The sequence below is a fragment of the Falco rusticolus genome, chromosome 1, assembly GCF_015220075.1.
Source record: "Falco rusticolus isolate bFalRus1 chromosome 1, bFalRus1.pri, whole genome shotgun sequence".
NCBI classification, from domain to species: Eukaryota; Metazoa; Chordata; class Aves; order Falconiformes; family Falconidae; genus Falco; species Falco rusticolus.
In genome coordinates, this window is record NC_051187.1 from 85731265 (window position 1) to 85853160 (window position 121896).

The window sequence follows — 121896 nt, forward strand, 5'->3', positions numbered from 1 at the left end:
TGAAAGTTCAGGAGAACTAGTTTCCCCCTGCATCTCTTCTTTCCTAAACCTCCACTTTCCCCCCACCCCTTTCAGCATTTCATTATCCACATATGAACCTTATGCCTCTTGCACCTTTATCATCCCTTGGTACCATTATCCTGGAAGAAGTGAGGAAAATTTATATCTGCAGATCTGTTGATGGTTCTTCATTTATGGTCAAAAGTGCTTCTTTACAAAGGTTTCTCTATTCGACCATGTATAGATCTGTATGCACACCCCCTTCCTTGCTTAAAATTCTCTTTGAGTCTATAATTACATAGTAAGTCTTTTAGACTCCCTTTCTCCTGCTGTGCTTCATAGTGAACAATTTTTCATTGTTTTTGTTTCAATCTTTTCTATTTCTCCAGCAGATTGACAGCACATTTTTACAGTTTTGGCATTTACACAGGAATAATGATGTTCTCACACTGTCCATTTCTACAGATGACACTGCATCCGGATGATTTTGCACCACAAAGTTTTTTTCACAATGTTCTCCAGACAGTCATAGTACTGACTGATCAGTGGGGATCTTGGTATACCCAGATCCCTCTCTGCCCCTGCCCAGGCATAGAAAGGACTACCCAAAGCATGATGACTGTGTTCTGAAAACCATGCACTGAAAACCATGCAACAGTCTTGGGAATATTTGTAAAACCTTTAACTCAAGCTGCCTGGGGAAAAAAATTGGCTAGTCCTTAACTGAGTTGTTTGTCTCACTCAGAAATGTGACGGTGGTGTGAATCTTATAAAAAATAAGAGATAATCTGGGTGTTTGTTGGTTTGGTTTGTTTTTTGTTTGTTTTTTTTTTCTTTTATATGCTGCTTAATGCAATATCAAACTAAGAAAAAGCTGTAACCGCATTAGGGAAAACAAGTGTTTCAACTGAAACTGTCTTTGGAATAGATGTCAATTCTTCAAGCCTGGATTAGACACTGGAAAAAGACTTGTGGAAGCCAATGTGTGGAGGAAACTAACACCGACAGATACTACCCCTGCCCTACATGTCTTGAACCTACAAGCCAACCCCAGTAAGATGTTATGGATGGAGAGCAGTCTCAGATATATTACGAGTTCTTATGCTTTACAATTATGTGACTACACACAAGAGGGAAATTTTGCATAATGTCCTCTCTGAAACAAGAACCCACTCAAGTGCTTAGAAAAAGCTACACATCAGCAAACCAGGCTCCACCAATCCTTTGCTCATGAACTGAACTCTGCATCTCACTGTGGTCTTTTCCTAAAGATACAGGTTTCCTGGCACTCAGCCATAGCTTGTGCTAAAGAGAGCTATCTCCAGTCCTAGAATTGTGTTCTACTTCATGTAGAGACTCCACTACACGTTTTAAGTTATTTTCTTCTAAACCCAAAAATTTCATTAGCAGGCTAGAGGGGAAATTATGAGGCTGAGTCTCTCAAGAATAGATTACAACAAAGCTAGAGTCAAAAGCAAAAATGGTAAAGGTCTGACATGATGCAGGGATGTTTTTAAATACTCATGATTTAGATGAAGCAAACTTGGAATCAGACCACAGGACGCCTGACAGTTTGTGGCAGGTGTAATGCTAAGATGTGCCAGGCATGTAATTTTCTCCAATTAAAATAATTACATGATTGGTGATCAGTTACTGCACTTCTGAAAAATAACTGGGAATCCCTCATCCATGGATATTCTCAATGACTGTTTAAGACTTTCTGTCAAAGAGATATGATAATCACTGCTCTGAATGGAGTATCATATCCACAAGCCCTCTCATGCCCAGTTGTCTTTTGGCAGGTTGTTTCTAGCAGTACTGAAACAGCTTCACAAATGTGACCAAAATTCCCTTCTCCTGCACTTTTCTAACTATGTCCAGAAAACTCAAAAGATCATCAGATTTCCCAGATGTAGGAAGGGTAAACTGGGATAAATCCTTCCTTCCCTATCAGTACCTGAGATTGAGTACCAAAAAGTAATCCGAACTTCATTGTATACTAAGTCGCCAGTAAACCTCTTCTCTATCACTGTACAGTGACTTGCTGGAAAATTTTCCTGATAGTCTTTTGAAAGTACAAGAGATCAGATAAGGAGCCTTGTCCTCTTAGAAGGGGGGATAAATCTTGTAAGGACTGGGGAAGGAAAAGCAGATTGCCTCTGTCCCTGGATCCCCCTGCTTTGCTGCAGACACAGTGCTTAACCAAAGCAAAGCTGTCTGGATCCAAGAGCATGAGCGATGGAACAAACCCACAAACATCATTAAGTGGGAACATGAACTCCTGAGGAAACCAGAAAGCATCAAGGGGGTGGAAGTTCATCCAGCAATCGCCTGGAGTGTGTCCAGGGCTGCAAATGAGTCCACAGTTCATGGTTCCCCAAAATAAGATGGATGTAAAAATGTTGGGGGGTACAAAAATGGCTTCTCCAGCAGCTTGCCATGTAGCTTTTGAAGGCTGTAACTAGGAAGATGAATCTGAATAGTGGAAAACTCCTTTCACTGAAAATGGTGTTCAAAAAAAAAGAAGGAAAAAGAAGGAAAATGAAGGAAGAAGAGGAAGAAGAAAGATCTGAAGTGAGCTTCCTCTGCTAGCTGTCTCCTGCTTGTCAGGAAAGGAGAGATCGGCAGTTCATCACCCACCCCTCAGAAGAGGCTGGCAGTGTTTATGCTGAAAATATAAAGTCAAATGTAAGAGCTGCAATTCTTGCAATGCCCCTGATTTACATTTATGGCTATAATATAGATAATAATTATATATTTATTTTATATATATATATATAACATAATATAATAAAATAGATCTTCAGGAAAGGAGACTGGCAGGAGGAGAAACATCTCCAAGAGGAGGTCCAAAACCACTGGCAGGCAGGGATGGAAGGGCAAGCAGATAGGCACCTGGATGCTGCAGAAGGGGAGAAAAGTCAGTAAAGCACTGCCAGCCTAGGGAAATAGGAAGGCACGTTTAGCACAGGCCTTCATATAACATATGAACCACTCCAGAGGGCTGCAGAAACCCTGAAGACCTCCAGAGCCTTCTGGTGGAACAAGCATGGCACCTGTGCACTGCTCAGCATCATCCTCAGGTGCAGCAAATGAGCTAACAGCTTGGTGCACTCCCGGTAGCGACGGACGCATTTCAGCTGCAGCTCCTGGTGGTGGGTTGACTTTGTCTAGACACCAGGTGCCCACCAAACCAGCCTGTCAGTCCCCTCCTCAGGTGGGCTGGGGAGAAAAAGCAGTGAAAGGCTGGTGAGCGGGGCTAAGGGCAGGGAGGGATCACTCACCCATTGCCCTCATGGGTAAAACATACTGGACTTGGGGAAAATAACTCCATTTATTGCCAATCAAATCAGAGCAGGGTAATAAGAAACAAACCCAGCGCCGAGCACCCCTTCCCTCAGTCCCCCCTCTAGCCGCGCAGCCCCACCCCCCAACTCTCCCCGCGTTCCCGTCACTGGCGCCGGGGGCGGGCGCGGGGCTGCGGCCCGTCCCGCACTCGCTGCCGCTGCCGCTCCTGCCCCCTCAGGGGCGGCTCCTCACCCCCCCGCGGGGCGCCGGCCCTCAGGCACGGCCCGCTCCTGCCCGGGGCCCTCCCCGGGCTGCGGGGGGCAGCTGCTCCCCCGGGGCTCCCCGGGCCGGGCCGGGGGGCACGGGCTGCCTGGCCGGGGGCTGCCCCGCGGGTGGGGGGCACCTCTGCTCCGGCGCCTGGCGCTGCCGCAGGATCTGTCCCTTGTCCCCGGTGTAAGCGGCGCCCCCCAGGCGGTGCCAGCGTGGCCGCTGGGCTGGGCCGTGGCCAGCGGCGGGCCCGGCTGGGAGCCGGCTGGCGTTGGCGCCATCGGGCACGGGGGAACCTGCTGGCACCTGCTCACAGGAGCCGCCCGGCAGCCCACAACGACAGGCCCTGACACGCAGGCACCTCACATTCCCTCCGACAGCCTCGCACACTGCTCATCCATCTCACCTAGAGCTTCCAGCCAGTGTACAGAAAATGGAGAAAACTCTGGGATTTTTGTGAGGCCTTTATTGCCCTGAGATGCTCATAGAAGAGCAGAGTTCAAGGCCTAACCTCAGACATTAAGACTTAAATGTGAACAAAGCATGGCTAAAAGCAGTTTGAGTTCATGAAATGTGTAAGGCATCGTGTATAAGTAGCTTTAGGTGTATTGTAGCTGTACACGTAATGAGTGGCAAGGCTGTCCTCCAGACCACCATGGAACTTGGGCTATTGACTGCAGACGTTCAGGCCTTGTGTGAAATTTAGATTTTATAGAATACAGCCTCAAGACAATAAGAAGGAACTCAAGAGCAAACAAGGCCAGATTTGGGTACTCCCTGGTTTACCTCAGGCTCTGGGACACCTGGCTGCTGTGCTTAGCCAGTTTTCAGTCATGAATAGCTCACAGCCAGGACAGCCTTTTTTCCAATGTTTTTTCTTTTAGGAAGGAGGTCTCAAGGGTTAAATGTTCTATTTATGAATCCTGCCAAGATTTTACAGTATTTCAAGTATAGGCGGGTATTTTTAGACAGAGAACTCTAAAATTAACCATTCCGCCTTAAAAATACCCCGCCACACTCCAATAGTTCCCATTGATAAGACTTGAAGACAAAATACATTTTGATTCCCAACTACCAAACAGAAGAAAAGGAAAATTTTTCTCCCTGTAAACAGAGGGAGAGAAGTATTTTCTTGAAGTAGCAAGTCTCGCATCTCAACCCTGTCATCTATAAAAGGCCCTCCCTGCTCGGTGAACCATCAGGTTTATGGGGGATGGCAAAATAACCCTGAAGCTCTCTGTGCTTGAGAGTTCAGGTGGAAGGCATAACTTTTTTGAGTAAAATACCTTGAAATTAGACATAAAAGAGGATATATATCATTAGTTTTGTAAAGTGTTTGCTACCATTTTTTGTGATAAAATCAGTTTTTTGTCTAGCATATTAGAGGTAAACCCCTGTCTCTGTGGAAGTCAGAATTTCTGAATTACTTGCAAACTTTCAGAATTTCATCCATAATTGTCTCCTCTCTGTTTCTTTTCCAGCCTTTAAATAAAGGGTTCTGTGTAACAACAAACAAACCCCTCAGCTCCCTCAAGAAACAGGCACCGATAACAAGAGCTTTTTTTCAGATGCTTAGCTGAGCTAAATCTATGTAATTCTTTCTGTGCTGTAGAGCTGTCATTATCCTTGACTTGACTGAGGCTTTCAGCTTTCCTCTGACGTCTTCAGAGCTTGATACTAATTGCAACCATAGTCCAAGCTCAGGCAGTGGGCCTATTGCAGTTGACACAGTTGAAAAAGACGTATGGGCTTGGGAAGACAGCTCAGATACCTCCAATTATCAAGCACCTTGCCCACTCCAGAAGATACCAAAAATTGCCACAAAAATCCCAACTACTTTGGGAAACAGAGCCTTGCAGGACACTGAGACTGTCCTTAGCCATTTCTATCAAACAGCTAAACTCTTGGTATTGGTTTCAAAATGCTGTATCTTTTTCTGTGTGAAACAGATTATAAAACTTTTATATGTTCCTTGAAACACTATTCCAGCTGATTTTTGGAAACTGAAATGATTGTGCTGGTAAGCTGTTATCTTGCTGAACAGAATAATAGTCACAGTCGATTTTGTTCAGATTCATTCCCATAACCATGATTCCAGAATAATTTAAAAGCAGACTTCACTTTTTCTTGATGGAAGATTTCTTCTTGAATATCCAGAATCAGCTTCTCCTCACATTAACCACTTGCTGATCTCCTACAAAGTTATGACAATCAGGGATATGTAAACTCTTTGCTCTTTTTAAAAGCAACTATAATTTCAATGGCCAAATGGAGCATTACTTACTGTGGTGGGGTATCAACCCCAAGTCTCCTAATTACTTTATATGTCTAAAGCAATTTTGCCATCAGGATAAAAACTTTCTGAATAAATCACTCTTAGATGATGTTTGCTAGCCCACTCGGGCTTCTGAAGAGTTCCAGCGAGACCAGGTACAGAACTATTTTTACAGTCTGGTTGAGAATACTTTAAGTGGAAATAAGATGACTTTTAAATCTCCATCTCGGGGATGTCTTCTGGGACTATCTCTTGTTTGTGCGTGCATGATCCTACGAACAGGCTGATGGGTGAGTCACCCTGCCTGCCACCTTATCTGCACAATACTATGCAATCTGGAGAGTGTGGCCACATCAGAAAGTGATTTTACTACTCCTGGCTGCCCAGGCCAAAAGCTGAAGCAGAAAAAGGAGATTTTTTTCTTTCTGTGTGTTATGGAAGTCGAGTACACTTCTTTTAATTTCTGATTTTGATTTGCAGTTAAAAACTACCAGAAAATAAACCTTCCTTTTCTCTGTGGCTCTTTTTTCTCTTTGTTGTCTTAGAATTGCAGCTCTAATTTATTCTGGTAATTAATGTTGCCTCCCTCCAAAAGAAAAAACTGTCTTTACATATTTGAAAAGCAATGCAAACTTGGTTTCATATTCTTGTCTGTGCAAGTGAAATCAAGATCAGGTCCTGCAGGCACTCAGTGTTAGGCACAAATGAGCAAAGCATTCCTAACACCTGACAAAACCCATGCTAACATCTTTACTACTACATGAGGACTCCTGGAGCACTCAGTCCAATTTCTGGCTTGTTCAATCACCTCTGTTTTAAAAAACTGCATCTTTATCTAAGCCAACACTACCTCACCCTTACCAGATAAGATAGCCAGGTGACAAAATGCCTACAGTTTCCCTTTGAGTGAACACATACCTTTTAGAAAAAAACTTTCCCTTATGATTTAAAGAAAACATCTGGTGAAGAATTGTGAAGTCTCTAGGGAAGTTGTTCCACTGGTTATTTTCTCTCACTAAAACATCTTTTCTTTATTTCTAGTCTGAATTTCTCCAGCCTGACTTCCACCTATCACAGCATCCTTTTCTCCCAGATTAAAGGGCTGTATTTTCTCAGGAAAGGTATTTCTGTAGAGATACTTGCAGAAATGAGAATGAGTTAACTCTTAATTCTCACGGTGAAGCTGAAGAGAGATAGCTTTTAAATCTCTTGGTTAAAGTTGCAATTTAAAGACCACTTGCTGCTTTTTAAAAAAGCCCTTTAGGTTTTTTTCAGCATTCTAATAGAAGTATAAATATCAGGCTTGAGTAAATACATATGTAATTGTCCAGTTAGGGCTGCATTCAAGGTAATACAACCTATCTGAAAATCCTCTATTAGTATGTCAAAGCATAGCATTGGCCATATATGCAACAGCTTCATGCAGCTCGACGGTTTGTCCACCATAGCCTTGTTGTAACACTCAGTAGATGTTATTGACCCCTTTAGTGCCATACTTTTAAATCCCTAGAGGGAAATGGTTCATACAACAAGGCAGATGCAGGAAAATGCAGGTGTTTATGCTCAATGTTGATTGGAAAATACTATTTCCCACAGGAGTGGAATAAAGTCAGAAGAAATACTAGTTATCCTTGGAAATTGGTAATAGATAAATTGGAAGAATGTGCAAGCTTGATCCTACTGCCTCTGAGCTTTGATATATTTAAGGGTTCAATGACAAAAATTAGTTGATGATGTTACTGTTCTTGTCTTTCGTTGTTTAGTTACAGGAAAATGCCTGCCCTGAAACTGCCTGGAAGGGTGATCTGGCCTGACCAAATAAAGCCCACCTATACAGGAATGCCACATCCATCAGCCAGTTGATAGTTCACCTCTCACTTCAGCTGCCTAAAATCCCAAATCCTTTAATTTAAATCAGCAGAGACATTGCAGTGCTGTTTCTTCACTGTGCTCTTGGTGACGTGGTATGACCATGAGATGATGCCTGAGGTGGAGATTTGGGCACAGAAGCAGTCCCCCAGCAAGCTCTTTACCTTTACCTTTGCTCTTACACTAGCTTTGCACTGCACACCCACCCCCCCCACCCCCTTTATTTTGGGCCTAATCTCCCAGACTGTTAATTCAAGGAAGAGAAACCTAACAGATGAATGCATAATGAATCATTTCCACTTTCCTTTCTTCATAGTCTAGTTCAGTCTGGAAATGTCTCTGAATGAGTGTACTGAAGTCAGGAGCTGGTATAACTAAAGTTAAAACCTTTTATCTCACTTCTCTATTACATTGTCTGTCTAGACAGAATCTATTTATACTTGGCTGTAGTACCTAATTTAGACAAATAAGTTAATTTTGGTAGAATTCAAGTAATAAATGGCACAGACGTTGCTTTCTCTGATCTTTAAACCTGAACAATCTTACTATGTACCTATCAAGGTTTCTGCAAACAAGGAATTTCCAAGCAAAGACAGATGGTAGACTAATAAGAGGGGATTTAAAGTCACACAGCAACTCCACTGCATGGAAGATCACAAAGAAAACCTGTTCTCAGTGTAATTAATTTGTGGAGGCTGTCAGGAATCCCCCTCTTTTCACCTCTCCATATTCCTACCACTGTTCTTAGGCTTCATTCTCTGATCAGTGCTATCTGCTTCAAAGGAAGATAAAAACCTATTATGAGTCACACCTACTTGTAATGTCCTGTATCATGGGATGAATTTATTTTCACACCCATGTGATGGATTAGCAAAAGCCCCTGCTTATGTTCTTTGTGCTAATAAAAGGCCAGTGCTTTCTTAAGGAGCAACTGATAAAGCTATTTTCTTTTCTAATACATTCCAATAGCGGCACCTCTAATGCCTTTGTGCCAGCCCCTCCAAAATGCCAGACCTAGAGGATCTGGGAAAAACAAACACTCAGCTATTTCATTGTGGCACAAGATGCTTTGGGTACATTTTGTGATGTATCTGTGAACAGAAATTGGGGAAGGGTGTGTGCCTTCACTAGCTCTGAGTTGGGCTTGCTGACGGTATTCACATTGCACTGTTGAGATGGATCAGTCCACTTCAGCCAGAAGCTATTTCCATTTAATTGCGCAGGAAATGTTTGCACAGGGTCTCTTCCCACCCCAAGCATTCTGTGATGCCCTGAACCATGGCAAATGTAATCTGGAGGAGGTTGCAAAACACCTATTCTCCATGTTGCTATAAAACTTTTCCCAGTAAATGTGAGGAGGCTTGCTAGTTAAAAGTATGCTGGGCCGTGGGAGAAAGCTGCTGAAAGCAAGGCTGATAACTCACAGGTAGGAACAAACTGAAAGGAACTCCTGCTCAGCATTCTCTATTCATAAATCCTCGATATATTAACAAGCTGGATGTTTGATTTTTCCTCTCCTGGCTGGTTTCCTCCTAAAGTGTCCCCATCCCTCCATCCTCACCAGAACTAGCTGTTGAGCAGGGTCTGTGATAATGTGCAATTGTCAATGAAGTGATGGAAAAATACATTCATTTTTTGTTGCTAGCTCTGTCAGAGGTTCTCAGGGCTCATTACTGTGTGCTGGTAAGTCAAAGGGGTTTTTTTCCTGCAGCTTCTCTTTCCTCTTCAATCGCCCATGGCTGGTGGCCCAATCTAATGGACAGAAAGGATCACAATGTTCCAGCCTGTGCTGTCCAGTGTCTTGGACACTGGTTTTGGAGATAGAGATTAAAAGCTCAAGGTTAAGGACATTCCCAGACAGTGGAAAGCTCCAGCACCCAAACCACTGCTTATGGGATGGGGACTAGTGCCTTTGATGTTGGTTACAGCTTGAAGGAAGGGGATTGTGGCTACTGCTCTTTGCTCCACTCAGTGCTGTCAGTCTGTAAATGTGATATGATCTCACTCATGGGACAGCCTGAGAAGCAGGATTTAAATTGTTGAAGGTTTTCTGAGAAAAAAAAATAAAGTCCCTCGCAGCCTCTTAATTGCCTAAAAAAGCAAAGGCAACATTTAGATATGTACCTTTGGGAGCCAGGGGTTTTGTCCTTGGTTTCTATAGTGCTCAGTGATACCTCTGCTGCAGTTCTTGCTCTGCTCTACCTTACAGGAGTGTTGCAAGGATAAATGGCGTTCGAGCGCTGGTCATGCCCATCGTTAAGAGGACTCTGTCAGTACCAAGGATGGGTGAATGGCTTTTGAAGCAAGCCCTGGAGGCATGAAAGAAGTTTCTCTTTTGACAAACTCATTTTGGGGAAGGCCAATTTGGGAAGGACACCAATTGAATTTCTTGTGTTAAGAAAACCCATGAAAATGATTCAACTTGAGACATTTAAGCAACTGCACTGAAAGGTTAAAATCCAGGTAGTTTCAGTCCCCAAAGTTCATCTTTCTCATTTTCTGGGGAAAAAAAGTAGCAAATAATATACCAAGCTCAGAGCCATTGTTTGCAATACATAATGAAAATGTCTAAAGCTGGAGAAGAAGAAGAAAAAAGTGGAATTGCTGAATAAAGAGCTCCTATCTCATCATATCCTTACTTGCCTGCTTGGCCTCACTTGCTGTACAAAGTTATTCCGCAAAAAAGGACATTTTCCCCTATGCAAGTGGAAGCTTCATGATGAGATAGGGCTAGGAAGATTCAGTAAGCAAGTTGAGACTGTCAGGAGCTGTGTGGGTGTGTGGTGTGCATGTGCTGGGGAGGCACTTCACTGGGTGCCCAGCACTCAAACTTTGTCCAGACTAAAGTTAATTGTAAACCTATTGCAACTGGAAACACATTTTTGCTTGAGATTAGTGTTGGATCTTTTTTGCTTTTTCTCATCCTATGACTGTCCCGTGAACTCTCAAAAACTGTGTAGAAGTCCTTATTCTGGGATTGCATGAGGCAGCTGGTTTTATCACTTCCTGCAAATAGTAGGGAGAATATGAGAAGAATAATGAGCTTGCAAAAGCATAAAACTTAAAATGCACAGGAATTCTGTGGTGTTTTTTAGTGTCTTTTCTAATAAACCTTTTTGTAATGCTTCTAATCATTACCCATATTGCAGCTGCTTAGTTAAAGCAAGGGACCGTCTAGCTAGATTTGAGGGACTGAGAGTAACTGCCCATATGTTGAGGACTTTGGGGATGAGGCTGTAATCAGCCACCAGCAAGAAGAGCTGCATAACATATGAAGAAGAGGATGTCACAGGACATTTGCTAAAGAGGTTTCCAGCTGCCCAAGAGGACAAATACTGCAGCAAGACAATTGTTTGTACATTTAAAACACTCTTTTTCTTTTGTGTCTTTTTCTTTCATAAATATTTCACCTGGTTCCTGCATACAACTGGTGCTTTTTAGCTGAGAAGCATCACCTCTCAGAGGCATTCGGTCATCCCACCCTGCAATCCTGAATACTGCTGGCAGGTTCCCAAGGCTGCATCTGAAGGGCATGCCACAAGTACCAGAAGGGTCTCCAGACCTCACCAGACCTCTTTAACCTGCTTTTTCTGGGGCGCAGAGATGTGACTGTTGACATGTTTAGAGCAGATGTCCATGGGGAAGTGCATTCACAAGTCTGGCACAGCATGAGAGATGGAGGGTTATGTTGCTGCACCCTGTCCAGCCTGGCTATGGCTTTTTCTAGTCCTGGCATTCATACAGAAGTTTTCACTAATCAGCTTATCTGCCCTGGATGCTGCTTTGGTTTATTTAGTGCCATCATGGAAAACATGATCAATAATAACATTATCCAGTGTGTTCCTGTGCCGCTTGTGCAGCCCCATGCAATGGTTTGGAGACCCTCCAAGAGGACTTCCTCTGGGAGCTGGCTCTGCAGCCGAATAGCTTTCACTGCTATGAAACGTTTCCTGATATGCTGCATGTTTGTCCCCGAGGGGACACCCTCACCATTTCCTTTCCCGCTGGTGCCTTCCCCCTTCACAGACTTCAAATGGATCCCTAGGCTTCCTCAGGCCTGGCTGTTTGCTGACATGCTTATGCCATTCACAGTTTTGGAAGGATGGGTCCCAAGTCCATATTTAGGTCATTAAACCAAAAGCCTTCTTCTTAGTGCTGGTGCTGTGGTGAAGGCTCCTGCTGACGGATGCAATCACATACTTTACCACCAAATTCTGCATTTCTGAGCTGTGCATTTGTCTCCTCACAAAAACATAAGAGTCCCGTTGATGTATTTTTCCCTGTGATGCAACACCATCAGAGGCAGAGAGGGGAGGCAGAGTGGCCCTATAGATTATCAAAAGATATTAAGGGTCACGGATTAAACTTCTTCATATGTGCCTCACAATTCCATGCAGTCTGCACTGTAGCTGAAGAGCAGGATTTATTTTTAATAACAAGTAGGGGATGAAGTGCGAAAGGGTGGTGTCATGGGATATCATTTAAGGAGGAAGCTTTGCATGGTCGGAACATGATAATCCAGAGCAGTGATGTACCTGCCCTGACCGAGGGGCTGAAATCCAGAGCTCTAGTGGTAACAGGGTGCTTCCTCTGCTTTCCATCAGTGGCAGACAAGGGATAGCACAAGGTCTAGTCCACAGCACAACACACTATATTGCCTCTGCACGTGGAGTTCAGTGAGCTCTTCCCCTCAATGCACTAAGATTATCAGGCTTTCTGTTGTTGTTGTTGTTTTTGTTTGTGTGTGGGCTTTTTGTCTTTTTACTTTGTATCGTCAAATAAAAACAGGAAAACACTAAAAAATTATGATAGAGTACAATATGATTTAGGCTAATAAGTTTTCACTAATTAGCTTAATTCCTTTGAAAAGAGGGGGGAGAAGGTAAGCATCCCTGAGACAGTTACTGAAGAAGAATAAGGCATTGCAAGGAAAAAAAATATTGCAAGAAAAAAACAAAGCAAAACAAAAACTGTGAGAAAGACTTGTTGCCATGGTAACAATGTGTATCAAACTGATGTCAAACATTCTATGAAATAATCTCACCAAGTTATAAGATGCGATGATGAAGCAGATTACAAAAGGAGTCTGTCAGTATTGTGTTTATGTTATTGTTTATGTACCTATTTGCCTGCATGGTATGCACATATCACACCCACACACCACCCACAGCACACAGCTGTCCTTCTGAACTGTCTTAGATCTACTCCAAAATTCAGGGGATGATGGGGGAGGAAGGATAAGGAGAAGAAAAGAAAAGAAAACAGCATTCAGATTTGGGAAGTAAAAAATAGTACTGCATCTTTTTCGTACCAGGTGGACGTAAGTTGAATGGGCCAGATTTGATTCTCACCTCAGTTATTTGTCCTACAGGTTTCAGCAGTACAATTCCAGATTTGTGCCAGTGGAATTGCAATCAGAATAAGCCTAATATTTTCTGTGTTAATATCATATTATTTCATTTGTGTGCTCTGCAAGTATCAATGCATGGACATCAATCAGTCTGAAGAACCAGGTTGGGGATGCTATGTGAAACTTAAGTCACAGAATCACAGTATGTTTGAGGTTGGAAGTGGCCTCTGGAGGTCATCTTGTCCATCGCCCCCACTCAAGCACAGCCGCTGAGAGCTGGTTGCCCAGGGCCACGTTCAGATGGCTTCTGAATATCTCCAAGGATGGAAACTGAACATCCCTGGGCAACCTGTTCCAGTGCTTGGTCACCTTCACTGTAAAAAAGTGTTTCCTGATGGTCAGAGGGACCCTCCTGTGTCTCAGTGTGTGCCCATTGCCCCTTCTCCTGTCACTGGGCACCACTGGCAAAAGCCTGGCTCTGTCCTCTTTGCACTGTCCCTTCAGGTATTCATGAACATTGACCTGACTCCCCTGAGCTTTCTCTTCTCCAGGCTGAGCAGTCCCAGCTCTCTCAGCCTTTCCTCACAGGAGATGTGTTTCAGCCCTTTCATCAGCTTTCTGGCCCTTCACTGGACTCTATCCAGTATGCTCATGTCTTTCTTGTACTAAGGATCCCAGAACTGGACACAGTACTCCAAGAGGGATCACCTCTTTTGACCTGCTGGCAATACTTTGTCTAATGTAGCTCAGGACACCATTGGCCTTCCTTGCCACAAGGGCACATTGCTGGATCACAGCCAACTTGGTGTCACCAGGCCACCCAGATCCTTCTCTGCCAAGCTACTTCCCAGCTGGGTGGTGGCCCCCAGCAGGTACTAGTGCCTGGTGTATGTGAGGTTCGTCCTCCACAGGTGCAGAAGTCTTCAGTTAGGTGGCTGAACTGGCTTGTCTTCATCCCCTCATGTCGCAAAAGGAGAAACAAACGCTGGTGATGCATTTTTGTGCTTGTAGACACAATGGGCCCAGTGAACTGCTCAGAGGATGAAGCTGAGGCTTGTAATTACTAGCATTAGTATTCCCGCAGTTGCCAGAAGAAGCATCCAGCCCTCCTGATGGGTTCTTGGAAAATCCAGAAGAGGTGCCATAATCTGCAGAAAAGCAAGCAGAAGAGAGAGACCCATCTTCCCTGAAGGCTGGAGTGGATTTGAAAGCAGGCAGCAGCTTTAGAAACCAAAAATTATTTTTCTGAACAAAATAAGAATGTCTTTTGTTCCCACTTGGCCCACTGACCTCTGTATCACACTTTTTTGACCTTCTGTTTCTGTCCTAACCAGGTATAGAGAAGAAAGCATACATATCCATCTCTACAGTCTTCCTAAATGTCTCTGATAATCCCTTTCCGTTTTTCTGAGAGCACTTCCTAGGTTCATGAACGCAAACCCTCAGCTTCGGTGAGCAGTGGTCTCACTATCACAAAAGTGTTATGCTAATTCTGCCATATCCTCTTGGCTCACCATTGCTGTGCTCCCAGCCATGTTCCTCCTTGTTCATACATCCCCTCTGCTGCCTTGTACCCCTACCGTCAGATCTCATCCTGTGGACCGTGGTAAACCTAACCAACTTCCTCAAGCTTGTAGAGGTCCTTCTTGTCCCACCAATGTCCTTGCGTGGGCCATTCCTCTTTCACAAGCTATGCCAGCCTCCATCCCACAAACTACTCACTGGCTGCCAGATAATACCCCAGTTCACTTCAAAACACTACCTACCAGGGGTGGTCTGCAAGGGCCAGACACACAAATTACACCACAAAGCCATGTAAGAAAAACATGGATGGTGTTCTAAATCCATAAAGATAAGGAAAAAAAATTATAGCTGCTGTAAGTCTGAGTAGCCTCCTTATTCCAGGTGACACTTCATTATAAGTCTGCAGGGGAAGCCCTATGCTCCTTCAAAGTATATGACACCTCCTTGATGACCTCAACTACCTACCATTTTTAAGGGCATAAGAACTGAACTAAAACATTGTACAGATTTATCCAGAATGATCATTTATTGCTGAAGCAGGATTCTGTTCTACACAAAATGGAGTTTTCTCACACGGAGCAAAATTTCATGATAAAACAGCTACTGCTTCATAGAAGTATCTACTTTCAAAGGTTGAAATAAGGATAAACAGAGCCATCTTTCCTCCTCTTTTGCAGCTGGGCTGTGATTTGCAAAGTCATTTTACAGCTTTGAACTATATGCAGAGAGTTGTGCCAGTAAACCCCTAGCAGACCCACTCAACACCCACCTTTGCGAGCAACCTTACTCTGATATGAAAATAAAACTCACTGTACTATGTGATATTTTGTTCTTCCATCCTAGATCTTAGTTTTTTTGTGATTTTCTTCTCTGGAGCTCCTAGCCCTGGGACAGCTACATTTCTTCACTTTTTACAGCGTGCAAAATACTTCAGGGTCCTTCAAGGTCAAAAGCATGGTGGCCAACTCCTTAGTCTTTCCTGCCTGCCCTGTCCCTCGAGGCCCTTCATGCCATGCTCACCAGCGCAGTACAAGATCTTGCTCACAAAAGGGCAATGTAATCCAACAGTAAGGCTGCAGTGTTAAGCATGCAATGTTCAGGAAGCACAGATAGGTTCTCTCAGCCATGCAGTCAGGCCACCTAATGCTCTATCACTGAACTATGGCCCTGTCACCCTGATAGCTGAACTCTTTCATAGGTGGTAGGTATGGGTGGCAGGGCTGTGTAAGCACCTAGTCCCAGCTGATGGTCTGAAGCTCTGCAAGAGCCTGGGAGATGAGGAGCTCAGGGGAGTTTTAACCTTTTGATAAGGTGCTCCAATATTTAGAAGGGCAAGTGTTCTTGTTCCCTTCCAGACATCTTCTAGGAGATGCCAGTTTTATGAGCTGAATATGAACATTTTCCTGGAGCTGGCTTTATGCTGTGTTTTTATTATCCACCTACTGAACTCCATGAGTCAAAAAGAAGCAAGAACCCATTATATCTCTTACGTTCAACATAAAGTTACCAAGAAACATGGACGAGCAAAGAGTATCAGTGTCCCCTCTGTATTTATCTCCTGTGTTCTAACGTCTGCTAGAAAGCCTAGCAAAGAAGCCAGCCCTGAATATTTCAGTGCCTGGAATCACAAGGAGGATGGGTGGAGCTTTCTTGTTTTGTTTATTTTAAGTTTTTTTCTCTTTGGAAACAAGCTGAAGTGATGAGCTATTATTTAAAGCTGGCCCTTTTCCAGGCTGTGATGTCAGAACTCCAGACAGCGTGGAGGTTAAGCTCAGGAGAGAGTAAATCTTGTGCTTTTGCTCAAACAAATGAACAATAATGCTGTTGCCTGGCTTTCTGGCTTCCAGAAGAAAAAAAAAAAAGGGGGGCGGGGTGGGAGGGATGTGATTTAGTCTGGATTGCTCCACAGTTGCAACGGAGTCAGCAAGATCATGTTTAAGTGAAGCCTCTTACTCCCCTCCCTGCAACAGTTCATATGCCACCACTTCAGAAGTAGCACAATCTCAAGGAATGGGATGGGTCTTCATGATTTAGAACTTTAAAAATGAATTTTCAAGTGATTCCGAAAGGAAAAAAGAGGACTTTTAAAACTCAAGTGATGTCATAGGCTATTTTTGGATATTAAAGACCCAAGCCAGCTTGGTGAAAAGCCCATGAATGGCAGTAAGGTGGTCTAGGTGGAATTTAAGTCCTGTGAACATAGTCCTCTTGTTTTATCTAGTGTCCCTCTCCAAGCTTGAATCTGGCAACAGCAGTGGTAATAACATATGGGCAACTCCACTGTCTAACAGGGGTGTTGCATGCCCTTCTTTCTGCAATTTGATGAAGATAGACCATGGGGGAAACTCCCTGTGTATCTGGTGTGTAGCACTTGCCACATCTGATCCACTGAATTTACAAGTAGGAATATGTTAAATTAATTGTGTGACTGTAGATACACCAGTTTGGGATGCGAGGTGCTACGAGCTCTACCACAGACATCATCTGTGGTTGTGGTCACATCACAGTGTCCTTCAGGTCTTTATAAACATTTAGGTGTAGATTTACCACGGAAGACCATGCATACTTTAGACCACTGGCCAGCTGCTTTTTGTGATGTTCCTGCAGACATTTCACCTCCGTTTACGTGCATCCCCTCTGCTTCAGACCCAGGCAGACATTATTTCTCCCCCTTGCTTAACAGCACTCTGAGATTTGAGTGGCATCATGAAATGTAATCACCTCTGTATCCTTCAGGTCTTCATTTCAGGAAACTGATAGGAGCCTGTAGAATAGATTAACTGGATTTGGGTTGAAACACAGCCTGGAGAGCACCAAGTGGCCTAACAAGCACCTCTTGCATATAAATGTGTCCTAACAGTACAGAAATTTTTGTTAAGCAGATACTGTGGCTCCTCTCTCTACTTCTTCTGCATGCTTCCCTGGTGATCACGGATGGGAAGAGATGTAGTGACCATAAATGGGAAGAACTTTGGTTCCAGAATTGAGAGAGGGATGTGACGATTTTTTTGTTCATTACTGTACTCTGATAATAAAATAAGATAACAAAATCATGCCTGGATTCCCAGAGTGACATATAAAATTGGCATTGTGAGGTGACATGCTAGATGGAGCAATGCTTACAAAAATTTCCTTGGGGTCTTCATTTTGATGAATGTATTTAATTAAACATTATGGATACATAAAAAGATCATCAACTGGACTAAAAATACTCTGAACAAAGAACCACAGAAAATAATGGGTTTGGTGTCTGCCTTTGTTTACCCCAGGCAAAACTGGAAGTCTTCCATTTGTTTGTATTAGTATTAGTATTAGTGTTAGTGAAAGTAGAGAACCACTGGTCTTGACTCACCAGTGGTTTCCAAGTGCCGTCCACAGACCCCTCCAGTGGGTGTGGGAAAGATCCTTACCTATTGTCAATCAGCTGAAATTCGTAACACAGATGCTTCTAACTCCACTAATGTAATTTTACAGCTGCACAAGCTGGAGAAGGTTGGAAATCACAAGGTCCAAATGCTCAGCTGGTGCAAGCTGATAGTACTCCATTTCAACGTCAGCAGACTTGGCTGTCTCCCCTTGGCTCTATCAGGAAAGATCTCATCATTTGCCTTCGTTGTGGTTCTTTGTACTCACAGGGATTCAAAACATGTTTAATCAAGAAGCCACATTTGCTGGGCAGACAAGACTCTGCTGCAGAGCTATAGTGCATCTAGGGTCAATGTTACCCAAGCAATGGTTGATAAATCAGGCAATCAGGTTGGCAGACCTGATCCTTACAGTACCAGTGAAGTCCACAGCTTTTTGTACATTTTGGTGTTCATATATCCAAAGGCTGAATACAAAAAGCGTGGCACAAAGCCAAATGTTCTGCCTTTTCCTGGACAAAAAGTGTGTGAGTGAGAGAGGGAAGCTGCAGGGGGTTTGAGGATTTTGCCCTTAGGCTGCCCTGAAGCACAAACTAAACAAATGAACAACTTTGTTCTGAAGCAGCCAAACTACAGTACCTCTCACACATTGCATCATTACTCCTGCCACAGGAGTTTCTACACTGGAAAACTGTATTTTAGTCAAACTTTTTTTTTTTTGGTAGAAATTTATTTTTCCCCAGAATATTTATTTCTGGTGAAGAAACCCCCTTGGGGATATTCTATAGAGCCTTCTGTAGGCAGTTAACAGATACAGATAATACAGATAATAGTGGGTTCCGTGTTGTTTGTGGAAGAAAATTGTTCCTCAGAATGGGGAATTTGGGAGGATCATAGTCTGATTCATCTGCTCTGAATCACCCCCTGCAGCCCTTTAACCCCCCTCCACTGGCCAAAGGAAGTTAGTCTCCTGATTATGAACCTAGCATGAAGCAACCCACATATATCGGGGTGGCATAAAACAGAAGATGATCTCCAGCACTGTGTGTGACTAGCCTCATCCTGTAAAATATGAAGCAATACAAAAGAAAAATTCTCAAAGCACAAGTTGCTGAGGTTGCATCCCAAGTGGATTGTAATTGGCAGTGCTCACTTTATACACATTACATTGGACGAGGCCATAGCTAGTGGATCAATTCCTGCACCTGGATCAATTCCTGCACCAACATCCAGTTCAGGATGCACCATCCCAGTACCAACTGACATTCATATACCCTTTCTCATTCTTTGGGGTTTGTGGGCAGGGCCACATACCTCCAACAATGTCTCCTTGCACTGCAAATGATTCTGCAGTCTTCTTGGGCAAAAGCCTCGCCAGAAGATTTGCTGCACAGAAAGCTCAGGAACAGTCATCCTGGGAAAAAATGGCTCATGGAGAGTATGATACCAACTCAGGCAGCACATGGTTGTGTTTGGAGAAAAGATTGTGAGTACACCCCAGTCCTGCAACCTGACACACCAGGGACCCTGGGACTCACCCAAACTGGGTACTGCCACGAAGAAGATGGAGAAATGATGTAGGATAACTGGAGGTTTGGGATCTGAAGAGTTTATCATGTATCCTAACGGGCTGCTCAGGAAAGTGATTGAGTCACAATCTCTGGAAGTATTTACAAGACATGTAGATGTAGTGCTAAGGGACAGGGTTTAGTGATGGACTTGGCAGTGCTGGGTTTACAGGCAGACTTGATGATCTTAAAGGTCCTTTCCAACCTAAATGATTCTATGAAAATGTCCGTGAAGGCTGTCCCTTTCAGAGCCCTCCTCTCCTCACCAGCTCCGGGTTGTTCTACAAAAGAGACGGGGCCCAGGCACCAAAGGCTGCAGCTCACCGCAGAGACAGCTCTCAGCACACTAGCTGCAGCCCAGCTTTTAGAGCAACTTCTCACTTCACTGTTAGTCTGTCAGTGGGAAATGCTATTTGACAAGAACAGTGCCTCTGGCTCATCTCTGAATTTCTGCATTACCTGGAGGTGAAGGTGCTGCTCTTTTCTCATAGGTCAAACAGTGACTACTCGTCAATTATGCAGCTTGTCATTATCAGCACACCATTCATTTGTGTGTCAGAGAAAGCAACCACACTGTAAAAACTGGATCCAAGCCAGCACTTGGTGCTGGTTCCTCTGAAAGGAGACTGTCATGTTTGTATCCAGACAGAGCAGAAAATACCATGCTGTCAAAAAAACCCAGCTCCAGATTGCAGTTCCTTTTACATACAAAGCTTTGGTGCACACCAAACGACCTACAGTTTGTGGGTGGGCAAAGTCAGTTAAAGCTGACTGATTTGGTTTTGGCTTTAAAAACAAGGTAAAGCAGCACAGAGCCAGAAGATCCAGTAGTAAAGAAAGGCAAAGTAAGCATCTCGGTGTCAGAGGAAGGGGCTACTGAAAGCTTTTCATGGGAGCAAGACAAGGAAAGGTCTGTGTCTTCCCCTCTGCTATAAACCCCCTGAGTCACCCAACACAGAGCCATCGCTGTGAGGAATTTTGCTCTGCTTTAAGGGGAAACTAGGAGAAAAGGACGTAAAGGTGGGAGTGGACAAATTTCTCATCTCATTCCAGCCCCTCCCTCTTCCAGCTCTGAGGTCTTCACTGTCACATACTCAGCATCCAGCTACTTATAGCACTTTAATTCTTTCATGAAGCCCTACTATTGACACGACACTACCATAAAATGACTAAAACTGTTATCAAGATCTCATCCCACAAGCCCCTTGAAAAATTTGGCAGGAAGGACTGTGCTTTAAAGACCTTGCAGTCTACTTGGGCGTAAAAGAGCAGGGAAGCCTGTGCATACAGCAAGTCAGCAGAACAAGCGTGATGATTTCCTCCCTGAATGATGCACCACATCCCAAGAAGCTCAATTAATAAAGCTGAGCTTCTCTTGTCAGGGTGGGACAACTCATCCCTAGTTGGTGGGAACATTTGCACCAACTGGATATGACAGGAATAGACTCAGTCTTTGATTTTCATTCCAAGCTAATGTCAACATATTAACACTGAAATCTTCATTCAGCTTTAATTATTGCTAATGAAGTTAAACTCTGTGCACTAAATAAGTCTACCTTGCCAGATCCTTATGTAAGAGCAGGGTTTGCATGCCCTGATGTAGGCCAGATGTTTTCTGCAGTGCATTAAAAAAAACAACAAAACAAAACAAAAAAAACCATACCAAAAAACCCAACCAACCAAACAACAAAAAACCCAAACCCCAACCTTCTCCAATGACTGAAAGTACATGTTTTGTCCACATCTGTTGAAAAGATTAATGAATCCTCTTGAACTTGGTTTACTGCAACTCACATTTGTAAATTACAAACACTCAATTGTTCCCAAATATGCACCAAATTAAAAAAAAAAATGCTGTTGAGTTTTCAGAAGCAGTAAAACTAACCAGCATGAAAGAGGAAACATGGCTGAAAGTGAAATTTAATCTCAAAAGGGAATTTCATATCAATCAAAAGTTTTATTCCAAGGCTCTCCGGGTTAATCTCCATTTTGATGTTTTCAACATCGCCATTTGAAAAATGCTAATATAGGGCAGGGCTGTGAAACACTCCTTCTGCTGGGAAGATAGTGGGAAAACTTGCATATCAGCTCACTTTTCCAGGCAGACTGCTTAGCCACTCAGCCAGGGCACCATTCACCCATGCTTGGATTTCAGCATTTCTTTCACTTCAGTGCTTTGTCACTGAACCCCTCCCAGCAAATAAAAATATTTCCGCTGGGCTTACTGCTGTCCCAGACCTGACCCAGCTTTTAAGGGCTTTTCTCTGTGCTGTTATATTGTCAAGTTCCTCTTTGCAGTGACTCCCAGTAGGCTTCTGTAAGATGAAGATAGAATGAGCAGGAACTATTAAAGAGGAGCAGACGTTACTTACATTTTTGTATGATTTGTCATACATTTGGACCATGTATCCATTGCCCGTTTAGCTGTGTGGTCTGTGTCTTCATTCACTCTGCCTGCTCTCTTGAGCTGTTCCAACTGTAAGAAGGTGCAAGGTGCCCATATCAAGGATTAAAGTGTCTCTGTTTTCAGATGATCCAGGGTTAATAGCTGAGGCAGGGAGCAAGCAGGCACAGCAGTACGGACATCTCCCGTCTGAGTGTATGGATATGGAGGGAGGAAAAGACTTTTGGAGCAAAGTCCAGGCTAGTGGGGAAGGTGAGAATGAACAGTAACTTCAGGAAGACAGACCAGAAGCTGGAGGCAGGTTTTAAACAATGAGACTATTTAGGAACTGTCTGTGATTTTATGACCAAATCAGACAGGCTGTCTCTCAGTTTGCTACATCTGCTGGGCTAAGTGTTTTTTCAGGGGCTTTTTCATGCTCTTGTAAGAAGGCACCATTGAGGTCACAGGGGTGATGTAACCATCCAGGGGATCCTGGCACAGGTACAACTATGCTTTGTACTGGGAGGGAGGAAGAGCCTCCCTGTCTGCTTCTATCAGGGCAACACATCTCACCAAGCATAAGACAGAAAACATGAAAAGGGAAGCATGATCCCTGTTTCCCCTTCCACAGCGAGTATCCCTGCAATGAGCTAAGTGAGTATTTTGTCAAAGCTAACAGTTCCTAGGTTTTGATTTAACATGAGAGACTGTGTCAGATCTCAAAGTAAAGCAGAATAACCCCAATGTAGCACCAGTAAAGAAACCAGCACCAGTGTAGCACTGACAGAAAGCGTAACTGCTCAGGCGTGTCATAGCAGGTGCTTTCTGTTGAAACAGGTTCTGTTTCTTGCAGTTTGAGATAATACTTGACACCACACAAATCCTCCTCCATATTTCCAGTATTGTATTCAGTTTAGTTTCTATTAACAAGATAAAACCATTGACTTGAGTCAGCTGGGAGCAGAGCCTAAATGCCTGTCTCCAATCTTCAAGCATGCTGCTAAGTGCTGACCTGAAGCTGAGTAGTCCTGGAAAATAAGGATGAGGATTTGGGGGCTCTTACTTAGGTCTGTTCCAGGCTCAGCAGGTGAGTCTGGGTGAGAGCCATCAGTTTGTATGGTGCAAGTTAGTCACACTCAGATCGCTTTAGCATCCTTGAAAAGCTATACAGCCATGGTAGAGGGTGATGCACCTCCTCCTGAGCTAGGTTATTGTCAGTCTGTCAGTAGAATTTTCCCCTTGAGGCATCAGTTTCTCCTTTTCACTCTAATGGAACATCACAGTGACTGGCTTAGAGTGAGACATCTCATTTTAGATTTCTAAGAGTTAAGGAAGGTAAATACCCCCAAGTCAACTCCTTAGTGCAGTATCTGTAAAATGAGAATAATGATTCTGTGCAACTCAGGGAAGCTTCAGCAGGGAATGGTTGAATGCATAAGAAAGCCTCATGGGAGCATGTGAAATTCTTGATAATGATGTCTGTCACCCCAACATTCACAAAGCCAGATAAATCTTTGCTCATGAGATTTGATCTCATCAGTAGATTTGCAAAGCAAGATACCCAGGACTGCAGTGAGTAGGAGGGCTTGGCTGGAAGAGCAGGACTGCCGAGCAGCCATGCTGTGATGCATCATTCAGAGCCAGCCTGGAGGGACAGAAACTTACTGTCAGACGCATGGTGGGAGGTGGTAGGGAACTTGCAGAGCAGCTCTCCTCCAGCCAGTCCCTACTTCTGCTGCCTCTGCTCTCTGGAGGATGTCTTGAGGGGAGGCTTCAAGTCCTCTTTGAATTATGACCTTGATTTAGGAGATCATTTAGCACTTTGTTTGCCCTTGTTGGGACATCATCCCTCTGATCTTGAAGTGGTGGAGGACAACCACAGCAGCCCATCTGTCCCTTCACTAGTCTGCTCACCCCACTCCCCTTGCTGCCAGGGGTGTCTGCCCCTCAGCTAGAGTGCAGTGCTTTAGGTGTATTTTCTGATGCATTTTGTCTGGGAAGTGGAGCGGAGAGCACAGCTGGCAGGACCTGCTGAATAGAAGTTGAGTTGCAGTGGGACGAGGAAGCAGCCCTGCTCTTGGCCAGACATGCCTTGCTTCAGCTGCATTCTGCCCACAGCAATTTGCAAGGTGACTTCACTAACATGTTCCCTTGGAGGATGCAGCTGCAAGTTTTTTGACTTTAGGGCTATTGTTGTTTATGTCATTGTCAATGCAGAGGCAGGAATGGTGTGGATGAAACCCAAGGGAAACCCTCTGCTAATATCCTACCCTGAAATGACAGGAAGGTCAGAGCTAGTTTCCCTGCATCTGCCAGAGTCACCCCCCTTTCCCATCCCTCCCCCTGCTCTGGGGACGGACAAACTACCCGTGCCAGAGGCAAGTTAGTTCCAGGATTCATCAAAAGTTTCTGAAGAGCAAATTTTCTGATGCAAGAAACCAGATTGCACAAACAGGCAGATGTTTGCAAGCTAATGTCCCAAGGAAGATTAAAATCCCAAGACACATTTTTTCATAGCTCACATCTCAACTGCTGTCAGGATGCTCAGATTGCTCACTGGGGACAAAATATATAGAATTGACCAGCAGAGACAATAAGAGGTGGAAATTTCCAAATGCCACCTTCCTTCATGATGAGAGATGGGGTTTGTTTATAGGGAACCACGAAGGAATGATCCTCATTCATCAAGACTGCAGCAGTGCCCTGAAATCCCACCGGAGACTGGGGCCTTGATATCTATAGGAGCAATGAAAGTCTGCTCCTAATCTGTGAACAGATAAAATATTGTCATCCAGAACAGAAAAGGACCTTGTTGCACTCCTGCATCTGATTTGTGTCAGACAGTGGGGGCAACCTGCTTCTGCCATCCAAGATGGCTACAGCCACTTGTGTCCCTTTTTATTTTTTACTTGTTCTTTTACTTTCATCATGCATCCTCGTTCAAGACATCACCTCAGCTTTTCTTTGGGAGTTCTAGGACACATTTCAATTTATACTGAACCAGCTCTTCCTTGTAACTTCCCACCCAAAGAATTATTTGTCAATAAATCTCTATAACCCAGCAGGCTGAAACATCTTTCAAGTCTCCAAGGTTTACATCCAGATTGGGCTTTGCAGCGTGTTATGACATCCAGGAAACCAAGGGTGGATTAAGTGGCCAAGGGCTTCTCTTAAAGACCTGTAAGATCCTTATAAAGTCATAGCTTTCCACCCTCATCATCCAAAGAAGCAGGATGACTTATATAGACCCTGCAGACAGATCAACAGGTAGGCAGATACAGATTTACAAGGGTATGATGTTCTTCTCTCCCCTTCTGGGAAATTATTCAGGTTTGTGCATAAAACTAATATACAAACATCTACACATCCTAACACATACTGTAAAACTAGCTTTTTTGTAATTTGCACATACAGGTTTGCAGTGCAGTTATGTGACTTGCCCCAGTTCCTCAGTCCCACGAGACAAATAGAGTTGATTTTCCCACCAGCCGCATGGGCGCTCTGTGCTAGTACAGCAGTGGCATACAGAGGTAGAACCACGGACCTCTTACAACAGAGGATGTTTTTTTCCAACATGAACGTGAAAACACAAGTGTGCAGTCCCCTTTTGGCCCTCCCTTTCCCCAAATGCATTTGGGACACAGGCTTTTGTTAGGGCTGGTTCTGAGTTTTGGAGCTCCCTGGCTCTAAGTAGTATCACCTTAGCTAGCACCTCTCACGCTCATCGATGTGAGTATGGAGAACTCCTGAACTTGACACAGTTGCTTTTGATTTTTCTGTCCTGTGATAATGTCAATGTATACAACAGAAAAAGGGATACAGGTTTTTAAAAGTTAGAAATTAGCATAAAATCATAGGATCATTTATGTTGGAAAATACCTTTGAGATCATCAAGTCCAACTGTTGAACCATATTCTTTCCATATTTCCAGGTGTTACAAGTCTTTCTTCTCCACTTCTGTCCTTTCCACAGGTTTTAGAGTTCTTCAGTTTCTGTGCATTTCGGTTTTGCACCTGATGCTCCTATCGCTCCAGAACTAAAAAGCTTTCCCATGGCTTCAGGCAGAAGAAAGTGCAAAAATACTTTATTCGCCCACTGAGGGGACTGGCAAAAGTTGTATCCAACAAAGATGGCTTCATAAACAGGGTCAGAGAACAGTTGTACCCAATAAGCTGGCCTTGGCATAACTATTTATTTCAGCAAATATGAGCCTGCAATTCTAGTTATGTAGTCATTACGCAAAGGACTGCATGAGACCTTGATGACTCACGCTCAGTACTTTGAACCAGCCCCTGAGTTAATCTCTTGATACCATTGCCTAAACAAAACCAGTTTCCATTTTGTCGCATATAATGCAATTCATTAATGTCACTAGACACATGTTGGCTGAGGAAACAGCTCCCTTCGATTTTTGGAAGGGACCCTGGCCTCCAGTCCTTAGCCTGTCTGTCCACCTGTTGTCTTTCCAAACAAGCCTGGGATAAGCAACCCAGCCAAGCAACCGAGTGCCCAGTTACTGGAGCGAGACTGCCTGGAGCCTTACATGAAATATGCTTGGGAGGAGTCCGAAGCTTGAAGCCAAGGCTGGTTAGGGAAAAAAAAAGCTCCTATTTTGGGTGCCTTTGCTGAACATTCCACATGAAGGAATTTCCTCATTTTAAGAAGGAACGTGAAATGGTCACACACAATTAAACTGACAATTTTATATTTTGATTTTGTGTGTGGTCTGTTTATACCCATAAATCTGCATGACAGGTCAGGTGGTGAGGAACGTCCTAAGGACAACTCTTAACCATATCATTCTTGTGAATTTTCTTGCTCATGAAAACAAAGTCTCACAGCCTTGATGGGCAGGGATGGAGCTTTACCATCTTATTTTCTGTACCTATTATAAGAACATCCTTAGAGGTTTTCAAGTATAATCTCTAAAGCAGAAAGAAAGAGAGAAAGAAAGAAAACAAGGGGCGGGGGTGGGGGTGGGGGAGATTCCCAAGCCTCCAGGATAATAGCAGCTCCAGCTGCTGCAGATTATTATCTTCCTGGGATCATCAGTCTTTTCTGAAATGCCAACTAACCTGTGTGTGACTTAGATTTCACACAGCAGCTTTCAGCAGCATCATGCCAGAGTAGCTAAGTAACCACAAGTCCTTTGCAAAGCTCTTGCTATTTCACCTTTTATAATAAATAAAATAAGGCAGGACTAGTCTGAGAACCTGCTGCCCCAAAACAGGTCAGCTTTATACTTTCCCCAGTATGATATGGAAGACCCTTAGCTGGAATAGGCTGAAGGTGTGTGAAGAAACATTAAAAATCAGACAGTTTCATCAATCATAGGCTGTGTCCTGGCTCCATGTAATTTATTAGTGAAGATGCAGCAATGGGATGATGTGAGAGTTTCTTATTTTCTCTGTGCACGGTAAAAAATTCAGCTCTTTGTGTCACCAAACTGACTTGCAGAGGGCAATTTCAGTTACAAACTCAGCCATTGACAGAGCACGGGTAGTTTGCTTAGTCCTCTGCCTTCCCAGTCCAAACCAACATGGTGAAGGCAGTGGTCCGTATCTTCTTTGCCTCTAGATGTCTCAGACTTTTAACACCTCAATGCTGTGCACATCACATGAGGGCATCCCTCAGAGTATGGGGTAATTGTCTCTGTTAATAATGGTCTTATCTTCCCCTTTCTTGCACCCCTTTTTGGTTGTCTGGCTCCAGGGGGGTGAGAAGTGCTGATTTTCCCCATGCCTGTGCTGTGCTAAACACAGGTGTCCCACTCTGACCATGCATTACTGGAACATCAGTAACAGCAGCGTTGTAGTGGCAGGTGCTGGGGTATGACATTCAAAAGGGTTGCCTGATGCACTGGGGGAGGAGGTCTGGAAATACTGCAGAGCACGGCAGGGCAATACAAGCAGCACCACAGCTAGAAGCACCATCCTGCCAAATCTCCCCTATGATGCTGAAGTCAGGTTTAGGTTTATGGTACCTTTTCATTTGCAGTTCCCTGCAGGAATCCTTCCACATCTCTGGGATGGATTTAGTTGACTTGCCTTCCTTGGTCATCAGTAAAACCTCTGAGCTTTCTTTCTCTTTGGACTTTATTGTTCCCTTTCACCAGCCTGTTTCCTCCTCATGATTGTTTTGGCCTTTGCTGAAACTTATAGCCACGTTATTCACCAAGCACGGACAACCTTCTGTGTAATGACATTTTTCACCTCTTTCTTGGCTTCTCAGCTGCTCCATGTCCTCACTCCTCTTTTCACATGTGGAAGCAAAGAAGCCTTTGCTTCTCATCCTCTGCAGGGTCTTATTCCCTGCCACTTCATGCTACTCAACCCGGGATCCTGTGTCGTTTGCTGGACCTCTAGGTTTCTATAGAAAAGGCTCAGAAAACCACGAAACCTTGGTTTGCATGTCCATGATATAAAAACAAAGTCTTAAAAATGTACTGCTCCAACAGCTGTGAAGAGCTAGACTTGCACACCTAAACAGGCAGGGAGAACTTCTCCACGTCTTTTTATAACTACCTGCTCTGCAATTCTATGTCACTGCTTAACGTGCTCAAATTTGCACCTTTTTTCCCTTCTAGAAGAAAATGCCAAATGGTCAGATTCTGTTGTGTTTCCCACTTTGAATGGGAAATTACTCCTTAAGTAGTCTCCTCCAAGCAATCAGAGCTGAAAATAAGAGGCATGCTCCCTAAGGGTCTTTCCCACGTGGAGAAATTAATTCCATGCAGGAATACCTGTCCTGTCTCACCAGTATTTGAGAAACAGGTTGAACTCTGGCAGGTCTCACCAGTGTTTAGGAAACAGGTTGAGCTCTGGCAGCCACACAAGGTTGCTGAGCACTTGCAGAAGCAGAGAAGTGACTGGAATCCAGTGCTCATGACAATCTAATGGAGCCAGATGGGTTGATGGTCACCCAAGCAGCTTCATATCCACTGTCCTGTGCTGTGTGCAGATTAAGCCAGCTTTTGGCCTGGTATTCCCATGGGAGTTGTGTGTACCTCCTCTAAACTGCCTGACATCCTGATGAACAAGGGTACTTACTCCGTACACACTCTTATGGCAGTCCATATCTGCATGCCTGAGGGTGAAGGCTCTCCATAAACACAGATTCCTCAGTGGTGGACTGAAGAGAGACCATCACTTTCTCAGTTGTTTCAGGGATGCTCTGTCATCCAGCAAGTAGTTTTCATTGTAGCAGAACTGTTCTTATTACACCTGAAATGCACATGCTGGTGTTCAAACAGCGGCACGCCGATCCAGAGCTCCGTCCAAGGCTGCGCACAGAACCAGTAATCCCTATCCCAGGATCCCAGGTACTTCCTAACTGAGCACACCCCAAACAGCAATAGGTTTTCAGCACTGCCTTCCCATGATTTTTATTTTGTTGTGAAGATCAAACACTGTGAAATTCACTGATGCCATGAAAACAAAAGCAGCAGTACAAACAACATCAATAAAACACCCAATCTGTCATTAGTCAGTTGTCATTGCCCATTGGTCATTACCAAGTGAATGTGACACAGACAGCACAGAGGAGATTCAGCATGGGTAAAATAGAGGGATAAGAAAGCAGCGCAGATCCATCTGGTTCCCCAATAACTAATGGCTTGCATAGATGAAAATTATCACAAAAGAAAATACTGTGTGATTAAAAGTCATTCCTGAATACCTCACCTCTAACACACAGCTTTTGCAGACTGATACCTGTGTAGCTAAATATGCTGTGCATCAGGGGTTACTCCATAGGCAGTAGGTTCATAACTGCTGTCATCAGAAATCACAGTACCTTACTGATTTACTGAAACATCCAAGAAATGATCTCATTTTTTCCTATGTGAACTGTCATTTATGAATGCTTTCACACTGTTCTAACTTGTGTAGCAACACTCTATACTGTCATCTTCTCAACCTACAGGTCCTAAAAAACTTGGCTTACAAAAAAACCAACTTGAAAACAAACTAGTGATAACTCATGTGTTATGAGATGTGGGACTGAAGTGTGATGCTCTTTGCAGTTCCGTTGACCTTGTTGGTCATATTTGTTGAATCCCAGGCACTGTTTGTGAGCAAGGAGTGTTCAAGGAACATCCACCAAAGAGATAAGGCTTCCACTCTGAGAAACAGAAGGTTTGCCTAACAACACACCTCACAATGCAAAAAGTAAATAAAATAACAATGCAATAAAACTGTGATAGGGCCAACACATGAACTGTGCTGGCATGAAATATGTGTGGGTACAAAAAAACAAGTGAAAATAAAATAGATACTTACAATCAAAAATAAAAGTTATTCTTAAGGATACTGGCAGGTATTTCATAGGGCAAGGCAGAAGATCTTGCTTTTGGGTTGTTTTTTTGTTTTTGTTGGATTTTTTTTTTGTGCAGGTTTTTGTGTCAGAAGAAAATTGTGTTGTGAGTAGTCGATACAGACAAGCAGGTGGAAAGTTCTGTATGCAAGTTCTTCATCCATCACAGGGTGTGTGCTTCTGTTGGGCACAGATGGATTGTGGCAGCTTGTATTCTCACCCACCCCCATGTCTCATATAGTTTGACCAGAGGAAACAGAGACTATTCAGGCACTAGGACGCCTTTAACAGAATTCACATTGCCTTGCAGCATTGTTGTAAATCCCCACACTCTGGAGATCTCCAGGAAAGTGCTATTTGTGGTAGAGACACCACCCTGTACACACTCAGCTCCTCTGCCTTTGTCAGGCATGCAATAATCCCCATTTCTCTCCCTGGAACCACCATAAGAGCAAAAAAACCATCGCTAGCCAACTTTTACATCATAGATTAAAACTTCACATCATCTCTTCAGCCTTATGCCCTCTCTCCAGGAACTGGCAGTGCACCCTTAGCATTGATTTGCAACGCTTTGGACCCATTCCTCCCGCTTGCTTGTAGGGTACCCCTCTGTCTGTGTAGCCTGACTATCCTCTTCAGAGGAGCATCTCTGCTAATGACCTCCCACCTACACGCTCCGGTTGTTGGCTGGATCGTAGCTCACGGGAGCTGTACGTGCTGGGGCCAGATGGGAGAGTGAGTATTGCTGGGCAGAGGACTGGCTTTGTGGGAAGGCTGTTCTTCACATCCTCTCATTTTCAATGTCCTCTTGATTTCAGCTGAGTTTTCTTACTGGCCTCGGAAGGGTGGAGGGGAAATCAGAGCTATTCCTTATCCCCATGGGAGAGCCGCTGCAGGTATTAAAGTTAGTCTTGCCTTTGCCTTTAAATCCAGATGGATTTAGGATTTAATTACAAAGTTGTTTGTGTGTGAGGTTTTTTTCCTCCATCTGAAAACTAAATCTGCACCAATGATACAAGGAATGTATAAAACATTTGATTTCTACTGCTGTGGGACATAATCAGCAGCACAAATGGATGTGGTGACCAGGAAAACACTTGAAATGAACACCAAAGCAAGCAGTGACAAAGCTTTCTTTGCACAAAGAATGACAGCTGCTGTTGTCAGGATTACACTCAGATGAGCGGGGATTGTGTCAGTCCTGTTTTAGGAAAGGATTGCAACTGGAACCTCTCTGTCTCAGGGAAAGAGAAGCAGCAAATGAAAAATGTCTTTGAGCAGAGAGAAGTGACACGTTTTTGTGATTAAATGCACTGTTAGCGAAATGTCAGGTTGTATACAAGCTTGTTTTCAACTCTCGGTTGAACCAACTCCTAATTGATCACACAGAGGGTATCCCACATAGAAAAACCTGACAAGTTTTAGAAGCAAATGACTTTTCTTTTTCTTTTGGAACATTTGGCAAACGCACCCAAGACTTGCATTTGAACACTTCTTATGAATACTATTGTCAATAGGCAAGGATCTCTGGTGGCCCTTTGCTTCCCAGAACATCCCTCTGTTTCTTTGCCTGCCCCTACCAAAAGAGAAGACTTTCTGCCCTTGAGGCTATAGGACATCATGGGAGATGCACTCTGATTATGGGGGCCAGAAAACATCAAGGGATTGCAACAAGATGTACTTGAAGCCCTGGGAGGGGCTGGAGCAGTTTGAGTGGACACACAAAAGTGTGAAATCCACCAAAACAAAATTATTCACTATGATGTAAACCAAAGTGTTTTCATTCAGGATAGCTCAGACTGTATTGTCCCAGAAACAAGCAACCTTGTGATGATACTCAGCCCCTCATTTCTATTTTGCCTCAACAGAGAAAACACAGCAGAGCAAAGAAAATGGCAACAATTTCCGTGCATACACAAGCACTTCCTTTTGAAAAATAAAAGCTGCCTTGAAGTTTAATGCATGCTCAGAGTTCAAAGGGTGCAGGCCAAAATTAAATCAGCAAGGATGACTAAGAATTTCTTTGGAAATTGGAAACACTAGTCTGTTGGCATTCTTGTGTGAGTTCAAGACTAGCAGGTGCAAGGGAGGGGGAAGGCTACCTCTGGTGCTATTTCATCCCAGGTACAGCAAAAAAATGATGCCCTGGCCTTGTTTTGGGAATTGCTACATATTTCTTGGAAAGTATACAAGAAAAAGCGTATTTCCCCCTCAGCCTGGGCAAGGATATGACATGTGATCAAAGCAGTTTTGAAGCTGGTTCACTATGTCTTCGTGTAATTGCAGTAGGGTTGTGGGCTGGTGGGGTTTTGTTGGGGGGGGGGTGTGTTTGTTTGTTTGGGGGTTTTTGGGGGGTTTGTTTTGTTTTGTTTTGTTTTGTTTTATCCATTGATGATGCTATTGTGTATTTTGAGACCTGTTAACGGCAAACAAATGTGAGCCTATCAGTGCTCTAGCAGTGCCTTTTACAGTTTCAGCTCCCTTGAAAACCAAGGACTTGTGTACCTGCTTCATGAGTAATAGACTGACTTTCCTTTTCAGCTGGAAATCTTACAAGTAGAAATTTATTCTGAGGTGACAGAGGTAGATTTTGGGTCAGAGTCCTCAGAACTCCTGCACTATTGGAAACACAGGCTGAGATTTGCACACCCTGAATGAGACCCACCTCTCCCAGCAGCTGTCACCCCAAACGTGCATGGATGTGGTGACTATGGGGGAAAATGATTTAGGTGATGAAATAAAAATGCTTCCTCTCCAGCTGCAGGGAAGTGGTGAGGCATCTAATTGAAAACCATCCCTGCACATTTGCTGATATACACACAGAAGTTTGCCTACGTTGGTTTCCAGGCTCTTTAGATAGCCTTACCTCCCATTCAGAACTAATGCTGGTTTTCAGTGGGGTTGGCTTAGAAGTGGGGAGACAAAGATGAGGGGTTTTTTTAAAATTTGTTTCAGTCTAAACGGCTGATGAACTCTTCTGAAAATGTCACCTTGATGGTAAGTGATGAGCAGGTGAGCATTTAGTTGAGAGCTTTAGAAAAATCAAGCCTGTGATGCTGAGTAATAGAATATATAGATGAGAAAGAGCTGATCTCTTACTGATATTCCCCCCTAGCACTGCAAAACTGCTTTCAGCAACACATTTTCCAGAATCTATTTCCATGTTAGACAAAGACTCGTGCTTTCGGTCTGTGCAGTGAAAGACAAGAGAAGAAACAGCATCCTGCTTCTTTGCCAAAAGGCTTCTTACTGGGCACAGTCTGAAATACTGCAAGGACAGGCAGTTGTTTTCCTTCTTGCATTTGCTTGGAAAGTCCAGGCTGTGAGATTCGTATTGCTGGGCACTGCTTGGTTGTCCACCTTAGGATAGTGGCAGTGGTGTGTTTGGCAAAGTGATGGTAGAAGTGCAGGCAATGGCCACGGGACATAGAAAAGTCAAGGTTTGTAAGTGTTGGGAATGTTTTTTTTTATTAGAACAGCTAGTGCAGCTGAAAAATAAACAAAAAACAAAACCCCTAAACAACCCGTGTTTGTGGTCAATAGCCCATTTTCCACATCCTGAAAGCTTCTTTCACATTAAACCATCCAGTAATAGCCGAGGCTGCGGAAAGATGCTATCTCTTACAGGAGACACAGCCTAAGGAAATAAGATTCTTTGTTTAGAACTTGGTAATCTGACCTCCTTTCAAATTTTAGTCCCCTGTACCTCTCATTTATTAAATTCTGTTATGAAACTTAATTGGGACAGAAATCCCCAAGTATATATTTTTTTTCCAATTACTGAGATTGGCGGAAGATCTTCCCGATAGAGGCACCGATCACTGAAACCCTGGAACACAGACTGACCATGCTTGGTTCCTTAATGTACCTTCTGTACTTATTTATTCTTGTGCCAGAAAAGCGGGGAATGCTGCTACATCTCATGCCCCTTGTTGGACCAATTTCTGCTCAGAGCTTCCTTGGTAAAAGGGCAGAGTAATATCAGCGCCACAAACGCAGCTGTTCTGCAGTGGTGTAAATGAGACTGTCAGATTGCTGCAGGTGCAAAGCAGTGGAGAACCAGAGAGCAGAGCCAGGGACATCTGTACCCTTTCTTCCTCCATGTGTGCTCCTTGTTCCTTTGACCCACTGAGGTTGGTGCTGATTTGTGCCATAAGGCATACAAGATAAGTTGTGGAGGAGGAAGAGCAAGCATCAGGTGCTCCTGAGAGAACAGAGTTCCTTTGCAGTAGAGTGAATATTCACTTTTCTCCAGGGTCTGACTAATTTACCCCCTGGATCTGAAAGTACTTCTTAATCTAAATAAAGATCAAAACAAGAGCATTGAATGTGTTCTTACATTAGTAGAGAGAAGACACTGACCCTATCCTTTAACTCTCTGAAGACGCATAATTAGGTTCTGGAGTTAAAACAAGTTTTTGCATGAGAACTAAGGTTTGGTTTCTTTTTTATAATAGGAGTTAATGGCAAGTTTTGAAGGGCTATGGCAAATAGCCTCTTCATTCCTGAAGTCTTAACTACTATCATGCCTGAATGACATGGCTGAAAATACTTGCTTAAGAAAACAAATGGCTGGACTCAGTTCAAAAGTCCACAGAGGAAGTCCTTTTTCTGCTGTTAGCTAGAGGTTAAGCTAGACACGATGTTGCCTCTAGTGATTAAACGCTGCAACATTGCCTGTATGTTTGGAGTAAACAGTCACAGCTTCCTCTGCCACTGCTCCAGGCTGATGAGACATGAGTCGCCTACCTTCCCAAAGCTGTTCAGCGGTGCTCGTGCTGCAGTGTCCCATCCTCCACAGAGACATACGAACAGTGTCAGGGTCCCATTACCTTTATTCAAGGGTAAATGACGTGTGTGTGTGTGTGTGTGTGAGCAATTTCCTCCCCCAAGCACATATGAAGTATCATTAGGCTATTAATAGGAACTCCAGGGCTTCAAAGTAAGAGCAGATACTTAAATAAACTTATCAGTTGCCTTCAGTCTGTTGTCTACAAATCCCAAGGGGAAATGGGGTCTCTGGGCTGCCTCTGACCCCATGGAAAGTAATTAAGAAATCAAAACCATCGTCAGCAGCTGAAGTTTGCTATTCAGGGATCTACCAGGCAGCAGAAAACAGAGGTAGCTGCAAACCAGAAAAATGTTGAGAACTTCTGCAGCAGGGAAAGTGCAGAAATTACAAAGATCAGCACTACCATCTGTTGAACTTAACAGTTCTAATATCTTCACTTAACCAGAATATTTCAGGGGATGGTGCATTTCTTCCTCCTAGAGCACTACGAGCCCTGCAGGATAGCTCCACTCCTGCAACTCTTGCCATTGATGGACAAGCTCTGGCTTGTACCCACTGTAACATTCTGTGAAAAAACACCAAGCACTTTGGTTTTTTCCTTGGTGGTGTGAAAACTCCCCAGCAGAAATGGTGGATCTGGGATTCAGGTGTCTATTGCTGTTAAGTGTTTTTCAATGTTGTTTAAAGCCTATGCTGATTTTCATGGACTGCCTGCTATCAGATGTGTGTTTGCTTCTTGCTCTTTCTGGTACTGTTTCATTTTTACCTTGTAGCTGAAATGTCATCCCCTTTCATGCAGAAGTGGTTTTCTTGCTCCCTTGTGCATCAGACATTTTGCTGCTGGAACAGTGAATTTCCCTCCACTGGCACCTCCCATAAGCTGCGTTCACTCCTGTAGACTTGGGGTGTCTGCAAGATAGTAAAATAAACCCTATTCATAAAAGGCAGGCAGAAACTGTTTTTATTTGAGCTGCAGAGGAGAGAGCACTACCCAGCACAGCCAGGGTGTGAGGCTGGACAGGACTGCCCCGGCTTCCAAAGTGTAAATACTCATTGCAGACTAAGCATGGGGGAAACACTGCCTGCCTGGTTGCCCACTGCCTGCATCACAGAGCTTCAGGAAGCAGAGCCCCCAGACAAGGTGTAGAGGAATGAGGCTGGGTTAATTATCATTGGTAATATACAGCTGTGGGCTGGCTTCAGGGGCGGTGGGTTGGCTGATGTAGATAAGGTGCAGCTGTGGCTGGTTAAGTTAAGTGGTTGAGAGCCAATGAAGAGAGAGCAGCCGAGGAAAAAGCAGAGAGAGAAAGAAGTAAGAGAAGAGAGAGTGGGCCCTGGATGAGGTGAGGACAAGGCAGCAGAGGGACTGGCATGAAAAGTGTGCTGGTATGAGATGGTGAAAGACCTTGTTGCAGCCTGATAGTCTGGAGAGTGCTGTGACAATTGGTGCCCTGTGTGAGGCCCTTCGGATTATGAGACTGCGTGTAATGAGTGGTGACAGTGGTGATGGCTGTGCTGGGGGATGTTTGAAGTTTTGAGTGGTGACAGCGGTGCCCAATACAGTGGAGACAGGTGGGTATAGCCTGTGATCCAGATCATGTTGAGATAGGCGGGAAGAGCCTGGGGATCTGGATCAGACACTGGTAAAGGTGAGCTGTTGGGATCAAAGAGAAGGAAGCCCAACTGCCGTGGAGTTTAGAGACTGAGGGTAACAGGCGATAGCAGCAGAGTACGTGGCCAGACATGGCAGCAGCCTGCAGCAGTGGCGGGTCCAGAGCAGTTCCGGCCAGACAGCGGTGATGGCTGTGCCGGGGGAAGGCGCGGGAGCAGCGCGGTACCGTGAGCAGCTCCGGCCGTTGCTGCTCTGCTCGGGCTGCTGGTATTCTTGCTGGCATTTACATGCTTGTTGAAGGTGTCTCCACTTGTAGAAGAAATGGGAGACCACAAAGATGTTAAGAAGTTTTTCAGGACACAGAATGATGTGTTAGTGCTGTATTCTAGATCTGCTGCTGCTGCAAGCTCACTCAGGTTACTGTCCAGTGTGACCCAAGAGGTGAAAGGACAGGGTACTACAAGTTCATCAGAACCACCCTCTGAAGAAATCAAAATCCCAGATGCTAAGAAATCAGATAAGAAGAAAGGTGATCAACCTGCAGAAGATGAAAAGCCCAAGATAAAAGTGAAGAAGGAATTCAGGGACAAGTTGTCCGGAGAGTATGAAAAGTTTATTTGTAAAAAGGTTATGTTGATTGTTAAATACCTATGGTATGAAATGTTAAAAAGGGGGAAAAAAAAAAAGGGGTGGGGTGGGGGGAATTGTAGAGGAGTTATAGAGGACTGTATGAAAAGTTTATTTGTAAAAAGTTTGTGATGATTGGTAAAAACATGAGGTATGAACTGTTAACAAGAAAAAAAGGGGGAATTGTAGAAGAATGAAGCTGGGTTAATTAGCATTGATAATATACTACTGTGGGTTGGCTTCAGAGGTGGCGGGTTGACTGATATGGACAAGGTGCAGCTGTGGCTGGTTCTGTTAAGTGGTTGAGAGCCAATGAAGAGGGAGCAGCTGAGGAAGGAGCAGGCCCTGGATGAGGCGAGGAGAAGGCAGCAGAGGGACTGGCATGAAGAGTGTGCTGGTATGAGATGATGAAAGACCTTGTTGCAGCCTGATAGTTTGAAGAGTGCTGTGACAACAAGGAACCGCCTGGGGACAGTAAGGTGAGAAACTTGCAAGAAGAGCAAAACTGAGCATCCTGGAGTGATAAGGCCAGGTGGCTGAGCCTTTGTGGGACTGGTCTTTGCAGAGACAGGGATGCAGAGACAGATCCTGGCTGTCCAACAGTGCTAGCTGAAACACAGCACACTAAAACCTTCTTGAAGCACAAGGGAACTGAAGGAAATTAAGTTGCTTCTGCTTAATGATGCCAACGAGCAAAGCCTGGGTGCTCTTTCTCTCTTTCACCAAGCAGGGGAGGATGCTATCTAACACAGCTCCTTTGTGAGCAGCTAAAAGACCATTCATCAACAACTGAATTCCTGTGGTGGGTGAATTTTGGGGAACTAATAGTTGCTGCTTACCTCTGTGCATAGGAAAGTTCCTGAAGCAACACGGTGGGCTGCAGACACACCTTCAGAGAGCAGCAGACATGCTGCAGTGCAAGTCATACGTTCTGCTTTTCATTCTACCCTTCTTCCCAGCTCAGCATCACCAACCTGAAAATAGTCAGACTTCTCCAAGGAAGGCACAGGGATACCTGGCATTCTTCTGCATCAAGATAAGGTCCCTCAGCAAGGGGACCATTGTTGGATGGTCCATTAAATTTACCTCTAAAAATTTACCTCCGTCCACTGATGGGCCATTAAATTTACCTCTAAAACATGGACTCACATTTTGTCCATCAGTTGAAGAAGAAGCCTGACTAAGAATGGGTCAAGCATATAAGGATACACCTTCCCCAGACAGGACAGCTGTCATACTTTGATAACCCTGGGTGGATGTTTCTTCGATGATTTTTTTTTTTTTTCTTCCATAATTCCATCCACTCTCTTCCTGAAGCTATGTAAATGTTGGGCATCCACAGGATCTTGCAGTGAGGAGTGCTGCAGGTGGCAGGATGACTTCTGAAAAAGATTCTCCTTCTCTCTGTCTCCTCCTAGTTTCTTTTCATGCTGTTTGGAGAAGAAAAAAAAAAAGTTAAGGATTCTTTCTTGGGCCTAAAAAAATTCTTTGTCTTAGATATGAGAAGAAATTAATTCTCTGTGCTTAGAAATGGGTGAAGCTTTACCTATAATCTCACATCCAGTCTAGGGGAGTTCTTTTTAAGAAAGTCCAAAATGAATTGAAGGAAATCCAGAGTTCAACAAGAGTGGCAGTTGTGTTAAAAAAAAATGACTGTAATGAATCATTGAAAGAATTGAGGTTTTTTTAGTCTAGAAATAGGAAAACTGGAGGGAGGATACAATGGTCTGCCCACCTGAAAAAGTACTGCATATAAGAAGATGGATCATTGTTCTTTGTGTCTGGGAAATACCTTTTGGGGCAGGACACAAAGTAATTACTTTCCTTTGCAGGAAAGTGGATTTTGGTTAGAAATTAAACCACTCTTCCTAATTATAATGCTCTCGGCAAATGAGCTGGGAAGCATGGGAATCCCCAAGTCCTGTGAGCTGCAGGACTGGTGCAGACACCCCACATGGACAGATGAACAGACCTCCTGTGTGTTCCTACCTCGCAGCCTGCGAGCCCCCACCATTCCTGCCACCCCAATGGCATTTAGAGGATGACCAGTATTTGATAGTGTCACTTGAAATTTCCTGTCATTCTTTGCCAAAATGGCTTGGGGAAAAGCATTCCCTTTTTTCCTCTTAAATACGTTGAGCAGCCCAAAGTACATTTTCCTCTCTGAGTTCTCCCCTCTGTAACTGATGTGACCAAACTTCCACAGGTCACACTTAATGTTTCATTTGATGTGGTGATGCAACTTTGCCCAGCTGGTCTGTGCTTACCCAGTGCGCAGACACCGATGGTCACAGATGGATTGATTTACTTACCCGGTAAGTGGGAGGTCACTGGATAAGACCATAAATATAGTCACAATCCACATTTTCTTCCAACAATGAGGTTTATCTTTCTGTATCATACATTTCCCATGCAAAGTGTGTGGTTCCTCTAGCATGTGATTCCCATCTTTTTGGCAGCCTTGCTGTGATAAGTTTTATCAACATTGCTAAATGAATTCTGCCAAGGAGTGGACTTGAGGCCTGTTCCCCAGCTGCCCACACCACAAAATCATTAGTCTGATCCCTGGCTGTTTTGGATGGCTCTAGCTCTGCGCAAGGCGAACCCTGGTTTAGTGAGCAGTTCACTGCAAGGACCTCTCCCAGCAGGCAGCATGAGTGAGATTAAATTTGGGGGTTGTCTTCCTCCCTCTGTTTTCCAACACTACTGCTTGGCTTTGCATCCTTAAATATCCCTGGGGACCCTCCGATGGCTGTAACTCAGGTTGTGAAATGCAGCCCTTCCACTTGGCGCTGGTGATAAAAAGTCCTCCCAGGGGCTCTGTAGTATGAACATGGTCTGTTCAAGATGGAGCTAATGTGAAGTAGTGCAGACATGAGGCATGGTACATCACTTTGACTAAAGATTTGGGATTGCTTCTTGGTCCTCTTTTATTTACCAGCACAGACATACCCTTTGAGCTCTCACTTATTTCAGATGAATGCTAGTGAGAAGAGAATCAGACCCCTACATTTTCATTCTGAACATGTCTTTTTGGTCAGGTGGACTTGTTTTCTCAGAACAAAAATGGGGGATGAATGAGAGAAAATCGCCCTAAATTTCCTTTTTTATCTTTTTTGCTTAGTGGTTTCAATATAAAAAAGCTGAAGGATGTGTCATTTTCACCTATATTGTGCATTGTCTTTTTTTTTTTTTTTACAAGGAGAAGGAAGGGTTCCTTGTGTTTTTTTAAGGAAAAGTATAGAATCAGAACATTTTCCACCACTTCAGAAGGAAAAGAGATATTTGGAGAAAGAAAAAATCATGGTGGTTCCCCTCCCCCCCTTAATATGTTTGGGGAAGATGATCAAGGTGCAATGTCAGGTTTTCTTTGTGTTGAATATCAAGGTTTTACCAGGAGAGATTTAAAAATCCTGCAGCCTTGACTGCCAAATGATACTGCATCTTTGCTGGGCATGCTGGTCTCCCAGCTCTGTTTCCCTTGCAGCCGTGTTCGCCCAAACCCAATACAACCCATCCCTGCTCATATGCCTTTCTCCAGGTGTCTTGCCTCCTCTCTCATCCTTACTGCTCCATGAACCAGCTCTTTGATTCATTCATATCTTCAAAAGTACATGTTTTTCTCCTTTCTGTTATGCATGTCAGGACAGAGTTAAAGGGCAAACTGCTGCTTGGGCATGTGGTCCTTTGCCCAACATGGGGAAGGACCCAAAACTACTGTTGTGGCCTCCCCTTTGACTGAGAGTAGGTGTGCCCCAGCAGGTCCATAGTGCCAGTATCTAAAGCATCCCCCTGCCCCCAACACACACACTGTTGCATGACTGCCAACTTGATGTGCAATTACATAGGCTACCTTGAACCACTTTTAAGACAGTACCTGTTACCCCTGTCTCATTTGGGCTGGGATGAGGTTAGCCCTCTCCTGGTTTTCTTCATTTTTCTTGGATGGAGCAGCCAGATGGGACAGCTAGAGCCCTAACTCTGACCCAGTCATGCAAAAGGGAGCCAGATGGCCTTGCAGGTATCAGTCATTATCCATTATTTGAGCATATTTTCCCTGTCTGCAGGCAGAGAGATGCAGGTTGACATCCTCCCAGGTGCTGAGTTCAGTGTCTTCCCTATAGCTGGATCACCAGTATAAAACACTATTTTCAGTTTCTCTCTGGTCTAAAGACCAGATTCTTCCCTCTCCCTTTCCCTGCCTTCTGGTCCATCATCCAGCTCTGAATGTGATAGAGGATTTCTCTCCCCACCCAAGTCAAAAAGAGTTGTAGCAGCACAAAGGCAATTTGCTCTTCTAAGTGTTATATTTTCCAGGCTACCTCTATTATAACCTCCTGAAGGACTGTTATTTGCCCTCATATGGGGCAAACCGAAGAGATTTGGAAACCTCTTTGAAGCTGTGAGTAGCTTCACCTCCTTGCATTTCACCTCATGGAAACACAATTTGTTAATATGTTCTCAGTTCATCTCCAAACTGCCACTCCTCAGATGCAGAGCAGAAAGAGTTCTGTGCCTGCTGATAGCACCAATGCAGCCATGAGGTCAATAGCATCAGGCTGCACCTGTTTCACACCATTCATAGAGCACCATTAATGGTCCAGATAGTGATCATTTGTTCATACGTGGAGGGGATTGAAGCTTCCCACATGGCTGACAGCATGCAAGGGGTAAGGGACTTTCTGTTAAGGAAAGACAGACACAAGCACATCACGGCTGCTAAGAAAATTGAGCTTATCACAACAGTGACCCATACACTTGCTGTGATGACTCCAGAAATGGTAAGGGCCAGAGCCTTAAAAGAAATGCTGATAAATAACACTGGAGGTTAAAGGAATGGTGTGCTTGAAGTGATTTCTTGGAGCCTCAGACACTGTGGCAGAACTTTTGCAGGGCTCTGTGAAGTCCCCAGACCTGTGGAAGGCAGGACGTTCAGTAATTATAACAGTGTCTCACAGACATATGAATCAGAATAGCTCCACTGAGGGTATCACTCGTTTGCCAAAGGAGCAAATAAAATTATTTCCATTTTAGTGGTATAGATTTGCAGTAACCAGGTAATTTCTGTTCACTGCTCTAGAAAAGAATAAAAATCTCGTAGCATCCCCGTAGAGAAGGGAAACCAGGGAATAAACTGCTATGAGCCAGGTCACTTGCTTTTTAGCCTAATGTCCTTAGGAAATGAGGGTGCACAGTCACACTGTGTATGTCATCTGTCTTCCTGTGTCAGCCCAAAAAAATGTTAGCCCTTTTTACAATGTTACCCAATTTTGAAAAGCAGGGTAAAGTCTTAAAAATATTATGCCATATTGAAGATAAAATTTTCATAAAAATATGAGGTGGAAATGATCCCCAGTGCCTGTGATGTGACTGAGGGAGTCTGAAGCTTATTTCATATCAGACATTCTCCACTTAGAAGAGCTGGACAATACCTGGGCTTCCTCTTTGTATCTCTCTTCCATCTGAGCAAGATGCTCTCTAACCACATCACCAGTATTGCTCTTTAAGGCAAAAAAACCTTTTATTTTCTGCTGCTCCTTTTTAGCTCAGAATGGCAAAATGCTACAAACACTATAATGTGACCTAAATGCTATGGAAAATTAAAGCTTAAGCAGGAGATTGTGGCTTTTATCTTTGCCTTGTTATTTATGCTGCTGTCTTTCTAAGCACTTCTCTCACACTTGTCTGGCAAATTAAAAACACGAGATAAAATAAAAAGTTTCATTTCCAAAAGTTCCCTTATTATTGTGAATGGTTTTCAAGCCCTTTCTGTTCTGCTGTGAATGGGACTTCTACAGTCACACTTTCTTCCAAGCATGAAAGGACTTCAGACATTCAAAAGCTGTACTAAACAATTGCCACATGATGCAGAAAATCAATAATACCATTTTGGAGAATCCCCAATGCAGAACAATCCTGCTAATGGCCAGGTCAGCATGCACAGTCCTCACACCCTGGGATCCTCTCTGTTTTGCTTCTGGGTAAACTGAGGTGCAAAAGCAGTCTGTGAATTTATTGCCAAATAAGCCAAAACTCTTAAGAGGCGTAGCTGTAACTGCCCTAATGGATGCTCTGCCCTTATTCAGGTGTGGGCCATACGGCTTCCTTCCCTTGCTGCTCTCTGTCCTGCACACGTCTGCTTGGAGATGCCATGAGGCTAAACTGGGAGGCATCTGCCGATGAGCCACGCAGTCAAACAAACTCCCAGCCAGAATGTGATCAGTAAGTACTGAGCACCCTGTTGCCCACAGGTGCTGATAGCTTCATGAGTAGTGAAGAAGGAACAAACACAAATTTCACAAATTATTTCTACATTTTCAATAAATACAGTGGAGAATAAAAGGAGACAGGATCTGTTTTCTGGCTGCAAGGCACACATCATGTTCACACTTTTTTCTCCCCAAACAGAATGACTTTGTCGTCTGGCCTTTCGGGAACGGTCCTGGACAGGTGGCATGCCCTGAGATTGTGCTGTCCAGGAAAGCACCAGAGCAGGGTAAAATCTCACAGCTGGAGGCTGTGTCCTGGGACTCTTTAGCGACTCAGGTGCATATAACCCACTGGTGCATGATAGAACCCCTAAAACATGTCTTTGCACAGTGCAGGGATGCACAGACATGGACAAGCTGTGTTATGGGGGCTGGAACAGTGCAATGTCTACAGCAATGCATGGCAGTCTTCAGCCTGTGCTGGTGATGGACTCCTCATTAACTCCAGCTTTGGCCCCAAGACCTCTGCTGTAAAAAGGTGGCCAGCCCAAAATCACAAAGGCAGGATCTGTCATTTGGGATGGATGACACACTGACAAAGAGCAGAACTTGACCTGGGAATTTTATACATCTCATTTCTACCTCTAGAGATGACTGAAGTAAGGAAGAAAAAAGCAAATCAAAACCACATATCATCTTTGTTTTGTCATTGTGTACAAGAGAAGGGGAATAACACAAATCACCAGTAAAACCAACATCTCTTCTGGGAGAAAATTCTATTGCATTTGTAAGAGGCTGTTGACAAATAACTGGAAGCATTGAAAGTGTTGTTTCATTCAAGCTACCCCTTTTTATTTCTAACCATTGACAGTGCTGGGGAGATGGAGGCAGATTAAATGGAAGGCACAGAATTGACAACCGGAGTTTTAAAGCAAACAAAAGTGTATTTAAGATGGGGATGTGTTGTTCCCCATGCTCTACTTCAACTGCCCATGAACACTTCTCTGAAGTGAAGCAAAGTGATCTTGTGTGCCAAATTTCAATTTTAATTTCTTCACTGTGTTCCCCATGGCCAGCTGAGTTGGGCAAGCATTGCCACAGTGTGAAATAAGCAGAAAAGTCCTCCCTCAGGTATCTGTCAGCAGTAGGCTAGAAATAAAATAAAGTAGGCAACTGTACTACTGTACCATACAGCCAAAAGTTAGTTAGCATCCAAATGCCAAAATTATTCTTTGCCCTGCATTGCAAAGGAGCTCATGGGAGAAATGTGCAATGGCCCCTCACAACCTTTATGGTCCATGAAACATTAGTTGTGACTGCTTTGGGTGAGCTGTCATCTTTCCCAGGATCTGTCCATATGTGCAAAAGCAAGCTAATTTTCAAGCTACCTTGCCCAAATTCTGCTGCCATTTCCAGGGCTGCAGCTCCCTTTGATGGGTCCCTGCTCATGGGCAGAACCTAGCAGGACATGGAGCCCACTGCACCGTGGGGCACTAATGACACAAAGGTTTCTTGGATGTGACTATGGGCCTGCTAAGCACCAAGTGCCGGAAGTGCCTTTCCAGCACAACAAATGACCATTTTAATGCCAACGTGTTACAGAGCATTTATCTATAAAGTGCTCTGGGGGACTCAAGGATATTTTTTGCTTTCTCAGGCAGTGGAGCAGAGTGGGCAGTGCATTGCACAAGAGACTCAGTTCTATTTCCAGTTCTGACAAAGGCATAAAACACATGATAGGGGCAATGCACTTCACCTACTTTTTAAATGAGGTATGGAATCTTACCTTACTTACTCAAAAAAATTTTTTGAGATCTGCTGATTAAAAAAAAATAAATCAGCAGAGCAAAAGGGGCAGTGACAGCCTTAAACATAAACACCATCTCTAGCTTTTCTCCTGCTTTCCTCACTCAGACCTCCCGTAACTTTCTGCTTTCCCAAAGAAAACTCCTAAGGTGTGACTTTTTCCACAAGCAGACATATTTGCTTGAAACTATGAGCAAGGACTATTCTGACTTTTGGAAAAGAAAACACAAGACTTTTGTGGAGGATCAAACAAAAAATATTTGAAAAGCGATCTCTCTCCACTTTTCTGCTGAAGGAATGATGCACTGGAGGCAGCAGGTGAAGCACAGCCCAGCAAGAGCCTTGGTGGAACCTGTTTCTGCACATTCAGGTGACAGTGGACTTGGGCTGGGCTGAATTTGGGGTGGTTCTTCCTCTGCAGACTGTGAAAGAGGGGGAAGGGGATGATGGAGAAGAGGGAGAGAGGGGGCAGGATGTTCTCATAGGAACTCTAGGCAGGAAGGGACCTCTGGGATCATGGTGTCTTGCCCTGGGTCTCACATCCCACCACATCCTCTAGACCTGGTAGTCAACCCAGCAAGCTCCCCATAAGCCTCAGCTATCTTAGCCTGGGGGCTATGGTGGTGCAGGCATCAGAAGTAGCATGCTGTGATACAGCCACTTTCCTGCAACACAGTAGGTATGTAAGAGCTGAAACAATTAAGCTCCTTGACTGGTTTGGGATTTTTTTTCTCCTTATTTTTCTCCTTTTGAAATCCACCCAGAAGGCTCTACATTAATCGATAGTAGTAAGGAGGCTATCACCCACCAGGAAATGCTGAACTTGAACTTGCACGCAGGCAGTGAAACCTGAAAGTGTCAATCCCATCATGGGTACGTGTCCCAGCATGGACTTGCATGAGCTTATTACTGGCTCTCTCTGGAATGATGCAGCACAGCTTTCAAATTGGTTTCCTTCAGATTTTGTCCTTTTATTGACAATTTCAGAGTTTATCCACAAGGATAATAAAAGAGTTACGACTGTGCTTAAATAAAATCTATTGTAACAGTTTCTTAGCCTGTGCTTAGTTCAGGGGACTGTTTCAGGGGCATTTTTATTGCCTGGCCATTTCTGTTCTGCTGTGAAAGGTTAAGCCGCCAAAGGGACAGTCATGATTACAGGGATGGAAGGCTGATAGAAAGGACAGAGCTTTGGATACATGTCAAAGCTTTCACAGGACTGGCTGGTCTAAACTATTTCAGGGGTAATCATTACCAGCCCATCTGAATAATTAGGCTCATTTTCCAGGGGATAACAGCTGCTAACTACTGCTCAGTGCTTTGTGGCACATAGCCATTTTTCTGGCTTTTTAACGTAACCAGTCATTGACCCTTCAGGGTTCTGCTCAGAGTTGTTCTGCAGCTCAGGCAATTGGATCAAATCTCCCTACTCTGAATTCCTCTGGAAGTGCTACATGGGTGAACCTCTCCAAAATGCATTCAGTATGAATACAATGTCCTGGTGCTCAGCTGCCCCATGATGTTAAATGTGTAAATAGTCCAAAATAGCAAAGTGAATGTTGTGTGCCCTGCTGTCTTTTAAAGTGTACTTTTGCTGGGACAAAATAATTTTGGTTGACAGGGCTGGAGCCTGAGGTGTTTCATGTATCTCCAAAGGTGCAGTGTACCTAAGGGTACCATGCAATGCCTGAACTTCAAGACTGGACCTATTGCAGCCATTATTCAGCCTCATGGTCTCAGACACCTCAAGGAGATTGTTGGTCCATATCCCAGGGAACCAAAGTTTTTATATGATTCACAGGCTGGCAGTGTGTCTTTGCTTCTGCTAGACCAAGCTGAGTATTACGCATGTGCCTGGAGTGCCAAGGACTTGTAAAGCACATTGACACACACGTATTCTCGGGGACTTTCCAGGTTGCACCTTGCTCCCAGAAATACTCAGGTCAACTGCAGCCAGGTAGTTAGCAGCTGAGATTCTTCATATGCAGGTCTGGTCACCATCATTTATGTGTTTATTGCCTTATGTCAACTGCTGAAGCACAGGCTTTGTGGGGTAAAAAATGGTGTACTCGGAAAGATAGGAATGTTTTTAAATTAGAACTGGATTTGTGAACTGATCTTTTTATCCATCCATCCATCCATTGAAGAAATTTCCCTTCCATCCAAAGTCAGGAGGCTCCAATATTGACTCGAGCTCATCAGGGACCAGAACCTGATATATTCACAGCTCATCTTCACAACCACTAATTAAAATAGTTGCTAGGCTTATTAGCAACAAAAATTCAACTTGCAAACAAAGAAATAAGTCTTAGTCATGGTACTTTCTTCCATGGATTCCACTGTATTGAAAATATGAGACTTCTTTTGCATGTTTTCTGAGCTGGAATCACAGAACCATAGAATGGTTTAGGTTGGAAGGCACCTTAAAGACCATCTGGTTCCACCCCCTGCCATGCAGGGACACCTTCCACTAGCCCAGGTTGCTCCAAGCCCCGTCCAACCTGGCCTTGGACACTGCCAGGGATGGGGCATCCACAGCTGCTCTGGGCAGCCCGTGCCAGTGCCTTACTACCCCCACAGTAAAGAATTTATTCCTAATATCTGATCTAAATCTCCCCTCTTTCAGTTTAAAGCCATTCCTCCTTGTCCTGTCACTACAGGCCCTACTGAAAAGTCTGTCCCCATCTTTCTTACAAGCCCCCTTTAGGCACTGGGAAGTTGCTCCAAGGTCTCCCCGCAGCCTTCTCCTCTCCAGGCTGAGCAACCCCAGCTCTCCCAGCCTGTCTTCACAGGAGGGCTGCTCCAGCCCTCTGAACATCTTCACAGCTCTCCTCTGGACGTGCCCCAGCAGGTCCATGTTCTTCTTTTGTTGGGAGCTCCAGAGATGAATGCAGTACAGCAAGAACCCTGCCTCTCCCTATCCACTCTGCGGTGATCAGGAGGACTCCCATTTTCCAGTTAGCTCTCTCTTCACTATAAGAGCTCATGACAGATACTGTAACTCCTACCTGGGTTTTAGCCGCATGCATGTAGACAAGATTTCTCCAAACAGGCTGCTATACCTTCCACTGAACTCCTTCTGTTGTGTGACCTTTAAAAAGCTGCTTGGAGAGTTAGCTGAGACGGATGGAGTTAGAAGCCAACAACCCATCTCCTAAGCATGTGCCTTTTGCCACAAGCCCTTTAAGTCTTTTTGCACCTCAGTCTTTCGAAGCCTTTGAGCAAAAGCCCTACTATAATGGCATTACTATTATGCTGGCTGGCAGCTTGTTGTGACTCTGCATTGTTCATGTGCCCTTTTTCTTACAATTTTTCTGTTCCAATCTGGTTAATAGATGATGTTTTCCCAAAGGCATCTCAGCCTTGGCATTGGGCCAAGTGGTCTGTGACCTAACACCTTTCCCAGCTATCTTAGCTTCACCTCCTGTGTGCTGAGACTTGTTATTACATACAAGGTGGGTTTTTTTTCTGCAGATTGCTCCTATGTATTTGATTATTTAATAGTTATTGGTCATATACTGAAGTGCTCTTGTAAGTCCTCTATTGTATTCTGCTGGACTGTGACACTCTTCACACTCCGACTCATCAACCACTGTGAAATGGCATTATTTTATATTACATTAATAGCCATAAATGTATAAACGCACTCCACATTTCAGAGCTCGGCTCAGTTTATTAGATTATTAGTAAAAAGCACATACAGCTTTGCAACAGATTAGACATAATGCTCTCCTTGCGCAAGGGTTATCTCAAATCTGCTCAGGAAAGGATGCTCAAAAAAGAAACATGGCTATCCCTTTGGACTAATCTAAGCATGTTGCCACAAGATTCCTAAAATACTTCAGATTATACCCTTATCTTATTTGTCTTTGGGGAAAGTTTGCGTATCTCAAAGTCAGCAAATATATAGTTTACTTAGCTTAACTACTCATTAACATGAAAAACCTGTTTTCAGTATTAGGAGACTCATCCGCTTGGTGTCAGACTGAAGTCTGAGAAATGCTGCTGTTTCAGACAAATTTAACATAGTTAAAAAACACTGAACTGCTGCAGTTCAGTCACTTGCTTAGCTTAAGTACACTCTAAGTAGACATTGGTTATCACTTCTTCCTCTCCCAACCCTGTAACCTCAGTTACTCCATCACCTTGACATCTTTGCTAAATGGATAGAAATGACAAATGCTAATAAGTTCCTGTGACATTTACACAGGTCAAGAAAACATGCAAACGTAAGATTAATGCAAGTTAATCAGATACTGTTTACAGAATAATTAAAGTCTTGAAACACAACCTCTCTCTGGTTTTAATAATGAATATTCGCAAATCACTGTTGCCACATGAGATTATTCAGCATCTTTTCTGCCTTACACCTTTCAGCCTAATTTTAATAATGAGTGCCTTTTCAGTCTAACAATGTTCTTTAAATTTAAAGTTAGCAGATTAATATGCACATAAAAAAATAAGTACATCACCTCTAATATCTCTCCAGTGGTCAGATTTTACTTTGCATGATAGACTGATTACAGATAATTAATATTGGCATGATTACAGTTTGGCAAATTAAACTATGTGCCCATGGGGTAAAAACAGAACCACAGAATAACTTCTTTACGAGCGAGACGACCATATAAAATCTCAGTGACTTACTTCTACCTGCTACAGCCTGTCTGCTCTGGAAGTCTGTTCTCCCTGTAGGTCATACGATTTTTGTGATTTAACAGATAAGTGGTGTTGTCATAGCTCATGTTGATCTGTGCCAAAGCCACTACATCAGCACAGGAATTAATCTCTCTCTGGCACGCCGCAGGCTGCCAGCGGTGCTTTCAGGGTGTCAGACACTGGGTGAAACTTCACCACCTCTGGTAGATCCAAATTTCCTCTGCAGTGCTGTTCTTCTAAACAAAACCCAAGCTAAATAAATTTAGCAATTAATTATTTATTAATAATTATTCTATTCTATCCTATCCTATCCTATCCTATTCTATTCTATTCTATTCTATTCTATTCTATTCTATTCTATTCTATTCTGTTCTGTTCTGTTCTGTTCTGTTCTGTTCTGCTCTGCTCTGCTCTGCTCTGTTCTCTTCTGTTCTGCTCTGTTCTACTCTATTCTTACTCATCAGGGGCAGCGGCAACGAAGTTTAGTGGCCACATAAGAAATAGCCAGAGGTTTGATTCTGAACAAAAGCCTTTGCAGCAAACTGTGATGTTACTGACCCCAGTTTATGAACTGAAAGTAACTGGTCTTGCAGTTTCTGGTGGTCATGTTGATAAACCACAGCTCCAGTGCTTCAGACCATCTGCATCCTGACCATCACAAGTCCCATTCCTGCAGCTGTAAGGGATGACTCGAATAATGTGCCTTCCTTACCATCTCTCTTGGCTTTCAGTTACATATCTACAAAGATGATAAAGTTATTTATATCTTATAAGGGACCCAATAATATAAGGCAGACTACACTAAAGGAAGAAGCTTGTTCTCACATTTTACTCTCCATCCTTTTGTTTGGTGCAGTACCAAACATGTTTGTGAAGCTCTTTTGAATTTTCCAAACTGTTAACTGCCAACAACTGTGTTTTCTGAGTGCATCTTATAACTTCTTTATAAAGAACTCCACTAGAACTCCTTTTATGTAGCCAAAGATGTAATTCTTTTCTCACAGAAAACGTCCTCTCAATTGTGCCAGAATGGGAGGCCAGGTACAAGAGAGATACTCTGTGAATGCCCTCACCTTTTTCTTCACCAGCAAAGTGAGAAGCTGGTCTCATCTTCTCCTTCCTCCCATCTTTTTAGCTCTAGCAATGCAATCACAGAATTAAGTTCTGTGTTTGTTTTCCTCCCCTCTGCCTTTCCCCAACACTCTCTATCCAGACTGTGAGTTAAGAGGTGCTAAGATTTCTTGATGGATCCAGGGTGCTTTTTTTAACTCCTCGTGTTCTTAAAAGCCTTACTGCCAGTACAGAAACCTAGACTGTCACCTTTCATTTTTTCCTCAGCTTCATCTCCTCCTCCATGCTCTGTCTTTGTTTTCAGCAGGCTCCAAAGACTTCGGCTGCCAGCACTCAAAATGCCCCCATGACCAGTTACAGGGTAAAGCTAAAACCCTCAGGGGAAGTTGTGCTTCACTTTCTTGTTTGTTCTGACTTTAATGCTGTAAAACATTTCAGCGTGACCCATGTCTGGAAGGCGTTTTACCGCACAGAAGTGTTTTGCTGCAGTAACTCAATCAGATGGTTATTCCTGGCTCTATTGCAAGTTCTGTCAATGTCACAGCAGTCTGGCTGGCATGGGGTGATTATGCATATAAAATCCAGAATTACCAAATTGTAATCACAGAGCAAACACTATTAGCACCTGATTCATCGATCACTACCTTATTAACCACTCTAATTAGTATGAGCTGTGCAAAAACCCTCTGGGTGCCGATGCATTGATCTACATCTAAATATAGTCATAATGTTGGGAGTCCAATATCAAAACCACCCGGTTCAAACAATTACTTTGTAAGTAAAAGAAAAAGGCAGCATGTCATCTCCTGCAATATCAACCAGGTTAGAGATACATCACCAAATAATGGATACCTGTTTCTATCACTGCCATTGTCTGGAAGCTTTTCTCTACTATTAGACATACCTGCTGCAACTGCAAGCTGGGTGACATGTCCCAGAAACCAGCTGCTCTTTGTCTTGGGAATCTTTAGTGTTTCCAAAATGTGATGCAGGTGCCAGAGTTCTTGGCCTCAGTGAATTACAGTTGCTCTTCTGCCTGTTTTTTCCCAGTTTCATGAAAAATTATTTTGCTTGATGCAATTTATTGTAAATTAATCCAAAGCAAACTTTTTTTTTTTAATGCCTACACGCATTAATATATGTAGGTATGTACATAAATCCTCCTTATATGCTTTGCTGGGATTTTCAACTGGTGCTGGAGAGCAGGAGTGATTCTTACTGAATTCCAGTTCTGCCAAGTTATTGTGATATTTTCTGGATTTGTGGGTTAAAATTGGATGTATGTATGATGTTATTAACAAACTCTCTGAATTGCTGTAATGTATTCCAGAAACAATGTTTTTGATTACCATAGAAAAACATGTACTGAACCAAGAAAAAAAATGCATTTCAAACATTTAAAAATTGTTTATGGATCAAAAAAGATGTCAGGTAACTCAGGTTACTTCCTTTTTTAAAAAAATCCAGAGAGGTTTTATTAAAATACGCATATCATTCCTTTTTCCCTGCTAGACAGCTGATGCATATGAGATGCGTATCTGGGGTAAGTTGGTTTATCTGAGATTTTTAGAGGGAATCAAAGGGAAAAATGTGTTCTGACACATAATTTTACAAGTACATTTGTTCTGCCAAATAATTAATTCTTTAAATTCTTCCAAATGGGAAATCATGCTTTCTGGCCCATAAGCAGCCTTGTTATTCCTAACCATAGACCATAGAGTATGAAAAATAACAGCCTTTTTTTCAGATATCAGTCCATGTGACACCTATAATTTACAGCACTTGCAAATACAAATGGAATTAATGCCAGGTAAGGTTTCCAAAGGGCCTGGGAATCGGATATGCTTTTGAAAGACTGTTGACCAAGGATCACAGACTAATCTGTTTAAGGGACATGCCTGGCACACTGTCTTGAAAACTTTTCTTCACCAAAGTAGCGGTGTTGAACTCAGCAGTTTAACATGTCTGGGTAAGCATTGGCAGGATTTATCCCTCCTTAAATTTCTACAGATTTGCAGAGCTGTCTGTACATGTAGGAACAAGCTCTAACTATAGCTGACTTATTTATGTTGTTCATGCCAATCAAAATATTGAAAAACTTTGAGATATTAGCACCCTATTATCTCTTTGTCTGTACATATTACAATACATAGAAAAGAGGAATTAACTCTTTCCTCCTTCCCTCCTAGCCTCTTTCTTTCCTTGCTTAAATTCTTTCATACTTGCAGTTGATTTTTTTCAGCATCTTTAAGGTGAATTATTTGAATTTTGTCTTACAGAATTATTATAGGATTGAAACAAACCTTCATTTTCACCCCTTCAGTCCTCCAAGGAACACTGAAAAAACAGAGGTACAGGTGATAAAAGTAATACCCTGTCCTTGGAGGTGTTCCAGCGTCAACTGGGCGTGGCCCGGAGCAACCTGATCTAGCGAAACCTGTGTCGAGCAGGATGTTGGGCTAGATGACCTCTGAAGACCCCTTCCAACCTCAAATGTGATGCTACAGTTCTATGAAATTTCAGCTAAACTACATTTCTCCTGATGGCCAATATCAATATACTGGCCAGGCATCTTCATTCCCACTGGAGTGACTGGGACCTGAGGAACGTAGTCATATGAGTGTGGCACGGAGCCTAACTTTTAAATCCTTGTTCACCTTGAGCTATTTGTGGCCCCCTTTGTAGAAGTGTGGCACTACCCAGACTTTAGGAGACCAGCTGAGCAGTCAACATTACTGAGCAAAAGGCAGCCCATGTGTCACCCATTACCATCCATAGTCCTATGTCATCTCCTGTCTGAAGTAATAATAGAGCTCATCACAAGCCATCTGTAAACCAAAGTTACCAGGATTTCTGTGCCAAAATCAGTCTTGGCCATATCATTAAACAGCCTTCCCATTGTCTCTCTTGGGTCCTTTTTTAGTTAGTATCCAAATTAAAAGTGTAATAAGAGGTAATAAGAATATCCCAAATCACAGAGTGGGGATAAATTATATTAATTTCCAATAGATTTATAGCAGTATGATTCCACACACTTTAAGAGTGTTGTGTCATATTAAAATGGTTTAAGTGAGAAAAAGAGTTGCTATGAAGGAGATCAATTTTTACTTACAGCCCGATGCATTCCCATCTCTGCAGGGCAGTTTTGTTTTCCACAGCAGTGTGAATTCCTGACAAATGTTCCTTGTGTGCCTACTGTGGCCCCAGTTCTCCTCTGTTGGCTGCTGCCACTCATCCACTCTTCCGTATCACAGAGCTGATTATTCTTTCTGAGGGCTAGAATTTTACACTTGGACTTATTGAATTGGACTTCATTTTTTCCAGACAATTTTTTTCCAAGCTGTCAAGACAATTTTGGATTTCAGTCTTGTCCTCCTGCTTGTTCACATGAATTGCCAAAGCCATCAGTCTGTAGAAGCTCAAAGTCATTAATAGAAAGTGTTGACTGGTACCTGTCCTATGGCAGACTTTTCTTTCTTAATACCTTGTTCTTGTCTGATACTTCTCAGAGAATACTTATTAATGTTTTGCTTTTTTCCAGTCAAATGCCAGTACAATAAATAGTAGCATTATCTAATCCTTGTTTCCCAAAATTGTTTAGGAGACTATCTAGTGAAATAATGTCCAGACCTTAAGTCACAATATTTGACATCTATGGGGTTTTTTCCTATCCTACAGGCCTATTAAAAAAATAAAAATCTTTTGGCTATTATTCGTCCCTCTGTTGTCTTCTCCACACTTACAGACTGAGTATTTATTTCAACATTATTCTGAAAACTGAATGATGCTAGCTCACTGTATCACCCCATCCTTCTTTCTGAAGGTTGGCAGTGTGCTAGCCTTTTCCTACACCACCTCCCACCCCATGTTCTCACAGGTCATTACCATTGCTCTGCAGGTTTTTTCCAGCTGTCTCCCAGAGTACACATAAGTGACTGTGGTCAAGTCCAGGTCATTTGAAAACCTATCTGCTGTATCACTTTTTCTCTCATTATAGCCTGACTTCTGGGGTCTTTCTGCAGTGTTAATTGTGTCAAACACCAAATCACTGTTGAGACAGCACTATTTTTTTATGTCTTTGGGTGACTTATTCCTCTCCCTTGAGATGAGGAACAACTGTCATGGAAATTCGTCTCATTCTTTTTATACTTACTAGATGCTTTTTTGTTCTTTGTCTATCTCAGTTTTGCCCCTATATATCTATGCCTGTCTGATAAACTTGTCCATAGTACTTTGATGAAGTTTCTGGATTCTGTATGTTTTTTACCTGTCTCTGAAGTCCCTAAAGCTCTGTTTGGCCAAGTAGGTTTCTTACCACTTTCTTAAGCCATCTTTCATGTTGAGATTGTATGTCTTCCTTTAACAGAAATTTCTTAAGGCATTGCTGGTTCTCCAATTTTCCACCTTAAAATAGTTCCCTCCTGGGTCTTAACTACTTCCATTTGAGAAAATGCATTTTTCTGTAGACCATTATCAGTATCTTCCCTTCTCTTCCTAACACCCATCCATACTGTTTCAGTCTCATACAAGCTGTCCTCTGTCTTCATGTTCTGTTCCTACCTACTATATTAAAAGTCATAACATCTTCTTTTCTCTGGTTAGGTTTTTATTTTAGTTGCCCATCAAAAATTTATACTTCTTAACTTCCACAGTTTTCTGGTTCTTTTTATATCCTGCTGTACTCATCTTCCCAGACGTGTCTGGGTCAAAGAATTCCTTCCTTACATACCCCAGTTGCTACCAATATGTATCACTGTGAGTAATTCTGTTAAATTTCCAAAAATGGATTCAAAGCTGTAAAGTGAATCTTCCACACTGAAAGTTGGAAGATGGTTGTGGCAGATGACAAAATTATAATCAGTGTTTAGCAAAGGAGTGAGTTGGTGCTACGCAAGAGACCATTCTGTGACAATATCGGTTCTGGCATCTTTCAGAAACACTAAAACCAAATCAAACATCAAATAAAGCCAACTGGTGCACACAGCAGGAAAGGCTGCTACCAACAGCACTGGGCCATTGGTGGAGTGTTTGCTGGGGTCATTCTCATCCTAGCTTTATAGGAAACGCAAAGACTGTTCCAGTTCCAGCATTGACTCTGATTGCACCTCTTGGATACACAGTTTTATACAGGCTATGGCCAAGCTCCATGGAGAAGAGCTTTTCCCCAGTTTATAGGCTGGATTGTTTATATTCCTTGTGGTTTGTTGGCTTAATTAGTGCTTGAATTTCTTTGCACTTTATTTCATCTAGAATCTGATTCTAGGGTATTTTAATATCCTTTAGGAAATTTCTTGTAATGCTTCAATTAGAAGCTTTATCACACAGCTTATTTTAATTTAGGGCTCTGCGTTCAACTGACAGAGGAACAATAGAAGGAAAATTGGTTGGATCCTGCTATTTTGATAGGTTTAAAAGGTGAACATTAATGATTGCATGAGTTATCTCTCTGATATCTTTTCCTATTTGGCATGTTCATCTGTATTATGCTCATCACATTGTGCCTGAGCATTCCTGGTAATGCGTTAAGCTATGTGACTTGCATTATTTACATGGTGATTACTGTTCTCATCTTTCCCCTTCTACTGTGTGTATGGAGTCTTTTCCTGTTTTTTTAATGCATTTACTAAATCCACCATATGTATTAGTCTCATTGCTATGCACTGATGTTTAAAAAGTCTGGATCAAGGAAAAGAGCGATGGTGGTCCTTAGGTCAACAGCCTTGCTGACAGCTTTTTGCTGTGAACAAGAGGAGCTTTACCCAGTTGAAGGAAATTTTATTGCATCAGAAGAGTGAAATCATTAGCTGAAATTGTCATTTGATGGATACTGTTGATCTTCCACATATTTCAGCTCGAACCCTTCTTCATCTGAGAATTCAGTCACGAATTACCCTGTTGTATGATATAATTAACCATAAATGTAAAATCCTTCTGCAGCTTCCAGTTTACTTTCTGTTAGGAAAAGTGTTGCTGCCCCTGAATATTGTTAAAATCTTGCAACTTTATGAGTTTGCTAGATGAGCCATGCTTGTCTCTTCTCCTGGACTCGAATGCATCTACCTAAAAAAAAGTACATTGTGCGGGTTGTCTATGATGATTCGTGATTGTGATTGCCAAAAGTTGGAGGCAAGGATACAATGCAAACACACAAAATAAGTCAGCCAAGTATTGGGCTGATCAGCTTGTTCAACATCATCTGGAAGAATGTCCCAGAAACCTGAATAATGTATCACACCCTGATGCCTTGCCTGGCATGCCCTGCTTTGGCTACGCATCTCAATTAAATGACCATCATTGTGATTTGCTATCATGGAGCTAACCTAATTTCTGGACACAAGCTCCAATTAAGCAAATATCTCAACTGTGTAGTTTTTTCCGTAATAGGAACATGTTGCTTTGGGTACATTCTTTTGGAGGATATAGTGTTGCTTTGGCAAAGTCAGCACTGCAAAGAATCCACTCAAGCTGTCCAGCAGATACTTAGGAATTAAGTATATCATATGAGAAGGAAACAACACATTTTCTAATCTTTGCCAGCCACATGGAGATTCATTTCTCTTAAGTTTCACTTCCTGAGATGATGACCGCGATAAGAATTGACTTAAATCCCACAGACCTTGGTTTTGCTTGCAAATTGGCTTAAGCTCATCTCCTAATCAGGTAGTTGAACCATTTATGTTTCTTGGCTGAATTCCAGTTCGGGTTCATCTCTTATGAAATTGTTCCAGTTCATTAACCAGTCTGGTGATCCTGAACCAGTCATTATTGGAAAATACAACACTTATAGCCAGAAAAGGGAAGATGACCAAGGCTTATTTCAGATAAGAGCTTTAAACCCTTTGTCTTAGTCTTGTGACAGATCTTGAAGGCTGCTTCCCAGCATAGCTTCCCAGATTCTCCACACCTCCTTCAACCTGGCACATAAAGCCGAGCATCCACTGACCCCGTCATGGGATCGTGAGTGGTACCAGTACGATGGTAGGACCACCAGCCTTCCTGGCGGTACTGGTACTCACAGCCTCAGAGCACTGAGCCCATCACTCTTGCCCTAGACTGTCCCTTGGGGTAGACTAGGGGATGGATGGGGCAGCACAGGTTAGTGAGACACATCAACCCTAACAGGGCACCACTGAGGGTAACAACACGGTTCTCCAGTGTGGCAAAAGGCATCAAAGGTGTGCCTTTGGTTGAGAAGGACTCTCTGTTGGTGGTGTTCCTGGAGCTGGCTTTAAAATTGTCAGCCTCATGTGGAGTCAGGGAGAGACAGAACATGGCACAAAAGCATGATATTTTCCTTGTGCATTCCCACTGTCTACTATTATTTTCAGCTCACAAGATTTTCTGAATCTGATGCAATTTTCTCATTTAGTAATCTTTTTATATACATTTTATTATATAGATTTTATTATAATTCAAATACTCATGCAAACCCTTCCAGGAGCCAAATAAACTTCCCGTACAATAACATCCACTGACAAGGAAACCTGTTGTAATTTTTGTAGTCTGACATACTAGTTTCATTCAGTGGCCCCTAGTTCTTACTTTGGAAGAGACCAGGAATACTTGGTTGTTCTCCACTACCTCCATTCCCCTTAATTCTTTGTCCTCATCTTTAAACATCTCTTTCCCAGACTGAGGAGTCCTAAGTTACTTACTTAATCAGCCTTCATAGAAACACTGTTGCTAGCAGCTGCATGGATTTGTTGCCTTCCCCCATAATTCTCCTATATCTCCTCTGAGATAAGGCTACCAAACTTACACATAGTATTCAAGATGTGGGAAAATCCAAATACTAGGGATTTATGCACTGTCATAACATTCAGTGTTTTCCACTGCTAACTTTTGTGGTGCTTGTTGTTTTGCTCTATTGAGCTTTGGGCTGTTTTATAGAAATCCTACATATTTATGGGAATATCTATCGTAAGCCCAAAATCTGACTGCATTTTTAGGTATCTAGTGTGAAGCGAGGTCATTTTTGCAGTCCCTGAACCTGACACCTGAAGGTATTGCTTCAGCTGAATGCATCATGCTATTTTCATCACATTCAGCTTCAGCTCTTTCCGTGTGCTGTAAAACCCCCCAAAATTAGTTTTTGCTCCATGAAGACATGGAGTTTTTCTTCATCTGAATCGAGATAGTTACTTTTAAAGAATTAGACAATGCCCATGGAAGTATTCAAAAAACAGTTACATAGACTAGGAAAACAAAGAGGTTTTTTACACAAAATTGTGCCATCAGCTCCCTTCTTTATCAGTTTCATATGGTTTAAGTTTCATTGCATGAATACAATAAAAAGAAGATGAACCCTGTTGGCAACTCAGGAGACCAGTGGTCTGTTCTAAGTATTACCAGAGTCCTTCTGCTTGGCCTGTGGCAAGTTGTTGTATCTCTGGTTTCTCTCAAATTATTTCTTGATTCTATTGAAAATAGAAACCCTGGGGGGAAGAGGTGAGCATATCTGCTCATGCGGTGGCCTTACTCCTCCTCTTTCCCTGGTATGAACATGAAGAGCGGTCTTGCTGGGACAAGAAAAAGGTCTTGAGTCTTTTTTCTAGCAGTAGCAAGGTGCTTAGGAAAGAGCATAACAGCAGAGCAGATAGCTAGCCATACACCTATATACTCTGCTGAGTATATACCACCTATACTGTCAACAGAGTATATAGGTGTATTACTCCTGCAACCAAAGGCAGAGGTGGTATCTCTGTGTTTGATATCCTTACCAGCCCTTTTTCCATCATTTAGATAATTTCTTGGGAATTCTGGCTACACTTTAATGGGTAATCTGCACCCAAAAGGATTTCCATCCTCAGATACTCATGATCTGGCAGCTGTGACACAGCCATCACTGTCAAGATGTAGCCGTTGTGCAGGAAAATCCAGTTTCTCGCTAGTACAGTGCTGCACCCAGCTATTTCATAAAATAAGAAGTGATCAGATGTCGGTCACTGTTATCCAAAGGGATTTTCATACATTGTCATGCTGAAAACACAAGAATGGGTGCTAAAACTTTCCTAAACAATTTTCCTAGCATTCAACGAGCAATTAGCATTTATGTTAATTTTGCTGAGGTTCACCCTCTCTCCTGACCCCACGCTGCTGTGTAAGGTACTCCTGTTACATGAATTATGTGGATTTAGGAGGCACCCCGGGATGGTGAGGACCTGAGTTCTGGTCTTTGTTGGCTCCAGGAACTGGCTTTTATATTCTCCATAAACAAATACAAGCTAAGGCAAACATTTGCTTCTCACACTTTCTCCAGCAAATATGGCTTTAAACATGGGGGGAAAAAACAAACTGTAAGACCACCTCTCAGTTTTCAATAACTTATGCATCCATCTTTCATGTTTTATTTTCCCTCATCCTGGAAGGAAAGCGGAGCAGTAGAAAGCATTAATCTCTAACCACAGTAATTTCCTGAATGCCAGAGAACTGTTGTCAAAACCAAGGATTCACTCACTGCTGAAACATCTGTATTAGATTACTGCACTTTCCTTTTTACTCCTGCATCATGGCCTGCGATCTGCTGCCGCTCCAAACCAGAAGCTGGAAGCAGCTGCAGACTTCAAAACCATTCCAGGCTTCCCCTATCTAACAGCATTGCAATGTAACTTCTACAGCACGAACATCTTTTTGGATTTTATGGGTGCTTCTTTATCCAAACCCTGCACAGCAAACAGTAAATCGCATTTCCTTCCTGGAACAGAGCTGGAAAAAATCTGCATTGGATTCCTACCATTTTTTAATGTGGCCTCAGTAATTTCCAGATTGCTGCCTCTGTTCTGTACCATTTTGTCTCGCTGACTGCCAAGCTGCTTATAGCACACATTTTCTTGAAACGTATTTTTCATCTTTTCCTCTCCGTATATTTATATTCTAGTCCCTACTAAAAATAATGATGATAGTTTTAATGACTGATCTTCCTTGACCTGATTTAGCTCTTTAGCTAGCTGATGCAAGAAGATTATTCATTGTCTTCTCCAAAGTAATTTCCATGAGTCTTTGGGAGTCACGTCTTCTGTCTGATTGACTCATTAGGTTTCAAGATCCCTAATAGCCAAGATCAGAAGGATTGATTTGGATAGTACTTTCTGGGAGTTTGTTCCTGACTTGCATGTCAGACCTGGGTTTCTGTTAAGAGGTCGTAATGCATACTGACCCCGTGGATTTATCACCTGAAGGAAGCACGACCCTACCAAGTGCCCTGAGATAACTTATTCCGACACCTAGCATGTTGCTGGCATGTTGTGTGGCAGCCACCTTCTGACAGTGTCCCCACAAAAGAACTCTCTGACTTCCAAGGGAATGCTCAAAATGGGAAAAGGGGGGAGGTGGGTGGAACAGCACCAAACAAAGCCAGTCTCTCTAAAATGGTGGCTGTTTGCACATTGAATGCTGCCAAGATATCCTCAGGCTGAAGTTCAGCTCCCTCAGCCTTTGCAACCTGCAGCCTTGTGGGGCAGCTGAGCTCGGCTCACCAGGGACCATGGTGATCCAGGAAATCTAACAGCGGAGACAGAAAATTTGGCTTTTTTCCCCGAAGGATCTTGGTTAATACCTTTGTTTCTTTGTCTTTAACTGGGGAATAATATGTAAAATATTTCTGAAATTTATCTCTAACCCCTTCCTTCCAACTGGGATGTGTAATTTGAAGGACACGGTAAATGAGGCTAGCCCTTCACCAGTGGCAGAGATCTGATCCCACGTGTGAGGTCTGGATCTCCCACCTTCCTCCCTAGGAGATCAGGAAATCAGGTATATGAGACAGTTACCAAGTGGTTTCTTGAGAAGTTTCAGCTTTAGGAATACCCTGGTTAAAAGTTCACCCAACAGTGTTGTTTAAAGCACCTTGGAGAAGCACCGCAGAAGAGGAGATGACTACCTCCCCTTCTCCACAACAGCCAGGTGTCACAACCACAGGTAAGGCTGCTGAACTTCCATGGGGTTTGGGAACCACGTGGAAGATTTCCAAACACCACGAAATTTCATTTGCAGAAAAAGGGCTGGTACTGAGAAGCAAAGCCACCAGTGACGAAATTTGGGAACTGCAGCTCCGTACCATTTCCCGTCTGAAGAGACATCCTTACAGTAGGCAACCAAGAAGTCTGATTCAAGGCATCTCATTTAAGCCTTGCAAGGGCTTAAACTACCTGCTTTTCCTCCTTGGATGGGCATCTACCTGGTAAATACATCTGCACATGGTCACTGGCTTTCAAAGCAGTTGCTCTTTCGAGCTCTGGAGACCCAGGCATATTTTTATCTATTACTACCTGTTCTCCTCCCTGGCTCCACTTCCTAACAGAAAGCCCTGCACTGGAAGGCCAAGTTCACTGACTGCAATGACAAAGCAGCACAGAATCACTTGGGAACAACTAATAACAAACTGATGCTGCCATCCAAATAACCTATCCATCGCAGTAAGGTCGTTTCTTTAACCTACCTACCTTAATGCGGCTTCTCTGACCTAGTTCACCTCCAAACTAGAGTGTTTTCTTGTTTTTACTAGCCAAGATGAAGCTGATGTTCCCTTCTGGCCTCTAAATCAGAATGCAGTCATGCAGTCACTGTAGAGCCAGGGTGAAGAGAACAAGCCTACCCTACATGTGTCAGGCTAAATGCAAACATCTGGCTAATGCTTTTACATACCCATCGCTCTGCCTGTTGCTAAATTCATTGCCATGCTTAACTCTGTAGGTTGCATCAGATTGCAACAGTTGGATCAGCAGCTAGAGATATTCTTCTCCTCTTCCTTTAATAACTTTGTATATTTATACATATGCAACTTCTTTATTGGAAATAATATTCCCAGACTAGGAAACTGTCAGGTTAACATCAGTCATGGGGACGCTCTGTGTTGGTTTAACAGTGGGATTTGCAGAAGCTGAGGTAAGCCACATGAGGGTCCAAGTAAAAAGACCCAGAAAAGCATTTCTGACCTTTCATGGGAGGCTGAACTGGTCATCACGGTGTTAAAACAGGGATAAAGAGATGTCATCTTCCTGCTCTCAGCGCTGTGATGGATTGCATTTGATCAGAAGGAAAAAGCGAGACATACAGAAGAGCTGTAACTCTCTCAGCCCCTAATTACCCATGCTATAGACCCTGAAAAGTCTTTAAGATTTTGAAGCAAAGAGGTGACCAAGCTCAGTCCAGCCTTTGCACACTCCCAGGTAGCACAGGAGTTCTTGAAGGGGCCACCTTTGGAGCACAAGCACTGGCTACGCGAGCAAAGCCCGAACTGGCTGGCGCTGCACGGCACCAGGACTGGCAAGACAGACCTCTGGCAGGAGGGATTTTGCTTCAGCTGGATGGAGAAGCAAGCCAGCTGGGCAGCACCTTGGTATTTTGGGCCAAATATCTCAGAAGATGTAAAACAGGATGGTGCCATTATTTTGGGGGGAGGAAAGGTGTCTGGATTCATTCCCAGAGGGTTGGTAAATGCCCTTGTTTGCACTGAGAGGAACTGCAGGAACGAGCCTCCATCAGGCATTGCCACTCACTGTTGGCATTAAAAGCAGGAAAAAGAATGATGCATTGCAGGGGTTTTTTTCCCCCACACCCCCTATGCTTTGCAAACATTTCACGGAGACAAGACACTCGTGTGCTTTTATATAAGCACAATCTCAACTTCCACTGTTTAAAATTTGGTCTCTGTAGTATGCACAGCATTAAATTGAGAAGGAAACAGAAAAAACACCAGCAGCAAAGAGGAGACAAACAAAGCTGGTGACTAAAGATATTAATGCAAGAGAGATTTTCTTCCAGGTGAAGTTTCCAGAGTGAGCCACCCACAGGTCATGGCTCTGCCTGTGCCATGTGTCCGTGCCCACCGGTAGCTGGGCAAGCACACATGTTATTGACTTCTACCTCAAGGTGGGCATGAGGTGAGGAAACCAGTCAGTGGGTGAACTTACTTAATGCCACAGAAATAAATGAATCCAACATTTATTCCTCATCCTTCAATATTTTAGGTGGCTTATAAAAAAACACAAACACCAAACCTCACACACATTGAACCCGGATCTTTTTAATCTGTCACAAGGTAGCTGCTGAAGTAACTCTGGTTATTTCTAACTGAAGGCAAAGTTGAGGAACAGCACCCAGTTTGCGGAGTTTAATTTTAGTTTGAGCTGATGCTACTCATTTTCATGCCATGTGTTTATACTTGTTTTTATTTACTTGTGCTAAATGAGAGGGTGGAAGGCTGGGAGGTCCCTGTCTTCTCTTAAGAAAACAAACACACTACTGGGAGAAATTACAGTATAACTTGAATTTATAAAAATAGTAATAATATATTTATATTTATATTTACATGTTGTACATTTACATTTATGCATCATGCAAACTGAATTACCAAAAGGGTTTAGGCTGTTGTGCTCTATTAGAACCAAGATCATTACCTTGCTTCTGAAGCATGCTCCTGGCTGGGACTAACACACATGGGTCAACTCACCCTTTTGGCTCACCTCTACCAACAAAGCATCCCCAGGCCACCCATTCTCACCCTCTGTTCTACATTCTTCTCTCCTTGTGGCCACACCACCTTCCCCCACCTCCTTCCCTGCCCACATCCCCTCCTGTCCAGGATGACACCTGGACAGGTCTATAGCAGGAGCAAGCTTGGAGGTGCCTTCACATGCATGCACCATGTAGGACACTATGTGGTCTCCAAGGCCAAAGACCCTCATGCCCTGCAATTGTCCTCTGCTCCTGATTGCCAAAGGGAAATCCTCAAACCAAATGCCAAGGATCTTCTTTGCTAACCCACCCCTCCTCCTAGAGCTCCCGACATCTCCAGTTCTCTATCCAGCTCCTACAGCCCCTGTTCATTTAAATAGCAGCTGTTGGGACAATGACTTTCTCAAGTTTTATGGCTGTCTTACCGTTGCCAGGGTGGAACAACTTCATGACAACTTCTTTGTGGGCCTAGTCCTAGTTTGGTATCCTCTTCCAAAAGCTGCTTCTCAGGACTTTTACTTATGAGCAAAAGAGTCAGCCATGAGAGGCAGACCTTCACCGGTCTTTGGGCTTTGGTTCAGGGCTCTAGCCATGACTGCCTTTTGAGGTCTGAACTTCTAACTCGTAGGAAAAAATACACTAACGGCAAATAAATGCTGGCATTCGGGGAAAGTGAAATTTCTCAAAGAAACAAAACCGCCAACAGTAATATTTTTCTGTGATAACAGAGAAACCCTTCGTTGAAATTTTGACCTATTGTAGCATTTTAATTTATATATTTAGTTCTGCTGTGATTTATCTTTTATGTTATTATTTATTTTATTCTATACATCAGTGACTGCTCTTTTTACATCACCATTAGCAATTGTTCTGCTAATTGCTAATTCTGTTTGTAATTTTTGAAGTAATTGGCCTTATGCTTTGCTCATTTCCCCCTGAAAAAAAAAAAAAAAGTGTTTTGAAATGCATCTCTAAAATGTTCTGCTTGGTATTGAAGTATTTTATTATATGGCTCTCAACAGAGCAAAAGACAGAAAAAAAACCATCTCTGAGGAATGCTTCATTTTGAACACATCAACATTCCCACTGAAATAACAAACATGTCCAACCAGCTCTATAAACCACGCTTATCTGCTTGTTCCATCTACCCAGCCCACCTGCCTTGGCTGCCCAGATACCAGCGTGGCACTCAGAGCTGTTCTCTTTGCACACAAAACATCTGGCATCTTCCCTTGGCTCCTGTCCACCAAATTAGGCTGTGTCTGAGGCCTGGGGTGGGGGCTTGCTCCTCCTGAAGTGCCTGGAGCACGTGCATGCCAATGGGCACTGACTGCTGATGGCCTGAAAGATGCTTTGCCACCTCATTCTATGAGACTGCTCGGCTTGAGTTCAGAGGGGCTCCTGTTAGCTTCAGCCTTGGACCCCTAGTTGCCGTGTCAGCTCTTGCACCCAGGAACACAAAATAATCTCTGCTTCCATGAGCCTTCACTGCTAATCACAGCCAGGCTCTGTAAAAGCACCTTCACTGCACTAAAAGCGTGGTCAGAAAGGAGTTAATGTGCCTGATAACCCTTCTTCTTTTTTTTTTTTTTTTTCTTTTTCCCTTTATTTTGCCTTTTTCTATTCTATATGCTCCAAAATTAAATCAAAACCTGTAAGAGGAAGGTAATACTCTCCACATAGACGGCAACAAGCCATGAAATAAGTTTAGGCTAGACCAGAGGAGACTTTCTAACCAAGAGGACAGGGAATCCACTGCAAGAGGAGAAAGCCACCATGAAGAGTGGATTTGGAAGGGACAGATCCATCTTCAGTAAAGGGGCTTCGGCCAGGTCACCACTGTCCTTCCCATGTGTGGCCTGGGGACTGCTGATGGCCACCAGAACTGCAGGAAGGTAGTAAACTGTTAAAAACCAAACCAGACACAGTTGCAGGCAAAGGAGAAAACTGGCAAACAGTAAATGTAGTAATGGTGTTGGTGTGATAGCGGCTGGGATGGTTGGGGGAGAGGAAAAGGAGGGAAAAGGGACAGTATAATACATGTCTGGGCAATTTTAGGTAGATGTCATAAGAGGACTGTCTGATTTTCTTTTGCCCCACCTTTATCAGTTAGCTAATATAAGCTATTTCCTCTCTTTATCCTTCTCGCCTCATTAATTAAGACATAAACATTCAAAGTGTAGCCTGTTTTTTCCTAGACTTAAATAAAATTGCAACAATCCAACACCACCACTAAAACATACATTCATCACACAATCTTCACAAGCCTCACTTACATCAGCAAAAAGAGTTCCCCACAGCAAAGCCAAAATAACTTCCTCACAACAAAGATGGGCAATTTACAGACACCCCAGCCCTCATCCCTTAACCTCAATTAAAAGAAAAATTTGTCACACTTCTAATGCTCTCTGGGAATGTCCAGTCCATGTTTTGCCCGTTTCCCCTCCCAATTACTGTCTTTATCTGGGATTTCTCAGGAGCCCCACCTTGGGCACTTTGGGGGACAGCAGTACAGGTTTGAATCATCCCTTGCAGTCACTTCTAGCCCATTTTTAAACATGCTTGAAGACCTGGGCTCAGCTGGACACCAAGGGCCCCAGAGCTAACAAACCTCCAGCAGGACATGGCCTCAGAGGGACATGCAGTGGGGACTGATCTTGGGTTCCCAGAGGATTTTCGGATGTCCTGCTTAATGCAAGGCAGGTCTACCTTTACAGTCACTTCAATATTATCAGTTCAGCACTGTTCTGCATTGAATGTGAGCAGGATCCCTCTCCCCCAACTCTGCATCCGGGAGATGCTGCAGGCACCTGCCCCATGGCTAATCTTCCTTTGCAGAGCAAGAGTGCAGCCAGGGCACCACTCTGCTTGTTAGAAACCCAGAGGACATGTAAATGGTGACTAAAATCCTTTAACCTGTGGTCTTTTGAAGCAAAAAATTACCCTTCCTTTTCAAGAATCAGGTGTAACATGGAATTACAGTCTGACAAACACTGTTCATCAGGTGTGTATGTCTGTCTTTTCATGTAAAAGCCCTGTTCACACCACTATATGGCACTACCCAAGTCCTAGGATAACCTCTGTCACAAAAGGGTAAAAGAGGGGGGAAAAGGAGGGAAAAAAGAGGTGTTAACACATCACCAGGGGAAGGAGCTGCACCTCCTTTCAGCTCAAGCTCAACAGATTGGCAGGGTCCCTGGTGCTCACAGATCTCCATGTGTGTTTACTTCAAGCCCTTCAGTTCCTCCACACAGACCTAACCAAAGACTTCTTGGGGTCTAAGTGCATTAGTATAAACCTGTTCCTCATTAGTTTAAATCAGCCATAATAACCCTGGTTTAGACTGAAACAAGGAGACAGATGGAAAGCAATGAGGTAACTGGATCTTAATGAGTTGGTGTTCGCTAGCTGAGCTGTGGTGATGGCATGGGACGTGCTCTCTCCCTGCCCTGGTCGGGAGGGGAAAGGCATCAGTGCAACCTCAAAGGTTTATGCATGGTTGGGGCAGGTCCTGAGCAGCACACCAGGTGGCAGCCCCCAGCCTTACCCCCACCAAAAGGTGCACCTTCAGCTCAGCTATCCCACCCCTGCATCCCATTTGAACCCTGCCATCCATGCCAGCTCAAGCCTCTCAGCAATGTGGACAGGTTGTCTTCAGAGAGATCAGGAGAGGAGGAAAGCTCACCCAGGCAGGGCAAGATGCAGGGCAGGTGCAGTCTTCACCCTAATGACATTTCCTATCATGTCATTTGGGAGCAACTTTCCTTTTCACAGACTCACAGACTGGTTGGGGTTGGAAGGGGCCTCTGGAGATCACCTAGTCCAGCTCTGCCAGAGCAGGTTCCCCTCCAGCCGGCTGCACAGTTGTGTCCAGGCGGGTTTGAATGTCTCCAGGGAAGGAGACCCCACAGCCTCTCTGGGCAGCCTGTGCCAGGGCTCTGCCACCCTCAGGGTAAAGTTCTCCCTCACATTCAGATGGAACTGCCTGTGTCGCAGTTTGTGCCCCTTGTCCTGTCGCTGGGCACCACTGGGAAGAGCCTGGCCCCGTCCTGACACTGGCCCTTGAGAAATCTGTAAGCACTTTCTGACCAAAAAGGTGGTTCAAGTCCCACTGCACATGAGCAGCTCAGTCCAGCCTTAACTTTGGAGAAAGGCTCATGTTTTCTTTATCTCTGTATGTCACTGGATAGATTGGATGAGATATATTTATCTGGACAGCAATCTGTGTAGCTGCAAAGATACGGCTACAAAATTCCACGGGTTGAGATCATCTCGTGCTGAGTTTAGCTCCCAGTAAGAAACGATACTTCATTTTGGTAGTTGACATGTTTTCATCAAAACATAAGGAAAATGAGTAATTTGACCTCAAGTGCTGGGTGTTTGGTTTTGTTTTTCTTTAATTCACATTAAAAAAAAAACCCAACCAAAGGGTTTGCTGGATTTTTTTTTTAAGCAAAACCACCTTTTTTTTTTTTTTCTTGTACAGTATTTGTTTCTGTTTGCTTGATTTTTCCAGTTGCTCTACTTTACTTGTTCCCAACAGGGTCAAAAATCCAGCTCTAGGAAGGAGGGGGAAATCTTAAGGAAAAATTCATGAAAGAAGTAAGGAAGACTAAAAATATGTCATTTCCTGCAATGGTTTTCAAGAAAAGTAAAGGACTAAACACACTATTATATTTTCTTGTCCACCGTCGTATCCAGTGAATCAACAGATCTCTCATGCTCTGATAGAGCAACAGTTAAACCACCTCACTGTCCACTTGAACTGCCCTTTGAAATAATTTTTTTTTTTAAGAAAGAAAAGTTGAAAAATCATGGATAAACACACTGCAAGGAAATATTTCCTGTGTACAGTAGAAAGGCGCTGAGGGAGAGCGCCTGTTCAACACTGGGGTCAGTCCCCATTGCAATGTATGGAGGCAGGAGGGTAGGGTCACTGGGAGGAAACCAGTGTAAACAGGATCTGCTTTTATCAGTGGGGGGAGGGGGAGGGGGGAGAAAAAAACCCCCACCAAACCACACAACAAACCAGCCCTGTTTAAAATATCTAGAAGTATGTGCCTATATGTTTTAATGACAAGCTGCCGTTTCCAAGTCTTGCAGCAGGGTTAAGTCACAGAGCTCGGCAGAGCTGCCGATCACAGCTGTCCCTGGATGCAGGACACTGATTGTCCCTTCTGCTTTCGGAAGGAACTAGTGAGGGGCAGCCGCGCTTGCAGTCCCAGCAGGGTACCTGGGTAGGAGTGGTAGAGCGGGAGGACCAGGGTTAGCATAGGAAGGATGCTAGCTGGCAGCCCTGGATGCAGGGATACCTACCAGCCTTCCAGGGCACCCTCCTGGTGTGATAATGGGGGAGACCTGCCAGCCTTGCAGGGCATCCACCTAGCAAGATCATGGGGCTGGGGGGACCTGCCAGCCTTGCAGGGAATCCTCCTAGCGGTCTAATGGGGCTGGAGGGGTGGGGGGGGTGGTCCTGCCAGCCGTGCAGGGAATCCCCCTAGTGGGATAATGGGGCTGGTGGGACCTGCCAGCTTTGCGGGGCACCGTCCTGGCGGGACGCTGGCGCCGGGGGGCACGCAGGGCGCAGGGCGGTGGGAAGGGGCAGCCCCAGCCCCGCCGCGCCGGGACCCCGGGGCAGGGGGGACCCGCCGCGCCGCCGGGCAAACCCTGCGCTCTGCTGCCCCCTGGCGGCGTCAGGTGGCGCGGCGGCTGCACCCCCGGGGTACCACCCGACCCCCACCCCGGGGGTGTCTGCACCTCAGCGCTGCGTGCCCCCCCTCCCCCACGAGTGGGTGCCTGCCCGTCCCTGGACGTGCCTTCTCCCCCGCAGTGGGTGCCTGCCCCCCAGGTGCGCGCCTGCCCTCTCCCGCTGTTCCTGCTGCCCTCCCGAGTGCCTGCCCCCCACCAGTGGGTGCCGGCCCCCCAAGTGCGTGTTGCCCCCTCCCGCCATCTCGCCTCCCCCCGCCGGGGCTGCCGCCGGCTTCACCCTGCCCCGGGCTCGCCTTGTCCCGCCACGCAGCGCTGCCACCGCCTCCTCCTCCTCCTCCGCCCGCCCTCCCCCCCTCCTCCGGCGGCACCTGACGCGCGGGGTCCCCACACCCCCGGCCCGGCCCCCCTCCCTCCCTCGCCCCTCCCGGCGCTCTCGGTGCGAGCGGGAAGGGAGCGGAGCCGCCGGGCGCTGCCGGCCGCTGCCCAGCGCAGCCCGCGGAGCATGCGAGGGCGGCGGGGGGGCACCCAGCTCGCTGCCCCCCCGGGCGGGCCGGCGGAGGGGCTGAGCGGCAGCCGGAGCCGGGCGTGGGGAGGGGGGCAGCGCAGCCGGCCGGTGTGAAACGGGCTGGCTGGGGGCGGGGGGGGGCGAGGAGCCGCGCATCCCGCTGCCCCCCACCCACCACCCACCCACCTACCCATCCATTCATCCATCCCTCCACCCCGGCTGCGGGGACCCAGCGGGGCAGCAAGGTGCGGAGCGAGTCCTGGAGCAGGCTGCAGGGATCATGCCGCGGGGGCTACGCCTCGGCATCGCTTTCTCCTCGCCCTCCATGGAGCCCAGACCTTCTCTACAATGACTTTCCCTGAGCTGAGCAATGGCAGCTTGAGTGGGAACCGGACGGGACAGGGTGGCCAGAGCGGTGCCAACCGGTCCTGGGGGCTGCAAGGTGAGGAGACCCCCCAAGGCAACGGCACCACGCTGACTTTCGCCTTGGATGTGCAGGCGGTGGGCGTTGGGGTCTTCCTGGCCGTCTTCATCCTCTCGGCCATCGTGGGGAACATCCTCGTCATCCTCTCTGTGGCTTGCAACCGGCACCTGCAGACAGTCACCAACTACTTCATTGTCAACCTGGCCATTGCCGACCTGCTGCTCAGCACCACCGTGCTGCCCTTCTCGGCCACCTTGGAGGTGCTAGGCTTCTGGGTGTTTGGGCGCATCTTCTGCAACATCTGGGCAGCGGTGGACGTGCTGTGCTGCTCTGCCTCCATCATGAGCCTGTGCATCATCTCCGTGGACAGGTACATTGGTGTCAAGTACTCCCTTAAGTACCCCACAATCATGACTGAGAGGAAGGCGGGGGTCATCCTCGTGGTGGTCTGGCTCTCCTCCATGGTCATCTCCATTGGGCCACTGCTGGGATGGAAGGAGCCACCACCGCCAGATGAGAGCATCTGTAGCATCACAGAAGAGCCGGGCTATGCCCTGTTTTCCTCCCTCTTCTCCTTCTACCTGCCCCTCATGGTCATCCTGGTGATGTACTTCAGGATCTACGTGGTGGCCAGGCGCACCACACGGAGCTTGGAAGCAGGGGTCAAGAAGGAGAGGAATAAATCCATGGAGGTGGTACTGCGCATCCACTGCCGCAGCGTAATGGAGGAGCCTCTCTCCAGCACTAGGAGCAAGGGGCACAACTTCAGGAGCTCCCTCTCTGTGCGACTCCTCAAGTTCTCCCGTGAGAAAAAAGCAGCCAAGACTCTCGCCATCGTCGTGGGTGTTTTCATCCTCTGCTGGTTCCCCTTCTTCTTCATCCTGCCTTTTGGTAAGTGACACTGTCCCCCATCCCAGCCCATCTGCTTGTGGCTGAACCCCTGGGGAACTGCTTCTTGGGACAAACTTTCAGGACACAACTCCTGCATGGAGGTGAGGAGTAAGTAACTGATAGGTGAATAAACCAGTGATTAATTAATTCAATTAATGAATATTTATTCAATATTTATTAATCAGAATCATATGATCAATCAAAGTAAATAGCAAATGAATAAAATAGCAGGATAATGATTGGTTTAATTAATTCATTCTACATTCAGCAGTTTAATTAATGAAGTTCAGGCTAAGGAGGAAGCAACTCTGTTTCAAACAGGCTGTGATTATGGCACAGTGGTTTCCAAACAGCATTGCCGTCCCCGCCCCCCGCATCCCTTCCTCCCAGTTTGGGGAAGGGCACCTGGACCTGCCCCCGTGGGCCCAGGGCTCCCACTTCTGTTGTGACCTGGAGAAGGTATTGCAGATGAGTGAGGTTTCATCCCCCCCAAGGAGCGTGTCAGAGTCTGAAGCAGAAGTCTTGCAGACTTCCCGGGATGCCATGGTTGTGCAGGGACTTGGAGCAGGACCAGGTCATATCTGCAAGGGTGATGGTCCTCAGTGATTTCCCAGGACTGATCCCCCTCCTTCAGGAGTCGAGCCCTCAGCTCCCAGCCCTGTCACGGTGCCCGTGTCACTGGGTGCTCATTTGGGGTTGTCTGACGAGTTGTGCTCTAAAAGTTTTGGCAAGTTGTTTGCCCGGGTGAAACGGGTGCAGTCCTCTGCGTGCAGAGGAGGCTGCGTGGGCACAGAGCCCACCAGGGAGCGTGATGCCCAAAGCAACGTCCCCTTCCAGCACCAGTGCTACCCGTGGCCATGCAAAACCAGTGCTCCCCATCACCACCTCACGTAACAATGGGCACCCAGCTCAGGGCACCTGATTAAGCTTCTGGAACGGTGTAGCTAAAGCTAAGGGGAGAAAAAGAGATTAAAATAACTCTGAATATTGACGATGGCCTTTGCACAGAGCTCAGCAAAGCAGGGAGGTCTGTCACTCCATCTACTGGGTGGGACCCACGTGTCCCGCAGCCCACTGGGCACTTGGCTTCAACTAACCCTGCAGCCAGGGAAACGCTACAGCTAGTTCTGCACTTTTTCTCAGGATTTTTCAAACCCTCTTGCTTGAAGCTGCCTCTCAAGTCAGTGGAAACAGCATCGTGACCACAGGACAGATTTTGATCTGGTGAGGTTTTGATCTCCCTCCAGCACTGTGTCCCCCCCTGGGAACAGCTGGAGCCCAAGGCTGACACATAATTGAGGCCACTCAGTCCCCACCTGCCCTTCAGCAGGATAATTCACCGGAAGCGGTGGGAGCTGAGGTGTCCCTCGGGTGGTCTCACCATGCTGCTGTCTTGTGCCTCTTTGCTTCAGTCTCTCTCTCTGGGTGCGGGTGGTATTTGGTGTGTTTGTCTCTGCACTTCGTAGGGCTGAAATTGCTGCTGTGAAGAGTTTTCATCCTGCGTGAGCTTGGGAGTTCGTGGTATAACTCAGGCAGGGAGCAGTAAGGCTGCAGTGAACTTTTCTTGCTACAAGACCCAGGATGAATTATCCTGCCTGCCTGTGCCTCAGTTTCTCCTTAATTGACCGGGTGCATTGGGGGATTTTTGTAGCCTGCAAATAAATAGTTCGGGAATTGTGGGGCTGGCAAGATGCCAGTTCCCAAAGGCTGAGCCCCCATCTGATACTCGTCAATCAGCAGGGTAGAAACCAGCTCCAAACCTCATTCAAACCTTTACACCTGGCAGCTCATGAAGCTGGGAGTTGGGATCCTGTTCCTCTGAGTGATCCCCAGTACTTGGAAACAGAGAGCGAACAGAGGCAAATACTTTTCAGTAGCAAAAAATATTTTATTTTGTTGTGCCTTCTCTGTCCTCCCTTGAAACCCTTGAACCAGCTTCTCCACTGACGTGCATCACCACCCTTGCAGTGAAGTCAAGGGAGATACACTGATTTACACCGGTTAAAAAACCAAACTTCGTTCTTTAAGTACCTCCCATGATCCCATTTGCTTCCTCCAAGCACACAACTTGCCAAGTCCTTTATAAACATGGCTTTGATCTTTACTTCCTGCTGTATTATATGTATAATATAAACACAGCAAAAGTTCATTTATTTTATGATGACAAAATATGCTGCCTTTGATTTCAGCCCCCCTTTTATTAATTGCAATTTCCTACTCAAATTTGAGAATCATTCAATGCTATCTAGAAGGAGAACAGAAACTCCTGCAAGATCTAATCTCTGAGTTTACAGCTCAGGAGACATGTCTGAAACTCGGAGAAATCAGCAAAGTTCACTTTAAATCCACAAACTGCAACATGGCAGGGCCAATTCTCCTTGAAAAGATCGTAAATGATTAAGTAGAATGGCTTTTTTATTTGCTTGTTAGACAAACTTAGGAGAAATAAATTGGGGGCAACTGGAAATGATATTGATACTCATTTTAAATGAAAATGAAACACTCATGGGAAACAAAATTCACTTTCAATTGAAGTGAAACTTATTGTTTCAATTTGAGTGGAACACTATTAACAAATGAGTACTCAGATACATTTCCAAATGAACTGTCACATTAAAATGAAATAAGTGCTCTATTTCCTTCTGAAAATATTGAAGTGTTTTGACTTTTTTCTTTTTTTTCTATTTGACGTGAATTTGCAAGAAGTTGTCATTGACTTACGCTGTTGACTGACTGCTGTCTGGTTATACTTTTTAGGGATAAGTAAATTTGTCAGCTGAAAAAACACTCCCAGCTCTACTTAGTATTTGCTTAGCAATCAGAAACTTCTGTCCTGGCTGTCACCAGGCTCCGTATGAGGCTGCACACGTCCTTGCAACTCTCTGCAACACAGTTTCCACATCAGTTATGCAGAAGCAATATTTATCACAACAGTGTTGGGAAGCAAAAATAACCAATAATTTTAAATAACAGGACCTATGCATGTGCCAAATGTTGTCAGCTGTTTTCTCCACACTTGAATAATCTACAGATTCTTCTTTAAATTGGTGCAAACTTCCCAATACCTCTACAGTCTACTTATCAGCTGAGTAACGTGGCTCATTCCTGTGTTTGTGATACACATCCCCAAGCACAGGATGCCATCACCAGGAGTTTTAACACAATTAACAGTTTCTGTGGTTAATGAGACTTTTTAAGCAGCTGGTTGTTCAACAAGAGATGAAATCCTAATTACCCACACAACTCTTGTGTGGGTTGTATCTTTTGCTGGGTGTGCGGTAGAGCTCTACTGAGCTGCTTTGTTAGGGGATCCTGGGTGGTGGTTGTGTGGTTGATGCCAGGGTTCCTCTTCCCTTAGCAAAGACCTGTCAAGAGAACAGTAACTGGAGGCTTCTCAGAGATGTGAACCAGGAGTTTAAGGGTGTTCTGTAGGACAGGATTCATCTCCCTTTGGTTGTCTCAGGCACCTGTGCCTTCGTCTCAGCTAGTTACAGCATCATGAAGATGCTAGTTGGAAGGGACCTCTGAAGGTCCATCTCCCTCTCTGAGCAACATCAGTAAAAGATCAATCCATCGTATTCACCCAGAGTGCCCTTTATTCTTCTGAGGGGAGTGCCAGAAGGTGTGACTCACATGACCTGTTTTGGACATCCACCTTAGGATGAGATGAATTGCAGTGTCAATCTGCCTCTTCCCCTCCCCTGACTACAAAAGCAGTCAGGGGCCACTAACCCCGCTGATGGTGTCTGCACTGCAGCTATTTGCAAAGAGGTGGGGTGTATCCTAGTTTGAATATTATTTTTTTTTTAAGTTTAATAGAAGCAAGATGCCTGAGTGAGAGAAAGCTGAGCCTTATGTCAGCTCCATCTTTTATTAGAGACAGAGAATAGACAAAATCTCTCTTAAGTCACACAACCATTCAGGCTTCACTGGCACTTCTGCTAATGGAAACCCCTCCTAGAAGTTAGGTGCTGGCTTCATCCTTGCAGGTGGGCAGCTATGCAACAGGTCAGGAACCAGAATCCCCTATACAACACCTACAGATAGGTAGTGACCTGCTTCCTCAAACCTGATCCAGGAGGAAGGAAATAATAGGAGGAGGGATGGAGCCCTGCTCCCCATCTACTCTTCAGTGGCTGGGGAGCGTGCAAAGACAATGTGGGACCCCAGATGGGCCCGTCTCAGGATTGGAGGCAAAGGCCTTCTCCATCACCACCCTAGAAGCATCTTAAGAGGAAACAACCAACCCTTGGGGTCAGGGCCAGCACCCAGGATGGTGATGTACACATCTCAATGTCCCTTGTTTTTAAGAAGCATAGTCTAGTCTGGGTGGTGGGCTCCCATGTTTGTTATCCTTTGGATTTGGTTAGAAATCAAGACTGGTGTGAGAAAGGCACAGCAGCACCCAGAGCTGGTGCCACACATGGATGAAGGCCATAACCCAGGCTCCCTTCACGCTGTCCCTCCAGCAGCAGCAGGTTACCCAGATAAGGAATGACTTCAGGGATCCCTCAGTGTAAGCAAAACCTTCCATGTTCATGGTCTTATGTTTGCCTTGGGGTGGTGACTTGCCTGTGTTTGCAGTGGAAGCCAATACACATTTTTAAGAAAGTGTATTATTTAAGATTTATAAGAAAAATATTTTATTAATACTTTTAAGAAAAACAGTGTACTAGCTTTTTTACTTTCATCTGGAAGGAAAGGCAGCTGCTACACAAACCAGGCTCAGAAAGGTCTCCTTCAAACAAACAAACAAAAAAATGATAATTCTTGTAGAATTTTTTTTGACAGGGCAGAAGTCCTTTCACAAAGCATTTTGCAGAAGGCAGGCTCACAGAGGCACAGCAGTGCTGTCACTTGTGAAATAAACAATGGGGCAGATAACATAGGTAGAAACACATTTCAGATGAGACCAAGTCTGTTCTGGTAGAAGTGGAGAATCTAATTCTGGTAGAAGAGCATTTAGCATGTTTTCCTAAGACAAAAAGGTCTTATGTCATTGCCCTGAGCCTGTGTGCATGTCAGCCTTTCCCCACCACTTGATGGATCGTGTCATCAATCTCAATTACATCTGAGAAAGTGCTAAAAGTCCACAGTATACAAAGTTCCTATAAAAATGGGCAGATGGGTAAAGGAGTGGGAACTTTCATACTCTCCATCACAGAAGGAAGGTTGCAGAGTGAGCTCAGCCACTGGTTAGACATCAGAAAATACCCACTAAAAATCCACCATGAGACACAATTCCACAGAAAACCAAACTTATTTAGTTGTGTTGTGTACAGAAGGACCCAATCAAAAGTGTGATTTAAAAAGAGGAATGAAAGATAGGCCATTCAATTACTTGGATTGTCAGAGAAGTCTCATGTATGTCCTGAAATTTTCTGAGTTATGGTGGAAGTGGCAGAATTGGCATGGAAAAGGAATGGTCAGCTGCTTTGAAACAATTAGCTATGGCCCAGAGCATCAAATCTAACTAGAAGAAGAGCAATGGCAATGAACTATTCCATCTGCCACACGTCCTCTATTGATCCTAGTCCACAGGAACTATACATTCATTAAAAATGCCAGCAGACACAGACACGGAGTCTCAAAAGCTGCTAGGTACCAGGCTCTGGTTTGATTTATTGGACGTCATCCAGGCAAGAGGCAAAATTCTTCTCGTCTTCTTTGCACCACAGGATGTTTCCATCAAATGGGCTTATGCCAAATTAGCATCAATTCATTAAATCGTAAAGGATGGATGGGTCTTCCAGTCCATCTCCTTTTCTCAGGGAAAGAACACTTGGCCCCAAATCATTCCTGACCTGTTTTTCAAGATTGTTCTTAAAGCATTGCAGTGAGGGCAAAACCATTTCTTTCCTGGGCAAACCATACTGTTTCTTAAGCAGCCCTCAAATGTGATTTCTGCTTCTCTTTTTCCAGTTCAGAGGGTCTGCAATAGCGTTAGGGATGTGCTACAGCCTACTAGAATGTCATGCCTAGGGCACGATAGCAGGGATGCATGTGGTGGGCATGTCACAGGGAGTCATCTGCGTTAGTTGTGTCTGACTAGAGATAACACTGTGGAAAAGCAACCTGGGAGCTGGGTTTCTTTCCAGGGAGAACATGTTGACATCCTGCAGAAGGACGCAGGAGAGAATTACAAGTAGGCACATGGGTAGTGACCCTGTGAGTGAATTGGGTAGCTAAAGCATGTGACAGTGTTGATTGACTCCTTGTGCCCTAGTGCAGAAGCCACCACAGTGTAGAACAACAGGGAAACGTTCTACATGTGTTTGGAGGTAGCCAGCAGAAAATGATTATTTGGAGCCTAAGTGAATGCATGTGGTTCCTTCCTTACCTTGTGCAGAAAGCCAGAGACCGATGGAGAGGTTTAGAACAATTTTGCTGTTACAAAAGATGCTACGTTCGAGACCTCAGATGACCATTTGGGCACCCAGGTTTGAACATGCACTTTGCCTCTGCCTGGCCAAAATAATGCGGTGTTCCATGGAAGTGACTGGGAACAGGACCCAGGTCTCCCATGACCTATGTACGGGATTACTCTGCTTCCAGTCCACCCACTGCCCAACCAAATAAAACTATTTAAAGCCAAATGTCTGTTTTTGTACTGCAGTGTCTTGACGCATCTGGAGGGAGTTGCTATAATGGATGTACGACAAACAGGAAAAAAATAGATCTTGAAAAACTTAAAACTACTGTGATTCAGTGGGCAAAATGTTATAAAATCTCTCAACAGGAGTTTTGGAACCAATACCAAAATACGCCATATAACATTAAATGAATCTATATTAAGCCGGGTCTGACGGTTTTATTATATTTGCACACAGAAAACTTTGTCCTGGATATTCTGGGAAGGAGTTTTTAATTAGCTTGATATATCATCATTAATTTATATTTGGATAAATATTTGCTCATAAATTCTAATAATCTGGTTAATGAGATGTAATGAAGATTGAGTGGAAGAGGGGGGGGGATGCTCTTTGGTATGGTTATGAAAGGTGGTTGCTTAATCTCTTGCTACCAGATTTCTTTTAATGGGTTTTGCCACAGCAAACAGCATGAACCAGGTACTAGCAACTGTGTCATGTTAGCAAGGAAAGGCTTCGTGCTACCTGTAGGGTTTTAATTAGGAGTGTGCTCACTTTAGTGAGTACATACAGCACTTTGCTCAAGGCTCTTCAGAAAATGAGTTTATTTCCTTGGGAAAGCAACCTGAATTATCTTCCGATTGACCAATGAGGATTATCACTTGATGTGTTTGCTGTGCTGTGTTCTAGGTAGGGCTGAGAGTACCTATTATGAGACCCTTCTGGAATAAAATCCCAGTTGCTGGTTTCAATTGTTATCTATTAGGTAAAGTTTTCCATCCTGCATCTTTGTAATGGACTGAATTTGTTCTGCCAAATGCGAGTTGCCATGAGATAGCCATACCTGACAAAGATGACAGGAAAAAACACAGCATTCAGCTCCTAAAAGAAGTGTGATGGGGGCAACCTTGAGTTTAAAAAGCTCTGGGAATACCATGTGTCAGAGCAAAAACTTGGCATGCTGCTCCATTGGGGTTGGGCTTTGTGTCAGGGCAGGGAATTAGACAAAGCTGGCCCAATATGGCCAACATCTGTGAAAAAAAAGCACATTTCTGAGGTGTTGAGGATGCACATCTTAGCAAGACTGGAGCTTGCTGGGGGAGGGCTTTTGAAAGCAACGACTTGATGGTGTGTAATGGGCGTGACTGCTCCTCTGCGGTCCCCTGGACTGCTGTTACACACTGCTCCCATCTTCTCCAGTGTAAAGACAGTCCCTGGCATTGGATGCCAATAGTAGATGGGTCTTCAGCCAGTTGCTCTTCAGCTTTCTACATAACCAACAATGAAAAACAGGTATTTTGAGGCTGCAGTTGGCCTCGTCCTAATATTTCTATCTAAACCAGCCAGATGAGTCAAACTCCAAAAGCACCAGTGTCTCCTCCTCTCTGGGGAAGGCCAAAGATCACGAGTTCCAAGGGACACAATAAACATTTAAACTAGGTGAGATGAATCTTGCTGGAAGCCTAATACAGGACTAGCTTTGCCAAAGTCCAGAACACTTCTAGCTGGAGCTGGAGCTGATGGGAGTTACGCTTTAAGACACCAAAGGCTCAGGAATCTACGCTCAGAACAGGCATATTTTGGCATTGCTTTGTAAATGGGATGGTCAAATGGCTCTAAAGCATCTTTTTCTCCTTGAAGAGCCGTGGAAAGAAGAATATATTTGTTGGCAAAATGTTTGGCCATAACTGAGCTAAGTACCTTCAGATATCCATGAGGAAACAAATAGTTCTGTTGTCAGAGCGGAGCTCTGTTTGTGCTCTGTGGGTTTGTGAAGTGTGGAGTCACATACTGACCAGTGAGGAGATGCTGAACAGCTCAGCTGAGCTGCTGTTTAACTGAGCGCCCACCTTTCCTCACAGCTGGCATGGCAGGGACACTGCAGAGGCAACATAGCATGAACCTGGAATTAAACTCCTTAAATGTAAGAAACCAAAGTTTCGCAAATGTGATTTTCACTGTGACCTTGTTGATCTTTTGAGTCCTTTGCAGCGTCCTTAGTGTTCGTTTAGCAGGTTTATGCTATAGGATACAAGCTGTGTTTTGTCTGCAAGGTATTGTTTTGTGTGTTCAGCAGAGAGCAGTGGTAGAGTTAAACGAGGCAATGTTTAACACATAACCCACTTTCGAAGTAAAGTGTGTGACAATTTCTTAAAATATTTGTTCTCTGTATGAGAAAATACATTTTTACAACAGCTGAAGCCCAGAAACAGCAGTTGCAAAGGCTGTGGCTGATGCACCACATTTTCAGCAATCATCTTTCCATGGACACTGGTGGGATTTTGAGTGGTGCTTGCAGCGACAGCTACTCTTTAATATAACCTCCTAAATTCAAGTGGCTGATGGGGACAGGAGCTGCCTGAGGAGATAGGATTTTTCTTTGAAATCTCTCTTTCCACATAAATTCAGTTCAGGAAAATATGGTTCTACCCCTGGATACTTCTGTACGGTGCATGGCACTATTGGACAGATGTTTTCCCTGTCTCTTACCCTTATCACCCTTCACATGGTGATGGAAGTCTGCATTTCCTGGTATAGCCCACGTTTCCCACTAAACCAAGAAACAAGTGCTAGTCAATGTTGCATCACAGGTTATACCATCCCCCAGACAAGTTAAAAGCAATGGGAAAGCAACTGAACTGCAACTCTCAGAAAAATGACATTGTCATTGACAACAGAAAATATTTCAGGGTTTGGCTGTTTGGTGTTTGGGCAAAACAAGGCTGAAAAGATCTTCTGGCATGAAATGTGTGTAGTGAAAAATCCAGTTTTCCAACTAACAGATGTTTAGACATTTTTGACCAACCCAGGTTGGTCCCTTTCCTTAATCTTTTTACACACGAAGTTTAGAAGTCCGCCTAAGGTATCTAGCTTTGAAGGTACAAAGCAGTGTTTTTTCTCCATCATTCCTTATAGAATAACTTGACGCTTCTTGTGTTGAGTTGGTCCTCTGGAAGTTGTGAATCAGGTTTGCCGTCTGAGCAGACCTTTTCCCAGGAAAGCCTGGTACTAACAATGCTTTGTAAAGGTGGTTTTCTGCTCTGTGTTGTGAACTAATTGCCTCCTTTCCTTGTCATGTGATAAGGAGGCAAGGCTAAGTGTGGTCTCATAACCCTGGGATTGTCATTTGCTTTCGCTTGGGTTGTCATCAAGGACCATCTGTTGCATGCATCAACCCAAAAGAGTTCTTCTGAGGATATCCAAGGTTTTCTTCCTCTGTGCATTGGCTGCTAAATGGTGGTGCAGGCATTGGTGACTTTTGCTGATGGGCGAGGTCCTAGAGGAGGATGGATGCTGTAAAGTTCAAGGTGTTGCTTTTTCACTCTTCACAGGAGGTGCTACATCAGGATTACCACTATGGCTATATCCACTAGAAAAATGAAGAAGAAAAAATGGGAAGAAAACCGTGCACTTTCACCAGCAAAGTAGTGCAGAGTGACTCACATCCACATAACTCAGGGCTAGTCCTCTCTAGAGACTTGCACATCCACATCAACACAGGGTCTTCTCCACATTTTACAAGGTGTCTCAGTGGCTCTGAGGCTTAATTACTATTTTGAGCCATTTGTAGTGCAAAAAGGTCTGCAATAACATACCAGTTGTTGGCAACCTGTCAAAAAAGGATTTAGGTAATCCAAGTCTTTCAGGCAGACCTCACATACGGGACCCGTCCAGCCCTCTCACCCACCAGGTTACTATGGAGCACCTGCTGGGTGATAGCTCCCAGTGGGCAAGGTCATCTCTTTGGAGTATGTGACAGCACTCATCTCTCCCTCACATAGGACCTCTTGAATGGGACCGTGGGGTCAGAGACAGGCAACCCTCTACAGCTATGGTGGAGCCCTTCATGGATGGTAGCTTGTTTCTATGCAAAATCTGTGATGAGAGGCAAGGAAAGTAGTTGGAGATCTGGAAGGCACAGTAAGAGATGAGGAGGGAGGGCAGGAGTCTTGGGGTGTGGTGAGGCTAACTAGGTGCCAGGAAGGCTGGACTGGGATCCCTTCTTATCTCCAGCAGCCCTGAGGTGGTAAAGCTTTGAGGTTCCCTGAGGTGACCACACAACAGAGGGTTTGCAGAGCCCCAAAACAGAACCATCAGCTCTGTCTCCTAATGCTCAAACTGACAAAAGTGTTTCCAAGAGCCAAACATGTTTTACGGTCTTGTTTTTGTTTACTCACCTGCTCTTAAGTTCATTGCAGCTGAAAGGGTTTGGGGATTTAGGAGTGAAGGTGGTTCATGAGGAATAGCTTCAGCTTAAAGTTCAGCAGCTGGCTGCTTTCACAAGGGAGCTGCTTTCAGATTCGGCAGTTAATTGCCATTCTTATTTGCTGTAAATACTTCCTTTAAAATGCCATTAGGAACACAGTGACGAGCTCTTCCTTCTGAAGGCTTTCCCTTTACAAGCACTTTCCATCCAAAGACCTTTTAGCCATTCACACCTATACCTGAACACACACCCCCAAACATCCTCATCATCCTCCTTCCTCCAAAGCAAATTCCAGCCACTGCAAGGCAAAAATGAACTCTCTGTTGTATGAACAAAATATGCAAAAAATGTATGCAACAAATGAAGTTGATTTGTTGTATCAATTATCTGCTGCCTGGGCTGGTGAAGAAACCTCCCTGAATGGCAGAGGTAGCATTCACATCTTCCCACACAATGTGCATTGGGGACACGCTTCCCGCAGCAGTGCCAGCTCCGTAGCTCAAAGGACTAAATAGTAAGAAGGGACACACACACAAATGTCACCAGGGAGGGAGATAACCCATCTATTTCCACACTGTTTGTCATCACTTTTTGGCTAAGGAAACTGAGGTATCACCAACATACCTGTAGTCACACGGTAGCCCTCCAGTATGGCTAACACATCAGCAACTTCTGCCTATCCTTGCCCTGTTTCGGTGCTGTATAAAGCTGTCACATGGAAACAGAAGACTCCACTTCTCCCCACAGTGTAATTTATGGGTGCAATCAGACCAGGGATGGATTTACTGGAGTGGCTGGAACAGGATATGGCTTTTTAGCTACCCCTAATGAATAGTCTTTCTCTAAGAGGGCTCCTTAGCTAATGCATTTGGAGCCGAGCCAGAGAACCACCAGCTCTGGTGGCAGAATACCAGCTGCCAGCTCGCTAAAGAGAGGGCATTTCCTCCTCCTGTGAAGTTTCCAACCTGAAACAATTCACAACTCAGTCGTTAAGGCGCCCTGAAATGCAACTTTTTTTTTTATCCCCTCCAGTAGCTGAAAAAAACCCACCAGCTGCAAGGGATTCCTGCTGGGAGAAATCCCTTCCCCAGACAATTCCAAGCCGCCTTTCTCATTGCTCACAGTAGGAACAATGATGGCACTCAGTAAAGGAAGAGGGGCAGGAGACAGCAAGGACTGGGCTGGCTCCAGCCAGCTCTCTCCAACACATATCTGCCCAAGAAGAGTGCCTGGAGCACTGTGAACATGAGGTGGTTGGTGCCACCTGGGTTCAGGACCTGGAATCTTCTGTCCTGCAGTTTGCTTATTTATCACACTTCATGGGATCTGTGTTTCCCCCAGTGAGTCAAAGGCTAGAGCAAATCGCAGGCATTACCTCACCTGATGTCCTGAATTAAAGAACTCCTGCCTGCCCTCCCCTGCAAGACTGTTGCAAGGTTGCAAGTGCTGCAAATCCTCCAAAAAGATGTCCATGATGGGGGAAAAAAACCAAAACCATAAGGAAGCCCTGCAAGAGATCAACCATGCAAGGATCAATTAACGCAGGCACTGAGCGGGGGACAGCCCCCCCTACGAAAGGCTGCCCCAGCCTTTGCTGGAAGGGCTCTGCTGGGTCTTGGCCCAGGTCTTCTGCCACAGAGCAGAGCTTTGCCAAAGCATCGAGATGGGGAAAAGGTAACAAAGAAATTTGTTTAGAGGGAAGTTCATATCCTAAGCCAAAACCTGATGATTGTAGTATAGAGGCAATGAGGAATAGGGATATCTTCACTGCAGGGTGCTCTTTTCTTGTGTCAATGAGCCAAGAGGGGGTTAGGGCAAGCTAACTGGGAAAGGGATGGGAGCCCCCCCCGTGGCAGGAGGATGGTCTGGCGCCAGGCATTGCCACCGCAGGACGGCCCAAGGGAAGGAGGTGAACGCACAGTAGGCTCATGCCACATCTCATCCCTGGCTGTTTTCCAGCAGCAGATTTCCGCAGACCAGCCTCACAAACTGCTGAGATACAGCCCACGGACAAAGACAGGGATTGTGGAGGGCACCAGCCCTAAACCCCAGGGACTCAGCGCCACTTTCAAGCCCCTAGGTGACCAGATGAAGCTGACAGTGATGGGATTTCTTGCCCTGGGTGAGACCACTCTCACCTGAGTCCTGGGCAGGGGACCTGACACGTGTATTCCCACCCCAGTTGTGTTTTCAGGAATCCAGTTTGGAAGGGCATGGAACACAAGCACATGCACAACACAACAGTGGAGACACCATCAGCTGCTCACCAACCTGCTCTGAGCAGAGACAGGAGAGGACTTGGCTTCATAGCAGCCTCCAGCTCTTGAACCTCTGCCTTAAAGCCAAGTTCTCTAGGAGACACTTGTCAAACTACACCAGGAAAGTTTTTCAGCCATGGGCTATTTCTGTTCCCAGGGTCCCTTCCACAGGAATTATCTGGAAAGCTGTGAAGATACATTGTGAAGCTGAGCTGGCGGCCAGCCACGGGCTTGTCTGCCTCCCTCAACATTGCACTCAGGCTGGGGATCTGGGGAAACAAAACAGAATGACTTCACGTCACCAGGTTTGCTTTCCGTGTACTCCTGGCTCAGCGATGAGTATGCAGAGACAGAGGAAGAAGCAGTAAAGCACAGAGTTTTCCAAACCTTGCATCTCTCCTTTCTTCTACCTTGCCAAAACAGAGCTATTTGGGATTAATCACATTGTGCTTCCCTTCCAGAGACACCACACGGTTACAGCACTTCAGGGATCTCTGCAGGATGATCTGTCTGAGAGCCTTAATGATGCACAAGCCCATTAGTCATGTGCTTCAGCCCCTTTTGTGTCAGGTGCTGTACAAACAGTAACGCTATTTCTAGCCCAGAGGAGCTCAAAGTAGTGGATCCAGATGGATGTGGGAGGCAGGAAAGCACCCAGTGGTGTCTGCATGCAAGGAGACTGCTGTTTTGCTGGCATTCAGGCAAAGGAGCAGGAAATAGTGGTGTGGGTATTGGTGGATAGCTGCTGCTGTCCTAGGAAAGCAACAGAGGAGAAGGCACCAATTCCCATCGCATCTGATCACCTCCTTGGCCATCATCCTCCCTGGGTCCCCTTCCCTGAATACCTCCTTACCAGTGCCTCCCCTCTCATCCATGACTCTGGTAAACAAGGCATATAATAATTCTTATAAAACACTAATTTCTGGTTTGCAGGTAGACAAAGAGATGAGGGGTAGGACCAGATTCACATGTGAAGGCTTCTATGTATAGTTGTCTACAGGTAGGTGGTCTGCATGTGAGCTGGGTGTCTCAGCTCCCATTATTGCCCATGTCTAGAGAGCTGTATTGCTAACCAGACTTTGATTGCAATTTACTTCCCTAAGATATGCCCGGTACTGTCCAAGATCCCCTAAGATAGATGAAGGAACTGTATGTGGTTTTTGGTTGCAAGACAGGACCTAGAGAAGCCCTGTGCTCTTCTGGAGGGACATCCAGACATCAGGAGGAATCCCAGGGCATTTATCTCCAGTCATACCAGACACGTAGGCAACCTCAGGGTCTACTTTGAATTGTACCCTGGATTGCCTTCCCAAGAAATTAAAAAGAAAACCAGACACCATTGTGGAAAATACTTGTGCTAACCTGCCCACACAAACGTTTCTTTCTCTATCCCATAAACTGCAGTGTAGGTCGTGCCCTGAAGTTTGGTGTCTTGGTGTGTTAATACCTTTCCGGCAGATGCACCCTTCCACAGGCTAATTCTGAAGCTGTGTCCTGAAAATAAAAATAAAGAGGTGACTACTTCTTCCTCAGATGGCCTATGAGGGATCAGTCTGGCTTCCTTTACATTGCTGTCGAGTGTTAAAGAGCTCACCTAATGCTTCAGTGCAAGAATAGTAAGAAATATATGGAAAAGTCTTTGAAAGAAGGGCTTAATCTTTGCTGACTGGCAAAGATAGAGAGGAAGAGTCTTCTAAGTGACTTTACTCATCTGACCTACCTGTTTCTCCATTAGGCTTCATCACTTGGCACATTTATCTAGGCAAGTAGGACCCAGCTGGCCAAATAGATGAAAAACATGGAGTTACCTGCCAGTGGTAGGTTTGGCCTCTCCATTTAGGACATGTAGTGATAGTAAAGCTGTTGGATAGGGGGGTGGTGTGCACGAAGCTTGTCCCATCACAGCTTTAGGTCTCTGGCCACCTGCTAGTCCTGAGGTGTGAGAACTGGCTCAGAAACACTCCACATGACACACCTGATGCACAGACTCTTCTTGGGCTTCAGTAACATCCCTTGCTGACCCCAGCAGGCAGTGTGGCTACTGGGCTTCTACAGGACAGATCCATGAACTTCCCACAAAGGTCAGGGAAATCAGGACATGGGCCGTTTCATTTTCCTGCTGCAGTTTCAGGGCAAGGGAAAGTATTTGCCTTCAAAACAAAACTATCCCAAGTGTCCGAGGCTGTTTGAGCCAAAGGCAGCTGGGGTTGGGGGCTGAGTGAAGATTGTTTACATTGAAAGTGGCCATCAGCCTGTCAGGATTTATTCCACACATTCAGCTGGAAAAGGTCTGTTCCTTCTTTCTCTGTCTTCTCACAGCACACCTATCAGCATGCACTTAGAGAAACTGCAGATGATTAAATTAGCAGTCTAATGTATGGAACAAAAATAATTTGCTCCAAACCCAAGCATTTACGGCTCAAAGCAGAACTGGGTGACTCACAGCAGAATCCAGACAAGCCATTGGAGAGCAACGTAGCCAGAAATATGATCACGTCTGCCATCCCACCAAGTGCATTGGCAGTCCCTCAAGGACCTACTTCCTTCATAGCTCTTCTTCTTCTCCCTGTCTCTCCTCCTCCCTGCACCCCTCTGTGGCTCTGATGGGCAAATACGACAGGCAGCCGTCACCACATGGAAAAGGAGTAGCTGTCACTGCCTGATCCCGTTCAAAATCACTTGAGCTTCATGTGTGTCCCAGCCTCTGACCCTCTGCTGCCTGTGCCTTTGGGAGGGCCATTTTGGATCTTATTGCATTCAACTCAGAAACTTTATTGTTTGCAGTGGGAACATATCCGTGCCTCATTTGCAATCATTTAGTTTTGTGTCCATATCATCTTCTTCCTTAAGCAGCTATAATCTTTCTTTGGTGTTCACCCTCCTGGCAGAAAGCTGGTCAGAGGTCTTCTTCCCCTGTAGCCTCTTTTTGCTGCATTGAACAAGCAAAAAGTCATCCCACCTAATGAAATCCCTTTTGCCTTTTTATCATCCATATTCCTCCACTGCTTCATGTGGATTTACTCCCCTTTAGAATATCACTGATGGTTTAGATACTTTGGGAGACCAACCTTCTACGTTACACTCAAACTTTTGAAGCTGCACCAAACAAATGGGTGTCTGGGCAAGCAGTGCTTTCTGGTAATCCTGATGATGCTAGTAACAACGGTAGTGGCAGGTCCACCTGGAGAAGAGATGGAGAAGGCAACCACTTGCACTGTGTTGGCGCGTGTCCCATGTGATTGCCACCGTGCAACCTATGCAGCTTGGTGCTCTGGCTTTTGTGTCAGCGCTAGGTTTGGACTCAGAATTCTGAGCCATACCACAGAGATGTCCAAGGAAGAATGTCTAAAAGAATAAATGAATGTTACCTGCCATGTCCAAGTGCATGCTCAGGATTGCACCAGAGGGTTTACTTCATAAGTCCATCTTTTTCACTGCCATTTTGCTTTCTAAGGGACTTTCCAAAGGACCTTCCTTCCAAGCTCAGTTGGAAACAGCTCCCCATGTTACTGGAAGGGGTGTACCTCGAAGCTGCGAGGTCCCCATCAGCCACTGCTGAAATGTGGATTAAGAAATGCTGCTCCATTGCCAAACATGAGTCATCCTGCCTCTCAAACGCTTGCTCATGGTCACCATGGTGACTGGGTCAAGCACCTCAGAAAAATGATCTGGGAAAGTCCATTTTTCTTTCTCTCTATTTATTTCTTGTCATTGCCTGCCTCTCACCCTTCTCCTTCTCCAGCCCAGGAGTGACTTGCACTTCCAAGGATAAAGCTTGCAGGGGACCAAGGAGACTTTATTTTATTCCAAACTGCAATCATCAAGGAGGCAATTCTACCACACGCACTTGAAAAAGGTGTCACAGTCTGTGAAAAATCACTTTGTGAAGAAAGAGACAGAAGGATTGGGCCAGCTAAAGGTGGTGTCAGGACCTGGATCCCCCCCTCCTTTCCTATCAAATATTCCATCAGTAAAGTTCTCAGGTGGACAGGAATTGGAAGTTAGCCTGGGCTACGGTAAAGCAGGCTCTCTTCAATACAGGTGATCGTGCATTGTACCTCCACCAGTGCTCAGCACTCAGCACCCATGAAAAATAAAACACCTTTGCACCAGCCACAGGAGCAATGGATCTCAAGGTTAGAAATTCCCTTGGATGAAAAATTTAGTAACCTCTTCCCTTGGCTAGCCCTTTGTTTATGCTTAGCCATGCTGTTCCGTCCTCTCCCATCCACACTACCCAAAATTTCCCCTGGGACCCACCTGTCTTTGCAAGCACCTCCCAGTCCCTCAGGCAGGGGGCTTTGCTCTTCTCCCTCCTCCCCTTCAATAGCCTCTGTTTCTTGGTGTCAGAAAAAGTCCTACTTAGGGGTCTGGCAGGCACCCAGGCATTGGCCTGGACATCTTCAATGGCTCTGCAAAGTAAGACACTGAATTTAGGTGTCTGCACTTGGGTCACCACTGAAGTCCCCACTGTTGTCACCCTGATACAGATCCTTGTACCCAGAGCTTGTTTCCTTCCTTCACAAGGTTGAATCCTTCCTTATTTAGTGGCTGTTGGTCTCCATCCTACTCAGAAAGCCTCTCTTAACCAGCTCTGATGGTGTTAGGCTTGTCACTCAAAAAAGCTGCAGCATTAGCAAGATTTCCCTGGATTTCATCCTCTCCTGGGTTGTCATTATTGCCTGTTTCTCCGATTCATTCCCTAGACAAAACAGAAACACTAGGGCAGGGTTTGATAGGTGAACTGCAGTGGGTTTTGGCAGAAGCCACCAAGGCTGATGTCAGTACTAAGCTGTAGCTCTGCCTCTATGACACTGAATGTTGGTAAGGAGCAGAAAGCATCCCATTAGACAGATGCTTCCATTAAATATGTGATTGCCTACAAAATCATGCAGAAAAGGCTTTCAAATCAAAAGCAAACCGAGCTGTTTATTGCCATTAGCAAACAGGAAACAAACAAACTAGAAAACCAAAACCAACAAAACAACAGAGAATGCAAGAATATGATCATTTGGGAACAATTCATTATTTGTTATTCCTGATATTAAAATCTATTTGTACTTCAGTTACATCCAGGGGCACACGTGTAGGAGCTGGAACTCCAATAGCAAAATGGTAACTCCTCACTCTAAAGGTTCTGTTGCCTTGGGCTTGTGAGCTTAACCGTTCAAATTGCTGACCTCTAGGCACCATCACATTTGTCACAAGTGGTCTACAGCAGATGCACAGAAGAATATCAAGCATTAAAATGTGCATAGTTTTGGTGAAAAGTTGGACAATGAGGTTGTTGAATCACCCAAGAGAGATCCGGAAGGCTGGTAATGGTCCTTTATCAGCAGGTTTAGGGTCTAGTGAAGGAAGAGGGAGAATTGTTGGGTCAACAAAAGAAAATTAAACTCTGTCTTTCAAACTGGCCCATAGTGTCCTATTTCCTTTCGTGTTTTGATTAAATTTGGGTTGGGTTGGGTTGTAAACATAAATGTAAGCAAATTTTACTACAAAGTACTTCAGCATGCCTGTTTCTTCCCACCCCAAAAGAAAAGTTCTGCTTAGAAAGGTTTCAGTATTGAAACTTTGCATTTGTTTTTCAAATACTCTCTCTCTCATCTGCTTTGGTCAAGATAATTTTACGAGTTTGCCCTACACGAAAATTTGTGTTTGTCTCCTCCAATCTGTATGCTTTTCAGTGAATGAAAGAGGCAACCAATATATTTTTGCCCTGATATCATCAGATGTCTTTTTTTCTGGCAGGCTGCATGAGAATGGTGTCAGAATACATATCCTGGTACAGTCTAAAGCTCTTGGGAATCTCTCTGTGTAAAATGATTAAGAAGGCTGGGTAATAAAGCAGAGACATGTTACTGTTTTGAACTATTAGGACATTTCTTGGTTGTATCCATTTTTCAGTTTCCTTTTGCAGAACAAGTCCCAGACTGAAATGCACCTTTTTTGCTCCGTACATCCCAAAAGCCATTTTAGGGGAGCAAGTGGCCTCTTTCAAAGGAAAGCCATGGACTGTTAGCAGTGGCAGAGAGTGAGGAAGGATGTCACCCATCCCTTAAAAAATACTCACCCTTGAGTTATCCCAAAATCCAGGCAGGAGGGATCAGTTTGACATCGTTGGCTTGCATGGTGTCGGTGCACTTGGCCATGGGAGCAGCATCAGGCATCAAGTCAGGCTCAGCCATGGAGCCAAATTCTTCCCAGTGTTACCTCGAAATCCCTCTCTGGGACTCGGCATGGATGGTATCGCCCACACCTCCTCATACTGGCAACAGCTGGGACACCTGTGCCACAGGAGATGAGGAACAAGGGCAGATTCATGACCATGGAAATTCCCAGGCTAAGTACCAAGGGAGCCCTGGTGATCTGCAGAGCCAGCCCATAACTTGGACCATTTCCTCTCTCTCAAAGGGAGCATCCAGGGATTTCTCCATGTCAGGACATCAAAGAGGAGATTATCACCAGCTGTCTCATACAGCTAATTGATACCAGGCCTCTTTATTCCTCAAGGAGGTCTCTGAGGGAACCAAGCCAAGGGAGGTCAAAAGGAATGAATGAAAGAGCATGAAGTCCCAGACTGTGAGGAGGGCAGAGACCACCTTTATCACAGGATCTCCTCTGGGGAGTAATCTCCCAGCTGGTCCAATGCCCCCCTGCTTCCCTGAGCACAGAGTCCCATCAGTGGAGTCTGGACTGATTTGTCACCCAGCACCCAGGGGAATATCTCATATCACCCAATAACTTCTTGTTTAAATACCCTAGTGCAAGGGCAGGGCAGGATGTCAGTACAGGCTGGGAGATGAAGGGATTGAGAGCCATCCTGAGGAGAAGGACCCGGGGGTGCTGGTGCATGAGAAGCTGGGCATGACCTGGCACTGTGCGCTCGCAGCCCAGAGAGCCACCCGTGCCCTGGGCTGCATCCCCTGCAGCGTGGCCGGCCGGGCGAGGGAGGGGGCTCTGCCCCTCTGCCCCGCTCTGGTGAGACCCCCCTGCAGCGCTGCCTCCAGCTCGGGGGTCCTCAGCACAGGAGAGACGTGGAGCTGTTGGAGCGGGGCCAGAGGGGACCACGGGGATGGTCAGAGGCTGGAGCAGCTCTGCTGTGGGGACAGGCTGGGAGAGTTGGGGGGGTTCAGCCTGGAGAAGAGAAGGCTCCAGGAGGACCTTAGAGCAGCTTTCAATATGTAATGGGGACTTTTAAGAAAAATTGAGACTTTTTACCAGGACCTGTAATGACAGGACAAGGAGCAACAGTTTTAAACTAAGGGAGGGTAGGTTGAGATTGGACAAAAGACAAAATCTTTTATGATGAGGATGGCAAGACACTGGAACAGGCTGCCCAGAGAAGCTGTGGATGCCCCATCCCTGGAAACATTCAAGGTCAGGCTAGATGGGGCTTTGAGCCACCTGATCTAGTAAAAGGTGTCCCTGCCCACAGCAGGGGGGTTGGACTAGATGATTTTTAAAGGTCCCTTCCAACCTAAGCCATGCTATGATTCTGTGATGCAATGTCACCCCAGTGACTGGGAGTCATCTGGAAATTGTGGATTAGCAGGACAGCCATGCTCCCCTCCCTGTCTCCTCCACAGGGTCAGCGCAGGGTGTTCTGCAACTCAGCAGAGTGCCTCTGTGTTTTGATTTAGCAGAGAAGCCAAAGTTACCTTATTAGAGAGCTCAAATGGGAAATCCCCCTTAGGTTCTGATAGTCAGCAGCCATTTGTCAAGGCATGTTTTGATCTTCTCCAAAAACTGGAAGGACTTCCTTCAAACAGAAAGTTAAATTGGCTGAGTAGAAGCATTTTGTCCTCCATTCTCATCAGTGATCAAAAGAATAACCGACCTCTGTTTCCCGTTGCTTGTATCACTTCTGTACTTCCAAATCAGCAGCTTAACTTTGTGCCCAGTCCAGCACAGCTGGGGATGGAAGTGTTGGTTTCTACAGCAGTCAGGGGTGCAGGGCTGAAATGTCCGATGGCACCCACGCTGCTGCTGCGAAGCACGAACATTGCCCTGCAGACCTGTATGTGTTTGCATTTGCCAACCTGAAAATGGCGATTCCAGATACACAATCAGCATTTTAACGGCCTGCAGGTGACTGATTGGCATCTTTTGCATTAAGGAGCTGGGAAATGGTGTGTTACTTAAATGAAGGCAGAGGAGTGAGAAACAGGAAAAGGAAATCAATTGGCAGAAGTTAAAATGAGGATGGAGAAATTATCCATCTGCACAACCTCTCCCCTTCTCCTTCATTTATGCAGGTGTGCCAGGAGGCCCTGTGCTCTCCAGTATCAATCCAGAGTCAGCAGCAAATGCAGATCGGTCACATTCAGCCTTGTCACTGTAATACCTGGGGCATGGATGCCACCTGCTGCACATCTGCAAAGCACTTGCCATTCTCCTGGGTGCGCTGGCCCAAAGTCAGTGAAGCATTTAAGCAGACGCCGAAGTCACGAGATACCCAAGTAGCGGGTCTGGGTGCTGGCCAGCAAAGGAGGATTTCAATGGAAAACGCCAGTTGGAAAACTAAGCGGAAATGTCCCAGGTTTAACAACCTCTACTGCAATCACTACTCACAGCTCCAGGGCAGCCCGCTGATGCCAAGTTTCCATGGCTTTCTTACCACGCAACCAGCAAAGTGAAAACCTTGGCAGCTCTGCACTAACCCAGGGCTGACTCCTGGATCTAATGCAAGTAACCTGGAAGTCCTGAGCACCCTGGCTCCAGAAAGGGTTTTCTCATGCTTTAAGGCTTCCCGCTACAAGCATGTTAATTTGGGGGACTTTAAGACACTCCAGATTCCCAGATTGATGAATGCCAAGGACCGCAGGACTTCCATTGCCTGGATATCCTGTGTGGCTCAGCCCAGGGAAAGCCCAGGAAACATCGCTGGCCAAGGACCTGGCATATTCTGCACCCTGTGGCTGGGGAGGATGGAGAAGAAGAGGGTGAGACTGCCCCACAGTGCAGATCCATCTAGTAGTTGGTGGTTGGCTGTTGGCATAGTTGTCTTCACGGATTAGTGAGTGTTTCCACATCAGCTGGTAGTTGCCAGGTTTCCAGGGATACATCCCTTTTAGACAGCAGTGTGCACTGGAGGGTCTTTGAATTTATTTTTTTCAATTTATAGTTCCTCAGAAATGTTAATTCATTTTTTTTATTGCATTCTGGTTTTTGAAAGAAAACAAATATTGAGCACTGAAATTTCCCACAACCAGGCATCTGGATTTCCAGATAGCTCTGTTCCTGAGTATGGGTTGACACACTCCTCAAAAACCGAGTCTTAAAAATTCCCTCTTGTCACATTAAAATCATGGGGATTTGCACCACTGGCTTTGCAGAAATAGGGATGATTAGGGCTGGAAATTGTCTTAAGATATGATCTAGTCCTCCCCCAACCACAAGTCAGAGAAAAAGTGTAATGGCCCGTATAATGAGTATGTAGTAGAGTATTTCCATTACACGGGAATTTCTGGTTGCCCTGGTGCGATGAAACTGGTTCTGCTTTTGCTGCTTCATGTTATTCATGAATAGGACATCACTCTCTTCCCATTAAAGATGTACTAGGATGTCCCAGCTCACCTCCAATTTCTACTCCAGAAAGCACCAGATCTCCTGTAGGTCCTGTGTCACAGTTTCCAACCCTGTGTAAGTTTTGGGTATCCTGTGTAGAGCCAAACAGCACAAGGCACCTCTACACGGGCATCGGAAATGAGCCTTTTGCTCACATGCAGCTAATTAAATTTAAGTGTCAATTGGTGGGATGAATCCTACCCTTGAAGACCCCTGACAATCTGAGTCCAGCTGTTTTGGCTCATTGAAAACATCTCTTTTATGTTTCTTTCTGTCACGCAGTGGTTCTCCTTCTTTTTAAACAGTTTGTTTCAGTTCAACCATGAAGATTAACAAATTCTACTATTGTGCAAACACTTTGCCCACTCCCTCCATATCATTGCCTGTACTTATCCCAACAACTTCACCTTCCAGCGAGCCTTGACTTCATGTGTGTGCCTAGGTGAACGTTGTGCAGGTCTCTTGCTTCTGCTCTTTGCTATAAGATCCACCACATCCAGAGGTAACTGGGATCCACGGAGCCTATCCTTGTTTTAAATGGATGTGCCACTGTCAAGGAAGGACTCTGAGCTGACATCCCCATATCTTTACTGAAGCAGGACTCAGACATGTCAGTCTTTTCATTTGTCCTTGTTTCTCCTGAAGCATGGCATAAGGGCACATCTGCTGAACAGCTTGCTGCTTGATTCCCAGAAGAGGGTTGAATACAGCACCGCCCCATGCAATTCCAGCTGGGAAATTACACAGACTTCATGGGGCTGTGAAAAATTAGTTGCAGAGGAGTGGTGCAAGTTCTGATCTTTGGCTCCTTCATGTTTGCTCACTGGCAGACAGGAGGTGAAATCCAGCTGGATTCAGGAAGAGTCCATCCCATTCTCCTTCCCTGTTGGCAGAGAGCTGGGGCATGCTCAGGCGTGAACTTCACCGTTATTAGTAATGGCAGTGTATTCATGTCTTGTAGTTACTTCTAAGTGGTATTAAAGAGGTTACCAGAGCAGGGCAAGCACAGCTGAGCTAATGTGAGCTTTCAAGCTTGGAGGACAGTACTAAAACACACCTGAAGAGACTCAACCCTGGAAATTAGACATTGGGCAGCCCCATGGCTGTGGGCAGTTTTGGAACCAAATAAGCTGAACTTTCACGGAAAATTCATCTGCGGAGTGGTCTGAGCCTTCTAAATTAAATGGGAGGATTAAAAAATGCCCAGGGGTGCTAGGGAAGGCCTCACCTCCAGATATCCAAGGCAGAAGGCAGAAGTGCCCCGCCTCATATATTCTCTGTGGTTTGGGCCCCACAGACAGGAGCAGCAGCCCAAACACCTTTTGCTTCATGCACATACCCCAACACAGATACATGCTTACATCCAGATTTTGAGTGAGAGCTTGGTTCAGTTAGAACAGCAATAGCATTTTTTTTTAAAACAGCAGAGGAGTTGTCTGGCTGCAAACAGCAATTGCTGCCCTGCTCCCCGCTGTCTTGGGTTGTGCACCTGGAAGCCAGATGCATACGCTGACAGGACCAGGGCATCCGAGTGATGCTGCATGGCTTGATGCATAATTGAGAGATAGCATCCATCGGCATATACTGTTGGAAGAGCTGGGATCAGGGGACTATGCTTTCCTCTAGAGACAAATGCCAGGAGGTCACTCTGTGTGCCATCGGGCTTCGCCCAACAGAGAGCTCAGCATCCAAGGTACACTTAGAATAAACTATATTTATTAAAGGCACTCATCAACGGTGATTGCTTGGCAGAGATACAAGGCCAGGCCAGGCTCTGTAAAGCCTCTTAGAGCTGCAGCTGGCTCCTCAGAGTAACACTCTGTTCTTCCCTAAAAAGGGGGACGGTGGTGAGAGAGAGTTCTGAAGTGCCGGCTGGACCTGCAGATCTGGCTCCTAGAAAAGAGGAGTGTTGAGACACAGGTTTGTTTTTTCATAGCCTCATGTACCCCCCTTTCCAGCCATCCAGGACAAGTCCGGCACTGCAGCTCCGGCTGGAGATTAGTGTTGAGGAAAGTATGTTTGTTGGCCCGCCGTACTTTTCTAGGTATTCACTGAAAAAGAGCCATCTCCTTCTCTCATAGTCTTATGCTGACTCTTGCTTCCCAGGGACATAAGAGCCTCACGTCCTAGCCACTGCTATTCTATGTTCACACTCAGGTTTTCAGCCTCTCTATCCTACATCCCAAAAAGCATCCTGGCCAATTTGCCAGAGATATATTGTTACCATTATTTTCTTAGTATTAATTTCATTTTGGAAAGCGGACCAGCTCTAGCTGCCCAGTCTGGCCCAGAAAAGCAGTCATGTTTTGAAAGTTCCATCCCTCAAGGATTTCCCTCAGCACCTTGCAGCGAGAGGTCCAGGTGACATGGACCCCAGATGAGTCAGAGAAGAGCAGCCCCATCTCCTCTGGGCCAGCAGAAGCTGAGGGGACCTCTCAAAGTCAGGAGCAGGGTGGTGATTACTGAAGACTCACAGTAGGATACAACAATACCCCAGATGCTTCTGTGCTGGAGTCATGGGATTTGAGATCTTTTCATGAGAAAGCCTGTATCTCCTACAGGGTGTCTGACACCTGGAGTCAAAGGATTCATCCAAGGTGAAAAAAGCTGCAATAACAACCTCTTTTTGCCTGGATCTACATGGGCAGGCGTGCAAGATGCACTCACCTTGAGAGATGTTTGAGAACAGCTTCCTTGCTTTCTCCCTGACCTATCTTCATGAGGCTGAGACATCCTCCTGGAGGGAAGCTAATCTATCTCTGGGAAGCTAATGTATCTCTGGGAAAATATGAGAGCAGCTATGATGCCATCCTGCCACTTGGTTTTCTCCCTATGGTTTATCTTGAAGGCTTAGGCTGGTTTCTGGCATGGCTAACTCCATTTCTGAGGCTCTCAGCAGATGTCTACCTCACTCCTTATAGGTGGCAGGGGCATGGCAGAGGAAAAGGTCACAGGCAGCTGGCATTGAACAGGAGAGCCAAGGAAATAAGGTGGAAACACCTTCGGGAGAGGAATCATGTAGAGGGAATGGAGGAACAAGGCAGTCACCTGCCCATCACCGAGAAGAGAAGCAATGCAGGGTGGTGGGATGGCCAGGTCACAAAGCCTCTCGATGCCATATGCTGATGCTGTGCAGGACTGTGGTGCTGGCAGGGCTTGCTGAGTGTTTGCAGGCAGGGCTGCCCTGGGTTTGATTTGCCTCATTTGGGCATGGCCAGGAGTGAGCATGTGTCCTTTGGCACCTGTCCTGCCAGCGCGGGGCGCGGCTGCAGGGAGGAAAGCACAGGAGAGGGTCACTGGCAGAGGCTGTTTGCTTGCCCTGGAGATAATTTTGTGGGGGCCTTAGGACAGTCTCCCCAGGGAATGCACTAGAAGAAGGGAGATTTTTTTTAAAAAAAAAAAAAAATAAGCCGTTTCAATTGCTTGAGGGTTTTTTCTTCTCTTGATCTTGGTTATACATTTGCTGCTGGACTGAGAGGGGAAAGCTCACACATCAGGAGAAAGGAGTGTTGTTAGAAAAGCTCTTTCTCGTGGAGTTTTACATTACTATGTCTTTTCTTCCAGCTCCTCTGGGGGTCCTTAGGACCACTCCCAGGTGGGCTGTGGGCCCCACAAATACAAGGCAGAGCAGGTAGCCAGGGACCAAACAGCACAGCACAAGGACACCCCAGGCTGCTCTCCCCACGCTGCCCCCAGAGCTGCCAAGCAATATTAGCATGTCACACATTGATTCCTTCAGCAGCACAAAAAATGCAGCTTTAATGCTGCTGGAACCTGAATAACTGCTCGCAGCTGGCTCAGGTCTCTGTTCATGGCATCCTTGCAGACCTTGCCATCAGTGTCAGAAAGTGGCAGCAGCTTGCTTTGAGAGGAAGGTCCCAGACAGCACTCTGTAGTGCTTATTTCTTCCCAGCTTTGTTTGCTCTGCGTAATTACTAGCACACCAAAGGATATTAGCTCTGGATGTAAGAGTACAGAGAGACTAACTGGTTTCAAATACCAACATTGCAGTTCATTGTAATTAATTAAATGTTGACATGATCCCCAACAAGCAAAACCTTCATCATACTCAATTAAACCCCTTGACACAGATGCTTGACTCATTGTCAGTGCCTCTAATTAAGATCAAATGCATAGAAATTTAGACATCACAGGGTACATGTGTCAAACCCAGGGAAAGATCTCACAATGGGGAATAAAGGGCCACTGCTATTCCCAATTAAAGCAGTTACTGGAACAGACCAACTGTTTCCCAAACAGTTCTTGCACTTATCGTCTCTGAAGACCCTCTGTGACATGATGATTTGTACAACTCTTCTGTATTCAAGACCTACTGCATTTTGGAATGGAGTTTGCAGGTGATAGTTGTAGTTTGCAAGGCTAGAAGGGGCTGCTCCAACTACCTACTCTGATTTACAGATGACTGCAACCCTAAGCAACTTGTTCGATAATTTCTTCAGCTCCCTCATTACTCAAAAACAGTTTTCTCCTTAGAAAGACACTCAGCATTAACTCAGGATGGCAAATAATGGAGAACCCATGTCTCTAGTTATGCTCTTTCCAACTGCTTTCTAGTGTTGCTACTAAAACTGACTGCTTTCTTTCCAGGGTAAATTTATCTAGCTCTAACTTCAAGCCATTACATTTTTCTACCATCCTTGGCTATGTTAAAGATATGTTTGCTATCAGAAACATCTTCCTCTATACTTCACCACAATGCATGAGCAAGTCACTTCCATTTCTCATGATAATGCCAGTAGATCAAAATCCTTTAATCTCATGCTCTAAGCAAAGTTTTCCAGACTTTTGCATTGTCTTGCAGAGCTCCTTAGAGCATTTTCTGTCTCCTTGACTTCCTTTCTGCACTGTAGGCACCAAAATGGGACATGATTTTCCATACGAGCAACCTCCATTTTTCAGTCTTCCTTGGTCTGGTTGATATATTCCTGTTCTTGGCTTTTTTTATGATCTGAGCTTTTGTTTAACGCTCTGTGAAATGCTACTCCTAGGTGGATCACACATGCCTTTTTGCCAGCACCCTTGACAGCCTTTCTGTGAGGGAGGTAGCTGTAAAAGCAAGTCATCAACAATTACTGGAAGTAAAAATATTCTTCTAACGAACTGTTGCACCATGTTCCCATGTGATACTACTGTTCAGGGTGGGCATGAATACTGATCCAGAACTGACAGTATTGCTAATGTAAGCAATACTGGGGTTGGCATTGGGTACCATCATGTTCAGAAGATATTTTCACGTTTAATGCCCATGAGTTTATTGAGAGTTCAATGTGTAACTGCCTTTAAAGCCTGTACCATGACATCCATGTTAAGGATCATCAGGTGGCTTAGCTTCACTCACTCTTACAAGATATTTGTCTCTAGGTGCATGTAAGTTGGTAGTCTTGAAGAAGTATATGACTGGTGAAACCATATATGGTTTCAGTTGCCAGGGAAATTGCTCTTTTCAGGGTTATGAATATCTGGAGGCAAAATTTGTAGGGGATCTGCATTGTAGGGAATCTGGTTCCTCTCTCACAGCAAATATAGTCTCATTACCCAGCCAGAGATTCATTGCACAAGAAAATACTGAATACCTCTGCTTGAGGACCTACTGACCAAGGCATCCTGGAGACCCACTGGGAGCCTGCTGTCAAACGCCCAGACTCCCTGCCTTTAGACAACATTGCTGGCGGGAGTGCACAAGCAAAGCAAGTTATATATATACAGCATGGGGGTTTTGTTCCCTTGACATGAGGACCCATCAAAGTCTCCTAAGAGGGAGGTGGCAAGTCAGAAACTCATTGGTGATGATGGAAGAAGAGAAGGTGATAGTTACCTGGGTTGATTCCTGCCTTGAAAGGGGCTGTCCACAGAAGGAGCACTTTCCTAAGCAAGGGTGGGAAGTCCACTTAGGGTCACTTCCCTGGAATGAGAAGTTAATATGCAAAATTAGCATATCCAAAAGTTAATTAGGAGTTAAGACCACATCAAGACAGGGGGTGCACCGCAGATCTCATGTCTGTTACTTCTGAGCAGTGAGTGAAGAGCAGAGGAGGTGAAAAGTCTTGTTTATCTAATGAAAAGGCAAGAGAGAGGCAGACAGATATCTCATGGGAGATACTCAAATTGCCATGAAAATTACATGCGAATTTCCATCCTTTCCCTTCAGGATCAGAGATTTAAAAAGAAATAGAGATAGGACAGAGATGGAGCAGGAAGCATGTCAGTGGAGAATGAGCCTCATCACCATAATGAAGCACTTTGAGACACTCATCTCTTCTCAGCAGAGATCCCATTGCCCTGTGCAGGTATTTAAATCAGGCAGTGCAGGAAGTTTCTTGCATTCTCTCTCCTGAAAGGTGTCCTTAAAACTCCATGTGGCTGTAAAGCTTAAACAAAACCACCATGCTACAATGGTTGGTCTGCTGCTACGTTTCTTGGTCCTCCCCAGCATCATCTTTGTGCTTGTCCCAGGCTCAGCTCTATGGCTTAGACAACCAGGCAGCCAGTTGTTGCCTTTTATGTCATTTTACTTTCTATTCAGCCATGACATTCGGGTGGATTGCTCAGGTAATAAAAATACCAACCATCTATGTTTTCTGGGCTTGTCACCCCTTCCCACCAACAGGTACTGACACCATTGTGCATGGTTATACCATGCCACCAACTCTTCTGGGGACTGCTCTAGTTCAGGCATCACAAGCAATCTCCTCTCCTAACATGGTGCAGTCTGTCCCATCCAAGCTGCCAAACATATTGTCATGGATCACAAATCCTGGGGTACAAACTTTGTGTGTCCTACAGGCATGCAGGGAACCCCTGCTCAGCATTAGTCAGCAAACACCCTCTTCGGGGACTGGTTTTCCTACCACTCTCTGTTTGTACAGCATCAAACACAAAGTGTGGTCCCCCCATCACGTCAGTGCTAGTAAATACAAGGGATCAGGGTCAATTTGTTAGCCATGTGCCTGGCATTGCCACAGCTAAACCCTCCCAAATGGGGATCTGGTACATCCCTTGGCTCTGCTACCCATTGCACCATGTCCAGGACAAAGTCATGCCAGGGACCATGCTAACAGCCTATTGCCCCTCAGTCAAAATGTGGTCTGTTATCCTGTCCCTGTTCACTGTACCTGCAGAGATATGGCTTAAGTGCATCACTGCCAACTAATCAGATAAGAGATGTACAGCTGGTCACATCAGACAGATGACATGACCCTCCCCATGGAGACAGGGGAAAGGACTGAGTAAAAGGGATCCTTTGCAGGCAACCGATGCAGCATCAACCAGGAGACTTTATCAGTTAAAGGCTTTATGAAGTTAAGGGCTTCAGGAACTGTCGGGAGCCATGAGGATGTTGTTATCTCACCATTCCTGTTATATTTTTGGAGCCCTGTTACATTGACCCATTGTTTTCTGAGAGAGGGAAAACATCTCCTTTTGACGTGCAATGTTTTCCGAATTTGGTATCAGCTGAAAGGTGGCCTTCAGGGCTGGGGCGAGACAGAGCAACTCTTTGCTATCTTCCCTGAATAATTCCAGGTTGGGTGAGAAGAAGGAAATATGAAAAAAAAAATTTAGCTTTCTTTTTTTTTTTTTTTTTTTGGAAAAAGAAAACCAACAGAAAGACTGAGAATGCAAGCAATGAGAAACTGCAGATTTTTCCTTGCAAGCTATAGCCAGAAGGGCTGTGCCTTGGAGCTGGGTGCGGAAACAGGGCAGGCGTTGGAGGATTTTCCCCTCCAAGCTTGAAAAGAAACAAGAAGTTGGCTGGCTGGTCTTCAATAACCCCTCCAGAGCCTGCAAAGCCAGTCCCAGTTTTTCATCAGAGCTGAAAATATCAACCTCCCCCATTCTTTCTTCTCCACCCTTTCCTCAACAACGTCACAGCGCCAGGGTCCAGCGGTGCGGCTCTCTGGAGGATGCTGTTCAGCATCCTTTGCAGCCAGCGACGTCGGGAGGGGGACGCGGGCTGCAAGTGCTGCGGTGCCAGGCTCCATGGCCAGTGACGTGCTGTCTGCCCAAATCTGATATAAACAGAATGTCCTTGGGACCGGCGCAGTGGAAACACTCTGAGGAAGCTCCCACACCTCCCCTTGATAGTGTGTTTTCCAAATATTGGCATCCCGCCACTAGCAAGTTCTCCAGACTCGGAGCCACCAGCGTTACCTGCAATCAGCTTAAGTAAACCTTCCACTGTAGCATCCTTCTAGATCAATGATGCTATCTCTGTTTGGGTCCTGGTGATGCTCACCCAAGGTGAGTTCTGCTCACCTCATGCTGTAAATTAAAGTTAGGACTCATGCATTTTGCTCTGGGGGAGAAGTTTTTCCTGGGTTGGGTTGGACCCAATGAAAAATTGCCTTTTTCCTTTGTGCAGCTCAGATCTGGCCTCGCTGTACATAAAATGCCATGTGTTCCCAGCAGGATTCAGCCCTTCCAAGGCCTACCCCTCAGCCAAATCTGATCTACATATTTACGAGCTTGTAAACAGGACGGGGCGGGTGAGTTCACATTCTTAGAAAACCAAGTGCAGAGAAAAGAACTTCTGAGTTGGAAAAACAAAGAGTAGTCTTGGGTCTGACCCAGCAAACACAGTGGTTTTTCCAAGACTTGGATGACTTGCTTGAGAATCATTCCCCTCCACAGGATTTCCCAAGCTTGCTCTTTAGTTGGAAAAAATACACGTTCCCAATGTTTTGGACCAGAGTGGAAGAGACAGCTTGATAGAAAGGAACATTTTATCTTGGAGGTGAGTTGAAGCCAGGTTTCTGTTTACAGTGGCCACAGAGGAACAGTAGCCACTGGCAAAGGGAGGTGTAAGGAAGCTGTTAAAAGGCATTGCACAGAAGCAGCCGGTTGGAGCGTTCACCACAAAGTGCCCTTGTGTCTGCCAACAAATGTGAGAACCAGTAGTCTAGAACAGTGGTTCCCAGCTCTGGTCTCCAGATCTTGATGGTCCATGAAGGTTTGGTAAATGGTTCATGGAAAACCAGATTTTAAGGAAGCCAGCCAGTCTGCAAAAAAAGATGATTTTTTTGATTCAGAAAAGCTGGAGAAACACTGGTCTGAAACCCTGTGCTGTGTCCATTCACTATTTACAGATACAGAAGCAGACAGCTTTTTGTGGCAAGGGCTGAAGAAACATTTTTGCTGTCTTCTTGCAAAAAAAACCACCTCTGATGATATTCCATGAAATATGTAGGTCAAAAGTGTTATCACAGGACTAAGCCACAGCAATGCTTCTACTAACTTACCCAACTTGCTGGGAAGTTTGTCATTGCTTCTCTCGTCATAACACCTAGGGTTTTCTCTAGTAGATTATTGTGATGAATCTTCAGCTGACCCTCCAGAGTCCTTTTTGGCACCTCTCTTGCTTGGCTGTTGGCATTTATTCTTAGTTCAGTATGTACGTAAGTTCTCTGCCCTCTATATACAATATTTTCATCTCTTTAAGTAATAATGCTGATGATCATGAAGTTTTTGTTGATTTTTTGGAGTAGTCCATGGAAGGAACATTTAAGAGAGAATGTGATGCAGTATTTCCAAATATCAATTAGATGTTACATTACCATAAGGTGCATGGGGAACCTCTCCCAACATTTGTCCCTTCCACAGTCTGCAACCTCCACCTGCCTGAGAGCATCAATTCTTCCCTCTGTTTATCTCAGACTTCGAAAGCTAAACCCTGTAAGATGGATTCAGGCTATATCAGGACAGTGTCTCAGCTGGCTGGTCAGCCATTGAAATGCCTGGGCAAAAGACTGAAACACTGATCCACTGGAATCCTAATGCGAGGTGCCTGGGACCCCAAAGAGGTAGAAATTCCCTCATAACCCACACACCACCTTTTACAGGGGGCTTTGGCCAGACAGGAATGTGAAGGTTATATTCCTAACCAACCCCACGGTGAATTTGCCTCCACTCCAGAGGAATCCCATGTAAGAATTTATTTTCCTGACTAATCCTGCAGCCCATCATGAAGGGAATAGAAACCTGCGGCAGGCACTGATGGTAGTGATGACCTTTGGTGTTGGATAGCTGTGCTTGGGTCTTCTTAAAAGGCAGCACTTGAGGCAATTTTTCATGTCACAGAGTGAGGAGAGGAAGGCTTTTGGTTGTGGTGGGGGTGACCTCCTGCACACCCAAACCAGCTACCACATAACTCCAAAGTAGCCAACCTCCCTTGCTTCTCTGTGCATAATAAAAGCACTGGATTAAAGGTCTTCGTGGCCGTGACACTGGCTTGGCACAACACAGGTTTGCTTGGGAGATCATAGATCAAAGCCCAAGGTAACTTGTCACCAGTTGTATGAGACTCATTTTGCTGAGGTGGATTTGTGCTAGAGTAAAAAAGCCAGCTATCCAGGGCTCAATTCATTAACCTAAACACCAGTCTTTAGTGCCATCTGAACCACCCCAGCATCTCTGAGGCACCTGCACAGGTCTGGCTGACATGAGACAATTTACCAAAGACCTACATTCTTCTGAAACATTACCAGTACACCAGGATACACCAGGCTGTCTAGAATGGCTCTAGCCTCCTATATTTAACCAGCTGCATCACACCAGTGAGACAGCAATTCAAGCAGCAGAAAGGTAAGAACATAGCCTCCTGCTGTGAAACGTTATGGTCCACCGAAAGAGAGCATTACGCAAGCCAGCAGTTAAGGACAAAGTTATCCAAGCCCAAGAACTTACACAGTTTGCCATCATGCTGTTTGAGTCATGGGTAAACTCACACAGGATTTGAATAAGAAGCATCTCTGATAATTGTTATTTGCAACCTATGCCTATGGTTGGACCTCTGTCCACGAGTTGTCCTTCCTATGGCTTACTTCTGCTGCAACTGGCAGATAGTCAGCTCATCCATAAATGCTTCCCTTCCCCGAGGACTGGTCATACTGTCTGTGTTACCCAGAAGCGTGGCCGAGATGCTGTGGTGTGGAGAAGAGACTCCTAGGCTTGGATGCAGCAAGACATTCATGCTCAGGATGCTCCCGCGTTGGCAGGACGAGAGCCACGGGAGTGCTCCTCTCTGAATGACAAGCTGGTTTTTACATTGCCTGGAGGGAACCTAGCAACCCCACAAGGCCATTGTGTGCATTCAGATCCTGAGCCAGACGGAAATTTTCTTTTCAAAGACAGCCCCAAGCGTGTCTCCTCTGTTGAACCATCCAGGCAAGAATCTCACTGTGCTCTCTTGCCATGCTCACTCTAACATCAGCACATGGATTCCAGTCTCCTTCCTGCTCAGGCAGCAAGACAAGAGCTTTTGACATGCGACTCAGTTACCCTGACTTTTTCCTTTTCTCAGGAGACTTTTTCTTTCTTTTTTTTTCTTCATTTGCATTTGCCAAATAAGAGCCTTCCTGATATCTCCCTTTGGATTTGCCAGATTGGCCAATCTTCCAGGCTTTTTTTTTTTTTTTCCTTCCTGATTTTATTTATATCCTTTTGCTGAGTCTCATGATTTTAAGATTGGTTTTAAAGCCCTCTTTGGGGCTGGAGTCAGGCTATTATCATTAAGGAACAGGCACTTGGATACACATATAGCATTGCAAAAATATTACCTTTAAGGGACTCTGTACCAGAAGCTAGATAATATTTTTTAATTCTCTGACTCATTTTCAAAGCCCTTCTTCCTACTGACTGATGTATTCAGCATTGTCTGTGGCTCTGAATCTGCTGCCCTTTATGGAGGGTCTTTATGGAGGATGCACTTTATGGAGGATGAACCGAGCAGCTAAAAAGGCTGCTCCTGGGCAGGGCAGTGCTGACAGGAGTGATGGACAGCTTGGTTTGAGGGCATGGGGAGGATAATGCCTAACACCAAGCTTGGGGCTACCAAGCCCTCTGTACAGTCCCCTTCCAGCACTGAACCAGCCACGCTCTTCACCACAGAGTAAGCAAAATACTCATGGTAATGGGCTCATCGGGTGGCCCAGGATTAATGGTCAGCAGCAGTCCTTACACAGAGCCTAAGTCCTGGTTTCATCACAGGCATGTGGAAGCTGACGGGACAGCATTGCCTTCCACAATGGAGAGATTTCGTCCAGTTCCTCATTCCCTGATGAAAGCATTGCTTTAACCCTTTTAAAAGCTTTGTGATAGAATGAACTTGGTTTGCAGTATGCAAGAGCAGGTGTGGTTTCAAAATCTCTCTCCTTTTCCTCTGCCTAGTCCTGGCTGGGTAGGGTCCACAGAGCTCCTGTTAAAAATTAAGAAGCAGGAAAAAACTCGTAGAATCATGGAACACCATGTTGGAAGGGATCTCAAGGATCATCTGGTCCAACCTTCCTTGGCAAAAGCAAGGTCTAGACAAGATGGCCCAGCACCCTGTGCAGCCAAATCTTAAATGTGCCCAGTGTTGGGGAATCCACCACTTCACTGGGGAGATTATTCCAATGGCTGGTTGTTCTCATTGCTTAAGTGACCCATATATTACTTTTTTGGCCTTATCATCTTGGTTTGGACATTGGCAGCAGATGCTGCTCTAAGATCCCCCTTGGAGACAACTTCTCTGATCTTAACACAGAGGCATTTGATAGGAGTTCCTCAATCACTGTAGCTGACTTCCATACATTAAAGGTTCTCCTTACCACAGAGCACAACTACTCCTCCTCTTCTTCCCTTTCTTTACAAAACGGTCTATAGCCATTCATTGCCATCCTCTTGTCATGAGAGTTGTCCCACCAGGTTTCAGTTATTTCTATGATATCATGACTTTCTGAGCATGGAGCTCCAGTTCCTCCTGTTTGTTCCCCAGGTGCTGTGCATTGGTATACATACACTTGAGGTGGTTGGTCTTCTGGTTCTCTTCTTGGGAGGCAGCTAAGGAACATTTGTTGCTGCTCTGGTTGGCCTGGCTTGTTCCTCGGTTGCAATAGTGTGAGTGTTGCCACTTTGGACCCCACCCCCCAAAGCCTTCAGTTTAAAGCCCACTTCACCAAGTTGGCCAGCCTGCTGCCAAAGATTCCCTTGCCTTTACTAGACAGATGGATCCCATCCCTCCCGAACAGGCTATAGTAATCAAAGAATGTTCCATTGCCATAAAAGCCAAAACCTTCATGACAGCACCATCCACAAAGTCAGAAGTTGATCTGCATTGTACTTCTATTCCTGAGTGCACCCTTTCCTCTGACTGGCAGATTGGAAGAAAAGATAACTTGGGCACCGATACTTTTTGCTTGCACCCTAAGGGCTTTGTAGCCTTCCTTGATTCTGCCCAGGTTCCAGCTTGCAGTGTCATTCATGCTCACGTGACAGAGCAGCAGCAGACAGTAATCTGTACTCTTGACAAGTTCTGGCAGCCTCTGGCAACATGTTGGACCTTAGCTCCCGGGAGGTACCGTACCTCACGTGCCTCCCCATCACGCTGGCAGATGAGAGCCTCGGTGCCCCTTAACAGAGCGACCCACTATGAGCACTCAACATTTATTTTTGCAGTATCCACTGTGTGCTTCTGGTACAATTTCTCCTTGCAGACCTTGCTCAGAGCTGTCTACAGCTGTTAAAGCTTCATATCTGGTTCTGGTTGTGATACTGTAGGGTAGGAACTGAAGCAGAGTCCTGATTTTGTGGGCCACCAGGATCCAAAGTGCCTCATTCTCTGGTGTGGTGCCTCATCCTGTCATGTGGCGGGCACTACAGGAGCACGGCTTTGAAAACACCTCTCTCTCTGTGTCTTGGTCCCTCTAATACCACACAGCCTTTTAACTGTTTTCTACAACTTGGCCACCTGACATAACAGATCATCAACCTGTGCACGTCTTTTGCAGGTGCTTACCTTTCCTGTAGGAGAAGGGTCTGCCCACTTGTTTCAACCTACCCTCTGTACTGAGTTCCATCTAGGTGGAAGTGTCAGACATCTCAGGGGCTTCCTCTGTAGAAACACTGGTTTTAACTCTGACGAGTGCCCACCATCCTGGCAGAAACCTAGAGTGCTTCCCTGGGCTGTGGGGGCTACCAGCAGGGTACATGGCCCTTCTCACGAGACCTTCTGCACCAACAGGGGTGCAAACTGCGACACCCTCTCTGTGCGCCCTCTCAATCCCTGCTCACAGTGCTCCTCTTAATCCTGATCCTGCTGACATATATACTTCAAAAGGATGGCTTTGTCATCATGCCACAGGGTTGACAGCAATCCCTTCCTGACCCGTGTTCACACCCAGGGCTCTATATATCAACCCCTCTACACTAGCAGGCCACAATCTCTTAATTATTCCTTCATTAGCTTGAGCACAACTTTCTCCTTTATAGATCCCTAATGAAGGATGCAATGCAGTATATTCAGTTCAGAGCAACGAAGTTTTGTGCATGGTGCTAGCATGGGACACCCAGGTCCTTGGAAGGAGAATGTAATGTAATGACCTTCTGGGTATACGCTGCTGCTTTCAGCTATGTGCCCCCAGCCAAAGGGCCAGTGCCTTTGCAAGAAACCTGGCATATTGAACCTTCTGTGCGTCCCCTCACCTGTCTGTAGTAGCATCACACTCTAAACAGTATCCAGCAAATGACAATTTTAACTACCACTTGCTCAGGAACCAAGCAAACTACTAGGGGTCAGCAATCCTGCTGCAAAAATAAAAGAGAAAATAGAATGTTTATGGCCACAAGCCCCCAGAGCAAGGGCAGTAGAGCAGACTAGAGCAAAGCACTTTCGAGCACCTGGTCCAAAGCCTCTCTTGGGCTCCATGCAGTGTCCCAGTGTCCCTACAACATAATTACTTTTTTGTAGAGTTGTGAATCTCTGGAAGAGCAGGGTGTGTTGTGTGGCAGCCCACCAGAGCGGATCTTCAGTCTGAAACAGATGCTTTGCATTGCATGACCTGTGATGTGGCATGAGGGTATATGGAGGTAATTTAAGGGTGCAGAGCCTGCTGGGACAATGTTGGAGGACTGCATTGGCAGGTCCTTATGGCTTTTTGGGAATGGTATCTGGAGTGAACTGTTCCCTGGACCACATTTATGTGGTGAGGTCTAGCTGGATCATGCTAAGCAAATTAGCAGTGTGCGCAATCCAAGGCTCGAAATTACATTGTTGGCTTTCTGTTGGGTAAAGGTGTAGATGCTCTTGTGTGACTCTTCGTTATTTCACCCTTCACCACTGTGGGAGGCTCACTGGTGAAATTCTTCCTGTGATGAGAGTTCTGTCCTGCACAGGAGAAAACTGATGCTTGGGAAGTTATGGAAGTTCCTCCTAAGAGAAGAGGACACCATCTCTTGCCAATGACATTTAGGGTGAAATCCATCAGGAGTAACCTTGGATGCCCACGATGTGGTTGCCCATGAGCCAGGAGTCTGGGTCCAGTCATCTGAGACCTAGTGTGATCCACCTGCTCGGTACAGACTTACACTTACAATGAGATGGGTCACTCCATTCTCACTGCAGAGTCTACCGACTAAACCATTGACGGTAAGAGGAGCCCAGGGACCTGCTCAGATACCTAAATTCAGTTAGGTGATTCATGTAAGAGACACACATTTTTCAGGAAATGTGATGCCACAGAAACACCGTTATGGTAGTGACTCCCATCAGGGATCCAGATTCACAGGACTGCTTTGAGAAAAGCTCCAACATGAGATTTGAGAGGAATGAAGGGCAATTTCAAAGCCCTACTGATGTGCTGCAACTTAGAGGAAAGCTTTGGAGACATCACTAGAAACATACTGTCTAGAGGTCAGGGGACAGCTTTGGGGACCATGAATTAGACCAGTGAATGAGCAGAACAAGGCTCTGCTGCATTATCCTTCTCATGCTGACAAGCAGACCTCACTCAGACCTCAGCTTTGAGATCCTGCTTGAGAGTACTGGTGTTTTTCAGAGCCCTTGACACACACAAGACTGGTCTTTCCCACCTTTGCAACCTCCCCACCACCCCCAGACTAAACCATGCTTCCTTGAGCCCCACCACCCCACAGGCTGCCCTCCCTCCTCATGGGGACCTCGCACGCCAGATAAGCACATCCCGCCATGGGCTGTGGTATGGCCAGGTGCTCCATGGGATCACCTTTCCAGCCATCAACTTGGGTCAACGTGACAGTGCCTAGAAGGTCAGCAATGGGCAGGGGAGGGGTAACTTCTCCCCACTTTACTTCTCAGCCAGGTCAGAGTGTAGAAGATGGAGCAAGCAAGCATGCCTGTGCTCAGAGAGGCACGCAGGCAGCTTGCTGGAGTTTGCACTGGCATGACGGAAGCTTTCGTTTATCTGTGACATTGTTTATGTGGGGTTGGCTGGAAGGCTCACAGGCCTGAGGAATTCTACCCGATATCCCAACGCCATCGTCCTCTAGGGAAAACGCTGGAGTCACTGCGAACATGCTGTCCTCCTCCCTACGCCAAGCAGCTCTTGGATCCATGCTAGGAGGGCAGTGAACTCCCTCATCACTCCAAGACACACCACCAGCTGCAAGGAGGTGTTAACCCTCTAGGGACCCTGGTACGCCTACAGATGCCGAGTGGAGGTGGTCAGTAATGGATGGAGGAGAAGGCTGGGAAAGAGAAGCTGAGACTCCCAGCCCCCCACACAGGCAGAAATCCTTGCTGATCTCCAGCCCGTTCTCCCATAGCTTAGCAGTCACATGAAGGAGGTTGTCCATCATGGGGGCCTGGGAAGGAGTTGGCAAGGAGGGGTGCAAGCTGTGTAGTGAGCAGAAAGTGGCAGATCTTTATGACTTCAGACCAGATTTAATGAATTCACTTTGTAAGAGCCAGGAAAAAAGAAGAGACTGACTATTTCTTTGGCCAGGAGAACCCACAGTGAGCTTCAGCAGCTGTGGTACCTCTTATGTTAGGGGTTTTCCTATACCAGCTGCAATTCTTTTGACTTGCTGCTCTGATGCATCTTGCGGGGGGATCCTCAGACCCCTCCTGGCCCTTGAGGCCACATTCAGAAGAAGCTCATGTGATGGGACACCTGTCCCCACCACAGGCCTAATCCTATATAAGGATTTCTGGAGCTTCCTCACTGAAGAACATGAGTAGTTTGCACCTTGGGAGATGTTTTGCATGAGTTTGGCCATTTTTTAGCATCCACAGCCTCCTCCTGCAGGGATACCCACAGCTGAGCAACATGCTGTGAGATGAACCATCTCCTCCTCTTTGCTTTTAACCTACCACCTGCTGGTCTCCACCTCCTGTGATGCCACTTGTAGCAGAAAAGGTAGTGAATAAACCTCCCTATTTACCTTCTCCATGGCATTCCACCAACACCTGCAAGGTCCAGCCCTCCATAAGCTATTTTTGTCCAGGGCCGTTCCTGCTACAAAGCCCACACCAAGCAACAGCAAGGCCCCTTGTCAGCATGAACAACCCTGCCAGTCCCCATATTCCCCATTCAAGGTGGGAGGGCATTGGGGCATGACTTTGGCACTTTGTTTTTCCCACCTGCTGTCACATCTGCAGCATTTTTGTGCCACGGACTATTCAGGACATGCTGTAAAGCAGGGACCTTTTAAAACAAAGATGCTCTTTGCCAACTGCGGCAGAAAGCAAGCCTGCTCACAGATTCTGGCTGCGTACTGGGAACCAGGGCCAGAATTTAGATTGGACCGGATCCATTTTCATTTGTGCATTTGTCTTTTTTCTTGCTTTGCTTTTTTTTTTTTTTTTTTTTTTGAGTGTTGAACACTGGGACCAGCAACTCTCCAAACAATCCAGTGATATCACCTTCAAGTGAGTCATGGGGAGGGCAGGGTGGAGAAGTGCACACAAGGAAAGATCATGAGATTGTGCTCAAACAACCTAAAAAAAACCCTGGAATATGTGTTTGGATATGTGGAGGGAAGATTGCAGCCCCTAACCACCCAACACAGGGTGTTGCATGCCTGTGGCTGCAGAGATTTGTACCTAGCTGTTTTTTCCCCAGATAGGAGCAGGGTAACATTAACTAGGAAAAAAAATGTATAGGTGCACACACACAGCAAACACACACATATGCATGTCCTGCACATACACACATGCTGGAAGAAGAGCAAATAAATTATTTGTTTGCTTTCACTTCAGAGCACATACTTTATTGGCTCAACTTTTGCACCTTCAAAAAAATGAAATTCAGTCTTCAAATCACATTTAGTTTGTGAGTCCAGGAACTTTGCACAGTGCAGACAAGTTTTTCCTGAGCTCCCCTGCAACTTTCTTAATTTCTTAATGACCCTGAAGATAATTATCTAGGGTTACAACAGGACCTGCAACCCTTGCTCAGACTCAGCTCTACCACTAGGATTCAGATTTGCAAGATGTGGAATGACCTTTTATAAAATGACAAAAGTTATAAAGGTCCCAAATGGACTTTCAACCCCCCAGCAGTATTATTATAAAATTTTTATTTATTAGAAGACAAAATCCTCAGCAGGATCTCCATAAGCCAACATGGAGCCTTCTCAGCAAGGCAGTGGGAAATATGAAGGATGAGGCTCTGCATCCCACTCTACCTTGGAGCATCCTACACTGAGATACAACCAGGATCCTCCATCAACCAGGACAGCAAGCATCACTGAGTAGACAGTCAGGGTGGAGAAGGGGCACCTCAGAGGTCTGTCTTGTGTCTCATGTGTGGATTTGATTAGGTTGGGTGGAGACTTGCCTGCTGGTAGCACTACCCCCACAAGCAGCAGTCCTGTTCAAGCACAGCAAGGGCAAGCCAGGCCTCCGTTGTCCTTTCTCTAAGTCCCAGATGCTCCAGCATGGCAGGCAGTTGCCTGATCCCAGCATACATACTGTACATAATGTTGGTGATCACCACACCAAGACCACCCTACGGGTGGATGTCCCCAAGGTAAGTGTCACTACCTTCTCCTTTAGAAAGTACACCAAGCTTTGCCATGAAGCATTGAGCTGGATGCTCAAAACACGTGTCCAGAGGGCTGATTTTGAGTGAGTAGGAAGAGCTCCTCTTTGAAACAAGAACAGGTTTCACAAACTTGTGCTGTGGCACAGGTCATACAGTACTTGGGCTTGCTGTTCTTTGATGTTGCCCTGTTCCGGCTTTGATTCTTTTCGGGGCCAGATCATCAAAAAGTGCTCTTATACTGAGGTATCAGGCTAAAGTGCTGGTGCATCACTCTGTGTTGCTGTATCTGATGTTTTACTCCCATCTTCTGTTTCTGGACCTTTGACACATCCATGTGTTTCCTGAACTCTTCAAGTGTCCATTACTCAGTACTGTCTTCCACACATCTCAACAACATCCATGCTCTTGCACAGTAACTGCTACACAGCCCAGGTCAAAACCCCTCCCTCTCAAAATATCGTTGCATATTCGTGTGTATGAAAGCAAGAGCTAATTTCTTCCATTCGTTACACGTTCCTTTAATAAGACCCCACCACCCTTCTTCACATGCAGCCTCCCAGCACCTATCAAGAGAGCCTGATGCTCTAGCAGGTGCAAATTCAGCAGCCAAGGACCTTATTCTGGGGACTCCCTGTCTAGTTCTGTTCATCCCAGTGTGATCAAATGGGGAAACTGTGGATGCACTCAGTACACGTCTCTTCCAAGAGGCACGCTTATTTGCATGGTAATGAGGCCCTTGTCTTCAGATGTACACAAGGTTCTAGCCAAAGATGAAATGCAGAGAATTCGTAGCTTTTTTTTTTCTTTTAAATTTGTGGGGTTTATCTGGATGCAAAAGACAGAGCATGTAGTACAGAAACCGCATTGTGCAATGAACTGCTAAACACTAGATGCAAGTTATTATTTTAACAACCATCAGGCTGTTTAAGCAAGCACCAATCTCTTAAGTAGCCTGGCTCAAGCATAATTACCAGCCTCATTTCTAAATAGACCCTTCTTTTATTTGCTTTGTTACCATAGCTTTTTGTTTTCTTTTCCTCTCTCTTAACATTAAAAAGGCCACATAAAGATGCGACTCCTCTGAGAACTCAGGGTGCTGCAAAACAGGGGTCACAGCAACACTGTAAAAGAGCCTCTTTCTCCAGAGGGGAAACTGAGGCATGAAACCTCTCCCCAGCAAGGGAATGAGCAGGATTACATGCTTCATGAAGTCCTTCACCTGTCTTGGCCCCAAATGTTCACACTGAGCTAGAGCACGGTCAAGCAGGGACAAGGCAATTCCTTAGGGCTGAGCCAGGGCTTGCCTTGCAGAGAGCAGGGGGCTCTGGGCAGAGGCTGCTGCCCGGGCAGGATGGGGACAGGGTGGATCTGGGCAGGAGAACAGCCACCTGCTATTGCCAGGACCTGAGACTGAAGAGAGGAATTGATGCTGGGCTTGGAAAGCCACCGCTGGTCGACTTTGCCCAAAGCGTTGTATGGTGCCTGTAGCTCCAGGGTGCGGGTTGGGGGTGGTGCGAGAGAGGGGGAAGGCTCAAAGCCACAGCTGGATGGAGGACTGAGGAAATGCTACGTGCAGTGCAAAGGGGGGTTGTCCCCAGCACCACTGGGGGTTTTAAAAACTCCTAGCTAAACACTCGGGCTGGTGTTTCTGCTGTGGTTAGAATTGGATGGGGGGATTCCAACAGCCTAGCACCAACCCATAAAGCTCACCACTGTCCCAGAAAGAATAAACCCTTTTAATCAAAACAACCAAGGTGGGGTCATTGCCTCCACAAAACTTAACCCCGGCATGAGTGCTCTGTTCAAAGCCACAGGCTGCAACACCAGCAGCTGCTCATTGAACGGCACATGCCATCCCTTCCCATGATGGCCCCGGGTCTTCCCAGCGCAGACACATCACTCCTGCTCACTGTCCTTATTTCATCGACTCCTTCAGCACGTTCTGACAGCCGTCACATACTCCAGCCTTATAGCTTGGCTTAGCCTTAAGCAGATATTTAAGCTGCACGGCTGCATCTGTGCTTTCCCTGCCTAACCATCAGAAAATGCTGAGATCTGTCTTCTCCCTCGTCCCCGTGATGGAATAGCCCACATACCTAATGCTGAGTCTGGCTGTAATTTCTAAACTTTTTAGGGAGGGGAGTAAGAAAGCTTGGCTGAAACCAGTGCTCTGGGTTTCTTGGATGATGGTTTTTCTCCAGCAAACAGCTTGGGGACCTTTTCTGTAGTGTCAGTCCCGAATTTCTGGCTCCTGGCACCGGCTTTACTGTTTTGACACCAGGCTTTTGAGCACAGAGCAAATAATAACGATATCCAGAGCTAATGTTATTTACTAAAATACAAATTAACGCTCAGTCACATGGCGGCACAATTTGTCATCCAGAGCTAAAATTAAAAGAAATTAAGGCTGAGTCAGAAAGTTATTTCAGATGAGTGGGGAAGGCTGTGGTGGGCCATGTGGGAGCAACACTGACATCTTGTGGCTGCAAAAAAGATCTCCAGCTTTTTCACCAGGAAAACCACCAGGAACCTCTAGCACAAAAGCATAGACAGGGGTTGGAGAGGACAAAAGAGTTTTCGAGTAGCAGGTACAAGCTGGGAGCAGTGGATGTTACCTAAGCCCACTTCAAGAGTCCACCTTAGCATCACTGCAAAATTTGAACAGAGGGCGGGTGACAATGATGACCCAAAATACATGTGTAGGAGATGAAGGGGTGTTGCTCTTCCATCAGTGTCAGCAATAGGGTTGTATCCATCCTTGTACGTGGTAGTGGTGAACCGTACAGTGGACACATAGGAAGAGGCAGGCACCAAGAACCGTTCCATGCAAACCAGCCAAGCCACATTTTCTCTGTCTGATCTGAAATATGACAGGGGCTGGTGGTCTTGTGCTGATAAGCCAGGGAGGCATGGGACCACTGAACCTGTTCCCCAAAGTGATGCCCTCAGCCCCTGCTATAGGGTCTCAGAAAGCAGCCTGGCCCCAGTTGTGGAAGATACCTCTTGGGTGCAAGTCTCCTGCATCAATTCAGAGCAGGATGGCTGAACTCACAATGAGGTACACATGTTTGGCCATGAGGCTGTTTGGTCCTGCACCAGGATTTTCTCCTCCAGAATGGAATCTATTCGAAACCCAGTTTATGCTGGATTTGAGGGGTGGGGGGTGATGTTGCTGGATGGTTTTCTGGAGAGATGTGTGAGAAAAACCCTCCATCCCCACTACCGCTCATACTTGTGTAGCTTCTACCACAACTAAAAGCCTCTCTCCAGGCTGTATGGGCTTGCCACAATGGCTCACAGATGTGTTTGAGGGTGCTGGGTCCATTGCTAAGAGCCATTTTGCAGTGGGGGATAGGACACCCCTGCCAAAGACACAGTGTGATCCATCACTATCACTTTAGGATCATTGCCTTGCTGTCCTGGAGTGGCCAGTTCTTCAGTCTGGTGGCAACAGCATCGCTAACCAAGGACCTAATAGGAGAATCACACATTTAGACTTTTCTGCAGGTCTTGCCTCTTCCAGAGGGGACTGACCACCACCCTTTCTACCCTGCACTGCCACAACCTCCCTCTTCTTCTAACCATATTTCTTTTAATCTCTTCCAAGGTTCTTTCTTCCCATCTCTGAAGCCCTCTGAAATTGTCTTCAAGATCATCTTCTGGCTGGGATACTTCAACAGCTGCGTGAACCCCATCATCTACCCCTGCTCCAGCAAAGAGTTCAAGCGAGCTTTCATCAGGCTGCTCAAGTGCCAATGCCACCACAGAAGACGGCCCATTTGGCGTGTCTATGACCACCACTGGCGAGGAGCCTCCATGAACAGCTCGGTGCAAGACTCTGAGACAGACCTGAGACCCAGGATTAACACCCTGAACAGCTCATTCATATTTAACTCCTCCTTGCAGGAGAGAGCCAGTAAGAGGCGAACACTCAGCTTCAAGGGCTGGAAAATGCTCACTCCGTTCCAGAAACCAGCATCCACCCAGCTGAAGGAGAAGATGAACAGCCTTTCTAACAAAATCCGGGGTGGCTCCAGCAAAGGGGGGGTGACAGCCACCTACAAAACCGAGGTGGAGTCTGTCTCTATTGGGATCCCTCATGACTTCACAGAAACCATTGACTATCAAACCTATGACTTAACAGACTGCTGCGGGCTGAGGGAAACAGATATTTGAAGCCACTGGGACAGCTGTCCATGGTTTCTTTAGAGGTATCCAGCAGAAGCGTGAAGGGATATCATCTGTGGGTCTGTCAGGCAGACTGGAAGCAGCAATCAGGTATAAAATGCAGTTGCCCAAAGGTTATACAAGCATCCCCTACGCAGAGCTCAGCCCCTTCTGTGGGATGATGGGTTCCTCAAACAAAAGCCAATAGCATATCCCATTTCAATAAGCCACAGCAGGAGGGGAAGATGTGGGGTGGATATCGCCTTAGGACAAGAGCTGTTTCCTCCAATGGATGATTATCTTTGGCTCTGGAAGAAGCTGTGCAATTAAGGGAAATCAGGATGTCTCCTTTGCCTTAAAAACACCACCATAAAATCTAATGGAAAGATCAAACCCCAAAAGATGCCAACCCTGCCTTAGTACATGTGATCACGTTTCCATCCAGAGGCACCACCCAGAAAGGACAGTGCTGAGCTGTAGCTAGCTCTGATCCTTTAGATAATGGGTTGGGAGCTTGCAGGTCTGCAAGGACAGGACCTCCAGACAGGACCTCCAGCAAAGGCATTTATTTTGGAGGGCAAGCAGACTGTCGTGTTCCCAAGCAGGGTGGGGGGATCTTGGCTCTCAGTCATCACGTCTGCAGCAACCACAGCTTTACCCCTTCCGCATAACCTGGGTTTAGGCCAGAGGAGCAGTCCAGATGCATACACTGATGCCAGCAGGTGTGCAGGTCTCTCTTTCTAATTCCAACTCCTGATACATTTCTCATTTCACTTTCTGGTGAAACACTTGCAGCCCACCTTGCTCTAGTGCACATTCCTCTGTGATACAGAAAGAAAGCGGCTGCTTTTGGTGTCAGTCATTCCCAGCCTTTTCTGTCCCCTTCTTGCTCTTTTTGTTGTCTCGCTCAAACACCACGGAATAAAGACACATCCCAGGGGCTTCACTCAGGCCCATGTCAGCCTGCCCTGTGGCTCAGGAAAGGTCGATTGCTGAGTTTGGGGTCAGTTCCTATTACCCGTAGAGTCAAAGCTAAACTGGAGCTGACATGCAGTTGAAGTTCCCTCATGTAGACGGATCTTCTCCTCATCCAGGGGCACACCCGTGACTCTTCTCCCAAGTGGCTTCTCATATACCTGGTACATCGAAGCCTTTGGTGGCTATCAACAATTGCCCTTGGTTATATCCGCTAGCATGGTCAAAAGAAATGCCAATAAGGGGGTTTTTTGCCCTGCTCACAGCCCCAGAGCATGATGTCCCACAGAAGTGCACTGTGGCCTCCTCCAGACACCTCAGGGAGGTGGGAGCCATGACCTGCCTCAGCCAGGCTCACACAAATCATGCTTTGCAACTCAGAAAATGGTCACCCAAACTCTACTTGGCCATGTACTGCAGGCACTGGTTTTATCAACTTTCACACAGGCAATGAGCTACAAAGAGCTGTCATCAGATTAAGCTGTGAGAAGGGGCAGAACACACGTAGATGGGGAGGCAAAGTCTGGATCTGAGGTGCAGTGTCTCAAGCCAGGTGACTAAAGAACAGGAACATGAAGTCAAGAGGTGGAAACATGGCACTCAATGTGTCCTGGATGGAAACCCATCCACTTCAGCACTCTATCCCTCAAACCCGTTGGGAGTCTTTCATGAATGTGCCTACAGCACATCTAGCTAATCTTCTTAAGGGTGGCTACCAAAGGAAAATGAAAGGCTCCTAGGCAGAGCAAAGAGAACGCCACCTTTCTTTCTGATGTCCATTTGCTTTAAAGGAAATCAAAACAGAGGAAAAGGTGTTTTTTTTACTTTTTCATACTGTGCATACTGGGACGTGATATCTGAAGCTGGCCCTGTCTCAACACCCTTAACAACATTCTGCCCTTTACTCCATGCAAGACTCCAAACTGGATGAATTACTGCACAAAGACCTGCAGATTTTATCCAAATATTTTCCTGCCAGCAGCAAATGGCACCAAGGCACACGGGCAGCATTGCACCTGCACCAAACCCAGACTCATTACTGTCTGCATGTTAGCCAGCATCTGCAAAATCAGCCAGAGGTTGCTAGGTTAAGAAGTTCAAAGCAAGGACCCAATACCCCATGAGAACCTCTGTGTGGAAATGCATCTTTTTTCCCCCCATTTCTTTGGCCTTCAAGGAAAGTGAGTCCCTACAGTGATAACAGGGTGACACAGAAAGACATTTTGCAGCCTAAGGTCTGCAGCTGCCACGAGTTTCCTGGGCTTTTGGGGGATCCTAATGGGAGAGTACACTGCTGGCACTGGGGACATAGCAGAGAAGGTATCAGGGAGAGGGTGATTGCTGAAGAGCAGAGATGTTTGGAAGGTCAAAGTGAAAGCATTATCCCTCCTGCCTTCCATCACCTCTCGGGATGCACGTGCACACATGCCACTGTTGGAGGGAGAAAATGCACCCAGATCTGCATTGTTGGACCCTGTTTGGGTGACACTGTCTTACAGGTCTAACCCGTGCAAGTGTATAATGTAAGCAATTTGCGGGCACAGTTTAGAATGAGCTGATAGAGAAATCATCAGAAGTGAAAGTCTAGTCAAGGAGGAAGATGGACATCCGCTATTAAGTGCTTTCTGATGCTCAGGAGCAGATTTATTTGGTGTCTTTCCGCAGCCAGGCACCCACAGACACAGTAATGTGCACCCGTGACCATACAATTACGCATACACACTTTACTATACTTATATATGTGCGTCATCCCCAAAATAGCAGACATCCTCCTATAATGGGCAGACATTCTCCCAGAAATGGAGACTTTGCAGGGGCTTTTAGCAATTGCTGACATTCCCATGAATGAGTTGACATTATTGCTTTTGCTTCTCCCTGATGTTTTAAATATACTTTTCCTTTTCTTTTTTTTTTTCCAATTTTGAAATACTTATATTTACAGCCTCTAGCCCCTTGACAGCACCCAGAAGGGAAAGATGGATTAGTCTGGATGTTTCCTGCTTCTCCATCCCAATTCTTAACAGGCCTACAAGGGAGAAAATAAGGATAAAGTCGGTTTAAGCACACATATGCATATACACACATAAATGCCTCAGCTCTGGCTCTTTTACTTACTGCATTTGATCTGGCCCCAAGAAATACCCTAGACGGTGCTGTAGGTGACTCTGGAGCTCTGCTGTGTTGCATTCAGGCAAAATACTGGTTTCCCACCTAATCCAGAGCCCCCTTTCATTTAGTATTTTCGTCAGAAGCAGCAATGTCTCTGGACTCTGAGGCTGTTCATGTGGAACTTGATGTAGAGTAGACAAAGATGCCTTTGCTGGCAGGGAAGAAGGACAATGTATGAAATATGACCCGAGTATCTAAAATTCTGCATTTCTTTTTGATTGCCTTAACCTCCAAGGTCTCCCAGGTTTGGAAAAAGGGGCTCAAACTTTCAGGAGGTGAATTTGGTCTGATCCCACTGACTCCCCTGGCCCCACAAGGGTATAAGTAGCTGAGGGTATGGCCCTGTTTCTCCAAATCTGCCAAGCAGGCCATTTCCCAGCACACCTCTACCTTGGTCACCCAGCAGCTCTCACCTCAATGCACTGGCTTCATGTCACTGTTGCATCGTCAGACCTCACTGCTTCAACAAACTGAGTGCTGAAGATGGTGAACAGCCGCTTTTACGTCTGTAGACTCTCACGAGTCCTATTTAAGGGAGAAGGAAGGTCTGTCAGCCTGAGCTGGACTGCCGTTGGGTTGCATTACTATTGTTTACAGTGTGTATATAAGTGTACATTTTCTTTAGCAGACATTGGAATTTTTTATGTATAGATTTTTATTTTTCATCCCCAGATGTATTTATTAGCCGGAGTATTTCTGTTTTGTGATTCAAGTTCTGTCAGATTGATGTAAGCTCTATGAAACAGAATGCACATATTTTTGTTTCTTTGTACCAAATACATGCACAAACCTGTCTAAAACACCGCTGTGAATTGTTTCTGTGTCTGATTTTTAAAACAGGTGTTGTAGGCGATGAGGGAGGGAGGGAAGAAGAAAAACCTGCAAATTATCCACCTCCTTTTTTCTCAAAGACTTTTTTGTAATTCCACAAGGGTAATCACTCCCACATGCAAGAATTTATGATTAAAAGAAGTCAGAAGAGGACAGCCTCAGTTCTGCGTCATGCAGGGATGAAGGAGTTGCACCAGCCCTGTCTTCTCCCAGATGCTGCAGGAGGAATCCGGATGCAGCCATGACCCGTGGGAGTGGAGGAGGGCAGGAGGAGGGCAGGCTGCTGTGCAGATGGTGGTAGGAAACAAGCTCTGGTGAAAGGATTTCCATCAGAGTAAGGTTTTTAAATAAAAACTGAAATATTAACTCC

The 121896-nt window shown here is 45.3% G+C and overlaps 1 protein-coding gene and 1 long non-coding RNA gene across 2 annotated transcripts; both read left to right on the top strand.

Moving 5' to 3' along the window:
• Window positions 1-31481: 31481 nt before the first annotated feature.
• LOC119154121 lies at window positions 31482-37691 on the top strand. Its single transcript, XR_005106336.1, has 3 exons — window positions 31482-31492; window positions 36324-36340; window positions 37596-37691. It is a non-coding gene; the product is annotated as an uncharacterized LOC119154121 (long non-coding RNA).
• Window positions 37692-70780: 33089 nt separating this feature from the next.
• ADRA1D (adrenoceptor alpha 1D) lies at window positions 70781-121499 on the top strand. The gene is made up of 2 exons (XM_037387561.1): window positions 70781-71965; window positions 116992-121499. Exons 1-2 carry the CDS (start codon window positions 70999-71001, stop codon window positions 117558-117560), a joined length of 1536 nt encoding a protein of 511 aa, XP_037243458.1. The 5' UTR covers window positions 70781-70998; the 3' UTR covers window positions 117561-121499.
• The last annotated feature ends 397 nt before the right edge of the window (window positions 121500-121896 follow it).

Coding starts and splice junctions, on each gene's coding strand:
- ADRA1D (XM_037387561.1), top strand. CDS start 70,999: ATGACTTTCCCTGAGCTGAGCAATGGCAGCTTGAGTGGGAACCGGACG. Junction 71,966..116,991: donor CTTCTTCATCCTGCCTTTTG/GTAAGTGACACT, acceptor ATCTCTTCCAAG/GTTCTTTCTTCCCATCTCTG.